This window comes from Pleurodeles waltl, chromosome 12 (assembly GCF_031143425.1).
Source record: "Pleurodeles waltl isolate 20211129_DDA chromosome 12, aPleWal1.hap1.20221129, whole genome shotgun sequence".
In the NCBI taxonomy this organism is placed as follows: Eukaryota; Metazoa; Chordata; class Amphibia; order Caudata; family Salamandridae; genus Pleurodeles; species Pleurodeles waltl.
In genome coordinates, this window is record NC_090451.1 from 156696357 (window position 1) to 156840535 (window position 144179).

A 144179-nucleotide genomic window follows, 5' to 3' on the forward strand; every position below is an offset into this window, starting at 1 on the left:
CTCTGGTTCTGTCACCATCAATGAGATTGTATCAATGCACCTGTGTACGTTCACTGGTCTACGTGGAGACTGCTTAATTGCAACAGTAATAATATTTACTATTGGGCATGCACTTGACAGTGACGGTGAGCGGAGCATGACCGGGCAAGTGGCAGGTTGGCAATTTATATCCCGCCACCTGGCTGCCACTCCACCGACAGTGGGCCGCTGGCTGAGGGCAGGTAGAAGTTACACTTGTACCAAAGAACATAGGAGATGTCACTGGGAGGTACAGGCCCAGCTGAGGGTATATGTGGTTTATTAGGTTCCTCATTGGGATTGCTGCGTTGCTGGTTGCAATGTCCACCACTGCATTCCTGCAGTACTGCTGCTATGGAGGGGATGCTAGCAAAGGAGGCAAGGTAAGTAAAAACATCCAATGTAGTTTCTCTGTGCATGAGTGACTGACTGACTGACTGTGTGTGTGAGTGACTGAGAGTTAATAAGATTAAGATGCTATGCTTGTGAATCTGTGGCTTGCGTGACGTACTAGAGATAATTCTTGGCCTGTAGTAGCACCCAAGCTAACATGCTATTACTGGCACATTGAAGGAACAATGGAATTCAGTGGATACAAGGACATCTTTAGTAAAATTCTGGTGCTGGCATTTTGGCAGTAACGTTTGGCCTCAGAGAGGGCAACCATGGCCCTTAGGCAGCAAGCTGTGTATATAAAGAGTTGGGCATTTACTTTTAAGCTGTGCTTGTCCAGGTAGTGAAAAACTCTTAAATTTGTGTTTCACTGCTGCATGGTCTATGTCTTCCATAGATTAACACTGGGATAGCTGTATTACATTTTGTAAGTGTAATTTCCAGTTGAGACTGTGTAGATGTATCGTGTTTGGTGTTTTTGGACTCACAATTTAAAACTACAACTTATTGTAAAGTTCGATTTTACATTGCAAGTCTGAAAATGATACTTTTATTAAGTTGCCGTTTTCTTACTTTAACCATTTTGTACATCTGCCTGTCTCTGAATACACGTTCGGGTAGGTGACCGCTGGGCTATTGTGCATTCCCTCTAGACAGACACACATATCGCATAGGTGTGCCCGATGGGCCATTAACATCTTGATGGCCCATCCTGGTGAAGATTGGAGGTAGGAGCTGAAACTTACACGTGAATAGGCTGGGTGCTGAGCCCTCACAAACGGCTTCACAACCCCCTGTAGTGTGTCTGGAGCCAAGGAAGGGCAGGCACTTTATGCTCTTTAAAGGCCTCCAATTAAAATCTCACCTGCTCCTTGCTTGAAATGCACAACTAGGTGTAAGTACTAGACCCCAAACCTCACCAAATCAGTACACTGGTGGACCTGAGGACAGTCTGCCAGGAAAAAGAACTGCTGTGCTGCTAATTAGACTGTCACTCTGCTGGACTTTGCTGAACTCCTACTTTGCTGTCCTGCCCTGCTGCACTCCCTTTGCCTGGGAGTGAGAAGGGATGAACCTGCATCTCTACTTCCCAAGAACCAAAATAACTTAAAGGGATTGCTTGCCTGCCTTCTATTCTTAAGACTCAGGGACATCAAAGACTTCATCCAACTCTGCTACACCTTCTGAACTCTGCCAGAAGTGGATGCAATCCGGTCCTTAGAAGTTGGTTCTGCAGATGTCTTCTACAGAACACACATCGTCATCACTGCGCCAGTCGGAACTGTATCATCCCACCTCGATGCCGATGCATAATGGTTGCTGCTGAGGATGAGGACATTGCAGCACCAACTGTGTGTCATGGAATCAACTCATCGTCCTCAGCCCTCACCTTGCTGGCTGTGTGGCTCAACGATGACACAAAGGCCCTCATTATGACCCTGGTGGTATTTTGACCGCCAGGGTTAAAGTGCCAGTATGACCGCCAAATAATGACCATGGCGGTGAACCCTCCCATAGACAGCCAACGTACCATATCAACCGCTAGCTTGATACGAACACTGAACACGGCGGTAGCCACCTAGAAGCAGGCGAAAGACAAGGTTCCGCCCACCATATTATGACATAGAACACCGCCAGGATTTCTGGGGCGGTAGTAATGACACCAAAAGACTGGCGGAAACACATTATATAAAAGGAGAAACTTACCTCCAGGGACACACAGGAGTCAGCGGCCGCTATGGAACCCGAACTGCAAGTATTCCCATTGCGACACACGCACAACACACACCATACACACACACCCAGAACCATTTGCAGAGTAAAACAACAGTAACTGAACCCCAGAGCACATACAATGTTTCAAACATTATAATCATGTTGAATGAATAAGTAAAATGCAATGATATAGACAACTGCAGTAATGTATACATGCAGGCCCATAGGCTAGTCCAAAGTCATAAATGCCCACAGGGCAAAGTCCAAGCCCCAACCTGACTCCTGACAACATCAGGACTCCACTGTTCAGGGGCATTATGTTGGAAAAGGATAGGCACCTCAGGGGGTGGGTGGGATGGGGGGGCTACTCATTGGGTGGGGGCTCCTTGCCCACTGGCCTCTCCACTGCCCTTTTCACATTGTGAAGTGATTCAATCAGTGCTTAATTTGTAAATAAAAGCTGTGGTGCCCAAAGCTCTCCTCTGAAACACACGGATACTGAAATTAAATGTGCGAGCACGGAATACCGAGGCAGCGTAATCCCGAAGCCTTCTCGGGCAGCTTTAATCTATTTACAGCCACTCCCTACCCCTTTGTTAGACCTGACAGCCTTAGGGTAGTCACCCCTAACTTTTTGCCTGCCTCCCTCCACTTTTTGGACCCTGTTTTTGCTGGTTTTTAGACTCTGCGCACTTTACCACTGCTAACCAGTGCTAAAGTGCATATGCTCTCTCCCTTAAAACATTGTAACCTGGAATCATACCTGATTGGACTATTAATTTACTTATAAGTCCCTAGTAAGGTGCACTCTCTGTGCATAGGGCTGGTAGATTAAATGCTACTAGTGGGCCTGCAGCACTGGTTGTGCCACCCATTTAAGTAGCCCCTTTTCCTTGTCTCAGGCCTGCCATTGCAAGGCCTGTGTGTGCAGTTTCACTGTCACCTCGACTTGGCATTTAAAAGTACTTGCCAAGCCTAAACCTCCCCTTTCTCCACATATAAGTCACCTCTGTGTGCCCTAGGTAACCCCTAGAGCAGGGTGCTGTGTGGGTGAAAGGCAGGACATGTACCTGTGTAGTTTACCTGTCCTGGTAGTGTAAAACTCCTAAATTCGTTTTTGCACTACTGTGAGGCCTGCTCCCTTCATAGGTTAACATTGGGGCTGCCCTCATACAGTATTGAAGTGGTAGCTGCTGATCTGAAAGGAGTAGGAAGGTCATATTTAGTATGGCCAGAATGGTAATATAAAATCCTGCTGACTGGTGAAGTTGGATTTAATATTACTATTCTAGAAATGCCACTTTTAGAAAGTGAGCATTTCTTTGCACTTAAATCTTTCTGTGCCTTACAATCCACGTCTGGCTGGGCTTAGTTGACAGCTCCTTGTGCATCCACTCAGACACACCCCAAACACAGGGTACTCAGCCTCACTTGCATACATCTGCATTTTGAATGGGTCTTCCTGGGCTGGGAGGGTGGAGGGCCTGCTCTCACACAAAGGACTGCCACACCCCCTACTGGGACCCTGGCAGACAGGATTGAACTGAAAGGGGACCTGGTGCACTTCTTAGCCACTCTTTGAAGTCTCCCCCACTTCAAAGGCACATTTGGGTATAAAACAGGGCCTCTGCCCTACCTCATCAGACACTTGCTGGAGAAGAAACCTGAATCAGAAACTACATCCTGCCAAGAAGAACTGCCTGGCTGCTCAAAGGACTCACCTGTCTGCTTTCTACAAAGGACTGCTGCCTTGCTGTTGGCCTGCTGCCTTGCTGAACTCTTGTCTGGCTGTGAAAGTGCTCTCCAAGGGCTTGGATAGAGCTTGCCTCCTGTTCCCTGAAGTCTCAGGACCAAAAAGACTTCTCTTTTTCACTTGGACGCTCCGTGCGCCGAAAATTTCAACGCACAGCTTGTTCCGCGGGGAGAAAAACGCTGCACACCGATGCTGATCGACGCGACGCTCTTGGGATGACCGGAAATCCGACGCACGGCTTCGCAAGGACAACGCCGCCCGACCTCTAGAGGAGAAATCGACGCGACGCCTGCCATGAGATCGTAATTTCGATGCGCAGCCCCGCAGAACAACGCGCAGCCGGAAAACAAGCAGGAAAATCCACGCACAGACCCGGGACATCTGGTAATCCCTGCGATCCACATAAAGAGACTGTCCGCGCGCCGGAAAACGACGCACGACTTCCCCGCGTGGAAAATAACGACGCAAGTCTGTGTGTGCTGGGGAGAAATTGACGCACACACCCTTTTTCCACGCACCTCTTCTTTTGTGGCCCTCTGAGGAGATTTTTCCACTCCAAACCAGGTACTTGTGCTTGAAAGAGACTTTGTTTATATTCTAAAGACTTAAGACACTTTGGCCCTCATTCTGACCTCGGCGGTCTTTTCGCAAGACCGCCGAGTTACCGCCGCGGTGAAGACCGCCGACCGCGGCGGTATGCCGCTGTGCGCATGCCGACCGCGGCGGTATGCCGCTGTGCGCATTCCGACCGCTGGGAGCGTTCCGCCGGGAAACCGCCGGCAGCCAGACTGGCGGTCGGCGGGAAAGTGGAGACTGGTCAACCTCCACCGCCACGCCAGCAGAACACCGCCCCCAGAATTACGACCCACATTTCTGTGTGGCGGTCTTCTGTTGGCGGTGTGCTGTCGGCGGTCACGTCCCTATGGCTCCCGTCGCCTCCCGGAGGACCAACGCACAAGGTAAGTTGATCGTCCGTGAGGGGAGGGGGTGGGGGGGTGTTGTGTGATGTGTGCGTGCATGGGGGTGTGCAGATGTGCATGTTGGGGTGCGTGCATGTCGGGGTGCGTGTATGTGCATTTCGGGGTGGGGGTGGGGAGGGGGTTCGTACCACCTCTGGGGGGTGGCAGGGGGGTGGAGGGGGTGGGGGGAGGACTCGGGGGGCAGTGGGGGGCGGGGGGGACCCCTATCAGTGCCAGGGAAGGAATTCCCGGGCCCCGATAGTGCCTACCGCCATGGTTCGCATGGCGGTTCCCGACCGCCAGAAACCGCGGCGGTAAGCAGGGTCATGATACGGGTGGCGGTCTTGGGGCGACCGCCGGGCCGGAGTGCGCAAACTCCAGCCCGTCGGTCATGACCGCCGTGGCGGTCGGAGTGGGGAAGTGGCGGTCGATCGCGGCGGTGACCGGCGCGGTCAGAATGCCATTTTTTGGACCGCCGGTCTGTTCGCGGTCCAACCGCCGCCTCTCCGCCGACCGCCAAGGTCAGAATGAGGGCCTTTATATCACTTTTCAGTGATATCTCTACAATTTCCCATTGCAACTTTATTCTTTTGACCTACAATTATCCTGATAAATATTATATATTTTTCTAAACACTGTGTGGTGTATTTTTGTGGTGCTATATGGTGGTATTGTATGATTTATTGCACAAATAATTTACACATTGCCTTCTAAATTAAGCCGGACTGCTCGTGCCAAGCTACCAGAGGGTGGGCACAGGATAATCTTGGATTGTGTGTGACTTACCCTGACTAGAGTGAGGGCTTTTGCTTGGACAGGGGGTAACCTGACTGCCAACCAAAAACCCCATTTCTAACACCCTTCATCTCACTCTTGCAGCTTAATGCTTTCTCCCTTTGTGACAGGTTTTCGTTTTTCTCTTCTTCCGTCTTTCCTATATGTGTCCTTTGCTCGCAGTAAATGCTAGAAGTTGAGGCAGAAAAATAAGTGTCTGCCCTCAAAAACAAGGGCCGATGCCTCTGCACCGTAAACCACCGGCCCAAATTAAGCACTGGATTCAATATTGTGCGAGTGACTGACAGAGTAAACGACCTTAAAAATCGGAAAGTAAAGAACACTGGCTGGTGCTCAGAAAATAATCCTGGAAAACAAGTTTAAGTGGATCGGTGGGTGGAAAAAATATAAATGAATTTGCATGAGCTGTAAAAGACATTGATTTCAATAGTCCTACATGGGTGCCTGCACACTGAATATTCCCTATTCTCTTATGTTTAAACCCTGCTGGCGCATAGCCTTTATATTACTAAAACAGTGCTATTAAATTTCCATAATCTTCCAAAGAATAAAGAGTTTCTCGGGGTTTCTTGGCATCCGGAACAATTAAGTTTCACTTCAAAAAGTTCCAATTGGAATGCAGGATTGTACACTGGCAGGAAAATATTAAACTAGATCTGCAAAAAAAACTACAATTATGTAATAACAAGTCTTTGAGAGACATGTGAGGATTATGCTGCACTCGTATCTGAGCTCTGTCTCTCAGCAGAGACATGCTGGGTTATTTTGCTTTGCACAGTGCGCCGAAAGAGCATATCGCCAAGTGCGAGTGAAGTGTAATATAAAATGTAAAAATCCTCTCGTCGAAGCGATTGGCTTCTGAGTTCATCTTCTCTAAATTCAAAGTGACAGCATAAATGCAGAGATATCTCTACACGCTGTGAAAGCAAAGGTGCAAGGCTGTCTGTCGGCAAGACACATGCACTACAGAGGTGTTAGCAACCTTTAGGCTTGGGGAAAATCTCAACAAAGCAACACCAGCTTTTTATTTTCCCAAGGTCGATAAAATTTAATTACATAGTTGTAAATAAATATTATGCAGAGCTCCATCCGACTCTTCAATTTGGTTGTGTAGTACATCAATTGTAGTCATTGTCATTCTTATTATTTTATTATTAGTATTATAATTTATGTAATGATTTTATTAGTGCTGTAACTACTGCTAGTAGTATTATTACTATTATTGTTGTTATTACTACAACTACTACTACTACTACTACTACTAATACTACTACTAATAATAATAATGTTAGAAATGGGGTCTCTGGTTGGTAGTCAGTTTGCACTCTGTCAAAGCAAGGACCCTCACTCTAGTCGGGGTAAGGGAGTTACACTCTCCTAACACAACCCCTGATCACCCCCTTGGTAGCTTGGCACAAGCAGTCAGGCATATCTCAAAGGCAATGTGTAAAGCATTTGTACCAACACACACAGTAATACAGTGAAAACACTACAAAATGGTAACCACACCAGTTTAGAAAAATAGGCAATATTTATCTAAATCAAACAAGACCAAACTGACAAAAATCCACAATACACAAGCCAAGCTATACATTTTCAAAGTAAAAAGAGTGTTACTCCATATAAAACAATGGAAACGTTGTTTTTACACAAAGTACCTGGTTTGCGTAAAAAAAAAGCCACACGGGTCAACGTGCGTTGGAAAAGGCAGCAATGCATCGATTCCTTACTAGCAAGTGAGGCCGTGCGTCATTTCTTCTCCGGTCGGGTAGGCAATGCGTCATTTTTCTCTACCGCAAGAGAGCGATGCGTCGGTTTCCGGACAGGGTACCTTGGATCTGCACAGGTTCACAATGACTTTGATGCCCAGCGACAATGCGTGAGAAATCCTGGTCGCGCGGTGATGGAAAACCATGCTGCGTGGGGTTTGCATCATTTTCAGCAGCCGCAAGCCAGTGTGGCTTCTCGGGCCTCAATGCAGGTGATGCGTTGAAATCAGCCGTGAGGTGGGTGGCGTGTTGTTTTTCAGCTGTGTTGCAGGTGGTGCTCTAAAATCTTCCCCGCACGGCTCCCCATGCGTGGATTTCAGTCCTTGTTTTACCAGCTTCACCTTTTAAAGGCCCAGGGACTGGATAGGGCATCAATTGGCAGGGCAGGAGTCGCAGCAGAGAGTCCAGGTCTTGCCAGATGAAGCCTTTGATGGCCCTAAACTTCAAAACAGGAGGCAAGCTCAATCCAAGCCCTTAGAGATTCTTCAGAAGCAGGAATATACCACAACATCCAGCCTTTGTCCCCTTTCAAAGGCAGAAGCAACAACTTCAGCATAGCTCCACAAGGCACAGTCACAGGCAGGGGCAGCATTTCTCCTCAGCTCTTCTCCATGACAGAGGTTCCTCTTGGTTCCAGAAGCAAAATCTAAAAATCTGAGACTTGGGGTTGACTACTTATACCTCTTTACCCTTTCTGCCTTTGAAGTAGGCAAACTTCAACAGAAAGTTGTTTAGAAGATCCTGCCTTGCCCAGGCCCCGGTCACACACCAGTGGGTTGGAAACTGCATTGTGTGAGGGCTGGCACCCCCTATTCAGGTGTAAGTGACCACTCCTCCCTCCACTCTAGCTCAGATGGCCCATCTGGATATGCTGGCTACACCCCAGCCCCCTTTGTGTCACTGTCTACAGGGAATTTACAAACAGCCCAACTGTCAGTCTGGCATAGACAGGGAACACACTAGTAGAAAGAGTCACAGAATGGTTTAAGCAAGAAAATACCCACTTTCTAAAAGTGGCATACTCAAACTGACAATTTAAAAGCCAACTTTACCAAAATATGTATTTTTATATTATTAGATAAGCAACACTAAATTCCATATCTCTATCTGCTCTGAAAGGGATTAAAATATATTTAAAGGCAGTCCACATGTTAACCTTCGAGAGAAAAACGATTTTGGCAGTATTTCACTGTTAGGACATGTAAAACACACAATACATGTCCCACCTTTAACATACACTGCACACTACCTAGGTGCTACCTCAAAGGTGACTTACATATATAGAAAGGGAAGGTTTGGGCCTGACAAGTGGTACACTTGCCAGGTTGAATTGGCAGGTTAAAACTGCACACACAGACACTGCAGTGGCAGGTCTGAACCATATTTACAGGGCTACTCCTGTGGGGGGCACAATCAGTGCAGCATGCCCACGAGTAGCATTTGATTTACTAGGGACTTACTAGTAAATCAAATATGCCAATCATGGCAAAGCCAATTACACATACAATTTACACAGGGAGCACTTGCACTTTAGCACTGGTCAGCAGTGGTAACTCGCCCAAAGTACTAAAACAGCAAAAATTGAGTCCAGCACACAGTCAAAACATGGGAAGCAGAGGAAAAAAAGACAGGGGAGGATCACGTCAAGGATACTACATCTAACGTGTGTCCCCCCAGCTGAAAGTGGGGAGAACTACCCAACCTCATGGAAGTGCTCATCACTAAGGTGGAAGAATCTGGAAAGACCATCAACATTAGCGTGTTCTGTTCTAGGGTGGGGTTCCACCTTTAAGTCCATTCCCTGTAGGGAGATGGACCACCTCAACAATTTTGGGTTCTCACCCCTCATCTGCATTAACCTTCTAAAGGGCTTGTGGTCTGTCTGAACCAGGAAGCAAGTCCCAAACAAGTAGGGTCTTAGCTTCTTCAGCACCCAGACCACAGCAAAAGTTTCATGCTCAATTGCACTCCACCTGCGTTCCCGGAGAAGTAACCTCCTACTAGTGAAGGCTACAGGCTGGTCAAGACCTTCTTCATTTAGCTGTGACAAGACTGCTCCCACACCATGCTCTGAAGCATCAGTCTGCACGAAAAATTCTTGAGAGAAGTGAGGTGCCTTCAGCACATGCCTTTAGGGCATCAAAAGCTGTCTGGCAAGACTCAGTCCAGATCACTTTCTTTGGTTGCTTCTTGGAAGCTAACTCTGTTAAGGGAGCAACAATTATCACATACTCCTTAACAAACCTCCTATAGTAGCCTGTGAGACCTAAAAAGGCTCTCACCTCAGTCTGGGTCTTGGGGGCTCCCAAGCCAGAATGGTTTCAATCTTTGGCTGTAGGGGTGCCACCTAGCCACTCTCCACATGGTGGCCCAAGTACGCCACAGAACCCTACCTTATTAGGTACTTGCTTGCCTTAATAGTGAGGCCTGCCTTCTGCAGGGCCTCTAACACTTTGCAAAGGTGCTGCAAGTGTTCCTCCCAAGTGGAGCTGAACACAGCAATGTCATCCAGGTAGGCTGCACTGAAATCATCCAATCCAGCCAACACCTGGTTAACTAGCCTCTGAAAGGTGGCAGGGGCATTTTTCATCCCAATGGGCATCACCCTAAACTGGTAGTGCCCATCTGGGGTGGAAAATGGAGACCTTTCCTTGGCCCCCTCCGTCAAAGCAATCTGCCAATATCCAGATATTAAGTCAAACGTGCTGAGATATTTGTCAGCCCCTAACCGATCAATGAGCTCATCAGCCCGGGGGATGGGGTGCGCATCAGTCTTCGTGACCGTGTTGAGTCCCCGGTAATCCACACAGAATCTGAGTTCTGGAGTGGCACCAGGAGCAGCAGCTTTTTGGACCAGGACCACCGGACTGGCCCATGGGCTACAGTAGAACTCAGTAACCCCAAGAGCTAACATTTTGGATACCTCATCCTTAATGTTGGCCCTAACCTTGTCATTCACCCTGTAAACTTTATGTTTGACAGGTGGACTTTCCCCAGTGTCCACATCATGTGTACACATATGAGTGACCCCTGAGATCAAGCAAAACAATTAGGCAAACTGTCCCAACACCTGGCGACAGTCCCTCTGTTGCTCTGGGGTCAGGGTGGGGGAGAGGTTCACACACTCCACAGAACCATTTTCTCCTTAGCAGACAGGAGGTCAGGAAGAGGCTCACTCGCTTCCTCCACCCCATCATCTGTTGCTAGCAGCATTGTCACCTTTGTCCTCTCAAAGTGAGGCTTGGGTGGTTCACATGTAGGACCCTCAAAAGGTTCCTGGGAGTCCGCAAGTTCCCCAGATAAGTGACATCACTCTTGCTCTCTACCACCTCAAAAGGCACAGTCCACTTATCCTGGAGACCCGGAGGCTCTACTGGGGCCATCATCCAAACTTTCTGGCCAGGCTGAAACTCAATCAGAGTGGCATTCTGGTCATACCAATGTTTCATGTCCTCCTGGCTTGCTTCCAGGTTCTCTTGAGCGAGCTTCCTGAAGCGTGCCGTCTGGTTTCTAAAAGCCAGCATGTAACTGAATACATCCTGGGGTGGCTTACTGGAGGCTTTCTCCAAGCCTTCCTTAACCAGACTAAAAGGCCACTGACAGGGTGGCCATACAACAACCAAAAAGGGCTAAATCCAAGACCCTTTTGTGGCACCTCCCTGTAGGCGAACAGAAGGCACGGCAAGAGGATGTCCCACTTACGTGTCAAGGGCTCTGACAGGCCCATGATCATGCCCTTCAAGGTGCGGTTAAATCTCTCAGCCAGACCGTTTTCTTGGGGATGGTAAGGAGTGGTAAACCTGTAGGTTGCCCCATGCTCCTCCCACAGAGACTTCGTATATGTAGATATGAAGTTAATACCCCAATCAGATAACACCTCCTTGGGGAACCCCATGCAAGTTAAAAACCCCCATCAAGGCACGTCCCACCACAGGGGCTGTGATTGACCGTAAAGGGACGGCTTCTGGGTACCTGATTGCATGGTCCACCCAGACCAGGATAAACATGTTGCCCATGGCTGTCTTGGGATCCAGAGGCCCCACAATGTCAATACCAATCCTTTCAATGGGGGTGCTGACAGTAGAAAAAGGTGGGAGAGGAGCCTTACATTTCCCCTCCACTCTTGCCACTTGCCTAACAGGTTTGGCAAGACCTACAGAGTAGGCTCTGCATTTGGGGCCAGTAAAAGTGGGTGACAAGCCTCTCAAGGGTCTTGTCCTGCCCCAAATGTCCAGGTAAAGGCACATCATAAGCCAAACCCAGTAGGAAGGCTCTGCAGCACTGGGGTATCACTAGCACACGGGCTGCCCCAGGTTTAGCAACCTTAGGCTCGCTATTTAGGAGGCCATGGTCCCAATAAATCAGATGTGAACCAGACTCCTTGCCAGATGCCTGGTCTACAGCCTGCTGCTGCAAATCCTCTAGCGTAGGGCACGTTTTCTGTGCATCACAGAATGTTTCCCTGGTGGGTCCCCCTTCCTGCTGCCACTGTCAGTCCAGGGACCTCCCCCAGTTTGGCCACCTCTTCCCCTGCAGGCTCTGGGGCATTCCCCTCAAGTTCAGCCTCCTCCCAGACCGTGGGAACTTCTGAGGTAGGTTTCTCACATCCCTTACCCTTCCTCTTTCTGGCAGTCACCTGGGCCACTCTTTCAGGCTCCAGGTCTCCTGATCACCCTGACGGGCAAACCCAAAATTTCCAAGTGAGACCTGTATTCGACCTCCTTCCAAGGGGAATCCTCCAGGTCATTGCCAAGTAGACAATCTACAGACATGGTTGGACTCACAGATACCCTCAAGGAACCTGAGACCCCCCACTCAAATGGAACCTGCGCCACTGCACACAGGTGCTCAGAGTTGTCTACTGCAACTGCTTGGTGAAGTGCATGGGAAACTACCTACTCTTCAGATGCCAGGTAACTTCTCACAGTAGTCAACTGTCTCCTGTGTCTCCACCCTCCGTCCATTGATGGTCACCTACTGCATGTACTTCTTAGTGCTCCCAGTCATGAGGGTCCTCTGGATCATCTCTCTGTCCCCTGTGAGACAAGGGTAATCTCAGCTAGCTCCCACCCACCTGGAACCAACTCCTCCCCAAGAGCTACACTGACCAAAACTTGTGACTGAGCACCAGTGGGTGCCTGTGTTCCATTGGGACATTTGGGATCCCCGCTCGTGTGATCTATCTGCACTTGCGGGGACCCCCTCTGCAGGTTTCTCTGTAGAGACCCATGGTTTCTTTTCAACTTGGGGCTGGAAATCTTTACCCTGGGAACTAGGTTGGTGCCCTTTAGAGAACTTCCCCTGATTACCCTTAACCCCCCCCATGTCTTCTGATGGGGACCCTACCTGCCCTTGGCATGGTCTCCCCATACCTCTTCTGGACACTGGTGCTTTCCCATCTGTCCAATTCCTGAGCAAGCTTTCTGGGGTCAGTCAGCTTGCTGTCAATTAGGTGCTGGAGCACCTCTGGAAAACAGACTGTACAAGAAATCCCAAGCAATTAAATTGTAAAGCCCCTCATAAGTTGTTACCTTACTGCCCTTCACCCAGCCCTCCAATTACCTGCAAAGAGTCTACATACTCCAAACACGTTTGGGAATCCTTTTTCTTATAGGACCTTAACATTTCCTTATACTGCTCAGGATTGAGACCATATCTTGTGAGTAGGGTGTCCTTCATAATAGAGTAGGTGAGTCCCTGAGAAACCCCTAAAGATGTCTGAGTGTCCCTCCCCTCTACCTCAAATTGCTTCTACAGACCTACTCCTATTATGCTTCAGAGGCCATGCTCATGTGAAGAGCTGACTCATACCCTTTAAACTACAGATAGATGCCATCCTCCCTCTTGTAATCCTTCACTAAGTCCTTTGGAATGTGTACCCTCCTCTCAGGCTGCACTGAGGTACCGCTGCCACCATCTCTACTAGACTGGCTCCTCTGATCCAACTCCCTTAAACTGAGCTCATGAGCCAAGAGCATCTTTTTCCCCTCTATGGCCAACCTTCCCTCTTCCATCTCCATTTTAAGTTTCTCTAACTCCAACTGGTTGTAGGAAAGTACCATCTTGCCTGGCATGTTACCCCCATTTTTACATGTATGTAAGTTTGTTTTTACCTGTCTCACTGGGATCCAGCTAGCCAGGACCCCAGTGCTCATAGTTTGTGGCCTGAATGTGTGTACCTGTGTAGTGACTAACTGTGTCACTGAGGCTCTGCTAACCAGAACCTCAGTGCATATGCTCTCTCTGCCTTTAAAATTGTCACTATAGGCTAGTGACCATTTTCACCAATTCTAATTGGCACACTGGAACACCCTTATAATTCCCTAGTATATGGTACCTAGGTACCCAGAGTATTGGGGTTCCAGGAGATCCCTATGGCTGCAGCATTTCTTTTGCCACCCATAGGGAGCTCAGACGAATCTTACACAGGACTGCCACGGCAGCCTGAGTGAAATAGCACACACGTTATTTCACAGCCATTTTACACTGCACTTAAGTAACTTATAAGTCACCTATTTGTCTAACCCTCACTTAGTGAAAGTTAGGTGCAAAGTTACTAAGTGTGAGGGCACCCTTGCAATAGCAAAGGTGCCCCATCATAGTTCAGGGCAATTTACCCAGACTTTGTGAGTACAGGGACACCATTACACGTGTGCACTACAGATAGGTCAATACCTATCTGTAGCTTCACAATGGTAACTCCGAATATGGCCATGTAACATGTCTAAGATCATGGAATTGTCCCCCATGCCAAATCTGGTATTGGGGTGCCAATCCCATGCATCCCTGGGGCTCCACTATGGACCCTGGATACTGCCAAACTAGCTCTCTGGGGTTTTCTCTGCAGCTACCGCTGCTGCCACCCCACAGACAGGGTTCTGCCCTCCTGGGATCTGCGCAGCCCAGTCCTAGGAAGGCAGAACAAAGAATTTCCTCTGAGAGAGGAAATAGGTATTAATGGCTCGGGAGGAGGACTGCCACAGCAGCCTGAGTGAAATAGCACACACGTTATTTCACAGCCATTTTAAACTGCACTTAAGTAACTTATAAGTCACCTATTTGTCTAACCCTCACTTAGTGAAAGTTAGGTGCAAAGTTACTAAGTGTGAGGGCACCCTTGCAATAGCAAAGGTGCCCCATCATAGTTCAGGGCAATTTACCCAGACTTTGTAAGTACAGGGACACCATTACACGCGTGCACTACAGATAGGTCAATACCTATCTGTAGCTTCACAATGGTAACTCCGAATATGGCCATGTAACATGTCTAAGATCATGGAATTGTCCCCCATGCCAAATCTGGTATTGGGGTGCCAATCCCACTATGGACCCTGGATACTGCCAAACTAGCTCTCTGGGGTTTTCTCTGCAGCTACCGCTGCTGCCACCCCACAGACAGGGTTCTGCCCTCCTGGGATCTGCGCAGCCCAGTCCCAGGAAGGCAGAACAAAGAATTTCCTCTGAGAGAGGAAATAGGTATTAAGGGCTCGGGAGGAGTAGTCTCCCCAGCCTCTGGCAATGCTTTGAAGGGCACAGATGGTGCCCTCCTTGCATGAGCCAGTCTACACCGGTTCAGCGAACCCCCCAGTCCCTGCCCTGGCCCGAAACTGGACAAAGGAAAGGGGAGTGACCTCTCCCCTGTCCATCACCACCCCAAGGGTGGTGCCCAGAGTGTCTCAGACATCTGCCATCTTGAACCCACAGGTGTGGCCTCTGAGGGGCCAGTGCCAGCAGGTGACGTCAGAGACCCCTCCTGATACCTGACTAGATGGCCAATCCTCCTCTGAGGGCTATTTAGGGTCTCTCCAGTGGGCTTTTCCTCAGATAACGACTTGCAAGAATTCACCAGAGTTACTCTGCACCTCTCTCTTCAACTTCTGCCAAGGATCGAGCACTGACTGCTCCAGGACGCCTGCAAAACTGCAACAAAGTAGCAAGAAGACTACCAGTGACATTGTAGCGCCTAATCCTGCCGGCTTTCTCGACTGTTTTCAGGTGGTGCATGTCTTTGGGGCTGCCTGCCTTCATCCTGCACTGGAAGCCACGAAGAAATCTCCTGTGGGTTGATGGAATTTTCTCCCTGCTTCAACAGGCACCAAACTTTAGCGTCACTAGTACTCTGGGACCCCTCACATCCTGATGAGCGTGGCCCCTGGAACACAGGTGGTGGACCCAAGTGACCCAGACTGTCCAGTGGCCCAACTGTCCAAATTTGGAGGAGGTAAGTCCTTGCGTACCCTCTCCAGACAGTAATCCTGTGCACTGCGTGAACTGCAGCTGCTAGGGCTTCTGTGCACTTCTGGAAGGAATCCTTCATGCAGAGCCTAGCCCAGGTCCCAAGCACTCCGTCCTGCATTGCTCAACTCCCTGAGTTGACCTCCGGCTTCGTGGGACCCTCTTTTGTAGTGTTGAGATGACTGCCATGCTCAATCTTCTTGAACCCATGTTCACGGACTTCTGCAGGTGTTGCCTTCTTGTGCATGGGCTCTCTGTGTTGCTGAGGGCCCCCTCTGTCTCCTCGCCCAAGTGGCGACATCCTGGTGCTTCCTGGGCCCAGGCAGCACCCTTTTTCTTTAACTGCGACCTTTGTAGCTAGCAAGGCTTGGTTGCGGTCTTTCTCCAAAGAAACAACTCTGCATCCTTCAGCACTCAGTGGGACATCTTCTGCACGAAGGAGACATTCCTAGCACCTTTCGTTATTGCAGAATCTTCAGCTTCTTCCATCCAGAGGCAGCCATTTTGCACCTTCATCCGAGGTTTAGTGGGCTCCTGCCCCCCTGGACACTTTCACGACTCTTGGACTTGGTCCCCTTCCTTTGCAGGTCCTCAGGTCCAGGAATCCATCTTCAGTGCTTTGCAGTCTGTTGTGGTCTTTGCAGAATCCTCTATCGCAACTTTAGTGTGTTTCTGGGGAAATAGTAGTACTTTACTCCTACTTTCCAGGGTCTTGGGGTGGGGTATCTTGGACACCTTTAGTGTATTCTTACACTCCCAGTGACCCTCTATACACTACACTAGCCTAGGGGTCCATTCGTGGTTCGCATTCCACTTTCTTAGTATATGGTTTTTGTTGCCCCTAGGCCTATTCAATCCTATTGTATTCTACAGTGTTTGAACTACTTTTTGACTGTTTTACTTACCTGATTTTGGTTTGTGTGTATATTTTGTGTATTTTACTTACCTCCTAAGGGAGTATGGGCCAGATGTAGCAAAGCCCGATTTTGCAAATCGGATGCAGTACGGTGTCTCAGACTCCGACTGTGAGTCGCTATGGGGTCACAAAGACCTACCTCATTAATATTAACGAGGTGGGTCGCATTTTGCGACCCCATAGCGAGTCCCTGCAGTCACAGGGATGGTGGCCTGCTGAAGTCAGCAGACCTCCATGTCTGTGACTGCTTTTTAAATAAAGCAGTTTTTTAATTTATTTTGCAGCCCGTTTTCCTTAAAGGAAAATGAGTTGGAAAATAAAATAAATAACAAAACCTTTTGGTTTCGTTTTTTCAGAGTAGGGAGTGGTCCATTGGACCACTGCCTGCTCTGAAAACCCCTTTTTGGCAACATTCACAAAGGGGAAGGGGTCCCATAGGGACCCCTTCCCTTTTGCGAATGGGTTACCACCAGTGTGACACTGGTGGTAACTGCGAATTGCTTTGCGACCGCATTCGCGGTCACAAAGCAATTTAGCATAGCGATGCGAGTCGCAAATAGGAAGGGAGCACCCCTTCCTATTTGCGAGTCGCATTCACAATGCAAATTGTGAATGTGCATCGCAAAAGGCTTTTGCATGGCGCAAACTGCGATTTTCGCAGTTTGCACCATGCAAAAAGCTTTCTACGTCTGGCTCTATATCCACTGAGATATTTTTGGCACATTTTCACTAAAATAAAGTACCTTTATTTTTAGTAACCCTGAGTATTGATTTTCTTATTATATAGTACCTATATGATATAAGTGGTATAGTAGGAGCTTTGCATGTCTCCTAGTTCAGCCTAAGCTGCTCTGCTATAGCTACCTCTATCAGCCTAAGCTGCTAAAACACTACTAATCTACTAATAATGGATAACTGGACCTGACACAAGGTGTAAGTACCATCAGGTACCCACTATAAGCCAGGCCAGCCTCCTACATCGGTGGTGCAGCGGTTGGATAAGTACTTGTAATTGCTTTACCACTTTGTCATTGGTGCTTTTCATAGGAAAAATATATTCCAAATACTTAAAAATATACACAGTTAATCTAAACAGTCTAACTCTCTTTCTAGAAACTTTCTACAAAGTTTCTAAAAAGTTTAGAAAAGTTTGAAAATGTTTTTCTCTTGTCTTTAAAAGTTTCTTAACTTTTTTCTCTCTATCCTAAACGCTTTCTTGCAACCATGTCTGTAGTAGAGGCCACTCCCAAAGTTGTTCAGACAACCTATGGCAATTTAAACTTTAAAAGTTTGTGGGGTCTCTGCATCGAAAGAAGTTTAAGTATTGGTAAGAACCCTACCAAAGATCTTCTCCTTAGCCCTCTCCTAGAAAGTGACCAGAACCAGTCTGGCCCATCCCAGGATCAGGAGGTAGAGGAGGAGGGTACCCAGGTAGAATCAGGGGAGGGCCCTCAGGACTCTGGGGAGGGTTCCTCCAAAGACCTGTCAGCTAACAGGCCATCTAGTGAAGCTGGTAGTGGGGCACACATCAGTAGAGCACCTTTCACTCCAAAATGCCAATAACTAGAGTTCAGGCAGTTAGAGACAGGTCCACTTCTGTCAATTCCCACATTACCTCTGTGTCAGAGAATTCCCAAGCCTCCAGCCCCGAGGATAACACCCTAGACAGGGAACTCAGAAAGCTGAGGTTGGAAGAGGCCAGACTGAAGTTGAGACAGTAGCAGTTGGCCTTAGAGAGGGAGTCTCTAGATGTGGAGAGGTAAATACAGAAGTTGGGGTTAGGTCCCCATGGTGGCAGCAGCAGTGTTCTTGATAGTCATCCTGTAAGAGAAACAGATTCAAGAAACCTGCATAAAACTGTCCCCCCTTACAAGGAGGGGGATGACATAAACAAGTGGTTTGCTGCACTTGAGAGGGCCTGTATTGTCCAGTTGATCCCTCAAAGGCAGTGGGCTGCTATATTGTGGCTATCTTTCACTGGCAAGGGTAGGGATAGGCTCCTTACTGTCAGAGAGAGTGATGCAAACAACTACAAAGTTTTGAAAGATACACTTTTAGATGGATTTGGCTTAACCACTGAACAATACAGGATAAAGTTCAGAGATACCAGAAAAGAGTCCTCTCAAGACTGGACAGACTTTGTGGACTGTTCAGTGAAGGCCTTGGAGGGATGGTTACATGGCAGTAAGGTGACGGAATATAAAAGCCTATATAATCTTATTTTGAGAGAGCATATTTTGAATAATTGTGTGTCTGACTTGTTACATCAGTACTTGGTAGACTCAGATCTGACCTCTCCCCAATAATTGGGAAAGAAGTAAGACAAATGGGTCAGAACACGAGTGAGCAGAAAAGCCCATTCAGGTGGTGACAAGGATGGAAAGAAGAAGGATGGTACGTCTTCTGACAAGGGTGGGGACCAAGATAAAAAACATTCTGAGGCTTCATCAGGCCCACAAAAATCCTCTGTGGGAGGTGGGTCTAAATCCTCTTCTAACAATCAAAAGAAGCCATGATGTTACTTATGTAAAAGTAAAGGCCATTGGGTAAGTGATTCCACTTGTCCAAAGAAAAACACCAAGGCTCCCACTACCACAACCCCAACTGCGTCCTCCAGTGCCCCTAGTAATAGCAGTGGTGGTCAGAGGAATACTACAAATAGCCAATCAAAGGGTGTAGCTGGGCTCACCATTGGTAATGTAGTTGGGGTTGGTCTTGTTAGGGAGACCACAGAGGCTGTTTTAGTCTATGATGGTGGTATTGACTTTGCCACCTTAGTTGCTCGTCCCATTAATATGGGTACGTACAAGCAACTTTCCCTAATAAATGGTGTTAAGGTTGAGGCCTACAGGGATACAGGAGCCAGTGTCACTATTGTGATTGAGAAACTGGTTCACCCTGATCAACACCTACATGGTCAGCAGTACCAAGTGACTGATGCTCATAACAACACTCTTAGCCACCCCATGGCTGTTGTGAATCTCAACTGGGAGGGTAACTGGTCCAAAGAAAGTTGTGGTAGACACTGATTTACCTGTAGACTGCTTACCAGGCAATGATTTGGAGACATCAGCTTGGGCTGAAGTGGAGTTAGAGGCTTATGCAGCAATGTTGGGCATTCTAGGGCATGTCTTCGCTCTCACAAGGGGCTCAGGCCCAGAAGCAAAGAGGACAGGGAAGCTTGTATCCTGGAGCAATGGACAAAGTGCTCCCAAAAGCTCGGGGTAGAAAGGGTAAATCCTTGCCCACTATCTCTCCCTCTCCAGAAAATTCCCCTTTTGAGGAATAGGAATCCTCTCCCTGTGCAGAACCTACACCAGATGAGCTGGCAGCAGACACTGCTGAGCTTTTGGGTGCAGGGGGGCCTGCTAGGGAGGAGCTGAGTGTGGCACAGAAGACCTGTCCCACACTAGAGGGTTTAATACAACAAGCTATCAAACAGCAGAATGAGGATATCACTGATAGCCATAAGATCTATTGAGAAGATAACCTCCTCTACACTGAGTCAAGGGACCCTAAATCTGGAGCTGCCATGAGATTGGTCATCCCTTTGCAGTATAGGGAGTTTCTTCTGACTTTGGCTCATGATATTCCTTTGGCTGGGCATTTAGGCCAGAGTAAAACTTGGGATAGGCTTGTTCCATTGTTTCACTGGCCTCACATGTCAGAGGACACTAAGGAGTTGTGTCGCTTATGTGTGACCTGCCAAGCCAGTGGCAAGACTGGTGGCACACCTAAGGCCCCCCTTAATTCCACTTCCAGTGGTTGGTGTGCCCTTTGAAAGGGTAAAGGGTTGACATAGTTGGCCCCCTTGACCCTCCAACAGCTTCAGGCAATAAGTTTATCCTTGTGGTAGTGGACCATGCCACTAGGTATCCTGGAGCTATACCCTTAAAGCCCACTACAGCTCCTGCAGTGGCAAAAGCCCTCCTGGGAATCATTTCCAGAGTGGGTTTCCCTAAGGAAGTGGTGTCAGACAGAGGTAGTAACTTTATGTCTGCATACCTCAAAGCTATGTGGAAGGAGTGTGGTGTAACTTACAAGTTCACTACTCCATATCATCCACAGACAAACGGTCTGGTTGAGAGGTTTAATAAAACTCTCAAAGGTATGATCATGGGACTCCCTGAAAATCTCAGGAGGAGATGGGATGTCCTGATGCCATGCCTCCTTTTTGCTTATAGGGAGGTACCCCAAAAAGGAGTGGGCTTTAGCCCCTTTGAACTCCTCTTTAGGCACCCTGTAAGATGTCCCCTTGCTCTTGTGAAGAAGGGATGGGTACAACCTTTAAAAGTTCCCAAGCAAGACATTGTGGTCTATGTGCTTGGCCTAAGATCCAGATTGGCTGAGTACATGGAAAAGGCCAGTAAAAACCTTCAGGCCAGCCAAGAGCTCCAAAAGCAATGGCATGACCAGAAGGCTGTCTTGACCCAGTACCACCCAGGACAGAAAGTGTGGGTATTGGAGCCTGTGGCCCCAAGAGCACTCCAGGACCAATGGAGTGGATTCCATCAAATAGTAAAAAGAGAAATGTGAGGTCGGTCACCTATTTAGTAGACCTGAGCACTGCCAGGAGTCCCCTTAGGGTGCTCCATGTCAATCGCCTAAAACCTTATTATGACAGGGCTGATTTAACCCTGCTCAAGGCAACTGATGAGGGGCAGGAAGAAGAGAGTAACCAGCTCCCTGACCTCTTCTCCACCATTGAAGCTGATGGCTTGGTGGAGGGAGTTGTGCTTGCAGATTGCCTTACTGCTGAGCAGAAGGACAACTGCATAAATCTCCTAGACCAGTTATCTGACCTCTTCTCATTGATCCCAGGTACAACTACCTGGTGTGAGCACACCATCAACACTGGAGACAGTTTACCTGTCAAAAGTAAGATTCATAGGCAGCCTGGCCATGTCAGGGATTGCATAAAACAAGAGGTACAGAAAATGTTAGATCTGGGAGTGATTGAGCCTTCTGAAAGCCCATGGGCTAGCCCAGTGGTTCCTGTCCCTAAACCTCATAGTAAAGATAGCAAAAAGGAAATTAGGTTTTGTGTTGACTATAGAGGTCTCAATCAAGTAACCAAAACCGATGCTCACCCTATACCCAGGGCAGAGCCAATAGATACACTGGTGTCTGCCAAGTATCTAAGCACTTTTGACTTAACTGCAGAGTATTGGCAGATTATGTTGTCAGAAGATGCTAAACCTAAAACAGCATTTTCAACCATTGGAGGGCACTATCAATTCACTGTTGTGCCCTTTGGATTGAAAAATGCACCTGTCACTTTTCAGAAGTTGGTAAAAACAGTCCTACAAGGATTGGAAACCTTTAGTGCAGTATATCTAGATTATATAGCTGTCTTTAGCTCCACCTAGGATGATCACCTGGTCCACCTATGGAAAGTTTTGGTGGCCCTGCAAAAGGCAGGCCTTACTATCAAGGCTTCAAAGTGCCAGATAAGGCAGGGGAAAGTGGTTTATCTGGGCCACCTGGTAGGTGGGGAACAGATTGCACTACTGCAGAGGAAGATCCAAACCATTATGGAATGGGCTCCCCCCACAACTCAAACCCAGGTGAGAGCCTTCCTAGGCCTCACAGGGTACTCTAGGAGGTTCATTAAGAACTATGGCTTCATTGCAGCCCCTCTTAATGACCTCAATAGCAAAAACATGCCTAAAAAGGTATTGTGGACAGCTAGCTGTTAAAAGGCTTTTGATGAGCTCAAACAGGCCATGTGCTTGGCACCTGTCCTAAAAAGCCCTTGTTACTCCAAGAAATTCATTGTCCAGACTGATGCTTCTGAAATAGGGGTAGGGGCAGTTCTATCACAGCTTACCACTGAGGGCCAGGATCAACCTGTTGCTTTTATCAGCAGGAGGTTGACTCCTAGAGAAAAGTGTTGGTCTGCCATAGAGTGGGAGGCCTTTGCTGTGGTCTGGGCACTGAAAAAGTTGAGACCATACCTGTTTGGTGCTCACTTTATTGTTCAGACAGACCACACACCTCTATTATGGCTTAAACAAATGAAAGGTGAAAACCCTAAATTGCTGAGGTGGTCCATCTCCCTACAGGGAATGGACTATACAGTGGAACATAGATCTCGGAGTACCCACTCCAATGCAGATGGACTCTCCAGATACTTCCACTTAGACAATGAAGACTCATCTGGGCAAGGTTAGCCTTACTGTCCCTCGTTTTTTTGGGGGTGTGTAGGAAAGTACCATCTTGCCTGGCATATTACCCCCATTTTTACATGCATGTAAGTTTGTTTTTGACTGTCTCACTGGGATCCTGCTAGCCAAGACCCCAGTGCTCATAGTTTGTGGCCTGAATGTGTGTACCTGTGTAGTGACTAACTGTGTCACTGAGGCTCTGCGAACCAGAACCTCAGTGCATATGTTCTCTCTGCCTTTAAAATTGTCACTATAGGCTAGTGAACATTTTCACCAATTCTAATTGGCACACTGGAACATCCTTATAATTCCCTAGTATATGGTACCTAGGTACCCAGGTGTTAGAAATGGGATCTTTGGTTGACAGTCAGGTTACCCCCTGTTCAAGCAAGGACCCTCACACTAGTCAGGGTAAAATAGAATCACCCTCAGCTAACCCCTGCTTACCCCCTTGGTTGCTTGGCAGAGCAGTAGGCTTAACTTCAGAGTGCTAGGTGTAAAGTATTTGTACCAACACACAGTAACTCAATGAAAACACTACAAAATGACACAAAACCAGCTTAGAAAAATAGGAACTATTTATCTAAACAAAACAAGACCAAAACAACAAAAATCCGACATACACAACTCAAGTTGTGAATTTTTAAAGATTAAATTCAAAAATAGGGCTTAGAAACACAAAATGCTTCGATGAGGTGTTAACACGGCGTTGTGATGGAGTCGTTCCGAATAATCAGACACCAGCGGCGTCGGACACGGAGTCGCGTAGACCCCCAGGTACAGTACCTTTGGTGAAGAGTGAAAACAAGCCGATGAGCAAAGTCGGGGTTGTCACTGTCTGTGCGAAATGATGAATCCGCGCACTTCGAGTGGCGTCAGTCACAACGTGGTGTGGTGACTTCAACTGAGTCATGGACTTCGGCGGGGCTGTAGCGATGTCAGGCCTGTGAAGGTCATCGTGTTCGAGCGAAGATTACGGAGACGGTTGCAGGCGGCGTCCCCGGATTCAGTAGCAGCGTCGATCCGGAGTCATCCAAAGTCGATTTCCTTGAATTTTCACCAGCTTTCCTTTCAAGGGCCCAGGGACTGGATAAGGCACCACTTGTCAGAGCAGGAGTCTCTCCAGAGACTCCAGGTGTTGGCAGCGAGAAGTCTTTGCTGTACCTGAGACTTTAAACAACAGGAGGCAAGCTCTAAATCAAGCCCTTAGAGATTTCTTCACAAGATGGAAGGCACACAAAGTCCAGTCTTTGCCCTCTTACTCTGGCAGAAGAAGCAACTGCAGGATAGCTCCACAAAGCACAGTCACAGGCATGGCAGCTCTTCTTCCTCAGCTTTTCAGCTCTTCTCCAGGCAGAGGTTCCTCTTGTTTCCAGAAGTGTTCTAAAGTCTGTAGTTTTGGGTGCCCTTCGTATACCCAATTTCTCCTTTGAAGTAGGCCTACTTCAAAGTAAAGTCTCTTTTGAATGTGAAATCCTGCCTTGCCCAGGCCAGGCCTCAGACGCTCACCAGGGAGTTGGAGACTGCATTGTGTGAGGGCAGACACAGCCCTTTCAGGTGTGAGTGACCACTCCTTCCCTCCCTCCTAGCACAAATGGTTTATCAGGATATGCAGGCTACAACCCAGCTCCTTTTGTGTCACTGTCCAGTGTGAGGTGCAACCAGCCCAACTGTGAAACTGACCCGACAGGGAATCCACAACAGACAGAGTCACAGAAATGGTATAAGCAAGAAAATGCTCACTTTCTAAAGTGGCATTTTCAAACACACAATCTTAAAAACAACTTTACTAAAATATGTATTTTTAAATTGTGAGCTCAGAGACCCCAAACTCCACATGTCCATCCGCTCCCAAAGGGAATGTAAACTTTAATTAGATTTAAAGGTAGCCCCCATGTTAACCTAAGAGAGGGACAGGCCTTGCAACAGTGAAAAACGTATTTAGCAATATTTCACTGTCAGGACATATAAACCATATAAAACACATTACTATATGTCCTGCCTTAACGATACACTGCACCCTGCCCTTGGGGCTACCTAGGGCCTACCTTAGGGGTGTCTTATATGTAAGAAAAGGGAAGGTTTAGGCCTGGCAAGGGAATACACTTACCAAGTCGAATTTACAGTTAAAACTGCACTCACAGACACTGCAGTGGCAGGTCTGAGACATGCTTACAGAGCTACTAATGTGGGTGGCACAACCAGTGCTGCAGGCCCACTAGTAGCATTTGATTTACAGGCCCTGGCACCTCTAGTGCACTTTACTAGGGACTTACTAGTAAATCAGATATGCCAATCATGGATAAACCAATTACATACAAATTTTGTAAAGTAGCACTTGCACTTTAGCACTGGTTAGCAGTGGCAAAGTGCCCAGAGTAACAAAAACAGCAAAATCAGAATCCAGCACACATCAAAAATCTGGGGAACAGAGGCAAAAAGTTAAGGGAGACCACGCCAAGGATGAAAACGTCTAACACCAGGGTATTGGGGTTCGAGGAAATCCCTATGGGCTGCAGCATTTCTTTTGCCGCCCTAAGAGAGCTCAGACAAATGTTACTCAGGACTGCCACGGCAGCCTGAGTGAAATAGCACACATGTAATTTCACAGCCATTTTACACTGCACTTAAGTGACTTACAAGTCACCTATATGCCTAACCCTCACTTAGTGAAGGTTAGGTGCCAAGTTACTAAGTGTGAGGGCACTCTTGCAATAGCAAAGGTGCCCCCACATAGTTCAGGGAAATTTCCCCAGAATTTGTGAGTGCGGGGACACCATTACACGCATGCACTACATGTAGGTCAATACCTATATGTGGCTTCACAATGGTAACTCCGAATATGGCCATGTAACATGTCTAAGATCATGGAATTGTCCTGCCATGCCAAATCTGGTATTGGGGTGCCAATCCTATGCATCCCCGGGGCTCCAGTATGGACCCTGGGTACTGCGAAACCAGCTCTCTGGGGTTTTCTCTGCAGCTACCACTGCTGCCATCCCACAGACAGGGGTCTGCCCTCCTGGGCTCTGCAGCCCAGTCCCAGGAAGGCAGAACAAAGAATTTCCTCTGAGAGAGGGTGTTACACCCTCTACCTTTGGAAATAGGTGTTAAGGGCTGGGGAGGAGTAGCCTCCCCCAGCCTCTGGAAATGCTTTGAAGGGCACAGATGGTGCCCTCCTTGCATAAGCCAGTCTACACCAGTTCAGGGAACCCCCAGTCCCTGCTCTGTCACGAAAGTGAACAAAGGAAAGGGGAGTGACTACTCCCCTGTCCATCACCACCCCAGAGCTCCTCCACTGTGTCTCAGACCTCTGCCATTTTGAATCCAGAGGTGTGAGGGCACACTGGGGGCCTCCAAGTGGCCAGTGCCAGCAGGTGATGTCAGAGACCCCTCCTGATAGGCTATTTAGGGTCTCTCCACTGGGCTTTCTCCAGGACGCCTGCAAAACTGCAACAAATTAGCAAGAAGACTACCAGCGACATTGTAGCGTCTAATCCTACCATCTTTCTCGACTGTTTCCTGGTGGTACATGCTTTGGGGGCTGCCTGCCTTCATCCTGCACTTGGAAGCCATGAAGAAATCTCCAGTGGGTTGACGGAATCTTCCCCCTGCTTCAGCAGGCACCAAACTTCAGCATCACCGGTACTCTGGGACCCCTCTCATCCTGACAAGCGTGGCCCCTGGAACACAGGTGGTGGACCCAAGTGACCCAGACTGTCCAGTGGTCTAACTGTCCAAATTTGGAGGAGGTAAGTCCTTGCTTACCCTCTCCAGACAGTAATCATTTGTCCCATGTGAACTGCAGCTGCTAGGGCTTCTGTGCATTTTTGCAAGGAATCCTTCATGCACAGCCTACCCCAGGTCCCCAGCACTCCGTCCTGCATTGCTCAACTCCCTGAGTTGATCTCCGGCTTCGTGGGACCCTCTTTTGTAGTGTTGAGATGACTGCCTTGCTCAGTCTTCTTGAACCCGTGTTCACAGACTTCTGCAGGTTTTGCCTTCTTGTGCAACTCTTTGTGTTGCTGAGGGCCCCTCTGTCTCCTCACCCAAGTGGCGACATCCTGGTCCTTCCTGGGCCCAGGCAGCACCCTTTTTCTTTAAACACGATCTTTGTAGCTAGCAAGGCTTGTTTGCAGTCGTTCTCCAAACAAACAACTCTGCATCCTTCGGCACTCTTTGGGACATCTTCTGCAAGAAGGAGATGTTCCTAGCACCTTTCGTTGTTGCAGAATCTTCAGCTTCTTCCATCTGGAGACAGCCATTTTGCACCTTCATCCTGGGTTTAGTGGGCTCCTGCCCCCCCCGGACACTTTCACGACTCTTGGACTTGGTCCCCTTCCTTTGCAGGTCCTCAGGTCCAGGAATTCATCTTCAGTGCTTTGCAGTCTGTTGTGGTCTTTGCAGAATCCTCTATCATAACTTTAGTGTGTTTCTGGGGAAATAGTAGTACTTTACTCCTACTTTCCAGGGTCTTGGGGTGGGGTATCTTGGACACCCTTAGTGTTTCTTACACTCCCAGTGACCCTCTATACAGTACACTAGCCTAGGGGTCCATTCGTGGTTCGCATTCCACTTTCTTAGTATATGGTTTGTGTTGCCCCTAGGCCTATTGCATCCTATTGTATTCTACAGTGTTTGCACTACTTTCTGACTGTTTTACTTACCTGATTTTGGTTTGTGTATATATGTTGTGTATTTTACTTACCTCCTAAGGGAGTATATCCTCTGAGATATTTTTGGCACATTGTGACTAAAATAAAGTACCTTTATTTTTAGTAACCCTGAGTATTGTGTTTCTTCTGATATAGTACCTATATGATATAAGTGGTATAGTAGGAGCTTTGCATGTCTCCTAGTTCAGCCTAAGCTGCTCTGCTATAGCTACCTCTATCAGCCTAAGCTGCTAGAACACTACTAATTTACTAATAAGGGATAACTAGACCTAGCACAAGGTGTAAGTACCATCAGGTCCCCACTATAAGCCAGGCCTGCCTCCTACACTGGTGAACCCACTCTGGCTGTCGGTCCCTTCAGCTCCTCAGGAGTCAGACCCTTGGATGACACACTGTTACCTGCCCTGGAGACCCTTCCCCCAGGCAGAACAGGTATATCCACTTCGACATTATGAACACTCTACACCTCCTCACCCGCATCCTCCTCCTCTGTGTGTCCCCCAGTCTCCTTTCCTGCCACCAAGGCCCTCAATGCCTTTTGCAGCTCCTCCTTCCTGGTGGAGCTCCTGATGGGGCAGGCAAGATTCTTACAAAACTGCTTCAGTTGAGCCACTGTGTACTCCTCCAGTTTCTCCAACTCAAAAACAGCCTTTATAGACACAGCTGGTGCATCCCCAGACTGAGACATGTTGGTAAGGTTCACTCAAAGATAAAAAAGTTCCAAAAAGAACAGAGAGTTCCCACTAGAAGTTTTAAAAAATCACCAAAAATATGTAAGCAGAAAAAGTCCAAAAAGATAGAATGCAAAAACAAGTAGAATGTGGTCATGGTATGGTCTTCACTGAAAATAGTGTATGTCAAGTACAAATACAAATTAAATCCTTACCACTGATCACCAATGTTAGAAATAGGGTCTCTGGTTGGAATTCAGTTTGCACTCTGTCCAAGCAGGGACTCTCACTCTAGTCAGGGTAAGAGAGTTACACTCATAAGACAACCCCTGGTCACCTCCTTGGTAGCTTGGCACAAGCAGTCAGGCTTATCTCAAAGGCAATGTCTAAAGTATTTCTACCAACACACACAGTAATACAGTGAAAACACTACAAAATGGACACCACACCAGTTTAGAAAAATAGGCAATATTTATCTAAATCAAACAAAACCAAAACGATAAAAATACAACATACACAATTCAAGATATTAATTTTCAAAGTAAAAAGAATCTTACTCCATAGAAAACAATGGAAACATTGTTTTTACACAAAGTACCTGGTTTGTGGCAAAAATAAAGCCGCACGGACAAGTGTGCGTTGGAAAAGTCAGCGATCTGTCGATTTCTTACTCGCAAGTGAGCCAGTGTGTCATTTCTTCTACGGTCATGTAGGCGATGGGTCGTTTTTCTCTCCTGCACGACTGCTGATAAGTGCTAAAGTGCAGGTGAACTGGCATCTAAATCTACTTGCCAGGCCCATAACTCCCTTTTGCTACATGCAAGTCACCCCTAGCTAGCCTTATGGTCAGGGTGCTATGTATGTAGAAGGTAGGACATGTGCCTGGTCGTGAGGCCTATCCTGGTAGTAACAAACAGCCTATTTGGTTTCTCACTGCTGTGAGTGCTGCCTTGCTCATATGATTGCATTGGAAATGCCCTGCCTTATGACTAGAGGATATTATCTAATTTATGAGGGGTAGAGTAGGCATGTGTGGTATGGTTGTAATGGTAGTGAGAATTGCTGCTTACTGGTGTAGGTGGATTTTTTATTACCATTATAGAAATGCCACTTCTAGAAAATGAACATTTCTCTGTGCTTATGACTCTGGTGTTTTGCAGCTTGACTCCAATCCATGTCTGACCAGAGTGACAGCTGGGCTTTTTGCATACTTTTAAGACCACCTGTACACAGGGAGGGTGGAGGTGTGACAGAGGTGCATCTGCGTAATGAATTGTCTTACCGGCCTGAGAGAAGGGGAGGGGGGCACAGTTGCATCTGTAAAGGCTGTGCCCTGGCCTCACACAAAGGGCTTGTTTACCACAACGGATGTCAGGAGCCTGTGCTGGAGGATAGAGGGGACACTCCTGGAACCAGTTGTAATGGGTTGGAACCTCCTCTCCCCCTCTAATGTTTCCTTTATGTGGAAACTCAGTGTAGTGTCTGGGCCCCTATGGTGCTGGGTTGAAATATTGATGTATTATGTGTTATACCATGCCATGTGCATCGTTTTGGTGATGTTTTACCAGGGTAATATGTTTCTGGTTTTATGACTTGCCATGTGTTTTCTAATGTTCCTGGTATGGGCATTTATGATGATGTTATGACGAGTGCATTATTGTAGTAACTGCTAATGACTACTGCTTATGTTGCAGAATAACCTGTGTGTTATATGTGACTACTGCTGGTTTTTGCACAGTGACAGTACTGTGTAATGTTCTGACAACTGAATGGGTAGCAGGGTATTACTGACATGCGTTTGGTCTAATAATGTTGTGTACAAAACAGTTTATTTTTATATAGCTTGGTGTTGTGTTTCCTTTGTGGTGGAGATAGTGCAGCACGTGTGTTGTGAGTGTTGTGCAAACGCTTTACACATTGCCTCTGGGAGAGGCCTGGCTGCTCGTGCCAAGCTACCAAGGGGCAAGCAGGGGTTGTCTTGGGTGTGTAACTATTGGTCAGCAGTGGTAAAGTGGCCAGAGTACCAAAAACAGCAAAAACAGAGTCAAGCATGCAGTCAAAACATGGGAAACAGAGTCATAAAAGACAGGGGGGGACCACGCCAAGGATACCAGGTCTAACAAATAATAATACATTTTCTCTCCTCCACTTGATTATTCGGAACCTATTTTCACCAATGCCACCATGAAACAGTGGAACATATTGAGTGAATGGTGACAACAATGATGCCCTAATATTGCTGAATCAAAAGAATAAAATGTTCCCGAGTTGAAGGTTCAAAGAAAGCTAAAACCTCTAACATAAATGATCTCACATCAAACTAACCCTGCCCTGCTCTCACAACCTCCTGCCTCCTTCCGCTATACCTTGCACAAAACGTCTGCTATCCCTCTCCAACCCTGGCAGTGAGTTGAGCAATAATGGTTGCCCCGCTTAACCAATAAGGGACAGAAATTACCATGGATCACATTTTCGAAGGTTTTGCAATGCTGCTTTGGATCCAGAGTGAGCAACAATTACATTTCTCACCAAATCTACGGGAACTGTTGTTCTCCAAAACACCATGTTGTGGCAGACACCTGTTGCAGGTGCAAAAAAATTATGTCTAAAGCATCCAGCAACCTGGCCCTGTAGGGTCATGCATAGGCCTAGGCGGAGTTTGCAGAGTTCTGCTATGTGGAATTCTGTGAAGTACCGAAAATTCTCCGCCGTGCTACCCGGAGTTGCACGAGTGGCAGAGTTTGGCTAAGGTTCATTGTTCGCATTGATCTTCAGTGTGGGTGTTTCTCCCGCACTGTAAAATCAGCACAAATTACGTCATGCGACATGCCAGAGGGCGCTAACTTCTTTTTGCAGCTTGAGTAGAATTTCTACTTGAGCGGCAGCTTCCTCATTGCGAGCAGCAGCTTTCTCATCGCGAGCTGTCGCGGCCTTCCGCTCGCGTTCAGAAATCTCACTAGCGCTCACCAAATTAGGAATTTCTCTCACTCCCACTCACCAACTTTAGGTTGGGGAGCGCGAGTGAGAGAAAAAATTCTGCTTTGCGTCACTTTGTGGAGTTTTCAGAACTCCACATTCCACGCAGAGTGCTGAGTAGGAAACAGTCCTGGAATTCCGCGGGCGGACTGGAATACTTTGCCAACTCCTAGTCATGCACATGAAAGGTAGACCGCTTGGCATCATGAATGACACCCATCTGCCATAGTGGCTTTTCTGACTCGTGCGACACAATACAAAGTCACAACTTAGAGATCTCAGGTACACATAAGAAGCCGGCAGCGTTAAGGAGCTACATAACCTGCCTTGATAAGACATTATTAGCACATGCGTAGCTGCAATAAGTGCCATAACATAATGACAGAAACACCCAGCAACACCAGAACATGTCTACCCGCTTTGTAAAGATGTTAAGAGAACGGGCCCAGTATTGAACTAGCCTACAGGGAAAGCCATAAGGGGCTAGTCTGACAGGTCAAGGTGCGGGCAGATTTTTTTGTGGTTTGTGGGCCTGATTTATGATCTGTCCGTCCGGTTTTTACTGTTACTTTCACTGATATTACCATAAACATTGCTTGCAAGCAGTCTTTCATACACCACAAAACTCCTATACAGAATGTCTTTACAAGTTGAAACTGCCCTGATTTGCAAATGTGAGCCACTTTGTCAGCTGTCTAATTCACAAGTGGGGAGCAATTTTATTTTGTTACTTGGGCATATTTTCTGTCTCAGTCCGACACTAGACGGTCCAATTTCCCCCAAAGGTACCATGGGTCAAATTGCTATGTGCATTAAGGACAACAGAAGCAGACCAATATATCTTCTCCCACTGCAACCACACACCCCATGTTGTTCCAACGTACAGCTGAAATGGTTGCTCCCATTTGGCCCCTATTATGTGTTGCCTAGACCGGTATCAATGGAGGGGATACCACTCCTGTTACCGACTAGCTTTCCAATGTCTCCAGATTGGATTTTCTGGTTCTCAAACTCCAGTTATGATAATTACAGGATTGTAGATACCGGACCCAGAGCAATTTGCAGAGCTTCCTGTGCTGCAGGTAACTGTTGTGCCCAGCCCCCTCCCATCTGCATTCTTCAGCATGAGGGGAACAAAAGACGCTCCCCCAGCTAAAGAAACCTGCCGTCCCACCGCCTCTGGCTCTCCTTTGTCTCGCCCAGGTAACAAGAAAAAGCCCCCGGTAACATGTACCACCTGCTAGAAACAGTGGTAAATGTTTGCAGTTCTGGGCCTGTTATTTCTCCCAGAAAGGAAACGCATACAGCCTTGGACCCGGTGTTTCCAGGATCACATGTTATTCCCTATTCTAGGGGACATAACTCCTAATCCCTGATGCGATTATGGCCAGAAGCATTATTTCACTCCCTGTACCTCCCCAGTAAGTTACATAAGAATTCGGAATGAGGCCCATCGTGTACAGTTCTTGAGTACTGATCTCATGCAGCTGTGCTGTATTGTACTTCCCCTTCCTTTATGGAAGAGTACAATCATCTTTGCCGTACATATGGGTGTTCGCTAAGTATCATCCTCAGTGTCCTGGTGTTGTGTCATAAGTGGCAGCATCCGTTTTGATCTCTTAGCGAAGTTAGGATGATGTATAGGGTCTCTGAACATCTGAGAATACCCTTTTTATCAGTGTTCAGTCCAGCTGTAAGTACCAGCTAAACCCCAATTTTTACTCTTATGTGCCTTTACCTTTCCTTATGGGCAGTGCTTATTTGTGAAAAAGCAAGAAAATCGTGGGTCCCCAAAATTAGGGAGGAGGCCTTACCTGTGTTATCACATCGTGAGAAATGGAGGAAACAGAGCGCACGACGCTTCCTCCTGACAAACTGTCTTGTCACAGAGCCTAGGACCCAAGAAGATTATCCATTGTTTTTGGATGAGGAGGCCTTACCCATGTTATGCAGCCTGCTTCATCATGCTTCATTCAACTTCAGCCCACCCTGGTAAGATGGTACTACCAGGGTGAACTCAAGCACCTTCTGTTAGGGAGTTCTTAGGACGAGCTAATTACTGGATATTGTATTGATCCAAATAGTATGAAAAATACCATAAGGTATAGCATAGGAGTTTCCTTTTATGGGTGGCACCTCAGGTATGATTAAAAGAGGATATTACATACGGATGTTTTTTGCGTACAATGGTCCTATCATCCTTTAAAGTGCAGGCATGTTTCTGCCCCCTCATGCTCCAAGGGTATGGTCATGGGCTTTCATCAGGGCTGTGAACGGATCGCTATGTTTTACTATTGTGTACAAAAAAACACCGGGCGAGGCAGAGATTTCCTTCCTTCACCTCTTATTTTGAGCAAATCCAACAGTGGGTTCTAATACATTGCATGGTCTGACGGGGGGGGGGGTGGGGGGGGCACTCCTGTAGTCACACAATCATCAAGGAGATTCGCCTCATTTAGAAGATACATTGCTCTCACGGTCAGCTGAACTCATCGTTCGTCTGTGTCTTTTTGCAGAACATGTTATAGGGCCGTTGCAAGTAGTAGGAAGGGATACCTTTAATCACCATATTAAAAGTGACAGTTATCCCGCCCCGGAAATGACGTAATATCCGGTGGCTGGGACTTCCGGTGTCCCAGAAAGCCCTCCCCGGAAGTGACGTGCATGGGGGTGTCACGTGGTTTGTGAACACGTGGTGTCATGTGTTAGCCCTGTGTCTGGGTCCTAGCCCCTGGGTTTTGGCCTATGAGCTGTGTAAAAAAGTATGACTTAGTGTTGTGCAAGTGGTTTCAGAGCCTGAGAGGGACAGGTCTGGACATGTCAGACATTCATGCCCAAGTGCCAGTTAGGGTCCCTCATGGTGTCACGTGTTAGCCCCCCTTTTTTTTTAAATGTTGCATATAAGGAGCTGGTTAGAACCGGCAGTCAAACCGTGAACCAGGGTTGAAACAGTTTGGCAAGGTGCCATGAAGAGATACAATCCGATCGCAAGAAAAGCAGCCTCCTCAGGGGCCCTGAACACTATTGGTAGATATTACCGGACCCTCGCCCCTCTTACGATGGATGAGAATGCACAACAGGATGTCCCTGCCACCCAAGATACCGATGTTACCGGTTTTGAAGAGGAACTTTGCTACCGGCTTGAAAAGCTCAACCTCAAGGCTGTGTCGACCCAGATATCCCCTATTAAGGGGTCCGACAGCGACAGCAATGCCTCGAAAGATGAATTAAGTGTTGCATCTAACTTCATAGACATTGAAGATGTTGAAGAATGTGTAGCACCACCGAATTCGCCCATCTATGAAGACATGGGCGACCAGGAGGCCACCGAGTCAGAGGCCGTTATTGTACAGCCGGCAGGTGTAAGCTCCGGCACTGTTTCTGCCCCAATGGACCTCTGCGACTCCCAGGATTTCAGAGGAGCCTCTGAGTGTGATGCGAATATGGAGGTTGGTAATGACAGTTTTGTTATTTTTTTTTTATGTCTGTATACTCTAATGTCATACATTTAACTAATAATGTGTCTTGTGCTTTCTGTTTGAACCCTAGAACGTAGCTGAAGAAAGTGAGCCTCTAGAAGGGTCAACTCCAAAGGTTAACGCCGTAAATTTTTACTGCTTATGCTGTTCCAGACAGTCTGGAAGTGTTACAAGCCAGAACAAAGAGCCTCGTAAGAAATGTGTCTGCACCTACACTAGCCGCGATTTTGAAAAGGAAGCTCCGGGCGTACCCTGGGCCACCATATGGCCAGTTAAAGGTTTTGCAGCGGCCGCTGTGAACGCCTGTGTTAAACGGGATTATTATGATCTTTGTTACGGGCATAAAATTAATGCGCCTCAACAGGATGCTCATGAATGTTTATACGATGCATACACACCAAGAATAATTCGCCACATTTGTAGTCGGATAGACCCTCACCGGTTATATAGGTTGTTAAGGGTTGTGTATGGGCTGTCGGCTGTGAAGAAAGGTGTCCACAGTGATATGATTAAGGTCTTGGCTGCGGCTGTCAATGAGATCCGATACGCTGCTGAGCCCTGCTCAAAACTCGACCGCATGCATGGTATGTGTCCCCACTTTGACATAAGTATGTTAGAACGGGTTATAAAAAGACGAATGTGTGACATTTATCATAAAAACAGAAGAATGAAGTCTCTAGCCCCACGAAAGCTGTTTTAGAAAAAATAAAATAAATTAATTAATTAAAAAAAAAAAAAAAAAAAAGTAGACCATGAATGTGTTACTTAACGCTCCATACTTACTCACTTTTAGGCGGGGAATCCGGGTATCGAGATGCAAGATGCCTATGAGTTACAACCGGGCTACATCTGTATCGGGAGATTGATTTTTGTGCTGGTTAAAGAAAGAATAGCTGAAATACATCCTATGACTCTGCGGTATCTGAACATTTCGGAACCTTCAGCCTTGTTGCAATGTAGCAGTCATTTGTGTATCGCCAAGTGGTGTATCAATGGGCGGCTAAACGCATCTGTTGAATGCCGGACCTCGGACAAAGACCACATTCGAGAGTTAAGACTTTCACCTGAGACGGGGATACACGAGGCGTTGGTGAACATGACTGAAGATTATGTCACAAATAAAGGTTCGGAATGGTCCTGGTTAGAACTGTATGAACTGTTGAATTTTGTCAGTATCCTGAGTGTTCAGAGTTATAGGCGTGGGGAGCGGGAAGTCCTGTCTAGAGCTATTGAGAGTATAGCCATAAAAATATCAAAGTTTGTGACGCTTAGCGTTTGTGAAAGGCCATACTCTGAGTAACATGTGTAGTGGGGGTTGTACTATGTATACGTTTGTAAAAAGACCACAGCGGTCCAGCGTTATGACATCTATAAACTCTGTAGCACAAAATGTCAAATACCCGTTGGTTGTGTAGCCCAGCACCATTTTTTATGTTTTTCATGTTTAATAAAATGACCTTACACAAAACAAGCGTCTTTCATTTCGTGGTGTTGGTGGTGGGAGACAACATGACGGATGCGGATTTAAGGAAGCTTTATTACGATAAACAAGGGGTTGGAAGTTTCGGAGGTTCCGAAGCTCTATTTAGAAGGGCTCGAGCTGAAAATGAATCTGTAAAACGTGCCAGTGTGAAGACTTGGTTAGCTGGGGAAGAGGCTTATTCGCTGCACAAACCTGCCAGGAGGCGCTTTAAGAGGCGGGCCACAGTTGTTAACGCACAGCTCGATTATCAGTGGCAGGCCGACATAATCAGTCTTCAAGATCTAGCAAAACATAACGATGGCGCCCTGTATATATTAACCGTCATAGATGTCTTGTCCAAATACGCCTATGCAGAGGCATTAAACGATAAAAGTGGTACCAGCGTTACAGCTGCTTTTAAAGACATCTTCGCTAGCGGGCGTGTGCCCCAGAAACTACAAACAGACGCCGGAAAGGAATTTTTAAACAAACATTTCCAAAAATTATTAGACCTGCACGCTGTTCAACATTTTGTAACGCACACAGAGGTAAAGGCTGCTGTTGTAGAGCGTTTTAACCGGACTTTAAAGTCGAAGATGTGGCGATATTTCACCGCCAACAACACCTACAGATACGTGGATGTTCTAAAGGCTTTTATAGATGTTTATAACGCCACCTACCACAGGACAATCAAAATAGCCCCTGTTAAGGTAACAAGGGATAATTCGTTAACGGTGTGGAGAACGGTGTACGGCGGGCGTCTCACGCCGAAGGTCAAGAAACCGAATTTAAAAGAAGGGGATCATGTCAGGGTTTCAAAGTTGAAGGGGGTCTTCACCAAAGGCTACCAGCAAACATTCAGCGATGAGATATTCATAGTGGAAAGTGTGCAGCTTAAAGAAGGGGTATATATTTACAGGTTAAAAGACTACGCTGGGGAAGAGGTATCGGGTGTCTTTTACACCGAAGAGTTGCAAAAGGTGTCCTACGATCCGAACAGGGTGTACAGGGTTGAAAAGGTTCTGAAAAGGAAAGGGAGCGGTGTCCGGAGACAGGCGTTGGTCAAATGGCGTGGGTGGCCCGAGAAATTTAACAGTTGGGTCCTGGCCAGCTCATTGCACGGTGTGTGAGGTCAAGCTGTAAGCGTCATGATGGAGAACTCCCCTTTTGATATCACGCTGCCATCCAATGCTTCGAAGGACATGTTCCCAGACAATCAGATTTCGAGTTATACTGTGAAACTTGCAAAACCAGTGGATTTGAAAGGTCCGTGGGAGGTGGCACTAACGGAAATACAGTACCCTAGAACTTGGAATACCTTTACAAAGGCCGATGTTAAATTTCATATAAAGCGCCCTCAGGATACCCTGACCTATCACCTGTCTTTCCCACATGGCTATTACCCCACCGTAGCGGCGGTAGTCGAGGCCATCAACAAAACTATAGGCAGCATCGAGACGTATGCGAATATATATCTGGTGTTGGATTACGTTAGAAGAAAAGTGTTTCTTAAAGCCCCTGAGCTCAGTACTGTGTTTAAATGTAGTGGTAAATTACAGCGGGTTTTAGGGACAGTACAACATCAACAGAGGCAGGTGGATCCAGACCCTACATGTCCCGATATTAACGGAGGCTTTTATACACTCTACGTTTATAGCGATATTGTAGAGCCGCAGAGGGTCGGGGACAGTTATTCACCTCTGTTGAGGTGGGTCCCTGTGCAGGGCGAAAATAACACAATGGTTAATATACAACATCACAAACTCGACTATGTTGCAATTTCTAAAAACCATTTTGACACTATAACCATCATGGTGTACAACGATCAGTCGGAGACGGTTGCCTTTAAATACGGGAAAGTTATTGTCAAGCTTCATTTAAGGCCACGGCGCAAAGGTGACTATTAGACAGCTGCAATGGTCATCATGAAAACCTACGGGGATCCCTCTATGTACCGGGACTATTATAGAGTTCAGGCGGGGTATGGAGGCCCCCAGCCCTACTTTCAAGGGGCTCCGGTTATGTATGGGGCGGGATTGGGTGGTTTCTTCCGGAGCTTGTTTAGGAGAGCCATGCCCTTTTTGAGAAGAGGGTTCGAAATTGCAAAACCTCATGTTAAAGCGGCTGCTACAAACATCGCCCAGGATGTCGTGGGTCGTGTAACGTCTGCGGTAGCTGAACGCATGAATAGACAGCCCCAAGAAGGAGGGGGGTTGCTGTATAAAGCGCATGGTGGTGTTAAAAGGAAGCGCAGGGCTTCGAGGCGTCGGGGTCCACCAAGGCCCTATAAGAAGCGCCGGACTACTTCAAAAGGCCCTCACAAAAGAAGAGCCGTAAGACGGAAGAGATCGACCAGGAAGAAGAGAACTCGTTCTAGTGCGAATATTTTTTAAAACATCGATCATGGCCTTCGTACACTGTGCATCGGGTGAATGCGCCAAATCTGAGTTAGATCTGTTTTCTCTCAAACCCACACAGACTAGCATTGAAAACAGTTTTTTCATGGAAGTGTCGCCGATGGCCGCTCTGACACCCCTTGCACCGATAGAGTTTTATGTGTCGGGGTCCACGGATATGTACCTTGATCTCAACAACACTCTCCTGCACCTCGTCTGTAAAATAACCAAAGCGAACGGTGACAACATCGAGGATGATGCTAGAGTGGCCCCGATAGCCTATCCCATCGCAACAATGTTTAATCAAGTGGACATTAACCTAGGCGATCGCCTTGTCACACAGAGTGATAACATGTATGCCTACAGGGCATACATAGAGAGTATTCTAAATTATAGTCGCGATGCACTGGACACACATCTTTCAGCGGGGCTCTTCTACCGAGATACCGAAGCGCATTTGGAGAACACGGCTTTGGACGGTGACAATGAGGGATTTAAAAAAAGAGCCAGCTTCGTCGCCGGCAGTAGGCATTTTGACCTCCTGGGACGCGTACATTCAGACCTTTTCTTCCAAGACAAACTGTTAGTCAACGGTATCGATCTTAAGATCAAACTCAACCGTAACAAAGACGCTTTCTGTCTCATCAGCGGTGATGCACACCAGTATAAACTGGTTATATTGTCAGCGAGCCTGTTTGTAAAGAGAGTGAAAGTGTCCCCAAGTGTCAGACTGGCCCATGCTGAAGCTTTACAATTATCGAACGCCAAGTATGCCATTGAAAGAGTTGCTCTGAAGATATTCAGCATCCCCGCCGGAACCCGATTAACGCAGCAGCAGAATCTATTTCTGGGGCAGTTACCGAAACTCATCATCATAGGGTTTGTGGACAATACCGCTTTTAGTGGCGCCTACAACTCAAACCCTTTCAACTTCAAACACTATGATATCAACTATGCTGCTCTGGTTCACGAGGGCGCCGTGATCCCCGCAAAACCTTTCACCCCGAATTTTGGAGCATCAAATTTTGTCCGGGAATATCTAGGACTGGTCTCGATAACGGGGAAACAGCTGAGGGACTCTGGAGTAGTTGTTTCAAGAGAAGGGTATGCTGCCGGCTACACTCTGTTTGCGTTCGACCTGACGCCGGACATGGAAGATGGCGACCATTACAACCTGATCAAAAACGGAAATCTAAAAGCGGAAATACGTTTTACACAGGCGCTGGCGGCCAATGTGAACATGGTTGTGTTCTCGGTATTCGACAGCGTTATCCAGGTCAACCACGCCCGTCAGCTTATGTTTGACTACCATTGAAAGAGTGTAAAATAAAAATTTTAATTTTTTTTTAAAATATATAAAATGGACACTACGGAGATACGGGACTTCTTAAGTAGACATAAACATGCTAAGAAATACTTTCTAGGGGTATACCCTAGCGATGGACTACCTGAAAAGATAGGTCCAGAAAGGCCCCGCACCCTCGTCTTTAACACCGATCCCCATTACAGGGGTGGTGCACATTGGGCGGCTCTGTTTCTGGATGTGGACAAGGTTATAGTGTTTGATAGTTTAGCCGAATTCCCTGAGCATAGTATTTATACAAAGCCGATATTCAAATATGTAAAAAAAAGCATCACCCACTGTTGTGTATAATAAACTTCGGGTACAGGATCCTATGGCCATCACATGTGGGGAACATTGTATATACTTTATTAGTAAAATGTCTGAAGGTATAACGTTTAGAAATTTTTTAAATCTGTACTCAGACGATCTAGTAAACAACGATGATGTTGTTATGAAATATGTGAATGAAAACTCTAGGACAATGTCGCACGTTGTTAAAGCAGAATATGGTCTTTGTCAAAAGTGTAAGGTACTGTAAAGCTGTTATTTGTACTTATGTGTGCCTAAAATAAAAATAAAACATCTTAAACATACTTTCATCCGTGACATTTTTTTTTTTAAGACACACTGCGCACATTTTCAAAGCATTTATAAACAAAAAGATGGCAGACTCCTGATGAAAATTTAAAAGTGTTTATTACAAGCATGTTTCAACACTAACATTTACAAGGTTAAACATATAATTTTTCGAACCGTAAAAACTTTTAACAAAAACTGTACAAGTGTGCAAAATTAGAGCGGTAGCCAGGTGTTCATTTTGAATAGGCTCTTTTTAGGCTCCATAGGAAGAGCAGCACGGTTCCGAACGGGTGTTAGTTGTGGAAAGAAAGGTGGTGTCGATATAGCGGGGCTCCTTGTAAAAACAGCTGGGGCCGGATCTTTTAATCTTTCAAGCTTACGGCGATTCTCTGCATTACCGATAATCGTGGAGGGAATGTTGAGTTCCGCAGCTGCACTTAGGAACTGCTCCCAGCCTCTAGGAGCGTCTTGTGTCGATAGGGTTTTACCATGTGTGAGACCCCGGACCAGATCATACATATGGGAACCAGCAATCGGCTGCCCTTTGTAAACAAATTCGCCCCGGTCGTTCCAGGTGGTCAAATCTTTAGTAGTAGTCATTTTACTGAGCAACATTTGAGCAGCCCCTCTATATTTCTGACTGATACTTTTTAAAAGGTCTAAGACAAAGGCATCCGTTGTGGTTGTGTGGCCTGTGTCGTGAGACACCATAGAGGGTCCTGGCGGCTGTTCAGCATCTGGGGTATACAGCGTCAGTTTGTTTTTTTCAGAGGTTAGCTGTTTGTAGTATTGTAGAAAGTTTTGAAGGGCTCCTGAGTAAAGCCCTGCTTTGTCGTGGGGTTTTAAATCAGTTCGGTTCAAAATGGCTTTGATTTCAGCATCGAGACGCTGCGTTTCGTTTTTGCGTATGTCCCAGACATCCGTGGTAGAAGGGCCCAGATGTTCCAGTTGTTGCCGGGGTACGAGGTACATTTTGTGGGCGTGCTCCATCAGGACCTCGACAGTAGCCCTGTGATTAGGGGTATAGCTATACCTAGCAGCGACCCTATAAAACCGCCAGACTGTTTGACCAGTTTTCTTTTGGAAAGGAGCGATGCCCTCTTATTGCTGAGCTTCTTAATAATGTGGCGCTTCTTCTTCAGAACGCGGAACTGGCTCGTTGATATCGGGACATTACCTTTTAGGGTGTTTAGGGCTATTTCTGAAATGGCGGCCACTAGATCATCCGAGGCAGCGCAAAGGATTGCTTTTCTTTTAGAGGGGCTGGCTGTGATCAACATTTTTAGAAGGCCTAAATTACGCCGCAACCTCGCAGACATTGTGGCGTCCTTATATTACAGGGTTTAGAGTGTAAATGTTATAAGCATCTTTTTACTTGTTCTTTTTATAGGTTTTGGGCATTGTTTTAGGCGTGTAGGCGACTGGGAAGTCAGGTGGTAGTATGCCGGCTCGTAGTCTGTAGTCTTCAAGAGTGTTGGGTTTCAAATCCACCAATAAGTAACCATGGGGTTTTGCTGTAGCATCGTTAAAGGCCTCCATGAAAAACGGGGTGTTTCCGGGGTACATTTGTTTAGCTATAATGGAGATCTGAAGTTTGTCTCTGGGGTTTTTAAATAAGACCAGGTATGAGGCGTTGAGAGTTATGGATCGGCTGCTCTTGCCCTTGTAAAACAGGTTCTGCACTATATAACATATGCTCAGATTACGGTGGTGTGAATATTGCGTAAAAGCCCGCTCAATCTCGGGGTGGTCCCCGCCTTCACGCATGAGGTCATCCACCACGACCATGTTTACAAGTTGTTTTGGTAGCAAACCATCGTCGTTGAGATTATCGGGGATACCCTCTATAAACCGAATGTGGGGGAACTTTAGGGTGAGCTCCGTGTAAAGATCCTGCCAGCATGAATAAAGCCACACAATGTTGTTTGGGGTCTGAGATAAAACACCGGGAGCATTTTCTAGCAGTTTCTTTATAAAAAAACTTTTACCGCTGTTGGAGGGACCTGCTAAAACGCAGGAGAATGGGTGTTGTAGTCTAGTGTCCATGTCTGGGTGGAGTTCGCGCCTCTAATGTCGTTTAGTAACCGTAAGGCAGTGTTTTGTAGTCAGATGTGAGGACCCGTTTGTCAAACACTACTCTTAAGGTTTTATACATCGGTTGGGTTGTAATTTCCCATTTTTTCTTGGACCTGACAATGCCCGGCTGGTTTACAACAATGGCTTTGCTATTTTTGTGATCGCTCGAGGCGGAGTATTCGTGCACCAGACCCTTCAGACTGTCAAAGTTTATTTTAATCGTATTGTTGACGTTTAAAGTGATACCTTTGACTTTCATGCAAACCTTGTTGTTTGAGGTCTTATAACTGTACGTCTTAGGGCCTGATGAGGTAAATTCCTGTATATACTCCCCCTTTTCGAGCTCGCTGGTCAAATCCCCTAGATAATCACCCAGCGGAGGATCTTCATCACCCTTTTTAATCACAAAGATAACCGAGTCAGTGTCATGGTACAAACACCGTTCCTGAAGCTTGTCCAGCAACCTGTAAAGCTCTAGCCTGGCGTGAGCGGTTGTGAAGCAGGCTATAAAGATGTTTATATTGTTACACGTTGTGGGGTACTCTTTGGTGTATTTCCAGCATAGAACGGCCGTCTCGTCGTCAATAAATTCACAACTGGATATGTCATAAACAGGTGTGAATATGTACTTAAAAAGCTCATCTGGATCTGTGACGATGGAAGTGTTTGACAAATTGGTACGTTGTGCGAACTTTCCCCACAAGGAATTGAGACAGAGCTTAGCTAGCTGACGGCGGGCGGGGTTAACCTTAATGAACGCCGGTCTCAGTTTAATACCCTCGCGAGCTTTGTAATCAGCGATATACTTTTTCTTTGAGGGCTCATCGACACACCAGTCTGGATACCCCGAGGCCTCCTGCTTGTCTCTGAGAAACAAGTTGATGTACTCAGAAAAGAGCTGGGTTGTTGTGTTTGGAAAGTGCCAGACTTCCAGGATTTTACCTAGGCGATACCCTTTCTCTAGGGCCGTCTGCACCTCGATGGTGCACCATGTCCCCTCCAGCACCCTCTGATCATCACTATGCCGACACTCGCTAAGCTGTTTACTTTCAACGCAGGTACGGCATAGGGGGAACATTAGCTTACCCTCGACTCTATAAGGGAGCACCGGAAAGTAAAGTTTCCGCGGTGGGTGAATCTGACACTTAATGATTCCAAAGTACTCTTTGAGAGGTTTAAAGTTCTGGTATATGATTGTAGGATGGCCCATAGGGTACAACTTCACCTTGTTCACAAACGGATACAGACTTGTGAAGTCGTAATAATGTATTTTCTCACCAGGGCCAGCTACACGGTACAATTGAATGGCGTTTGTACGCCCGCCGAATAAGGCGTCACGGGGTTCCAGCGGTGAAGGTAACTGCTGGCTCTTAATAAAAGTGCTCAGCTCACCATCTTTTGATAGCTCAGTTACCCAATCATGTTCCCATAGAGTTCTCAAAACAAACCCACAACTCTCAATATACTGCGCCTTCGCCATAGTCCTGCGGTGCAGATGTTCAAACGAGGTTCCCTGCAGTCTATTAAACTCATGGGGCTTGTAACACTGAGGGCAGCCATGGTAAAAACACCCGTTGAACTCAAAGGCCGTTGGTACGCCGTTAATTAATGCATACCCGTCTAGATAGTAGCGACCCAGCCGGTATTCGCCACCCTGCAGAGCGTGCTGAATGAAGATGCTCTCACGCGCAGAGACGTACATGAGCCACTGAATAGAGGGGGTGGAGTAACGTTTCTGCTTGCCGTTATAGAGGTCGGGTGGTACTAAGGCGATAGTTTCAGGCAGTAAAAACATGTGTTTATAAATAGACATGCACATTGAAGCCAGAGTAATGTTTTGAAATGGGTCCAGGTATACAGTTATTTTTTTTTTACTCTTGAGTGATTCGGTTTCAACAAACAGGACCCGCTTTGTCATCGCCACCACAACATCTCTGAAAAGGTTGCATGCTTTTCGCAATATCATAACATCCGCCTGACAGTATGCTTTCAATTCAGTTTGAAAATGAAACCATTTTTCACGGTTTTCATCGTACCACTGTAGAAAACTCTCTTTTTCAGAGGGCATCATGTACTCGCAACCATAACTGTCGGGCGGAGGCATAGGGCCGCTGTAATTCTGATTAGCCCAGGTGTTAAAAAAGTGAGGGAAATAACCTTTACAGCCTTCAAACCCAAAGGCTTTTGGCAGTTTGCTCAACTTCATGGGCAGAAAATTCAAGGTGTCTATGAACCTAATGTCAAAAGGTACAACCTTAAGCAGCATTAGTTTGGAACCTTGGGTTATGAGACTAATGGGCAACTTTTCATGTATCAGGTCACGGATAATGAAGAATGAGTCATATGCTTTGGAGTTGTGAGCCAGAAATGTAAAATCCTGGTATCGAGGTTGCATGAACGTGATGAGGAAATCATTCACGCAGGACCGTCCTTCAAACTCCCAGCTCTCATCACCTGTTAGATGGTGGGCGTAAATATAGTTTGGCTGGTGCACACCCGTCTCTTGCGTACACTCTATATCAAAGACGATATAGTCTTCTGTTTTTTTTGGGTAGTGACTTCTGAGCATGTAACACTCATGTGTTGTTCCGGCTATAAAAGCAACGGTACACCTAGGGCATTCCATGCCTTTACATTCATGGTCGACAGGTTTATAGCGACCGCACGCCCCACAGTCGGCTTTAAGAACACATTGGGCTAGGCCGATGTGCGTGATTAAGCAGTCTTGCGACCGACAAAACAGCTTACACTTTGTGCAGTTCACTTTCTGAGCACTGTCATTGACACAACCGTCCCTCTGACACATTTTACAGTGAAATTCACACTGGTGTTTGGTCCGATTGTTGTATATATGATCGCAATGCTCGCACACATACTTGGCCCCTAGAAAACCCTTCAGGTTCAAGACACCGTAAAAGTGGTTTTCATGATGCAACACATACACGGTCTTGTTTTTCACACTTTCATTGGTAGTGAAGTACTTCCAAGAACCGGCATGGTATAGAACTTTAACCGTCACGGCAAAGTGGTTCTCAAAAAGGCCCAGATCCCCAAAACCGACCATTTTGTCAGTCGGTATCTGAAGTGCCTCATGTGCCGCTACAGCCATCGACATAATGACGGCGTCTGGGGTAGAGCGGTCCATCAATAAACCCGCAATGCTTGCGGCCAGACACATGTTGGTAGCTCCGGTATTAAAATCGAGCAACCACCGAGATTTCTTGCCAATGATTTTACTGTACATAACGCTCTTTAAGGCTCTGGAAGCACCACCCTCGCGACCCCTAACAACGAGGGCGATGATTCTAAAGGACCCGTACGCCAATAATTCAGCCTTGCTCTGTAAAAGTTTAGATAGGTTTTCTAAAAACGTTACAGCGTCAAACACATCCCGAGATGACCGTCTGGTAAACAGGGGACTATTGAGACCCTGTCCCTGAAAACGCATCTGAAAGAAATCATTAGGACCCACATCGTGTAACAATCGTTCGATTAGCGCTTGCACAGCCTGATGTATAGCTATAATGCCATGATCTGAGGAGTGTAGGCGATCTAGGTTAACAAACCTAAACTCCTCATAGTGCTCTGTAGCGTTAAACCGCTCTACAACGCGACTATACCTTCTCACACTTTCCATAAATACTGGTTCTGAAGCCTCAGTTTGAGAATTACTGGTTGTTGGAGAGCTCACAGGGGTATGGTTAGATGTAGATGTGTTTTTAGACCTTCTGGTAACGCAGAGTCTGGCTTTCTTTAACTTTTTTATTACAGCCTTGCGTTTTCTAGAGCTACCAAGCCACTTTGGCTTCTTATGGGCCCATCTGGTTTTTGGTAACTGTCCCCCGCCGATCTGAACAATATTTGTGTTGTTTACAAATGGTGACACTGACCCTACACCTACTTCGGATGGGGCTCCTCCAGACTGCTTAAGGCTGAGACGGCTCGGACCGCCACCCCCAGAGGACCTGTAAAGACCAACAGCACCTCCTAACTCTATATTTTGAGGTCTTATGGGTGCTGGTTTTGGGGGTTGACATGCCCTCTGACTATTGAGCGCTCGTAAAACTCTTAGAGCTCTACTAAGTAGGTGCTGTGGCTTCTTTTCATATTTAGACCTATGGCCCATTGTACTGGTAAAGGTACCTCTAACATTCCCCGTGTATGTACGCGCGCCTAGTCATGATGGTATGTTACCCATGGCTATAACTGTTGAAGCGCAAGTTTGGGCCATTGTGTTTCTACACCGAGCCATCAGCTGTCTTAAAGCCTTTATGCTAGCTCTGGATGTCGCTATATTACCGTTGTTCTTACACAGTTTTAAAGTTTTTAGACGGAGCTGGCATTTTAATTGTCTGAACGACTGATGCATTTCTTTAATGTAGCTGTCTAGAACTCTAGCACGGTTTGAAAGGTTGGTTTCAAGGCTCGAACTTATGACATTAGAGGTATGATTGCCAACTCCCTGAGCCACCCCGGTTATAGGACAATGGCTGGCGTTATCACCACCACTCACTGTTGCTGGACCAGGGCGGGCCGTAAAAACAGGGTTCCAGTGTGAACACCCAGGAGTTTGAGAGTCCTGATCATCGCTCGAGGGTGTTCCAAAACTCTGATTTTGCGTTCCGCTACACCCTATACTGCTGTCGGGGTATATTGATGAGGATGGTGAAGACCATTGCGCACGGGCACTTGGCGCAGGACTGGTGGGGTCGTATGCCCCCGGGGGTGTATCGGGGGACATCAGACATGGGGATGCCGGGGCTTCAGAACTTTGGGTAGTACCAGCTAGAGCCTTAAGAAGCTCTATACAGTGGGAGTAGGGATCCTCTGCAGGGTGATCATTTTCCATGGTGAGGTCACATAACACAGAGGGGATAGTTGTACACCCTGTAGGGGTTGGGGTGTGGCCAGACACCCCGGTATTAGAACTCTGGGCCCTAGGGGGAGCCGGTTGTACCTTAACAACATTTTTAAAAGACAGGTCTAAAGGTCCAGATTGCAGCTCTGGGGTCTGGAACTTCTTCCTACGACTCTTTAAGGACAACCGATTTATTTTAGGACTGTTGCACTGTTTTGGGGACCCTCCAGAGACCTCACACGGTACAAACAGTTGGGCGTTTGGTGTTGTACGATTGATACTGTCCGTTTGTCCATGCCCCATCCCCGGGATATCTGTTGCAGAAGTGTTCGCTGTACTAGGCATTCCCTTTATGACGGTTGGTGTGGGGCCGTTAAGAGTTGTACCTGGACCATGATCGGTGGCTGTAGAGAGGTTGCAGGGTGGGTCTTGATGTTCGGGTTGGTTCACGTGTACCGATGACGCGGTGGGGTTTTGAGCAGTCCCAGTGCAGACCTTTAAAGACGACAGCCGCTGCTTAGGCTGAGGGCCGACGTCTCCGGAGCTCTGGGGTGATGATTCTAGGATGTAAAGATAGCAAAATACATATTAGGGTTAGTTATAGCCGGTATACCTGTGGGTGTGAAAGACGTTTAGACACACTAAGGACAGTATACATCAGCCTCTACATTTTCTAAAAAATCACCTTTGGTTTTTCGGCTTGAGGGGCCCTTCTTAATGGGCGGGCCGTCCTTAGAACCAGGGGACTTCCTTTTGCGGGGCTGGCTTTTAAGCTTTGCATCCAAATTCCGGATCGCTTCATCCACAGGGACCCCTCGGGATAAAAAACATAAAAAATAATGTTACACATACAAGATAATACATAGACTATACGAACTCACTATGATGACCAAATATAGGTCTGATTGTAGGGCTTGTTAGGTTTTCAGAGAGGGTTACAAAAAGAACCCTAATATTTACCTGCAGTAACGTTAGCCTGTGACAAGATGTTTGACCCATCTTGAACATGAAGGATTTGTTGGAGAGAGGCAAGCGCACACCTGAGTTCAGCATCATAACCTATGCAAGCACAAGGGTTCCCATTAGCCGTAAAATAAAAATAACATTCCTGACAACGTCGTTCAGAACGACCAAGGGCCTGTAACTCACCTTGCTGCACGGTCTCCATTTGCACAGGGGGTTCCCCAGACTCTTGACAGTCCTGTGTACAAGAGAGACAGATTTACCTTTAAGCACCCCACAATTCATCTTCTAGGGCAGAACCCTTCATAAAAGCACACCGAGTGTTGGCATTTTTTTTTTTTTTTTTTTTTAAATTTGAGAAAAAAAAAAAAAAAAAAAAACATTTTTTTTATATATATATACATATATATATCAAGATTCAAATTGTTGAATCCCTATGTTCTGTAAGTATAAATACATATTGACAACTGTAAAACTTTTCTCAAAAACTATACACGGTTTAATAAACAAATTCCACATGGTGGCGCTCTTGCATAATACGAGCTCAAAGATTGTCTCTATAAGACATAGCCAGGAAACTGGATCCTAGGAGCCATGCCTGGTTTTCACCTTAGCTGAACAAGGCTGTGAACCATGTGTGGGGGCGGAGCTCAGTCTAAACTCCTAGCTGAGCCAATTCCAACACCACACAGTCTTTGTTTTAAAAAAAAAAAAAAAAATGGCCGGATGTGGATGCAACATGTGTGAGGTCCTGGGTTTTTTCAAGGCAACAAAATCAGATCCAATGCCATCCTGAACTAAGGTGAGTGGGCTGGGGTACTTGAGGGGTCTGAAAAGCTTTTAGCAGGGATAGTTATTTTTTAATCATTATTATTTTAATTTATTTCAATTTTTTTTTTATTTATATGCTTTAAAAAAAACTACCTTGTAGGCCCCTAAACCCCTGTCCACACGTGCCACACAAACACACACATATATATATATATATATATATGTAAATAAATAAATATATATATATATATATATATATATATATTTTTTTAAAGGTAGGCCTGTGGGGCCCCTGGGGACCTCTGAGACTCGGGCTCAGGGCCCTCATTACCCCCAAGGCCTTATTTGTATTTTTTTTTTTTGTTTTTAAATGGGGCCCTATGGGGCCTTGGGGACCCAATCCCCTGGCCCCCCAAAACGCTATTAATTTTTTTTTATTTGTAAGGGCCCTAGGACCCAAGCGCTTGTGGCCCAGGGGCCCCCACAGGCCCTGACCCCGGGCCATTACTTTTTATTTAATTATTATTATTTTTTTTAAACAAACGCCGCACTCTGGCGATTAGCACCGACTCCGAGGCCTCGGGAACTCCCCGAGGCCTCGGTGAGCCGGTCGGAAGAAGGTTTATTTACCGAGAATGCCGCTGAAACAAACGCGGCATTCTCGGTAATTAAACCTTCAAGGCGGGTCTCTAAAGCCACTGGGGGGATTCCCCAGCGGCTTTAGAGAATCGCCCGGCATCCGCCTGGAGACCACGTTCCCAGGACAACGGAAGTCTCAGCCACCGGATATTACGTCATTTCCGGGGCGGGATAACTGTCACTTTTAATATGGTGATTAAAGGTATCCCTTCCTACTACTGTTGCATCCAAATATCAGTATCTAATGCCTTGACTAGTTAGGAAAATAAACCCATCCTCTATAGGACGAGCTCTGTATTCTTTGTGTTGTGAAGGTGGGCCTTACCACCCTCACTTTTTGACCAGCAGCTGCAGCACTTCTACTGACTGGAGCTCTGACTAAATCTGATAATTGCCTAGTAGGGAGCAGCATGCACACCCTGTAAAAACTGTCCTTCTTTTATGTCCACTGCGGTTCATAGTTACATTAGAAGAGTTTCCAATGAGCCAAAAGGTGAATAATCACTGTATTGGCTGGCTTGCGTTTGTTTCCATGACCTTGTAAATCACCTTTTTAGACATAAAGGAAGGACTGATACGTGGGCTTGCTGCTCTGCAGACCTCAACTAGGACAGTGCAAAAGGCGACAAACAGTTCCGTTTGTCTGAAATAAGTGTCAGTGGTGCCAAGCAGGCAACCAGTAGCATAAATGAAGTACTGTGTGTAAGGGTTTTAGTATTTCACTACCTTTCACTATTGGTACAGATCTCGAGGTCATGCAAAATAGGTGTAGATGTAAACGTGCAGCACTTCTAAAATATTTTAGTTTTTTTCAGTAAATATTGTGCACTGGGCACTCCCAGTGGCGAGTGTTAATTTAACAATGCATTTGGAGAACTGTAAGAATGGAAAAACGTTATTAAGATACTTAAATATAACAGAAAGGTTGCATTTTACGAAATATGATCTATCATACTAGCTCCTTGCAGAGTGAGAAGGCTAATATATACACGTCTCTTGTAGGAAATGAGCCAATTCTTGGCAGACACTTTGGTATGGTAATTTTTCATGTGGTATAAAGGAGCTGTGTTCGCTTTTTAATAATATATACATCATCATCATTAAACATTCTTGTCAGTCAGGCTAACTAGCTTGATCGAGAAAATGTAATTCGCTCTTAAATTAATATGCGCTTATGATACTATATTTGGAACGAAAATGAAAAGAATGAGGAAATAACTGTAAGTCAGGATAATTTCCTAAGGATTTACCGTAATGTTCACAGACTTAAAAAGTAGTTCATCAATTAATGTTTGCTTCTGTTAATTACTTTCCTAAATACTGGCATTTTGACTTTCAAATAGGAAGGATTCTTTTTAATAATGGCGAAATAACTTACTGGGTGCTACCTTATGTTTCAAAAGAGGGCAAAATACAACTAACCATATGGCACCATTTTTGGTATTTATGCGATTATTAAAGCGAAAAGCTTTTGTCCCAGTAGCAATCTTGAAAACTATTTTGCACTGTACCAATAATATATTTTGTTATTCTATGAGAATTTGTGCAGCACATTTGTACAAGCTCAATGATAACGTGGTACTTTAATGAAACCTATTATATTTATACTATTATACTTACCTAGCAAGGCGCTGAAATATATTTCTGAGGAGAAATATATTATAGGCTTATAGCCATAGCGGACTATACTGATCATTACAATTAAAGGTCCGCTCCAGCCTTAAAGGCACGAGGCAAAGGCAAGGGCCTTTAACAAAGGAGCGGGACTTTAGATTCAGCTTTAACTAGCAATCCCCTAGATATTCGGCACTGTCTGTATCATAAACTGTAGTGAAGATAGGACAGGATTTAAGGCACAGATCAGACACAATTCTGCTTGTGTATCACAAGCTGGTCAGCAGTCCAGTGGTGAGGCCTTTGTCTGGACCTGAGGACTGATCTGTTGGTTCAACTTCAGTCATAGCAACTATACTGGAGCAGCAAAATGGGCACAGTTTAATGGTGAAGTAATATGATGAATATGTATGATCATAGATATTAGTGAGCTACTTAAACTTCGAGCCACGCTCAAGACTGATGCCAGGCTCTGGCTCAGCTCAAGGTTCTCTTGGATCCGTGAGCCGAGGTTTCATGTGGCTTCTGCCTGCCACACTTGCTCTACGTTTCTGCACAAAGTTACAAACAGAACATTAACATTTGAGCAAAAAAGAAGAGATACATAGAAACCAATTTAGTGGCTGATTTGTAAAAATAGAAACTAGAAAACCTGGGAATTATCCCGGAATGTCACAGCTTCAACATGTTAAAGAAATATGCAGTTTTTAATTTTGAAAAGATTTATCATCAATTTACGTGGTGTCTGTTGCATGATTAACTTGACGAACATTTCCAGGGCTTTAAGTTATACTTTCTGTTCCTCGAAACGAAACAACAGTTCCTGTGTAAAAAGTGTGCTTCTGTGCCTCAAAGCCCCCTCACTGGGCAACTGTTTTACATATTTATTTTACTTTTAATTCAGTTACTCTGTACGTGGCACCAGTGCAGTAGTAGTGTTTGTGGTGAGAGACTAGGGGGATCCAGACATTCTGAACAGGATATAAGGGCAGACTTTCCCACCATGTAGATGCCTACCATCCCACGGAAAATAAAGCATGAATACCTGAGGTTAACATTTGCCACCCTGCAGCCTGTAGTGACAACAGGCTTCAGTGAGACTGAAAACATCTCCAGGCACTGCAGCGCTATGTTACCTGCTTAGTTCATCTGCTCCTTCATCACTGTTTGAGCATCGGTCCGGTAAGTGCAGCTTGCCATGAGGCAGAGGCAGCTGGTAATTTTAAGAGGGTAGGAGGCAGGGGAAGGGTTACACACACACACATACACCTCACTCATTCCCATTCATTCACACACGCTCTCACACACCCATTCACAACACTCACTAACAAATACACATAAATTCATACACTCACGCACCTACGGTCAGCCAATGAGGAAAGGCAGCAGTCCCAACTCGTCACAGAGTGGGATGGAGTCAGTGAGACTGCTGAATGAGGTATCACTGATTGACACTCAGCCCTGGGCACTTCAGGGCTCAAAACTGAAGCTCTCAGGTCAAAGCAATCAGTGATGTTCCCCCTCGTCGTGGGGGGGGGGGGGGGGCTCGAGGCACCTTTGCTAGGCTGAAGAGGTCCCGTCCAAAGGGCTCTGAACTCTTCAGTCCAGCAAAGTTCCACTCAGGCAGCCAGGAGTCGGCACTTCTAGTGCGTGTCCAACACCTCGCTGCCTGACCTGAACCAGAAGAGTATCTGTCAGGCTTTCTTTTGTTCAGCCTGGCAGATACTCTTCATGTCAAGAAAGAGGTGGGGGGCATGGCCCCTCAGCCTGCACGGAAGGTCTGCTGCTGCCACGCAAGGCCTCTTGAGAGCAGGCCAGGCCTATCAACACTAAACTCCTTGGCTGAGCTGACTATAGATGAAGAGTTGTTCATTGGCAACGGGCTCCCTATCCCACACTTCTTGAGCATGGATCAAAAAAGCCAAAAGTCATTATGCCGGACTCCTCCTCCAGCCTGCTCCTTAACATTGACAATGAAGCCAGCAGTGGGAAAGAGGGGAGGAGGAGGAGCCTTTACCTAGGTGGTCCACCTACTCTTAACTTGTGCTCATTGGCCTGCTCCACCCCGGCCCATTAATTCAATGGAATTCTGCTGACCCGCCCTGGGCCACAGCAATAAACGCCCAAAATACAAACCTATTTAGAACTGCTAAATCTTGCCTCTCCTATAACTCTGACCTCACTGCCCTGGCTGGTAGCAGGAGGGAGCAATTACTTCCTGACCTGGACATGCACAGGGCTCAGCAGTCCTAGCACTAATCCCTCAACCCAGAAAAAAACACCAACCTACATCAAGAGCATCTGATAACCTTTTTGCTACGCTGCTCGAATTTCCTTCTCTTCCTCCCCCATGACGACAGGGCAACACCTCCCACTCTCTCGAGCGCCAGCCGCCCCTACCCAGGGTCACTGATCATGCAGACTCATTGCACCCATGGCCTCTGAACTTCGCAATATTTTACTCCCCGCTTGAGCACACTAAAACAAGTACACCAAAAATACGCTTCCTCATAAAAAATTGAAGGCTAGAGGTGGAATAGTCATTTATACTGAAGTCAAATATTTGAGCGTATTTCTCTGTCTCCCTTTCACTTTTGAGGGGGAGCACGTGCTTATGACTACGCCCAGGAGGCAGAGAAATATGGGGACGCTCAAACAGTTAGAACAAGTGAATTTCGAAATGACCTTCTCTGCAGTGTCAGAGCAGTCTGGTATAAAGCGTCCCTGATGCATATTTTAAACAAACGCATTGGAAGCTAAAGGGAGATCTGGAAAATGTTTAAAACAGTGGCCCCCACTGAGCACCAGACGTATTACACCCCAAACCAACCCAACCTTCTTAAGTGAAATATGAAATTAAATTACCTGTCCAGTTAAGCGTTTAAATAACGAGTTCAACAAATTATTAAGCAGCACAGTACTACAGATATACTACTATTTAAAAAAATGGTTATAGGTAATTCTGAAGATAAATTCATGATCTTTTTTTTTTTGCTTCAAAGTCTAGCCAAGTACTCCTTCCTCTGTAGCAGCAATTCCAACACTGAAAAACTAGGCGCTGCTCCCTATGTGGTATCCTTCTAGTCGAGTGGGTCGTGGTTCCCTCGGCCCTCATAGCCATGAAAGCAGTGCCCAGTAAGAATCTTCATCCAGCTTACTGCTGCACCCTGCCATGGTCACTGAAGAAGAATGCCTACTACATCTTGACTGATCTAGACAAAGTAACACCGCTGAAAGGAACCAAGTGAGGCCAAGGCTAAAAAAAAGGCTACTGTAAAAATGGCACGCAACTTCATCTACTTGGAAATATAAAGGTACACCACTGGTTGTAATCAAACACAAAAGAAACGCATATGTAAATCCTATGCGTAAAATACCCAGAAAGGGATACTACAGAGCCATTAAGCGAGTAAAAAAGGTCTTACAATATGGAAATAAAAAATACAACCAACCAGTCTAGCAAAATCTTCAGCGTTTTTCCTAAACCGACCAAATGAAAAATGTATTTTTCCCAAAAACCAACAGTACAGCAATGACTTACACAACAAGCTTGATTCTAAATCTACCAAACTAAGTGAAGGAATAACAAAACACTGCCATCTCAATCTCCTCGATTTCTCAATTAGATCTATAGGTAATACTAATACGGTCCAATGCCATTGAGTAACCATAGGTCCCCCTGCTTGACTGCTGGGTCAAGGCGTCCAACTTGCCAGTTGTCAAAGTGCTTAATTTGTGTAGGTACTTGCAGGTGGTGGGCTGTGGTGCTCATTTTAAAGCACAGGGCTTATTTTTCAGCATCATACTTTGACACAGAGAAATAGAGATAAAGGTAGAAAAGGAAGAAATAAGCTAAAGATCTGAATACAGGCAGAAGGGGAGACAACAGGGATGAAAAAGACCTGCAAAAAGAGTCAGATGAAGAGATAGGAAAAGTAGGATGGGGGAAGGAAGAGGTGTGAGGTAGAATGAAAACTAGACAGCCTAGGCATTTGGCCACCCCGCCATTTCTCAATTTATTTATTTATTTTACAAACTAAGCACTGTTCAGATTTGGTCTGTTGCCAAATCAAGCAGTTCTTCAAAACACTTGCTTTTGGCATAATAAGACGACCAGCCTGTAAAATGCCCAAAAATAGAGTTGTGCAGCGGCTGCGAGCCATTCACTGCCCGGTATCCTGAAATGGTAACAACCTCTTGGCATATGCCACTTTGAGCGCTCACAACTCTAAAATAATTTCCAAAAAACGTTAATCTTTTCTGTAACTGCAAAGGAGATAGCTCCTTTTCTATATGTACATGCACACGATTTGTGTTGTTTTCTGGAAGGGACTACGTTGAAATGTCTCCATGCAGTTGGGGAGCTGTTTTCTATATGTCCGTCATTCCATATGAATATCTGAAGGTGAGGTGCCTGGTTTGTGAAACGTTGTATGAGTGAGTTGAATGAATGAAAGCTCAAGGTGCAGCCCTCGACTGGTTGAATTTCAGAGGTACGAGCTGGTGCTGGTGTTGAAATGCTGAAAGTCAAAACAAACGATTTTTTATAGTTTGAAGTATTAATGTCCTTCGGGGTTCTATTTGTTCAAGCTGGAGATGTGTGAGTGCAGCGCTTACTGTGTAAAAGAATGAGTGACTGTGCCCAAAGCTCTGCTCAGAAGCCGCGACTAGTGCTTTTGAATGTTGTATGACACAAATACTAAGGCTACTAGTCTTGAACCCACCTCAGACCTCTTTAATCCATCGAAAAACTCTTCCTCCTACTGTTTCTCACTCATGCAGGTGTCTGCTTCCTCACTTTATGACTTTTTTTTCCACCTTTCTCTTTTTCCTTGTTTCCTCTTCAACCTGTGACTTTCCCTCTCTTACTGTCCGGAAATGTCTGATGAGTAAAAATAAGTGCCTGTCCCCTAAAATGAGTGCTGGGGTCCCCCAGTGGAAGCCACCATCTCAAATTAAGCACCGTGTAAGTATCAATTGTTTTCACAAAGCTTTAAGCCATTTTGCAAAAACATCTGCCAAATGGGACTGCAGTCAGAAAAAGTTGAAAGAGATATGTGAGGTGTCTTACCCAAGTGCAGATTAAGACTGGTGTGACTGTACTTCAGGAGGCTCCCAAAATAAAATGAGAGGCGTTATGACACAGAACCAAAATGGTTTCCAGACAGTGCTTAGTTTGCAAAAAAAAGAAAGCACCAATACCGAGATATTTCTTAAGGGGCCACGGAGGTTGGCACTACTAACTATCCCTGCAATCAATGCCAAATACTAACCATCACACAATGCAAGTGTGAGATTGTGACTCCTCCTAATGGTGTGAATATGGCCTGGACCCAATACGGTTTTTTTAAGTACATTGGATTTATTGTTTATAAACTCTGGTCAAAATTATACAGACAAGGCCACTACGTGGTAGACAGTCATAAATGAAACAAATGCCGATTTGCAAATAAGTGCCGGGGCTAAGAACCAGCAAAACAACTGCGCAAATCAATCACTGTTGCCAATGAGAAAATAAACTGATTTCTACGGCGGCAGAGCTAGCATGTCTGAATAATGGTGGTTCACTGTGGAGAAAGTCATCCAGACTCACAGGAGCTTCCAAACTTCAATGCTTTCACATGTAAATTAAACTACTTGGCAGTTACAGAGGTGTTAATTTTTCTATTTTCCAAAAGGGTGTGAACAGTCAAAGGTAGAAGTTATTCTTGTGGTGGTGCTCTGGAAACTGTTTGCACCAACAGTGGGGCCTGTAGCCCATATTCTCACATCTACAGAGACATAGGCGGTCATTCTGACCGCGGCGGGCGGCGGTCGCCGTCCGCCATGCGGTCACCGCCGAATGACCGCACCGCGGTCAAAAGACCGCGGCGGACATTCTGGCTTTTCCGCTGGGCCGGCGGGCGACCGCCAAAAGGCCGCCCGCCGGCCCAGCGGGAAAGACCCTGCAACGAGGAAGCCGGCTCCGAATGGAGCCGGCGGAGTTGCAGGGGTGCGACGGGTGCAGAGGCACCCGTCGCGATTTTCAGTGTCTGCAAAGCAGACACTGAAAATCTTTATGGGGCCCTGTTAGGGGGCCCCTGCACTGCCCAGGAACCGCCAGGAACAGGATGGCGGGAAGGGGGTCGGAATCCCCATGGCGGCTGCAAGCAGCGCCGCCATGGAGGATTCCCTGGGCCAGGGGTAAACCGGCAGGAAACCGCCGGTTCCCCTTTTCTGATCGCGGCTTTACCGCCGCGGTCAGAATGGCCCTGGAAGCACCGCCAGCCTGTTGGCGGTGCTTCCGTGGTTCCCGGCCCTGGCGGTCATGAACCGCCAGGGTCGGAATGACCCCCATAATGTGTAATATAGGCGCTTCATTACATGGGGGGGTGGGGGGGGGGAGGTTTAGTGCCAGATGAAAACTTAGGCCCATATTTATACTTTTTTAGCGCCACATTTGCGCCGCTTTTTGACGCAAAATTACAAAATACAATTGTATTTTGTAAGTTTGCGTCGCTTTTGCGTCAAAAAGTGGTGCAAATGCAATGCTAAAAAAGTATGAATATGGGCCTAAGTGAGTTATTCACAAAGGTAAACTTGCACAAGAGTAAATTTACTGAAATGTGTAGCTCTACATCTCCCACACCCTCAATTCCTAGGGAGGAGCCTACTTTACAAATGTGATTTAGGCTCCGAACCGCCTAGTTTATGAAGGAAATGTTACTACTTGTTACTTTTCATGTGTAGACTGAGGTCTTTGCAACTGGGACAGAGATCTCCCTACGGTAAAGTATAGGGAAAAGTTAAAAAGTTTATTATACTTAAAGATTCATTTATTAAACTAATTATATTTTAATTATTAATTTAAATTAATTGACACATTTTTATTTTAAATGTAGAACAAAAGTAAATGTCTACAACATTTGTAACCTAATTGTTAATTTAATTTATTTTTTAATTAAATAACATTATTATTGAATTATTTATATCAAGATTTAAATAGAAATACTCCACCTAATTTATAAAATGTATACTTATATATTTTATACTCAAAGTATTGTAAGGTATGTGTAGAATTAATTATAATTAATTAAATTATTAAAAACTAAAGTTATATCAGTATTTAAATGCAAAAAAGTTCAACGTTCAACATATTTTACAATAAACTAATATTTATGTTTAATTAAATATATTTTCCATTTAACAAATTAAACTAGAGTTTATATAACTTTAAGATTATTTCCTATGGGCTTTTATTTTAAGTCTCTGTCTCCATTAATATTTATGAGAGAGTTTTGCAGAACCAGTGTTTGGTCATGTGTTGTGCTGGACATACTCCAACTCTGCGCTGGAGTATCTCTACAAGTCTTTTGGGTTGTTTTGGCTGTACTAACCATAGAAGAGCATTTTGTGAATGGCAATGGGCTTATTCTTTAGTGAGTGGATAAATATCCCACCCTAAACCCCTCCCTAAACTGCTCTTACCCTTCCTTACTACTTATTAAATCCTCCTATTTAGTCATAAATATTCTCCATTTTCCAGACACTTCTGCATCTCTCCCATATGTACTACTGTTATCGTTTTGTTTAAATATTTCCTATTTTTCTAAACCTGTGTTGTGTCATTTTGTAGTGTTTTCACTGACTTACTGTGTGTGTTGGTACAAATACTTTTCACCTAGCACTCTGAAGCTAAGCCTACTGCTCTGCCAAGCTACCAAGGGGGTAAGCAGGGGTTAGCTGTGGGTGATTCTCTTTTACCCTGACTAGAGGGAGGGTCCTTGCTTGAACAGGGGGAACCTGACTGTCAACCAAAGACCCCAGTTCTAACACAATACAATAGCACTTCCACAGCCTCATGTATGAGACACTTTTTTTTCATTATGATAGATGGTGTCTTTGTTGTGTGTCATGTGCTGCAATGGACCATGTTGGCAACATGGATGTGTCTCATAGCTGTGGTCCTCTGATATTGCCCTTCACATGTGAAATAGACAGGATATATGTCATTTACACTGTGTGTGATGTTGGCTGTACATTCATACCCGTCAAATGTGATGTGGCTTTTCATTATCCTAATCTGTATTTCTGAAATGCTCCATGAGGCTAAACTCTGATTATGATTCCTAGGGATCATGTCATGCATAAACAATTACCCAGAGCATGATTGAGTGATGAAGGTAGGTGTTTAACGACATATGATAACAAAGTGATGATGGTGACTATAGTTAGAAGAAGTTTTGTATGATGTGTTGTCTGCGACGCAATCCTGCAGCAGTGTTTGGATGTTCACTCTCATTTTCATGGACAGCATCCTCCTCTTCCTCCCCTTCAGGCATTTGTGGGTCTGGTTCAGAGAGGGGAATGTTCCTCCTTACACAAATGTTGTGCAGGATGGCACAGGTCAAAATGATCTTGCAGATCATTTCAAGAGAATAGAGAAGGCTGCCTCCGGTGATGACGAGGCATGTGAATCCGGACTTCAGGATGCCAAAAGCCCTCTCAACTATGGTGCATGTCCTAGGCACCTGAATCTGGACTTCAGGATGCCAAAAGTCCTCTCCACTATGGTGCATGTCCTACTATGTGCCTAATTATAGGCACACTCTGCTGCTGTGCTTGGGTTGGCAAATGGGGTCAGGATCCATGGCTGGATCCCGTAACTCTGATCAGCTGAAAGAGAAAAGTATTTGGTTGTTGGTTGCACCTTGATTAGCACTTTGCATGGCAGTTGTTATCTGGTGTCGTCTGTCACTCATCTGTGTTTGAGGTATTGTGTGGGATCTTAGGCTTCTATGGTGTTCTTTCTGCATTGGGTTGTTTAACTATCAAAACTGGGGTTTGGCTGATTGACCTGATATCAGCGGTATATTTCTAGACTTGCAGTTCATTGTGTATGTCCCATGCATTATGTCATGTGAAAGAAGTGTCCATGTGCCTTTACTGAAGGTGACATGATACTTTCACACACACAATTGATTCCACTGTGGTGGTATAACGTTTGCACTATATGGGCTGAACATCCCATCCAATTAGACATATGTAATTGCATGTGAAATGCAATAGTGAGGCCCTATGATTTGGCTAGGTGACAATGTACAACACATCTCCATAATTTGGCAGCACTGAAGTGTTCACAATTGATAATGCACAATTATCCCATGTGTGACAAGTTCTATGGAAACCTATTTTTGTGCCCTCACCGAGTTGGCTCATGTGCAAACTTGTACCTACACTAATGAACCTGCTCCAGGTAAGCTGGCTAACTTGGTTGTGGGGGTGAAGGTTTTAATGTCAGAAGGTCCATGTGCCTGTACATCTGTTATGTATATGTGAAATTTTCTCAATCCGTATGTGTAGCAGTGTGCACTTTGCATTAGTGTCACATCCACATGTTTTCATAGCACAGTCCACTTTCTTATTGCTAGCGGGCATTGTCACCCCAGGAGTGATGTGAGATGTTGGTACTGCCTCAATGATTCCATGTCACCTTCATTAGAGTCAGCATCATCATGCTATGTGTCTCATGGTGTCTGACCTGCAGCGAAACACATTACACACCCCTTACACAGTACGTATTGCTTGGAAGGGTGTGCGATTGAGTGTTATTGATGTGATATTGGACGATTCATCTTCCAAGTTGTACTGCCAGTTAAGGCCATGTCATTGTCACTGTGTGGTTTTAAATTGGACCCTTGTGGCTCAGGAGTGGCATCTGTTGTTATTTGCATCTGTCATTTGTCCATAGGTGTGCATCCCATTGGCTCGGGATATCAAATGTACCAGTGTCACAACATCAGTGTCTTCCTGGCCACGTGTCAATGTAGTGGTGAATGTGCTGCGTGTCCTACAGGGTTGCTGTGCTGTGTGTATATTACTAGGTTTCTGTACTTACCAACAAGTAGGCCATTGCCATATCGTCCATCCTAGAAGTGTTGATTGATGGTACAGTGGCGGAAGATGAATGAATCACGTACACTCCCAGGATACTTTGTCACGATGTTGGTGATCAATCCACGGTGATGCACAATGGCCTGCACATTGATAGAGTGTGTGTGCTTCCTGTTGCGGTATAGATGCTCCGTTGCAGCAGGTGGCACAATCCGTACATGTGTGCAGTCAATGGCACCAAGCACGTGCGGGAAGACATTGATTTAATAGAAGCCCTGTTTGGTCTCCTGCTGCTTCTGCTGTGTGCTGGGGAAGCTGATGTGGCGGGTGTGAGGGAGATAATGGCATCCAGTACCTTGGGAAGGAAGGCAAAAATGAGGGCTGTGAGTTCCCGACAACCAGGTCACCAGTGGTTTGAAAAGAGCCACTTGCCAATATGTGCAGGACAGCTAGCAGCTTGGTCTCTGGTGGAATGATGTGTCTACAAGCTATGTGCCAATTGTGGCTCAATGTGGTGCAGCAGCTGCTGTATGGCTTGCCAGTTTAGTCTGTATCTCTGTATGATGTCATGTTCCCTGAGGCCCTGAAGGGTTGTCCTGGTCCTGAATATCCTCTCCTGTCTTCGGAGTTGTTTTTGGGTTCCCCATTGGTGTGGTGAAACCTGCTGCTGTTGCTCCTGTTCTCTGCGTTTTCGTGCATGCTGGATGAATAGCACCTCCATGTCTTCCTTTTTTCAGCTCTGATGTTGCTTCTGTGGGTTTTCCTTAAGTACTGGTGTGTTTGCCCTATTTTAACGCCTGCCCTGACCCAGGCATTCAATTTTGGTGCAAATCAGGATTTGTGCCATTTTCCGGCTCTGCCTCCCAGCCTTGCACCATTTTTGCGTGGATGGATAAATATGGCACACGGGTGTTTAAATAATTTTTTGGACGGGAACGCCTGCCTTGCATCTCATTAACACAAGGCGGTTTCACGCATCCAGAAAATGATGCACACTGGGATATTTTTACGTTGGACGGGTCTAGCATCAAAGTATAAATATGGTGTTAGGTTTGCGCCAAATTTGCGTAAAACAAAATGACGCAAATCCGGCGCAAACAGAGTATAAATATGGGCCCTAGAGTCTGGAAGCCTGCCCTGGGGATGTGAGGACTGTCATGGTTACCAGAAGTGAGTTCCTGCACAAAGAACTGATTGGAATATTTTTAGATTTACCAAGAACATAGAGAGGTTGTGGAGGGTTCCCCAGCTGTGAGGCAAGATATTGAGTTTCGTCTGACTCAAATCTTAGTGCTGGAAAGTAAAAAACTTCAGTTGGGCCATACGTTGAATGCAGGCTCATGGAGCCCTGCTCGGCTACAAATTCCAGTCATGCCTCACTGATGGATTTCATGAACCAGAAAAGTTATTAAATCAGAAGTTAAAATGCTGGATGGGGCGAGGTGCCAAATGTACCCCAGCAGTGAAGCAACCATAACGGTTTTAGACTGCTACTCTGTCCTGCTTGTAACGCTTGATGCTAGAACTGAAGGAATTACATATTTGATTTCAAGGGTCCCTTGATAGTTTCAGTTTCTTGTCTCTTCCCGCTGGAGGAGTTGAGCTTCGGAAACAAACGTCCAATAATGTGACCAGTTGGCCTACCTGTAATCGACTCCATTGGAGTTGGGCTGAAAAAAGGTCTAGGCCCCAAGTCTACTGGGAACTTTGTCTTCTCGTTAGTGCTTTTGTCTCAAAACACAAAAATATCATATCTCAATTTACTCTAATCTGATTCCAATTGCTTTGGAATCTTTTTGTTATTACATTTTTATATTTTCTAATTACCTTTGGAATGTGTTGCAGTTTTCTTGAATTTAGTTGGTGCTCCTTTAATATAACACATTTCTCTGTGGACTTGCCTGCTGCTTCTGTCATTGCTACCAGGGGATGAGAAAATATTCTCTTAAAACTACATTGTTACTACCTAACCAGACTTTTGTGTTCAGTTTGTTGGAGTAGTTCCCATTACTTTCCAATGGTCATGTGTCTCACTCGGTGAAAATAGGAGGAAATAAGTGGCTTTTTAAAAGGTTAACCATAGCACGGCACACATTTGTTTTGTTTCTTCAATGCAGGACAGTAGAAATATTAACTGCTTTTGAGGCAGGCAGTAAATATTAGAGAATGTTCCACAGGTGTCTCTTTATTGCAAGGATTCAGAGAAGTTTTTTCTACATTTTGCTAAGTATGCCCAATAGCAGGTAACCAAAAAAAGAAATGCTCATAAAATAATTATTGTCCTAGGAAAAGAATTCTGTTTGCACTAATGGAAATCCCCCTGAGCAACTCATCTTTCTAATGTGTTATTCTTTGAGTAGTGTATTGAAGGGCATTTCTTAAGTCAGCATGTTGTCTGCATTAACTCTATTGCGTTCACTTCCAGCTGGGGGTTTTAAACAGCTACAGCAGTATCTGAGGTTTCACCTCCATCTGCTAAAACACTTAACTGCTTCTTTCCCTTCTCATGTTGGCACAAATGGAATAATAATCCTCCCAGACAGCAAGTTTGTTTCTGGCAGATCATATTGACATTTCCATCCATTTTCAATACTAATTTCAGAGAAGAAACTTGAGCCTAATGTAAGAGGTAGCTGCATAAATAGTGAGCCACCCGTGCCTCAGAAATAATCTGCTTCAGGCATCCAGACTGTCTTGTGGAATAGAACAGAATTGGCATAGCATGAAGATACATCTATGGGCATTTTTTAGTAAATCACTACAGGCATATGGATGTGATTTTGTAATAGTGCCAGTACTGTAGTAATTTTGCACCAAAAAGTGATTTTGAACCTAAAATGATCTGTGCACCTGAACGGTTTTGCACCTCAATCTGCTGTCAATGAATTATACTGTTATACTGAAGCACACCTTACAACTAAGGTTATGTTTTACTTCCAAATTTTTAGGTCTGACCTAAGAGCATATGCAGTGCCTCTTTTGAGACATAGGCCCTCATTATGACCCTGCCACAGTGGCTGTTTCACCACCAACAGGCTGGCGGTGAAGACCGCCACATTATGAGTGAGGCAGGTTGGCGTCTGCCAACCCGCCACATCTCTGCTCATACGGCCAGCACAGTCAGACACGTTGGGCCAGAGATGAGCATCTCCAAACCGGCGGTCCACAGAAGACCGCTGGCAGTATTAGGAGCCGCCTTTACACGACGGTTTCTGTGGTGGTAGCACCGCCACAAATACCCTGGCGGAAAGGCTACCGGTGACAGGGAATTTCTTCGCTGTCACTGGCAGATGGCTTCCCCCCATCAAGCACAATACCCCCCACCCCCACTCCAGGTACAGCGCTCCCCTCCAGGTACAGTGCCCCCCTCCAGGTACAGCGACCCCTCCCCTCTCCAGGTACAGCACCCACCCCCCACATACATGCACACAGACACCCACACGCACCCGCATACACTCATTCACCAACACTGACATACATGCATTCACTCACATGCATCCATACACGCAATCACTACAACACTCATACTCGCATTCACCACAGCATTCATGCTCACATTTTCCACAACACTCACACTGGCATTCACCACAACACTCATACTCACATTCACAATACTCATACTCACATACACACACGCATACACACTTACATTCATACGCTCACTCACTCACTTTTACATGTATACATGCATACAACCACTGGTGAGGAGTGCATGTAAGTGTGAATGTGTGTTTATCTAGAAGCATATATATGTGTGTGTGTGTGTGTGTGTGAAAGTGGAGGTGAAATGACATGTGAGGTCACTTTTGCCACCCATAGCATTTCAGTGAATTGACATCCATACCCACACCCTCCATTGTATGTTTTGCCCCCACACATGGCCTCCCTCTCTCCGTATAGCCTCCTTCCCCACCTGTCCAGAGCAATGAAATAAACAAAATGCTATGATGTGGCCAGCACTGGTTGTGTCATAGCACTTTTTGTTTATCCATAACTTTCAGCCATGCTCAAGTCATCATTTTATTGTGAGGAAGAAAGGCAGAGAAGCCAGGCTATGCTTTCCCAGCTGCAGGAAGCTTGTTCTCCTCCAGTGTCCTGTTAACCAATCGCTGTTGTTTTTTTTTTTTCATAAGCACATTAAATGTGATTTTAGGGACATATGTCATAGTAGATACTACTGCAAGGGTGAAACGTGTGCCTTCACATTCAAAGGGTTAATCTCTTTGGTTCTTAACAATTCTGTTGTAAAACAAGAGGTAATGAAGTGATTTAATGCTAAAATCAGTTACATGTAACACATGACATATTTGTATTCAAATATAATTAGTGCATAAAATATGGCACTTCTTTTTATCAATAACACAGCAACATTAGAAGCAATGTAAATCAGGGTATGTTTTAATAAGATGACTGTGTGCTCCTTCCTGGCATACTAGTGAAGTGCAGCCAGGAATCCCCACAGCGCTAGTTTGGGCCCCTTGGAATGAGGTGAAAAATTGAATTCTAAAAATAGTGCAGCACATCAGCTTCTGAAGTTGTAAATAGATGGAGTCCTTTCTTTTGTCACATAGACCACCTTCCACACCATTCCCTCAAATGTGTTCTGGTGCGGGGTGGGGAAAATTTGAAATATTTCAATATTTTCCCTGAACTCTAAATGATCACAGCTTCTGCCAAGCAGCTGTATGATCCTTTGGTCATTCCTATACAAGAAACACAATTTGTATGGAGGAGGAAATGCAATAAGCTCCAGTATCCCTCGTTCAGCCATTGTTTCTCTTTATCTGCAGATTCAGTTCGAAGAGGGACAGTGGTGGTGGTTAGTCGTAGACCTCAGGTTAGTTGCCTTGCCCCCATTAGGGTTGGGGGGCGGGGGTTTGGGTTACAGTTCTCCTCGTAATCTATTGCTTAAGTTTAATTAGCTTTATTGAAGATAAATAACATAAACGTGGGAAGCAATAAGCAAGTTATGAGAACCACAAACCCTAACTATATGAGCAATAGAAAAGAAAAGAAAGCTGTTTCTAGTTTACAGATTTCATTGGGGAGGGAAGGGGGTGACATGAAAAGTATCAACTAACAAATGACGGTTGAATATTGGTGCGTAATAATTAAAATGATTACAATATATAAAGTACATATATTACACTTTTAATGAAAGATAACATAAGAAAAGCTAAAGCAGAAAGTACAATGTATGGAGATTTAAAACTTTCAGAAAATATGAATGAAATATGTTGCCCAGTCTTAAAGTCAAAGAAATCTGTCAATGGGGACCAAATTAAGTTTCTATAAACTTGAGGTTTGAATAATAAAGCAAAAGCAACATCTAAACAATGATAATTACAAAGATTATACAAACAGGCTTTTTCATAGCACATTTCCAATTAACTGCGATTTGTTGAAAAGCTAGGGCTAACATAAGGTCAAACAATCCTTCTTTATGCCAGCTCAATACAATACTCTCTGAAAGGCTTCCTAAAAAAGGAAAGAAGGTGAAAAAGGACATTTTAGATTAACAATTAATGTAAGGTGAGACTAGACTTTAAAAAAAAAAAATGCCAGTCGGAGGACATAAAAATAGTAGATGCAGAAGGTCCCCAAGACAGTGGCCACAGGACCAACAAGCTTTATTATGGGAGTGTGAAAAATTGGCTACAGAGGCCGGAGTATGATATAATCTATGATACAAGGAGTACATAGACTGAGTTGTAGAAGCAGTTCTAGAAATTGTTTTGCGTTCTAGACCATATTTTATTTCAGATTAGGATAGCCCAAGAACATCCCAAATCAGCTTTCAAACTAAGTTCTACTTTAATTTTATCTCGATTAGAATCTGAGGTGAAAAAATATTTTTAAATGGAGAAGGCTTTAGGAGTAGAAGTAAGAATATGGAAAAGTGAGGATTTAGGAGAAGGAGTAGAAGTCTGGCAAGGAAGGGAAGAGAGGATATCTAAAACTATTTCTAAAAGAAGAGAAAATCTATAATAAATGGATAGTGAACAATTGAACTCTGCTTGGAATCGAAGGAAGGAGCAAGCATCTGTACCTTCAAGTAGATCTTGGATCCAAATTATATCTTGACATCTCCAGGGTTTTCATTATAAAGGTCTATGATTTATACTAATAAGAGTGTTACACCACATAGGGGATTGCAAAAAAGACTCACGAGATAAAGGGAGTGGAAAACAATCTAGTCTCAAAAGAAGAGAAGTATATTTGAACAGAGGTGAGGAAGAAATTATATTTTTCTAGGAAAAAGTAATGGCTTTCTGAGTAGAAGATGGCTGCAGTAAACAATATTCAATATCCAGCCAAAGAGGAAGAAGAGAGGAAGAGACTGAGAGCAGCTGTTTAGAGGCTTGTCTTAAACAAAATGCCTTATGGTATGTATGAAAGTCTGTACAATTAACACTTCCATGAAGCTTGGGTTTCCAAAGACAAAAAATGGAAATTCTAGATTGTGTCCTTTTCCAAAGAGATTTGGAAAGAAGAGAGTCACTGTGTTTAAAATAGGTCAGAGGAATGTGTACAAGAATCATGGATAAAATATATAAGATAACTGGGTTTCTCATCATTTTAATGGAATCAAGACAGCCCTACCAAGATAGAAATAATGGTTCCAAGTAGAAAGAAGTTAGTCACTTCTAGATATTGCCCCTTTCGTGTTGACACTAACAGTACTTATAATAATGAAATTGGTGAACCAAATACCTACATTTTAGAATTATTCCAATTGAAACTAGTTGATACTAACAATTGTTGAAGACAACATTTGGTAAGGGGCAAAACTTCAGTTTTGTCAGAGTTGATTTTATAACCTGAAACAGCAGAGAATTGTGAAATTTCCTAAAGGAGAGCAGGAAGAGTGACTTTCGGATTAGAAGGTAAGAGAAGAATATCTTCGGCAGAAGCAGAGAGCTTCAAATGATTGTCATCATATAGAAAACCTGATAAAAGGTTATTTCTTCAAATATGAGATAAAAGGGGTTCACGGGCCAGAACAAATAAAAGGGAGATAAAGAACAACCTTCTCAAGCTCCTTGTTTTAATGGAAAAATTGTGATGTGCATCCGTTAACCAACACAGAAGCCGTCGGAACTGAATAAAGAAGAGGTATTAGTGCTATAATGGCTAAATCCATGCCAAAAAAGAGATTTAAACCAAAAAGTCCAGCCAACTGGATCAAATGCATTTTCAACATCAATAGCAACAGCAGCTAAGGAAGTAGAAAAAGAAGACGTTTTATTTAAAACATTAATAAATTGTCTAGAATTATCCGAAGATAGGCGAACCTTAATGAATTCATATCGTTCTTTATCAATTAACTTAGGGCGGAATGACTCGAGATGCAACAGAAGTAATTTGGCAAAGATTTTATAGTCTACATTGACAAGAGATATAGGATGATAATTTTTACATTGAGAGGGATCACAACCTTCTTTATGAATAAGACTATTTGTTGCTTCTTGAAAAGTTCCACCAGCTACTCAAGAATGCTGGAAAATTTTAAAAAGATGCAAAAACCAGGCAGTAATAACTGTGAAAAATATAAATATATTTCTACTGTAAATTCATCAGGACCTTGAGATTTATCTTGTTTGGGGGAGTGGAGAGTTTTGAGTATTTCTGAAAGGGATAAATCCTTTTCTAGAGACACAAAAATTAATATTATCATGAGAAGGAGGAGTGATGCTATTAAAATAAGCCTCAATGACAGAAGATTCCTCAGGGATGTCAGGAGCATACAATTGCTTATAAAAATTCCTAAATTATTCTACAATGTCTTGGTCTTTAAAAAGACCTGTTCTTTCAGGTGAATGAATAGAAGCCATTGAAGTGTGCTGCTTCCAAATCTTAAGATACTTAGCCAAAAGTATCCCAACTTTGTTAGGACCTCCATAGTAACAGGCACTGCTACGGAGTAATATGGACAAGGCATTATCTGTACTTATTTGATTACATTTTAATTTAGTGTAAACAAGTTCTTATATAGTAGAGTCTGAGATAGAAGTGTAAAAATAGTGTTCAAGACATTTTTTAGTTGATAACCCAGATTTGTGTTGGTGAGCAAAATTAATAATAACTCCACGGCAGCAGCTTTAAAAGTATCCAACAATACTTGGGGGTGGTAACAGAACTTGTGTTAAGTGGAAAAAAATCCTCAGCAAACTTTGTGAATGATTAATGAAATGTGGGACCCAGTAAGAGAGAATTATTAAACCTCCATCTATTTGATTTGGGATATGCTGGGAGTAAATCCAAATCCACAACAACAGTGGCATGATCAGAAATGACAATCAGTTCAATAATGGAATCCATAAGATTCTGTGCAAGATGTTGACTGAGAAAAATATGATCCAGATGAGAAAGGGACCCATTGAGAGAGGAATTAAATGAACATTCTTTTATAGTAAAATTACATAAACCAGAAGCATCTAATACAGGATTCTGGGATATAACAGAATGAAATTGCTTATGAGTTTTATGAGGGACAAAATGAAATTGAGATTTACAGTCAATAAAGAGGTCTACAATCTGATTGCAATCTCCTCCTAAAAGGAAAAAGTTGTCCTTATGTTGAAGGCATTTCAGAGCTTGTGTAGGCCAAAATTAATAGTCCTGCAATGTTGGAACATAAATGTTAAACATAATTAATTTAACATTATTAATCAACAATTTAACAATCAACCATTGTCCTTCAGAGTCCATTTCTTGAGTAACCACAGAAGATTTGAGCTTTTATGACATAAAATAATGACCCCATTCTTCTTAATAAGTGTAGGAGTGACACAAACTTAACTCACCCACCTATGTTGGTGTTTTAATGCCTCTGTATCACTAAGATGAGTTTCTTGTAGAAGAACAAGATTTGGAGTATAGCAAGCTAAATGAAATAAAATGTGCTGTCTTTTTATGGGGTTAACAAAACCTTTTACATTCCAAGATATGACTTTAAATGTAACAATCAGCTAATAAGTTTACAGCTATACAACAAGAATTGAAATTAGAAAAGATAGAACAAGAGGAGAAAAAAGGAAAATCATAGGAATGCCAGATAGTTAGCAAAAGAGGGAAGAAGGATAAGGACAGGAAAAGGAAAGAAAAAAGCAACAAGGCTAGGTATAACCAAAGAAGACATGTACATGTAAAAAAACTGACAACTGAGATACGTACCTTATGAAGAGACAAGAAGGAAATAGGGGGTGGTGACACAATGGATGAAGACAGCACAACTAACAAGGGGCAACACACCACACAGGAAAATAGACGAAAGCAACCAAATACAGTGACATGAAGAATTTTGAGAACCTGCAAGAAAAGTAGAAAGTAGAATAACTTGAACCAATTTTAATATTATTATATTCTCAACCTACAATAGGAAGAAAGGAAAAAATAGTAGCATAATCAATCATTTTAGGAAGTCAACGTGAAGTGGAGGGACCAGCCGTATCCATCTAGGTCACCGATTGTGAATTGATATATTTTCCAAAATTAGCTGGATCTTCTAAAGTGGTAATGGAGTTCTGGAAATTGAATTTGAAATTGCAAGGCTGTAACAAACCAAAACGTGCACCTAATGCTCTTAGTGCAGGGCAACAATCGAGGAAGTCTTTTCTGAGTTTAGTCGTAGCCATTGAAACATCCTGTGACAGGAACAGTTTTGCACCAGACAACAAAAGTTTTTGGGGATAAAGCAGCTGTCACATTCCAAGAATAAGACAATGACGCCTCAAGATTTGACTGAAGTATTTGATGAAGACAGAGGAGGACCTAGTCTGCAAGCACAATGGATGTTGAGAGAAACCATTGAAGGTAGATCAGGGAGCTTTGGCAGAAACAAAGTAAAGAAGGACACAGGATTGTCACCTTCAGTTCCTTCTAGATGTAAACGTAGGTTATTGCAACTATTCCTATTTTCTAAATCTCCTGCTTGTTTCCTTAACATTACAACATCCTTTTCCAAAACTGCCAGTTTATCATGATAAATCTTGAAAGTCACTGACATGTTTCCCAACGGAAGACCTTTCAGCCTACATATTTGGCCATCTGTCATATAGGGTTTGGGTATGGGTATTTGTTTCTTCAGAGAATAGTTGTAAAACTCTAATTTACTCCAACACAGTATCCAAAGTAACAGGAGACATTGACTTACATTTATAAGCAGGATCATCTTTAATTCTTTTATTTGCAGAAGAAGCCACCTGTTGCTTTAATGGTGCAGGGGGCGAGGTTATTGAACCAGAAGTAGTGGTAGACTGGGGCATATCTAGAGAAGTACCTGAATCTTCCATGTAGGGCAAACTTGAAGAATGGTAAGAATGAGTAATGGCACCAGAATAACCTCTAGTTGAAAATAAAGGTTTTTAATGTTGCCTATAAATAACTTGATCCAAAATAGAAAGCTATATAAGGAGCTAGGTGTATCAACTCAAATAGGAATAAGGCCCCACAACTCTACACACAATAAATTTGAAGGGTAGGATACTCAAATGCATGGCAAATCCAAATAATATAGCCATGGAGGAGGAAATGTTGAAATAGAAAAACATTCCAGAACACCCATTCAAGCTGGAAATCATGCCAAAAAGCAAACAGTATCTTGTACCTCAGGTTTGGTTCCAATGCTGAGATAAAGGAAAACAGTCAGCCTGGCAATATTCAAAATGCCGGCCGGGTTACACAGAATCAGATCATCCACTCAAAATGGGGCCACATTAAGTTAACATTTCAGCAAAAGGGTTCTGGTTTGGAGGTGTTCCAGTTGTCAAGGAATACCTTATGGTTGATATTTCAATGCAGTAATGCATGTTCTGTTATCGGTAACTCTGGTGTAGCATGGAGCTCCAAGACTAGGCATCCATCTTAAGCGGCATCCTAACCACACCCTCTCATGTTAATCTCTAATGTTAGGTATAATATTGTTTCCTTCTATGGCCTGATCAATGATAACATCAAGCCTCTCCAATCTGCTATGGGAGTAATGTAACCTTTCCGGGATACCCATTATATTGGTGATTTCAACTATATTTCTATACCTGGGCTAGACTCCTCCAATCCATATCATCAACAATAGAAGAGAAATATAGATAGGGACTTTATGGACTTGTGTTCTAGGCCAGGGGTTCAAGATGTATAACATAAATCAAATCCCACAACCAGAGTGTATTTTTGTTTCTCTCAAAAGTATGGGTCAGCTTCACAGATTGACTTTTTTTAGCCCCTTTAATCATCTTAAATATCTCCTCCCAGCAACACACAGGGACCTCCATGGGCCATTCGGTGATTGTCTTACAATTTTCCACTTTTTGCTTGTGAGTTAATAGGAGATAGGTTATGGACAAGACAGTTGAGCCAGGAATCCTATATCTCATCCCTGACAGAGATCAAACATGTTTCTCTATTAATACCCATAAAGCGGAGTGGACTATGACTTGGAGGCTTTCAAGGCAACAATTAAGGGGGTCTATGATCTCTATTTTGCCCTTTCAGAGAAAGAGGGATAAAGAAAAACAAAATACTTTGCAAAGGGCAGCTGATGAGGCATATTGTAAAGCTTTGGCTGAACAGTCTCCATCTCCCTGCATTCTTGACAGGAAAAGAAAGAAGCTAAGAAAGATTTCTTTCAGGGTAAGGACATTTTTAATAGTCAGACTAGCAATTGTCAGGCATATGAAGAGAGTGAGAAACAGGGTCATTTTTTAGCCTGGATGGCCAAGGACAAAATTAATTAAAACCTAATCACCTGCATAAAAGATTCTGGAATGAGAGAGATAGAAAGAAACAGCAAGACTATAGGGTAATTCTTTTTAACTATTATGACTCTTTTAGCAAGGAGGATACCGGAACATGGGATCTGGTCCTGGCGGACAGGTTTTTACAGGAAGTGCACCTTCTGGAGTAGAGAAGTGAGACTGTGGACCCTGTGATATACTCAATTAGCCCTGCGAAGATCAAAGGGTCTACAAGAGGACTACCTGGGTCAAAGGCCCCTTGCTAAAATGGTAGTCTGCCAGAGTTTTAGTAGTGCTTTTGCACCTAATTGGCAGTCCCTCTCTCTGATTTTTTCAATGCTATTCTGGATGGAGGCCCAGTCTCACCCTCTTTCAGGAAAGGAGCCTTAGTGCATTTTTTATAGAAGGGGAAAGATGAGACAGACATATTATCATATAGGCCTATCACACTTTTAAATACAGATTATAAGTTGTTACTACCTAACCCTATTAATGTTATGATGGGGTCCTTGACCCACCCTGACAAAATAGTTTTATTAAAGACTGCAGCCTGAGAGCAAAAATGTATTATTATTTGGATGAGAGCATGGACAGTGTTTTTCCTAGCACACATCAAGGATGTCCTCTTCCCCCAACAAATTTTTCCCTGTCTATGAAACCCCTGGCTTAATATATTCAGTTGCACACAACTGTATTCAATTTCCATTTCCGTGAGTAGCAAAAATAAAACTATGTGCAGATGACATTGCCCTGTATCTACTTTTGAAAAGGCAAAATATTGAGACAGAGCTGCAAGAAATACAGAGGTTTATAAGACTGGAAGGTATAAAATCAGCAAAACTATGACTGAGGCCCTCATTACGAGGCTGGTGATTCTAAGACCGCCAGACTCGCAGTGGCAGTCAGTACTGCCGCTGTGTGGCAGTCCGACCGCCACATTATGACCCTGGTGGTTAGACTGCCAGGGTACTGCCAGCAACACCTGGATCCATGATCCTAATGGCCTAGCGGTGGTGGAGATCACAATCAGCCAGGGTGGTGCTGCATGCAGCACTGCCCTGCTGATTATGACCTTATTCTCTGCCAGCCTTTTCATGGGCATGCCAAGAAAAGGCTGGCAGAGAACAGGTGCAGGGGCCAAGAGGGGGGCCCTGCACTGCTCATGAACTTGGCATGGGCAGTGCAGGGTTCTCCCTGCCCAGCAGCATCACAATGTTCACTGTCTGCTGTGCAGGCAGTGGACATTGCGAAGGTGCTGATACACCCTCTGGCAGCAGCATTGCTGCCAGCTCGATTACAAGCTGGAGACAATGCTGCCTCCTGTTTCCCACTGACTGGTGAGCAGAAACCTCAGTTTCCACCTGCCAGCCCAGGGGGAAACTCCTAATGTATCCGACAGGGAGGTAGCCAGTGTGGCGGCAACATCCCTGTCAGAACTTCGTTGGACAGTGCAAACTATCCACGGACTCCTAATGAGGCCCTTAGTCTTTGTTGTTCAATACAGCTATTGAGGTTCTACCCTCATATGTGAGGCCCAATTATAAATCTCACCCCAAGATATATCTTGGGCTATTTTATTGAGATTACGTCCTGAATAGTTGTGCTTTACATTTTTCTCCACTTTTAATTAAAATCCATTCTCTCTCTTTGTGCTTCAGAAATCTCTCCCTATCTCCTTGATCTGGCAGATATCACTAATAAAGATGTTGATCCTTCCTCTTATATTATTTCTCTCAATTAATGTTCCCTGCAGATTGGATGCAGGGTTTTTACACATGTTGTAGAGTAATTTTACATCTTTAATATGGGGTAATAAATCCCCAGTGCTACCTTGTCTTAGGACCGGTTACTCTGCATGTATTGCCATACAGGTGGGCCACTTTTCTATGCAGGCGTCTCAGTTTGATAACATTTTTAATCTCATATATGCTTGGCTGCTGTAGTATAGCTGGTTTGCCACTAGTAATTAAGGAACCCAATATACCTAAGAAAGTGAGGTATAAGACCTTGTAGAATATTATTGTTTTGAAGGAACAGTTTTCGCAAATTTAAGATACCAGTAATTAATGCTGAAACTCTCTTGGCATGTTGTTCCCATCTTGCTCCCTGCCTTTCACCGTTAGCTATTAAGAAGTGAGCAAAGATTCATATTTTTAAGATTGGAGGCTTTTTGGTTCAGGATAGAGTAAAGTCGGTGGCAGATATTTGTTCCTGTGGTATCACGCAGGAAGTTTCTTTTAGCCTCCCTTATTGAGAGATGGTCTCTGTTCTTAATAGTCTTTCTCTATATGAGGTCTACTGCTCGGCTGGGCTGGTGTGGAAACTTTTTAGGCCAAAAAAAGTGAAGGATTGCCTGAGTTTTTGCTGATGGGAACTTTTGCCAGTTCTTTAGTTATCTCCAGTAATCGGGCGAAATGGCGGGGGCATATAGAGATGGAGATTGATGACAAGGACAAGGCTTTAGTAAAGTACTTTCTGTATGGATTTACTTGCTGAGGGGTTTAAACCTCTACAGAATTATGTTTTTTAATGCTTTATTACACCTCAGAGAGGGTCAAGAAAATGTTCCACACTTCTATCAGAAAGTGATCTAGATGTAAGGAAGTGTGAGATTGGGGACATATTTTTATGGCTTGTAAGACCCTCTCAGATTTTCGGTTCAAGGTTAGATGCAAGGTTAGATGCAAGGTTAAACCTTCAGCCAGTACCATTTGGTGTTGCCTGACTACTCCCCTACAGTTTGAGAAACAATGTGCTCAGTTTATTTTTATTTCCACTTTGGTGGTTTATTCCATTACTACCAGCCACTGGAAGTCCCCATTGAAGCCCACATTTGAGGAGTGGCTGAAGAAGATGAGGAGAATCAGCACAAGGGAATGCTGGTACTTGGCCCGCATGAATAATATAGAATATTATAAAAATATATGGTAGACATCCTTTATGGAAGAAAAGGTTCAGGATAATTGACATTATTTTACATTTTAGTACTTTTCGTTGGGCTTGGTTCTTTCACTGTTATTTTATTTGTAGCCAGCATTTAGCTACCAGTTCACTCGCTGGATTGTAATAGTACTGTATTTGCACTGTCACTTTGCTGCTTTGACATCTGCTTTGAGGAAAAAGGAGTTTGCACTTCATCTGTTTTTTGTCACTTAATATTGTTAGCCATTTGGTGCATGCTAGGCCTTTCCTGCAGGGTCAACCCATTGCATCTAATGGGCATTTGACCATTACATTTGTACTGATCCCTATATTTTGTCACATTGTTTATTCCTTTTGATTAGTTTCTAGCCTTCAGCACTGAAAGCATAGGAACTGTGCTTAGTTATGCATTGTCACTTTATGGATCACCGGTTATATCCTAGCGCTGTCCTATTTGGTCACCTTACTGTTTTTCACATTTAGCTATCTTATATCCTGTTGGGAGAGAATGAATAAATCTGTACTGTATTCAAATTGTCATTTCTATGAATTTCTCTGAAATTAATAATATAGCTCCAGGACGAGAAGTGGCATCAAATGTGCAATGAACGTAATGTTTTATTGAAGGCAGTGGGAGCTGACTGCGCGGGGAGAAAAAAAATAGGTGTACTGTATTCCAAGCAATAATTAAAAAAAATAAAAAGTAATAACAATAAAGCATATCTGTATTTTATCTGTATCCATGGATCTATCCAATGTTTGTTTAGTTCCCTTCAAGATGTTGTTTTTTATGGATTTTATCATTTTTGTAATCAAAAGCACAACTCCACTGTGCATGTCACTGAGACATTGGGAGTTGTCCCCGTACCTGCTCCAGAAAGGGTGACCACCCGTCCACAATTTTCACAGACTGCCCATAATTTAGCCCTACCGTCCGTTGTCCCTGATAAAAGGCTTAATGGACAGCATTTGTCCGTAATTTTAGCCTTTCAGCTAAAGGACAAAATGTAATTAGGGCAGATCAGTTTCCTCAGCTGGATTAAAAGGCATAGGGTCTTGTGTGCTCTGAGAGAAGGAAGGAGGGGTAGACAGATAAGAAACAAGCCTTCTTGCAACGGTGTCTTATTTCCTAAAGAAATGCAGATGTGTGCAACTGGTAAATCTTCACATGCAAAGAGGCTAGGAAGCCTGTATTGATTGGCTTGGAAGCCTGTATTGACTTTAATCAAAGAAGTCACTTGAAGCTTTCTGATGGCAAAGATATTTTCTTTAAGAGAGGTACTGTAAGGGTGTTCAAAGGGGGAAACATCCTTTATGCCGACTTTTTTATAACGAAGTCCTGGTTAACGAAAGCGGAACAACGCTTTCTTTAACCACGACTTCGTTATTTTGTGCCTTAACCACGCATGTCCTGAACAACGAACATGCATGGTTAAGGTACAAACAAGGGAGTGGGCTGGGGAGGACGACGCAGATGAGGCGACGACTCAGGTAAGTGGGGGGTTTTAGGATTTGGGGTGGGGTTGGGGGGGTGGGGCGTTTTAGGTTTTGGGGAGGGGGTTGGGGGTCGGGGTTTTAGGTTTTGGGGTGGGGTTGGGGGGGTGGGGCGTTTTTGGTTTTGGGGAGGGTGTTGGGGGTTGGGGTTTTAGGTTTTGGGGTGGGGTTGGGGGGGTGGGGCGTTTTTGGTTTTGGGGAGGGGGTGGGGGGTCGGGGTTTTAGGTTTTGGGGTGGGGTTGGGGGGGTGGGGCGTTTTTGGTTTTGGGGAGGGGGTGGGGGGTCGGGGTTTTAGGTTTTGGGGTGGGGTTGGGGGGGTGGGGCGTTTTAGGTTTTGGGGAGGGTGTTGGGGGTCGAGGTTTTAGGTTTTGGGGTGGGGTTGGGGGGGTGGTGCGTTTTTGGTTTTGGGGAGGGGGTGGGAGGTCGGGGTTTTAGGTTTTGGGGTGGGGTTGGGGGGGTGGGGCGTTTTAGGTTTTGGGGAGGGGGTTGGGGGTCGGGGTTTTAGGTTTTGGGGTGGGGTTGGGTGGGTGGGGTGAGGCATGCAGGATCAATGGGTGCCTGTTACTAATGACTTTACCAGGAATGCCTTTACAACGAAATATCGTTGTTAAGGCATTCGTGGTAAAGGCATTAGTAGTAACAACGAGGTCGGTGTTCCGACCTCGTTGTTTAGGCACCCGTTGTTTTGTCAGTCGGCATTCCGTCGTACAACCGTTCAAAGGTGAACTGTGGAGTGTGTGGTTTTAATGAACGGTTATAAAAAATGTTTGCACTAGCTATAATCTGTTTATTATTGAAATCTGTATTTTAGGACTGTTTTTTATTTAACCTACATGTATTTGCACATTTTGCAGCAGCGTATATTATGATGTGTGTAATGCATGTTTAAAATAAGGACTTACACATTCACAGTGCTTTCAGGGACCTCAGTACCTCATAGTACTAACAAACATTGGCAAAGCCAACAGGTTTCGTCTATGCAAGAGTTATTGGCTTTGTCAATGTGTTTTAGCTATGTTATACACCAGAGTGGCTGCTGTTCAAGATGGCTAAAAGTTAGTGGCATAGAGGAGAGTGACACGAAGTGTTGTAGAGTGGAATGGCAAAGAGTGGAGTAGAGTGTTGTAGAGTGGAGTGGCAGAGAGTGTCATGTTTTAGAGTGACATACTGTGAAGTCTTGTAGAGTGGCATATAGTGGAGTGTTATGCAGTGTGGTTGACTGATGTAGAGTGCATTGGTGTAGAGTGTTGCTGAATATAATGGTGTAGAGTGAAGTGGCATTGAATGCAGTGGCATAGAATTCAATGGTGTATAATGTAGTGTCATAGAATGCAGAGGCATAGATTAGAGTGGTGGTTAGTAGAGTGCAGTGGTACAGAGTGGAGTGGTGCAGAGTAGAGTGGCATAGAGTGCAGCGGCATAGAGTAGAGTGGCATACAAAAGAGTGGCAGAGTGTGTAGTGGTGTGGGAGGGTTTACAGTGCAGTGGCATAGAGTGCAGCATAGACTTGAGTGGCATAGAGTGAAGTGGTGTGGAATGGTGCAAAGTATAGTACCATAGAGTGGTGAAGTGCAGAGCAGAGTATAGTGCTGTAGAGTGCAGTGGCGTAGAGTGGAGTGATGCAGAGTATAGTGGCATAGAATGCAATGGTATAGAGTGCAGTAGTGTAGAGTGAAGTGGCATAGAGTGCAGTAGTACAGAGTAGAGTGGTGTAGAGTACAGTGGTGGAGAGTGCAATGTTGCAGAGTAGAGTGTCAGTGCAGTGGTGTAGAGTGGAGTACAGTGGCACAGAAGCAGTGGAGTAGAGTACAGTGGTGTAGAGTAGAGTGTAGTGGGATACAGTGCAGTTGTTTAGAGTGCATTGGCATAGAGTGGAGTGGTTTAGTGTGCATTGGCATAGAGTGGCATGGGGCAGAGTACAGTGGCGTACAGTGTAGTGGAGTAGAGTGGCAGAGAGTGCAGTAGTGTAGAGTGGTGCAGTGGCATAAAGTACAGAGTGGACTTTAGTGGCATAGAGTGGTGCAGAGTGGAACAGTGTGGAGTGGTGCAGAGTAGAGTATAGTGCTGTAGAGTGCAGTGGTGTAGAGTGGAGTGATGAAGAGTAGCGTGGCATAGAGTGCAGTGATGTAGAGTGAATTGGTGTAGAATGCAATAGTGCAGAGCAGAGTGGTGAAGAGGACAATGGCAGAGAGTGTAATGTTGCAGAGTAGAGTGTCAGTGCAGGGGTGTAGAGTGGAGTACAGTGGCATAGAGAGCAATGGCATAGAGTACAGTGGCGCAGAGTAGAGTGCAGTGGCTTACAGTGCAGTTGTTTACAGTGCAGTGGGGCAGAGTGGCATAGAGTGCAGTGGTGTAGAGTGCACTGGTGTAGAGTAGATTGTTTCAGAGTAGAATGCAGTTGCATAGTGGAGAGGTGCAGGGTAGGGTGCAATGGCATAGAATGAAGTGGTTCAGATTGCAGTGGCATAAAGTAGATTGTTTCATAGTAGAGCGAAGTGGCGTAGGGTGGAGAGGTGCAGGGCAAAGTGGACATTCGTAGAGTGGCAGAGAGTGTGATAGAAATAGAGTCTTTCTTTGGCAGTCAGGTTGCCCCCTGTCCAAGCAAGGACCCTCACTTCAGTCAGGTCACGGGAGAAATACACCCAATTAACCCCTGCTCAGCCCCTTGGTAGCTTGGCATGAGCAGAAAGGCTTAACCCAGAGACGATGTGTAAAGTATTTGTACCAACACACACAGTAACACAGTAAAACACTACAATATGACTCAACAGCCAATATTTATCTCAGCAAAACAATACCAAAATGACAAAACTCCACATACATAAGCATGTTATGAATTTGTAAAAGATTAAACTGCAATATAGCACTTAGAAACACAAATGCTTTGAATTGGTGATATCATGATGTTGTGACGGAGTCGTTGCCAACAATGTTAGATACCTCATCCTTAATGCTGGCGCTAACCTTGTCAGTCACCTTGAAAACCTTATGTTTCACAGGTGGACTGTCCTTAGTGTCTACATCATGTGTGGACAAGTGCATGACCCCTGGGATCAAGGAAAAGAGAGAGACAAACTGTCCCATCACTTGGTGACAGTCTCTCTGTTGTTCTAGAGACAGTGAGGGGGAGAGGTTCACACCCTCCACTGAACCATCTTTCTCTTTGGCAGACAGGAGGTCAGAAAGAGGCTCATTCTCTTCCTCCACCCCATCATCTTACTTACTGGAGGCCTTCTTCAAGCCTTCCCTAACCAGACTGGAAGGTCCCCTGACAGAGTGGCCTTATAACAACTCAAAAGGGCTAAATCCAAGACCCTTTTCTGACACCTCCCTGTAGGCGAGCAGAAGACATGGCAAGAGGATGTCCCACTTACGCCTCAAGGGCTCTGACAAGCCCATAATCATGCCCTTCAAGGTGTGGTTGAATCTTTCAACAAGACCGTTTCCTTGGGGAGGTAAAGGAGTGGTAAACTTGTAGGTTACCCCATACTCCTTCCACAGAGACTTCATATAGTAGATATGAAGTTGGTTCCCCTATCAGATACCACCTCCTTAGGGAGGCCTATGCAGGTAAACCCCTCATCATTGCACGTCCCACCACAGGGGCTGTGATTGACCCCAGAGGGATAGCTTCTGGGTACCAGCTGGCATGGTGCACCAAGACCAGGATAAACCTGTTGCCCATAGCTGACTTGAGATTCAGAGGCCCCACCATGTCAATACCAACCCTATCAAAGGGTGTGCTGACAACAGGAAAATGTTGGAGGGGAGCCTTACATTTACCTCTACTCTTGCCACTTGCCTGACAAGTTTGGCAAGACCTACAGTGTGCATCAAAGTGCTTGCACATTTGGGGCCAGTAAAAGTGGGTGACAAGTCATTCGAAGGTCTTGTTCTGCCCCAAATGACCAGCTAAAGGCACATCCTGAGCCAGACCCAGTAGGAAGGCTCTGAAGCACTGGGGCACCACCAGCACATGGGCTGTCCCAGGTTCAGCAACCTTAGGCTTGCTATATAGGAGGCCATCCTCCCAATAGATCAAGAGTGAACCAGACCCCTTGCCAGATGCCTGGCCTGCAGCCTGCTGTCACAAACCCTCTAGAGTAAGGCATGTTTTTGTGCCTCAGAGACTGCTTCCCTGGTGGATCCCCCTTCCTGTTGCCACTGAGTCATCTTGGGTACCTCCCCCAGTTCAGCCACCTGTTCCCCTGTAGGCTCTAGCTAGGGCATACCCCTAGTTCTGCCTCCTCCTGGTCCTTGGGAACTTCTGGGGTGGGGTTCTTATGCCCCTTGCACTTCCTCATTCTGGCAGGTACCTGGGCCACTCTTTGAGGCTTCAGGGCCTTCTGATCACCCTGATGGGATGCCATTGACTGGGTGAACACACACACCCACCCAAGCTGATTCACAATCTCCAAGGGAGACCTTTGTTCCACCTCCTTCCAACAGGAATCCTCCAGGTCATTGCCAAGCAGACAATCTACAGTTATGGTTGGACTCACAGCTACTCTCAAGGCACCTGAGACCACCCTCACTCAAAGGAAACATGCGCCACTCTGCACAGGCGCTCTCAGTTGTCTATCACAACTACTTGGTGAAGTGCATGGGAACATACCTGCTCCTCAGGCACCAGGTGACCTCTCATAGTAATTACACAGGCTCCTGTGTATCTCAGAGCCTCCACCCTCTCTTCATTAATGGTCACCCACTGCCTGTACTTTTTAGTGGTCTCAGGCACAATGCTTCTCTGGAGTATCTCACTGTCCCCTAGTGAGACAAGGGTTATCTCAGCTGGCTCCCACCCACCTGGAACTATCTCCTCCCCAAGCGCTACACTGTCCAAACCCTATGACTGAGCACCAGTGGGTGCTGCTGTCCACTTGGGACATTTGGGATCCCCCCTAACATGGCCTACCTGGTCACATGCATAACACTTACGGGGACCACTCTCTGCAGGTTTTCCTTTAGAGACCCATGGCTTCTTTTCAATGGGGGGCCAGGAATCCTTACCCTGGGAACTAGGTTGGGGCCCTTTGGAGAACTCCCCCTGTTTACCCTCCCTCCCCACTTCTTCTGGTGGGGACTCTGCCCATGCTTGGTGTGGTCTCCCCATAGCTTTTTTGGACCCTGGTGCTCTCCCAACAATCTGCTTGCTGCACAAGCTTCCTGGGGTTAATCAGCATGCTGTCAATCATGTGCTGCACAGCTCTGGAAAAAAATGACTGTACAAGTGCTCCCAAGCAATTACATGTAAAGCCCCTCATAAGTTGTTACCTTACCGCCCTTCACCCAACCATCCTGTGACCTGCAAAAAGTCAACACATTCTAACCATGTTTGGGATTCCTTCTTCTTGTAGGACCTAAACTTGTCCTTGTACTGGTAAGGGTTGAGACCATACCTTGTGAGTAGGGCGTCCTTCCTGACGGTTTAGGTGAGTCCCTGAGGATCCCCTAAGGATGTCAAGGTATCCCTCCTTCCACCTCAAAGTGCTTCCACAGAACTAACCCGCAATGTGCTTTAGGGACCATGTTCATGTGGAGAGCAGACTAATACCCCTTAAACCACAAGTAGATATCATCCTCCCTCTTACAATCCTTCACCAGGTCTTTTGGAATGTTCACCCTCCTCTCAGGCTGCATTGCGGTACTGTTGCCACCATCTCTACTAGACTGGCTTGTTTGATCTAGTTCCCTTAAACTAAGCTCATGAGCCAGCAGTATTGTCTTCTCCTCATTGGCCAGCCCCCTCTCTTTCACCTCCAGTTCAAGCTTCTCTAACTCAAATTGGTGAATCCTCTCTGCCTGTCTGTCCTGCAACTCTTCAGGAGTCAGACCCTTATGGGACACTCTGCTACCCACCCTGGATACCCTCCCCCCACGCAGTACAGGTACCTCTACTATGCCCTCATGGCTGTCTTGTACCTCCTTACCCTCAATCTCCTCTGTGTGCCCCCCAACCTCCTCGCTGTCACCCAGGCCCTCAGTAGCTTTTGCAGCTCCTCCTTTCTGGTGGTGAGATCCTTACTGATTGAGACATTATGGCAAGTCAAAAGTGCAAAGTTCCAAGGCAAAACAAGGAGTCCCCAATGAGAAGTTCAGATGTCAAAAAATAGAAGCAGATGAAGTCCAAGAAGAGAAAAAAGCAAAATCACAAAAACAAGTGGTATGTGGTTACGTAATGGTCTACACTGAAAATGGTAGTGTACACTTAATCACTGTATATCAAGTACAAATACAAGTTCAATCCTCACCACTGATCACCAGTGTTAGAGATGAGGTCGTTGGTTGGGAGTCAGGTTGCCCCCTATCCAAGTAAGGACCCTCACTCTAGTCAGGGCAAAGGAGAAACACACACGTTTAACCCCTGATCACTCCAATGGTAGCTTGGCATGAGCAGAACGGCTTAACTCAGGGACAATGTGCGAAGTATTTGTACCAACACACACAGTCACACAGTGAAAACACACAAAAATGACTCAACAACAGGATAGAAATATAGCCAATATTTATCTGAGCAAAACAAGACTAAAAAGACAAAAATTCAACATACTCAAGCAAAGTTATGAATTTTTAAAAGATGAAACTTCAATATAGCGCTTAGAAACATAAGTGCTTTGACTTGGTGATATCACGGCATCATGAAGGAGTCGTTCCCAACAATCTGACGCTAATGGCACCAGTCAAGGAGTTACATGGACCGCCAGGTACAGTACCTTGTGAAAATGAGGAAACAAGCCGGTGCATGGAGTCAGGGAAGGAACGGAGGTGTCAGAAGAGGCATTGAGACCTTGCTGCAGAGTGGTGGAGGTGAGGCAGCATTGGTGCGAACCATTGGATCTGATCACTTCCGGCGGAGTAAATATCAGGCAGTCATGGCATGGTGCAGCAAAGTCAGGTGTCATGGATGTCGGTGACACACCACTTCGGGACTCACTGAGGCGTGGAATTCAGCAAAGCTGCTCTGGTGTCAGGCCTGCAGCATCATCACGCTCTAGCGAGGACCATTGCTTCAGTTGCAGGTGGCATTGTGGAATCCAATGGCGGCATCAGTCCGAGCTCGTCCGAAGTCGGTGCACTTGGTGTTTTTTGGTTTTCCACTAGCTTCTACTTTGAAGGGTCCAGTGACTGGATTAGACACCACTTGACAGGCCAGAAGTCTCAGCAGAGAGTCCAGGTGCTGGTTTAGGAAGTCTTTGATGTCTCTGAGACTTCAGAACAGGGGGCAAACTCAGTCTAAGCACTGTGAGATACCTCTAAAGCATGAATATATCACAAAGTCCAGTCTTTGTCCCCCTTTTCAGCCAGAAGCAGCAACTGCATTATAGCCCAGCAAAGCACAGTCACAAGCAGGGGCAGCACTTCTCATTCAGTTCTTCCCCTGGCAGAGGTTCCTCTTGAATCCTTGAAGTCTGGTGATTTGGTTCCAAACAGGCAGAGTCACAGAATAGTTTAATCAAGGATATGCCTACTTTCTAAAAGTGGCATTTTCAAACTAGCAATCCAAACAACAACTTCACAAAAAGATGTATTTTAAAATTATGAATTCAGATACCCCAAACTCCATATTTCTATCTGTTCTCAAAGGGAAACTGCACTTTAATGATATTTAAATGCAGCCCACCTGTGAGAGAGATAAGCCTTGCAACAGTGAAAACCAAATTTGGCAGCATTTCACTGTTAGGACATGTAAAAACACCAGTACATGTCCTACTTTTAACATATTAAGCACCCTGCCCATGGAGCTACCTAGGGCCTAATTTAGGATTGCCTTACATGTATAAGGGCTTGGCAAGTGGGCACACTTGCCAAGTCGAATTGGCAGTTTAAAACTGCACACTCAGACACTGCAGTGGCAGGTCTGAGCCATGTTTACAGTGTTACTCATGTGGGTGGCACAATCAGTGCTGCAGGCCCTCTAGTAGCATTTGATTTACAGGCCCTGGGCACCTCTATTGCTCTTTACTAGGGACTTACTAGTAAATCAAATAAGCCAATTATGGAAAAGCCAATTATACATACAATTTCCCATAGGAAGCACTTGCACTTTAGCACTGGTCAGCAGGGGGAAAGTGCCCAGAGTACCAAAAACAGGAAAAACAGAGTCCAGCACACAGCAACAGCCTGAGAAGTAGAGGCAAAAGGTTAGGGGAGACCACGCCAAGGATGCCAGGTCTAACAGAGTGTGATGGCATAGAGTAAAGTGGTGTAGAGTGCCTTGACATAGAGAGCAAGGGTGCAGAGTAGATTAGAGTGACCTACAGGGTATTGATGTAGAGTGCATGGGCATAGAGTTGAGTGTTACAGAGTAAAGTGCACTAGCTCAGAGTGCATGGGCATAGAGTGCAGTGGTGTACAGTGCACTGTTGCAGAGTGACACTGAATGGAGTTGTGCAGAGTAGATTGGTGGTGCCTAGGTTGAAGTGGTATTGCGTGCAGAGGGGCAGAGTGCAGTGGTGTAGGGAGGCGTAAAGTGCACTAGGATAGAGTAGAGTGGTACAGAGTAGGGTAGAGGGACATTGTGTGAAATTGTCATAGTTAGACTCTTGCTCTAGGCAAGACTGCTGGTGTATGGATGACAGCACTTTTGTTTGTAGGTGACTAAGCCAATCCGAGAACAAGTCGCAACAGTTGGCCCAACCCTCCCGGCGCACAAGCAGTACCTCACAAAAACCCAAATAGTAAAATGTGATTTGTGGCAGCCTTTACGCATGGACTCAAGAGTACGGCATCTCAGGGAAGTTGTGGTTAAATTGAGATTACCCTTTTCTCACATGAGTAACAAGTCTCAGTCACACGCAGGAAATGAAGGAGATGCAGTAACTTTTCAACAGGTGTTATTAAAGAAGACTGCAATCTACTGTAAATTACATGAGCTGCATTGTTTAGGATAACGAACAATGCAAGAAACGGAATGGGAAAAATTGAGAGTTATGAATACAAAGACCCCCACCATCTTCCAATTATATAAAATGATAAGTAGGTATGAAATAAACCCTAGTACCACAGCATGATGAACCTAATCTCTAACCTAAAGGGAGCTGTAATGTGTTAAACATAATCTGCCAGTACCAGGTCCATGATAAGAGCCCCCCAACCCTTGTTACCTTGGAATGAGGTCTCTAGATCGGACTCTGTGGGGACACAAAGGCTGGATCTGCATCAAGGCAACGGGTAGCATAGATAGCGTCAATGGCATCTGGTAGGAATCCCTCTGATAATCATGTCTGTTTGAGAATTATATATACAGATCTTGTAGGACCCCTGACGCAGGTATGTTACCAAACAATAAATAAAAAGGCATGCTTGGGGTGGAAATTATATAAACAGTTCCCTTAAAAAGTACATTATGTTACTGTCACACGAAAGTGGGAAAGCAGATGATGTGAATACCTACGTATCTCATTTAACTTTGGCGCTGATAGTGGCACCTTTACAGAGTGGCACTGATAATGTAAAACTAAAAAATCTTCCTAACTATAAACATGGCAGCCATCTTGGAAAAAATAATTAAATAAATGTGCTAAAACAGAGCAAGCTAAGTAGTTTAAAAGCCACTAGGTTACAGGGGCACAGGCCTGCAAGCCAAAGGCTAAGCTAAACTCCTGATGTCCATTAAAACTAAATAGGATCCACTATAAAATGGCATAGAGTGCAGTGTCCCACACTGCAGTGGCATGGAGTGGTGTAAAGTGGAGTGGTGCAGAGTAGGGTGCAGTGGTGAGGAGTGGTGCAGCGTAGAGTAGAGGGTAGTATGCTTGGTGTGGTAACACACTGCCATTACAGACAACACGTTTTTGATTTAAATGACCATTACATTTGCACAGACATACAGTTTTTCATATAAAACTATCCAGTGCACAGACGATGATATGTGGAAATTGCATCACCTAATGTAATGATTTGTTTTAATCGTATAAAGGTATTTTTTTCCAGCACAGTTCAGAATTAACAAAAATGTGCTTCATTTGTACTCCTAATTCTGATATATTTTGAAATCCTTGCATAGTTTATTTAAATGTTGTCATGTGACAGTCTCAATATACAGCAAGATTATTGCATAAATCCTCTCACTTAGAAGTCAGAGAAAGTAAAGACTAAGGGCCTCATTACAACCTCAGCGGTCTTTTGTAAAGATCACCGAGGCTGCGGGCACCAGTACACCGCCAGTACTGGCGGTATATCTGGCTCCCTGTTTCGACTTTTCCACTGGAAAAGTCACATCAACATTGCAGCCGGGTTGTAATAGAGCCGGCGTCAATGCTGATGTGCAGTGGATGCAGTAGCACCTGTCGTGCATTTCACTGCCCGAAATTCGGGCAGTGAAATGCGTGATGGGGCTGTGCCTGGGGGCCCCTACACTGCCCATGCCAAGTGCATGGGCAGTGCAGGGGCAACCAGGGGCACCCCAAGCCTCCTTATCTACAGTCTTCCCATGGTGGTGTCTTCCGCCATGGACAGGCTGGCTGTAAGGGGAGTCCATATTCCCAGGGCAGCGCTGCTTGCAGCGCTGCCCTAGCAGATTACGACCGCCGGGACCGCCATGGTGGTATACCGCCGGTCCCTGTGGTATTACCGTGGTGGTAGCGCCACAGTCGTGATAAGGCTGGCAGTACTACCGCCACTATAGCCACCAGGTTTATAATGAGGGCTTAAGTTCCCACCGAAGACAAAGCCTGACATTTAACCTTGTTTTTTAAATGCACAGCAAATGTGATGTGATAAGAACACGGTTTACATGTCTGTTTACAGAAAGGGAGCACTCGGAAGAACACTATAATTAAGGTTTGGGCAAGAGAAGGGTCGCACTCAACCTGGATAGCCTAAAACAAATGAAGCCAGCAAATTGAAAGCAATAACATGTGAGTTACAAACCGCAGAGCCAATGGCAAGCAACAGGCGAATGCAGTCCCAAGGATGCTCTATGAATGTACTTAAAGTGACAGTTGTGGGATACTTTGTGAGGAAAGTCTGTATTTTTTCTCAGTCCATATCTTGCACAGGTTTGGCCACATCAGTCTCCCAGGTAGTATGATGAGAAGACCTGGAGTGGTCTCCATGTTGCAGGAAAGGTCTGTATACACATCTTATCAGTTTGCCGCCAGTCCCTATGGTGTAGAGCTTCTGGCACACCTCATGTAGGGTTAGTGCTAGGTGGCAGACATGAAATAGGGCATTTAGTGATTGTTTAAGGTGGTTGTAAGTAAGGATTGACCGGGATGAAGATGGTAGTCTGCCACAAGGGTTTGGAAATTTAGTAGCTCGCCCTCAAGAAAAAAATCTCCCAAATGTAAGATGCCTGCAGCATGCGATTGATGGAGTTGCTCTGAGCACAGCTGTTCTGTGGAAGTGGGAAGGCCTCGCAAAGGTAGTGCAGGAGCACGGGGTTTCTTTGTGTCAGTGAGTTTACACGTTCTAGCAAGGCAAGAGAAAGCTGTGCATGATAATCCCAGATGGTGTTCCATAGAATGGTCAGTATGAAGCAATGAGCATTGCAGTAAGATGTCCTTAAAAGTCTTTATGGATAAACCTCATCTCATGCAGGGGGCGGGCTGACAGCCAATGAGCCACCCATTGGACCTGTGCAGCTAAATAACAGTGTTCTAGGTAGGGGTGGGTGGTAAACGCCACTCCGCTCCTGGAGTTTACAGAGTTTTTCCCACTTCGTGCTCTGTGTAGAGCACAGAATTCTGAAAAACTTCACATACTGGAGCGGAGTAAAGTTTTTTTCTTGCTCGCTCTTGTCAATGGTGAGTTGGCTAGTGCTGCAGAATTTCTTGGGCACTTTGCTGGGCTCCGCATTGTGCAACTCTGCGAGCTCCACCCAGACCTAGTTCTAAGTCCAGATGGTCTAATCCACCCACAGTCACGGGTAGCTTTAGAGTGAAAAGAGCTAAATGACGGCACCCCAGCAACCAAATCAAATGTGTGCCATGTACAAAGAAAGAATGAAAGTCGAGCACAGGAAGTTTTGCAAAATAATACTGTCATCGGGGTAGCACACCATTTTCACTAGTGCCACGTGGCCCACTACAGAAAGCAGAAGAGAAGACCAAAAATTAATCTAGGCTCAGAGGGACCTGACGCTCTGCTGAGATTCCCATCCTGAAAATCAGTGGGGAAATGGTAGATATAAATCCCTAGTTATCGAAAGGTAACTGGTTACCAGTTCAATCTAAGGTCTAATTGTATATAAAGGGGAAAACAGTACCATACGTTAAACAAACACTAATTACTTTTGAAAATCTTTCTCATGTTCTTACATTTTGTTAGTGCCATTTACGTCCCAAATATTTTGAAGATTCTATGTGTACTTGACACTTAGGGATAACCTAGATCACTGGTTTGGCTTTTGCTCAACCTTGCAAGTGGACTGGCCCCTGCTCACCCTTCACAAGCACGAACAGCGGACTATCGCACCAGAAGAGTTTACCAGGGTGAGTTGGTGCTGCTTGTTCAACTACTTGACAGTGCCTCTTCTGTTTCTCTCCTGTCTACAGATCTCCAATTTGATCTCGATTTCCTCCTCCTCTTTTATTATCTTTGATTGATAGTCTGGCTCCCAGATCTGAGATAAATGTAGAGTCCCAGACATACACTCAGTGTATAGCATGTGAGAAAAAAGAGCCAGAGGTAGAAACAGAGACGCACAGGAAGAAATGGAAAAAAGTAGAAAGTGAAAAACCAGACATATAGCGAGCTGAAGGACGAATGAGAGAATGTGTAAGAGAAGACAGATGGAGATTTGTTTGGGTTTGGCTAGGGTTTGGCTAGGCTTGTGTTTTGGCTCTTGGAGTCAGGCCAGACTCCTGACTCAGCTCTGGCTAGGGTTTCCCCACGAATCTCCTTGCTTGTCCACTGCTAATTTGTAACAAGTGAGACTTTGCACCTAAAAATGCTTTTGCATGTCGTTAGTGCTCAAAAATGTTTTCCATACTCACAATGACATCACACAAATAGTGAATTTGCACTTATACGTGATATTGTACCTTGATGTGATTTTGAAACTACATGTGGTTTTACACCTGTTTTACTCCTTACAAATGTTCTTTATCCTCCGAAAAGTGTTTCAACACTCCTGCTAATGCTACATGAGTAATTTGCACCTCAAGATAATGCCACAGTACTGCTAAATTTGTGCCATTTACATCTACATTACATTACATTACATTTACATCAAAGTGATTTTGCATCTAAAATTGATTTTAAACCTTTGCACATGTGTAATTTGTGCTTCTAAAAGTATTCTCACTTGATGAGCAGCACCTCAGCATGCTGTCTGCGAAATCTGAGGCCATAGAGATGCAGACCTTTTCAAGCCTAGCGTGACATCTTACTAGGCAATCTTTCGATGTACTTAACGATACTCAACAGCTGTTTAGTGTGGTTTTCCCATACAGAATGTGTTTATTTAGATCAATAACCTAGATGTTTATTGTTTCATCGGGAAAATGGCCACCATTCCTGAATTAAAGAGCCTTATAATAGATCAGACTTCAAGATGCATGTAACAATACTCCATAGATCATATTCCTCCCTGGCCTGTCCAAAACTACTTTCACATCCTAGAAACAACAATTACTTATGGTAAAACAAGCAACATTGTTTAGTGACAAATACCATATTTTCTGACTGGGCTTCTTTAAATCTGGCATACTCTTTTTTTAAATAAAGGCGTATCCTAACATATTGATTCTCTATGCTCTCTCTTCTTGGTGCCACACAACACAATACAAGGGAAGCCCTTCCCCGAAAGAAACAAAAATGTGAGCTATGCATCACCTTGTATGAAAATAGGTTATGATTCAGTCCTTGGATAGCCTCCAAATTCTCTGTTTGTTCAAAATCTTCCATATCTGAGCCACATCGCTTTATATTCGGAGGGGTTTAATGTTTTTTCTCTTGCTAAGGACCTTAACACCAATATCATACCTAGTACCACATAATTTGTTCACAAACCTCCAGTCCCATCACCCCTCACACATCTCTGAGGAAATGAAACCAGACAAGATAATACCACCATAAGTTAAGGTAGTCATGACCGTGTGCTAAAGCAAAGATATTGCTATCCTCATAGTTGTCCTAGTAGCCACCATTGCCCCTGTATACAGTTTTCTTCTGTCAACCAAGTCCAAAGCCCTACCAGCAGCCACCACTATTTTTTGATAATGTCTCCCTTTGTCAACCAACCTTCAGGTATGGTGCAGCTACTCCAAAATAAAAGAAAACAAACTGAATATCCACAGAAGGACTCAACCTTGCCTCAAAGGTCTGAATCAGATGAGAAGTGTGATTAATTGCCTCAACTTGTATTATAGCTACTAACTGACCTCAACACCAAAATTATTTGCTTGACATCAAACTGAAGCTGATTCACCTTCATGAGTTCATAAAAGGTCTGCTAACCGCACTCTTTATTTACAACAAGAAATCTCTCCTAACTTCTCCATGGCACCCAGTTTGACACACATACTCCTGAAGAGCCCAGTTTGCTTCAGAGCATTTCTACAAGTACATTTCCTCAAAAACACCCCACGCTCCCAAATACATTGGGGGTCATTCTGACCCCGGCCGGCGGCGGTAGCCGCCGGCCTGGCTGGGACCGCTAGAAGACCGTACCGCGGTCAAAAGACCGCGGCGGTCATTCTGGGTTTCCCACTGGGCTGGCGGGCGACCGCCAAAAGGCCGCCCACCAGCCCAGTGGGAAACGGCCTTCCACGATGAAGCCGGCTCCGAATGGAGCCGGCGGAGTGGAAGGTGTGCGACGGGTGCAGTGGCACCCGTCGCGAATTTCAGTGTCTGCTGAGCAGACACTGAAATTCAAAGTGGGGCCCTCTTACGGGGGCCCCACGACTCCCCTCACCGCCATCCTGTTCCTGGCGGTCGAAACCGCCAGGAACAGGATGGCGGTGAGGGGGTCGGAATCCCCATGGCGATTCCCATGGGCAGCGGAAAGTCGGCGGTACACCGCCGACTTTCCGTTTCTGGCCGCGGCAGTACCGCCGCGGTCAGAATGCCCAAAGGAGCACCGCCAGCCTGTTGGCGGTGCTCCCGCGGTCCCCGGCCCTGGCGGTTTTTACCGCCATTGTCGGAATGACCCCCATTGTCTCCACAGATCATATAACAAATACCACTGCAACAATCTCCAGCGCTAATCATAAACATAAAAATCAATCTTCTTAGCCAACCACAGAAGAATCATCTCCTTTCAAACCAGTGACCCATATCCTACATTTCATACTAAAACTGCTCTCCCACTGTAGGTCAGTGGTCTCTAATGCAAGGTTCTTATCAACCCTTAACCAAGACTGTGACCTTGTTGCTATTTCACTCAGAGAAAGATAGTTCACCTTACCCTACAAACCACCATCTTACCATGTGACAAAATATCCTCCACCTTGATAGAAGAGAAAACAACGTGTGGTTATTGTCTTTATCCACAAGGGAACCTTAAATGCAAACTGATTAACTCAATAAACCAATCTTCATTCAAATGCATTACTTTGGAGATTATGAACATGATACCGAAATCAAATTAGTCTAAAAATATATCCTCAGCTTGCTAATAGATTTCGACCTATGCTGAAAAAAGAATGAAACCAGACAGAAAACAACCTGCTTCAACAATGCATCTTTCCTACCCATAAAAAGCACTACCCTGGATCTGATTTTCATACGGAATTGCACATTCAACTCTCTAATCTTCTCTAAAATTGGATTGACCATGGGACTTCTTTACTTCTTTTATAACCATGACCTTGAGAGAAATGGAAATGGTAAAATCTAAAGACCTAGAACACATTCACAACAATCATTGGCAAAATCCAACAGTTGTGGCTTTAATGTGTTAATGGAGGCAAGCACAGACATGCACACATATGCACAGACTATTTGTGATGTGTGTCTTTTAACGCCTACTTTTGTAGTAGTGATATCCATATTTCTAAGCCCTCTGTACTAGTGCCATGCAGTGGTATTCGCTTGGAGAATGAGAAATAGGACACAAATGAAGGAGGCAAAAAAAAGAAAACGTTTTAAACGTTATCACAGGGACATAGAACAGTCTGTCCATAGCTGTCGCCAGACATATTGCATTTGCCTATGGTTGTTGTTGATGGCATCTTCTCCAGAAAGTCTGTAGTCAGGCCTAAACTGTTTTGTAAAAAATGTTTGCCCCGATTTATCAAAATATTGTCTTGAAGGAAAGCATTCGTCCTATATTCGCTTTTATAGAGGGAATTCTGTCAATTACAGTCTCCTTTTATGCAGAAAAAATATAGGCACGCCACAGAAATATAGGAAATCATGCATTACAGTGTCACCCAGCCTCTCATCGACACTTTCACAAAGCTCTAACAATATGGAGCACTTCATTAAACCCATTGTGAAAGAACATAATTGCTCTTTATGAATGCCGGTCACTTTCCAATTGCACATTAAAATGGGATGTTTCTGGCAATATACCTTCTCACAGAAACCTGCCTAAATTACAACTTAATTGAGAAATTGCAAATGTATAATTTTATCTGGTATGCTGATTCCAGCTTCCTGCAGAGCTTTCAATGAACCAATCCAAAATTCTCTTCCGTGATACTGTGGTGCAGATTAACTGCGGATTCTAGGCGCCTTTCAAACGGATATGAAAAGAAAGTTTTTGCAGAAATGTGAGTTTAAATACTTGCCCCAAGCCCCTCCTCTGCAGCTTTGGAGTCGTGCCAGAGGTGAGGCACAGTCAATTCTACTTGTGTGCACAATGGAATGGAGCCTATTTCTGTCGAAGGCACATACTTTGTTGATATTGTTCCACCGCGAAATCACAGCTGTGTTTCTTTTGTCGGCTAAAAACACGAACGTTTCCAAATCCAGTCTTCAAATTACACTGATGCTGGCATCTCATAATTGGTACAAAATCTTTCATAATTGCTCCAAAATACCCTGGAAGAATGTTTCGAATCCCGCTGTTCTTTCCTAATTTTTGCTAAATTCACGTGTTTTCACCCCACGTCATCTCTTGAGCGTGCACCGGGACATCGGTTCGTGTTGTCCCAGCTCACGCCTTCACGGCCCGTGCTACACAGCCAACCTGAAAAACGCGTTTTTTTTATTCCATATTGACTCTTGCTACGATCTGACCAGAACTCCTGTTTTTCTCCTGAAGAGAAATTACACGCTTATTGTAATTCTGGCCGCTTATATACCAGCATATAGAAAAGTAGGTGGATATGTGGCCTGAAAATGGCCCGGATATTATGAATAATATGAGGAAACGGAGCCCTTAATGCCAAAGTCCGCAGGTTATTTCCTGGCCCATATGGGGTATCCTAGTAACTCCTAAAGAGGACCATTGTATTGAGTGAGATAGTCCCTGCCTCTTCATTGTGTTCCAAATATTGATCTGAAAATAGCACAATGTATTCGTTTTTAGCACATTGTCCCAAAATGTCTGCTAAAAATGACGTCTTGCAAGCCTTCTGAAGACAAAATCGTGAAATGTTTCAATATCTCAGCCTCTGTGTTAGCACTCAGGAGTCTAATTTCCCTGCAGAAATAAATAGCATTTAATAAATTGCAGTGACATCCTAGGCCGCAAGGAAGTGTAAAAGGGAAAACTACTGGAAGGTGATTACAGAACAGATTTCTTAAAATTAGCACAAGATAAGTTTCAAGCTCGGGCTTCATTGACAGACAGCTATGAAACTGGGAACATACATTGCATGTACATTTGTACGAACACACACTATTTTAGGTTTTCAATCTACACACTGAAGGCAGGTAGTTTGGTATATGGGTCTGGACAGCTAACCTCAAACAATGGCTCTCTGTTAGACCTGTCAGTCTTAGGGTGATTTTCACCCAAAGGTTTTGCCTTCACCCGTCCAGTTTTGCTGAATGTATTTTTCTTAGCCCTAGGACTCTGCACACTTTACTATTACTAAACAGTGCAAAAGTGCTTGTGCTCCCTACTTTAAACATGGTAAAATTGTCTTACATCCCATTGGCATCTACAATTTACTTGTAAGCCCCTAGTAAAGTGGCATTACCTGTGCCACGGCCAGTAAATTAAATGCTTCTAGTGAGCCCGTGTGTGTGCAGTTTTAAACTGCCATTTCAATGTGGCAAAATAAACTTTTTGCCACGCTCAAACCTTTTTTTCTAAAACAGATGTCACACCCTACACAGCCCCAAGGGAAGGGGCTTAAAAAGTCGGGCATGTACTTTTAAATTTCACATGTTCTGGAAGTGAAAGACTCTTAAATTCATTTCTTACTACTGCAAGGCCTACCTCTCTCATAGGAGATTGGACCCGTTGCAAAGAGCTGATCACCTTTACAGCCCACAATGCCTTCAGATCCACCATTGCGTGATTCATCCTCCGCACAGGCCCTCACATCGCTGTTTGATGGCAGCTTCAATGATGACACCAGACCCCACTTTACAGCCTTGCAGCTCTTCGGAACTTGTGCACCTCCCTAACTGCCTACTGTATCCCCAAGGCCGGACTTGGCATCATAAGCCCTATCAACAGGATCCTCGGCAACAACGCTGGCTGTGACATCACAGCCTCACCGCATCTTGAAACAATGCATTACTTCAGTTGTGCGATGCATCTTCAATGCATATCCTTGCAATGCTCCTCAACCCAGGATTTAATGTACTTTGTTCAGCATGCCTGACTGAGTCCCTGTAGCTGGCCCACACTCCACCATGGACTGCCTGAATTTCTAACTGGACTGGACTTTTCTTGCTACATAAATTGAAAATGAAAAGTAAAACAGTTGACATAAGTGAGCCAATTAAAAATGTTATGGCCGCCATGAGCATGAGCACAAAGGAGAGACACAAATGGAAAAAGAAGTTCAGTCACAGTCAAAGGTATCAGCAAATGTGCAATTATCCATGTAACAGGGTCAATGACCAAGGCGGTAACAAAATCACCTCAAGGAGGGAAAAACCTACAGCATTTATCAATGATGATAAAGGATTTTTGAAAGGCAAGCCCATGAACAAGTGATACTGATTGGTGTGCGGTGGGTATGGTTAAAAGCCCACAGATAGACCACGAGGTTCAAGCACAGGAAATAACTGTTACATGACATCAGTAGCCTGTAGATCAACTATGTAATCTGTGCAAAGAGCGGACAAATGTTCTTAACCAAGCAGGCTCAAGACCAGCCATAAGCAAAATCACATTCCAACAAGATACCCAAAAAGTTAAAAAAATCAAAAAATGACAAAGCAGCCCTTGAAAAGAAAAGGATTTTCATGCGTTGCTCCAAAAGTCTAGAACTGTCTTCTCATAAACATTCACCAGGCTGTGACCCTAATTACCTTTACAAAGTAACTAATATATGCTGTTTTGCAAAGTTCCCTTCCAGGTCCCTAAGCTCTCTTTGATATTCCATACTGTGCTATTATCTGCCACTTAATGATGTATATTATTGTCTGTTTCTCTTCTCATGAACTATATGACCTTTAGATCTTCTAACATGCATACAACCAATGCGTTTGGATCAGGATGCAGTTCATAAATATCATAAATGTAAAATAATCTCCATGCTTTTGTTGACCTGCTCTATTTCCGAGATTTATATGAAATGCTTGTCCCAAATTATACATACTCCCTTCAGGGTGTGAATGCGTGATGGAAGAAAAAAGTAATTTACTTGTAAAAATTGTTTTGCAACTTGTTTATGTGATCGATTCACATACTCTGCATAATCCTGCCATGTTGTGACTGGGCTCAGAATGGTATTTAGTTCTTCTTAAAATCTACCTGGATCATAAGTATGCCTCAAATGCCTCACTGTGATCCTGGTCTATCACCCTGTTAGACCTTTCATCCTTGGCGTGGTCTCCCTTAACGTTTTGCCTCTGTTCCCCAGGTTGTTGATGTGTGCTGGACTCTGATTTTGCTGTTTCTGTTCCTCTGGGCACTTTACTACTGCTAACCAGTGCTAAAGTGTAAGTGCTCCTTTACAAAATGTGTATGCAATTGGTTTATCCATGATTGGCATGTTTGATTTACTAGTAAGTCCCTAGTAAAGTGCACTAGAGGTGCCAGGGCCTGTAAATCAAATGCCACTAGTGGGCCTGCAGCACTGGTTGTGCCACCCACATAAGTAGCTCTGTAATCATGTCTCAGACCTGCCATTGCAGTGTCTGTGTGTGCAGTTTAAACTGTAAATTCGACTTGGCAAGTGTACCCACTTGCCAGGCCTAAACCTTTCCTTTTATAACATATAAGACACCCCTACGGTAGGCCCTAGGTAGCCCCAAGGGCAGGGTGCTGTGTATGGTTAAGGTAGGACATATAGTAATGTGTTTTATATGTCCTGACAGTGAAATATTGCTAAATTCGTTTTTCCCTGTTGCAAGGCCTGTCTCTCTCATAGGTTAACATGGGGGCTACCTTTAAATCTGATTAAAGTATAGATTCCCTTTGGGAGCGGATGGACATGTGGAATTTGGGGTCTCTGAGCTCACAATTTAAAAATACATCTTTTAGTAAAGTTGATTTTAAGATTGTGTGTTTGAAAATGCCACTTTTAGAAAGTGGCATTTTCTTGCTGATACTATTTCTGTGACTCTGCCTGTTTGTGGATTCCCTGTCTGGGTCAGTTTGACAGTTGGGCTGGTTGCACCTCACACTAGACAGTGACACAAAGGGAGCTGGGGTGTAGTCTGCATTTCCTGATGAGCCATCTGTGCTGGAAGGGGAGGAGTGGTCACTTACACCTGAAAGGGCTGTGCCTGTCCTCACACAATGCAGTCTCCGACCCCCTGGTGAGTGTCTGGGGCCTGGCCTGGGCAAGGCAGGATTTCACATTCAAAGGAGACTTTACTTTGAAGTGGGCCTACTTCAAAGGAGAAATTGGGTATAAGAAGGGCACCCAAAGCCACAGACTTTAGAAACCCTTCTGGAAACAAGAGGAACCTCTGCCTGGAGAAGAGCTGATGACCTGAGGAAGAAGAGCTGCCCTGCCTGTGACTGTGCTTTGTGGAGCTATCCTGCAGTTGCTGCTTCTACCAGAGTAAGAGGGCAAAGACTGGACTTTGTGTGCCTTCCATCTTCAGAGGAAATCTCCAAGGACTTGATTTAGAGCTTGCCTCCTGTTGTTTGAAGTCTCAGGGACAGCAAAGACTTCTCTCTGCCAGCACCTGGAGTCTCTGGAGAGACTCCTACTCTGCCCTGTGGTGCCCATCCATTTCCTGGGTCCCCGAAAGGAGAAGCTGGCAGCCTAAAGACAAGGAAATCCACGCACAGAACACCTTGCAGGGAAAATATCGACATGACTCTGTAGTGTGGTTAGTTTTACGTATCCTTTGTGCACTTTGCCCTGGATGTATTTTATTCCATTGCTGGCAGCTTAGAGCCTCTGTGCACTTTGCTCTAAATGCTTTTTATTAGGCTTCGTACTGTTATTTTTCAAATAGCCAGTTCTACGGTTTTGTTTTTAATTCATATCACACTGTTTAGCCAACTTCAGCACTGGAGTTCTCCATAACACATTCACTCTGTGCTTCAGTCAAGGATACAGTCTGGTACATTGCCGATAGACGTGGTAGGAGTTTAGACTTGGCATTCCTGCGTAGGGACATTTTGTGATCACGCTGACATGTTAGTTATAAAATCACTTCCTTGTCCCAATACACAAAAGAGGGAGATTCCAACCAAGGAACCACAACTAGACGCTGACTGCCTCGTTGCAGATGCTGAACCAAGATCACAGGCCTTTGCTCAGGTATGAGGGCTGATGTCTCCCCGGTGATTCAGAAAGGCAAGTTAGAAGCTTAACATGCTGTGCTCGAAATAGATCAAGCAGAGGGAGAGTAGAAACTAATAGACACAATGATAGCTTTGTTCTTATGTTTTTCTCTCCTGGTGACTATTTCAATCCTACTGTGTTGTATGGTTCTGGTTATTGCGGCTCACGTCTTATTATCTAAAATACAGTCGTTTTATTAAAACATTATATAAAACCTATACTGTCTTTGTCATTTGTATATGAGATCATACTGTAAATGAGAGAGTTGGTTTGGATCTGAGTGACCACGACTTCCCTGAGAAGTTCCAAAGATGTCATGCGCTCGGCTGCCCAATCATCTCTTCCCCGTGGGAGAAATGAGGCACTGCTAGTTAGCCGGAGCAAAACCCGGATTTAGGGTGACAGAGTTCCTTACACGTGGGTCAGACTCAGTCCCCCACACCGTTATCGATCCTGCTGCCTAGAAATCCAGTAGTCTCATTTAGGATAATGAGAGCCCACTAGACATGGCGCCGCCAACGATTGGTCTGGCTCTAATATTTAGGTCCGACTGACTCTCTCGGTCTCATATATATTTTGACTCCTCGGTTCCGTAAGCGGAGACGTCCGTGGGGCTGAGGGTTTCCGCCACCACGGGATAGGTACATCCTATTATTTAGTGGTTGGTTGTTCAAGCTTGAACTTTGAAAGGAAAAACCCCGTTATTGGTGTGCCTTCTCTACCCAGGTGCTGTTTTTCTCTAGATGGCGAATCCGGTAGTGGTGCAAGTAGCGCTTAATATGCAACACCCGCTCACAGGACATCTGATAGCACATGGACTGACAGTCCAGGGGGGTCCGGTCACTTTTGTGGTGGACGCCCATGCAGCCTTTAGAACAGAACTTTTTTATTCTTGGGTCGTATTTCCAGCAGTTGATGGGGGTATGAACACTTTTCACGAATACATTGTTGCGAATGTCCCTGGACAATATAGGGCTTATGCATACTTAGAGATACCTTTATCTTATCAAGAACACCATAATTGGCTTGATGGCGCCCTCCCACACACAGTAGCACAAGTTAGGTTAGGTCCACTGAGTAATGATGGTCCTACCTGGCCTTTATTGGCTACATATACACCACATCCTGCGGCTGCACAATTGACAGTGGTTGAAGTTCGTCGTTTATATACAGACTTAACGGCTACATATAGACGATTGGTTCAGTTTGTAATGCAGACACTAAATACGAACGCAGCGCGTGCTGCTCCGGCGCACCCACAGGCGGTGGTTCCAGGTATCAATCCGGCCACTGTACACTCAGTTATGGGTAAAGTACCGGCTAAACGTGAGGAAACTCCATTTTGGCTGGCGCAAAAAATGAATACGCTGGAAGCAGTATTTCCCCATACTGGACCTCAGGATAAACATAGAATATTGACGATGTGTTTGCCGTATGGGATCGTTCCTCCGGTGGACCTTTGTAATACCTGGGGCACGGTGTTTGCCGCGCTCTACACTACGGCACACGGTACACCGACATTAGCTAATTTACTGGAAGTGCTTAAACAAATTCAAGATGAATATGGGGCTGCCCCTGCCTTAGATTTGGGCATGCAGTTAATGGGCAATTTTGCCGCAGTTTCTTCTATTATTTTGAGTAATCTCAAGGGAGAGGCAGTAGCACTAGCAGTGCGAATGCGTCTTCGGGATGTTCCACAGGTTAATCAGGAACGGGAACTCCCGAGAATAATAGCAGAAACATATTCCAGTATTGGTCGCGATAGCCTAGGGGCTAGACCGCAAAAACCCCAATTACAGGGTAAAAATAATAAAGATAATGCTAAACAGCAGCAACCTGAGGGTACTAAAAAGCGCTGGGAAAAGAAACAGCAAACACCTAAGAAAGATGGGGGACAGTCTCCGCAACCGGAGACCCCGCAGAATAGGTATAATCTCAGGAATAGGGATAATTTGAAGACACCTGATAGATATCAATATACTGATACACGCCAATCTCGTTCCTTTCAGGACTCCTCAGAGAAGAGAAGTGAGAGAGGTGGGCGGTCAGAGCGGAGAACGGAGTACGTGAAACCAAGACAGGATTCACAACGCTCAACGGAGGTTTCTATTAAACAAGAAGAGAAACCGCTGCAACAAAAACAGCAATTTAAAAAGAAGAAAGTGGCAGCAGTCTCAGTTAGACATGCCGCTCAAGAAGAGAGTTCTCTTGACGAACAAGACATGGGCGTTGGCACTGTTAGACAGCGCGGCAGAGGTCACAATAGTTCGCCGGAGTCTTCTAGAGCATCTGGAGGTGAAAGCAACTGAAGACTTCATACAAGTCGAAACGGCGGATATGCGAGTCTCTGATCCTGATAGAGTATATAAAGTGAATCTGCGATTAGAAGGGGACATTGACCGCATTGTACACGCCATCTTTTGGGACCATGTGGTAAAATCATATGATGTTCTGCTGGCCGAACAGGATTGGCCACCTGACTTTGTTCGCGCCTGTCCAGTTGGGGAGGAGGTTATTACACCTTCTTTCTCACCACTTGTTCCGAGAGAACTAGCGGAGTCCTATAGTAAAACATGTGCTCTAGCACAGGCTCCCGCCCTATATAGAAATAACGTGGGGTGGGATAGACAATCACCTTATCATGTAATTCCGATAAAAGGCGAACCTCAGCCACAGCCGCATTATCCTATCAAATTTGAGGCAAGGGCATCTGTTAGGAAAATTCTTACACAATTGGAGTACCAGGGTGTAATTGAGCCCTGTGTCTCGCCGATGAATAATCCCTTATTTCCGGTTGCTAAACCGGACCATTCATATAGGATAGTGGTGGATTACAGACATTTAAATGGTCATACACGCACATATGCAATACAGAATTCACATAGCGCAGCGCTTATCGATAATATAGTGCGTAAGAAATACAAAACAACGTTAGATATCTCGAATGGGTTTTTCTGCCAAAATATAGCGCCTGAAAGTCGGGACTATACCAGTTTCAGTGCGTTTGGCTCTCAGAAAATTTTTTGTCGTTTGCCTCAGGGGTATAAGAATAGCCCAGGACTGTTTTCGGCTCGTGTGACTGAAATGCTGCACGAGTTGGACCCTGAAGCGTTATCATATGTTGATGACATATATCTGGCAGACGATGAGATTCTGCAGCATCTAAGGCGTGTATCGCGCATTGTTGTGGGGTTTGCTGATATTGGCTATAAGTTTAATTTTAAGAAATCGAAGATTGCCTTCCTCAGCGTCATTTTCCTGGGATATGAGTTGTCGAGTGAGGGCAAGAGCTTAGCGCCACATTTTTTGGAGAAATGTGCTTTATTGCAGCCTCCTAATACGGTTCGGAAGCTCCAGTCATTGTTGGGGTTTCTGAATTTTGGCAGAACTTACATTCCTGATTATGCTACGCGTATAAAACCCTTATACGAGTTGATTTGCCTGAATTTTTCGAGCAGATTTTGGACGATTGAGCATACACATATCCTACGGGATTTGCAGACTGATCTCTTAGCAGTTAAACACTTACACACACGGGACAATAAGACACATTTAGTCATCAGGGTGATACCTGGGGCTGTTGGGTTTACATATGTCACCTTTAATGAGGGTGAGACAGTCCTGATTGCATACAAGTCCCACTTGTATTCTGCTGCAGAACAACGATTTGCACAGACTGAGAAAATACTCACTGCAGTACAGATGGCTGTGATTAAAGAAAGACCGCTTGCCCAGGGCCAGCGCATTATTGTCGTTTCTCCGATTCCGGCCTTAGAGGCTGTTACAAAAGCGAGTGTTCCTAATTCGAAAGCTTTACACCCGCCTTGGATACAATGGGCTACGTCTTTGACAGCCACTGATGTAGATTACATATTTGACCCTAAACTGCAGACTCAAGAATTTCTTCAATATGAAATGGAGTACCCAGTCCCTGCTGGCACATTGCCTATTGACCAATATCAGGTGGTCATGTATACCGATGGCTCTGCGCAACCAGCAGTTGGGACTAAACAACAGTATTCTGCTGCATGTGCGGTGGTGAGCGGCACGATGGAGGGGGAAGTGTTCTGCCCCCGACATACTTATACTAAAACCTTGGGAGATTGCACGGCACAGCTGGCTGAGCTCAAAGCTCTATAGTTAGCGTTGGAGCACGCGGATCCGGCGATTTTAACCTTGCTGGTCTGTGACTCCTACTACTGTGTTCAGTCTTTCAATGAATATCTACACTATTGGAAGTTGAATGAGTTTAGAGATTCTAAGGGCAACACCATTAAACACAAATTGTTGTGGGGTAAGGTTGCGGATCTGAAAGAAACGCTTCCTAAGGTCCATGTTGTGCATACACTTGGACACCAGCGCGTTGGGATACAAGTTGCTGGGAATACTTTGGCTGATGAAGCCGCGAAATCGGCAGTGGCTGTCGCCACTGTGGCCGCAGTGACTCGTTCGAGTTCCAAACCAGACACAGAGATTTCGGCTGCCATAAACGCTACGGCTGATGGCACGCCATTTCCTAAAGGATTTCCTTCTAAATATAGTTACTGCTTGACTAGTGTGCTAAATGCTGTTGTTAATATTCCAGGCATTGGTGTACGTAAACTACCCAATAAAATTGAGAGACCTCAATTAATTCCTGCAGCACATGAGGGGGTGACGTCTGCACATGCTGGTGTGGCTGCCACGATTTCACTTTTACAGGCTCGTTACTCGTGGCCTGGTCTCTATAAAGAGACAAAGCAATATTTCCTTTGTTGTGACGTTTGTCAACAAATTAAAGCTTCGTCGGCTAGACGCCCGCAGCAGACACCCCTTCTGATTTCAAATAAACCTTTACAGTGTGTGTACTTGGATCATTGTGGTCCGCTGACATCAGATAGTGCATACAAATCTATTTTGGTTGCTGTAGATTCACGCTCCAGATTTGTGTGGGTCTGGCCACAATGCTCGGCTGACACTCGGACTGTTATTAAAGATTTGCGCATCTTTGTCGATACATTTGCAGTTGCGGCTTTTCATTCGGTCCAGGGCCCTGCTTTTGCCTCTAAGGCATTCAGGGACACCATGGCTTCGTTGGGGGTCCAACTCCAATTCTCGTCTCCATTTCATCCCGAGGGAAATTCTGTCGTGGAGCGTTTAAATCGTGATTTAAAGCAATCCTTAACGGCCAGGGTTATAGGTAAGGGTCGTAGTTGGCTAGCCCACCTGTATGGAGTACAGAGAGCACTTAATAACTTGCCTAGACGGTCACTGGGGGGTCGTACTTCATATGAGTGCCTGTTTGGAACACGAATGTATGTTCCTGATCTAGATGGTCCTGGTGTGGAGGCGGCAGATACGCCCTTTGACATAAATGATCGTGTCACTGTTTTGCAGGATTTACAACAATTCCGTGAAGATAACTCTTCTGCAAGTGCTGCCTCCTCAGGAATTAAGGATGAGCCAGTAACACCTATTGGTTGGATACCCAGGATTGGGGATCTAGTGCGTGAAAAGGTCGCAGTAAAGAAAGAATTTGGTCCTTCTTATCGAGCACCTGTCCCTGTGTTAGGGGTTAGCGGCACAAGAACTGTGATTTTACTGCCGCTGCAAGGGGCCAAAGGAAATCGCTTTGTTTCCAGTGATAATGTCAAGTTACAACATGTGGCCGATTCTGCACAGCAGACCAAGAGGGACACCCAGTAGTTCCGGAATCCCTCTCACTACTGGGGAAGAAGTCCCGCTGCAGGTGATTTACACCGACGCTGTTTCCTCTCCGAACTTGGGGAGGGTGGAAGATGATCTTGCGATTGTTCCACAGACGACGATTAATATGGAATCTTTTGATCAAGTTGCTGTACTTTATACTGATGTTTCTGAACATGTGGTTTATAGCGTGCCTAGGCGAGAGCCTCCATCTGCTTCTTTGTTCACAGTTGCTCCTTTTGCAAGAACTGCCTCTGGCTGCTTCAACGACACTGATGATGCAGTGTCCAGCTCCTCGTCCTCGATGTCTACAGTCCGAGGTCCACGTATGCTGCTGTGCTGGCTTAAACACACATATTTTGTTTTTCCTTGGAACTATTTGTGGCATTTTATGGCTGTAATGACTCTTTTTTTGTGGTTGGGATTTGTGGTTACTTTTTTTCTAGTAATACATGGTCATTTTCTTCCTGATCGATCTGACATTGAGCACGTGGAGACTGTGTTAAAACCACATTTTTCGTCTCATATGGTTCGAAGAGACTTGTCCAATGTAAACATTTCTGCAATACCGATTCCGGATGGGATTGTGTGGGATAAAGTAATGTTTGATATATATGGTCCCACTGAATTGATTCAAATACCGTATGTCCTCAAGTTATCAATGAATGATATTGTTATACCAGGCATTGTTTCTGATGATTGGGATGTGAAGACAGTAGATTCTATGCTGACAGATTTGCAATATTATACTGTTTATGACGATGAAGATGCTTACCTATTTAGAGATAATCATGGTGACATGTTTTGCTACAACTATTATGGACACCACTTTATTCATAAAGCTAGTAGCCCTAAGTCCATATTTAATTATGTGCAATGGGAACATTGCTCGACTCCTCCACAAGGGAGTTCGAAAACGTATTATGATAAATTTGCATATTTTTCTGGGCATAATCAAAGAAATGCTAGGTCTTACTATTTTAAAGTTACTCCGTATTCTAATAAGCAAATGTTATTGACCGATACTAAATTACTGTATTCAAATTTGTTTGTATCTAAACTTTCGGTCGAGGGGTATGAATACTGGTTTAAAACTGTTGACTTGAAAAGTGTTTGGGGTACGAAAAATTGGCAGATGCAAGGCAGGGACACATTATTTAGAGCATGTATTATCCCTGTGCAGATGATTTTTCTCAATGACACAGTACAACAGACTAGCTGTTTGGGCTTGGCAACAATTAGAGAGTTAAATTTGCCTAGTATACCTGTCCCTTCCAAATTAAACAACTGGCAGCACTATGTGAATGCTACTTTTAGTGAATTTACAGATTGGGTCCAGAATGGTACGCTTAACACTTCATCGATACATCCGGGCGGGTGGTTATTATGGCCTGTAGACACTAATAAGTGTCATCAACGTTTTGTCACCTCTTCAGGGGGGTTCAAGACTAGTAGGGCAGACCCTCGTTACATTTCACCAGAACATGCTGATATTATAACTACATACAGCGTGGGGAAACTTTGTCAGCAATGGTTGAAGTCATCCACGCTGGATGCAGTTAAGTCACATCTCACGTTACTGTCTAATGATACTGATTTACAAGATTTTTTGTCAGGCCCCAAGGTACCACGGAAGAAAAGATTTTTATACGAAGTTTATAATGAGATTTGGAAGCTTTCACAACAGGAGGCTGCAGCCCGGTTGAGGCAGATTGATCAGGAAAACCTGATGCAGACTTTGTCTGTTTTTGATAATGGCATGCATACCCTTTCTGACCGTGTTTACACGATTGACAGCATTGTTTCCTCTGCTATTGACATTATTAAATCGGACATGTCTTCTTTATATCATGGGCAGAGTCAGACGCGGTCCATCATGCAGCTGGGTTGGACTCTTCAGACCTTGAAGGCAGGTCGCGTTCCATGGCAGCACATTCGTGCCAGAGAGATCTTTGTCTCCTTTAATTTGACTCGTCAACAACAGCTGATGGCTAAAAAGGAAGCGACGTATGTCATGTTGAATATTGAGAAATTGGAGAAACTGCCTTTCACGGTTGCTGAGATTCCGTCAGCTGAGTGGTTGATTCATGGAGTTATTAATCTGCCTATCTCCACTCTGCAATTTACTTCTTGTTTGAAGCACATTCCGGTGGGTAGATATGAACTATTGGGAGACAGTTACATACACGAGGTGTGGGAGCTTCCCTTTCAATACAGATGTGTTAATGGTTTGAGGGAGGTTTTTCTTAGCGGTAGTGAATGCGAAACTTCTGTCAGCCATTCTATGGTTTGTAAACAGCTGTCCTTGCATGGAGCGAGTAACGCTTCGATTGCTAACTTAGCTTGTTATCTGAAGGGAGTTCCAGTCCCGGTTATTAAAAACACTTTCCAGGTGCTTTCTAACGGCAGTTACATTGTTCTTAACAGCGAACGCTGCTGTGGCATTCGTGCCGGAATAGTTTACGTTGTCGTTGTCAACAAGGCTGTTACGTGCTGCGGGAATGTGTTGTTTCCCCCCACTCAAATTAGGGAAGTAGCGGACATCTGGCCTCATATTGCTACTTCCAAGGTTAATTTCGACAAGTTGAGTCGACTAAAAGCTTTATTGTTTCAAAAGCATGTGGCCCTTACATCTGCTAGCGAGACCTACGCACTTCAGGTGGCAAGGTCATCGGCGGAAATACAGTCCCTTTTGAATACTAACTTTCCAAGTCACTTCGGTGAACTTGTGGGACGTATATTTAATGCATCCAGCACTGCTGGTATTGCACATTTTTTCAAAGCCGTTGGTGTTGGTTTTGCTCACACCTTCTCTTCCATATTCGGTTTGATACCTTCGGCTATACACTCTATTTTCGGAAGCATTTTTGGGGGTTTCCCGATTACTTTGGCTTTATTGGCTGGAGTCTTGCTGTTGTTGCTATTTTTTCGCAATGGCTGTCCCGCCACGACGAGATCCTATCTTGCTGCTCCCGTCAGCGCAGCTGTGTCGTGAACGCATGATGCAGCATTTTGGAGCAACACTCATGGGCCATTTGGAGTGTGACTGGTCTCTGTCATTCCGACCGGTTTTGGATTGTGTGCAGCCCGTGTTTCGGTGTCTTTGGTGCTCGTTTGAACATGCACTGGCTCTCTGTCTCTCACTGCAGCGCCCTCCTGTGGTCGATCCTGATCTGTTGATGTTCCCGATTAGGGTTCATTCCCAGACTTGTGCACTACAGTTGCGTTTGCTTCGTGAGGCAGTTTATGAGATTCCCTTCCTGGAGGAAGATGGTTTTGTCTCATTCATAGGCCCAGCACGGGGTGCGGCCCTGAATGGTTTTGGGGCTTTGGAACACACCTGCTCCAAGGTACTTTGTGGCGTGGATCTTCCGATATTTACATATATTGAAGTGGAGGACCTCCTACTTTCTATTGCTTCTGGTTAACAATTGGATTTTTTTCCTCTCCTGCAAAGTTGACATTTTATTGAATTTGGCTTTATTGTCACATGTTTCCTGAATTTATGACTTTGTTGTCTTCTGACCTTGTCGAAATATGTATATAATTTTAGGTATTGTTTATATCTGGGGCATGTTTTTATATTATTGGAACCACTTGCTACCGACAAGGGGAGGGTGTAGTGTGGTTAGTTTTACGTATCCTTTGCGCGTTAGCTTCAGGCTTTAGGCCTTTGTGCACTTTGCCCTGGATGTATTTTATTCCATTGCTGGCAGCTTAGAGCCTCTGTGCACTTTGCTCTAAATGCTTTTTATTAGGCTTCGTACTGTTATTTTTCAAATACCCAGTTCTACGGTTTTGTTTTTTATTCATATCACACTGTTTAGCCTACTTCAGCACTGGAGTTCTCCATAACACATTCACTCTGTGCTTCAGTCAAGGATACAGTCTGGTACATTGCCGATAGACGTGGTAGGAGTTTAGACTTGGCATTCCTGCGTAGGGACATTTTGTGATCACGCTGACATGTTAGTTATAAAATCACTTCCTTGTCCCAATACACAAAAGAGGGAGATTCCAACCAGGGAACCACAACTAGACGCTGACTGCCTCGTTGCAGATGCTGAACCAAGATCACAGGCCTTTGCTCAGGTATGAGGGCTGATGTCTCCCCGGTGATTCAGAAAGGCAAGTTAGAAGCTTAACATGCTGTGCTCGAAATAGATCAAGCAAAGGGAGAGTAGAAACTAATAGACACGATGATAGCTTTGTTCTTATGTTTTACTCTCCTGGTGACTATTTCAATCCTACTGTGTTGTATGGTTCTGGTTATTGCGGCTCACGCCTTATTATCTAAAATACAGTTGTTTTATTAAAACATTATATAAAACCTATACTGTCTTTGTCATTTGTATTTGAGATCATACTGTAAATGAGAGAGTTGGTTTGGATCTGAGTGACCACGACTTCCCTGAGAAGTTCCAAAGATGTCATGCGCTCGGCTGCCCAATCATCTCTTCCCCGTGGGAGAAATGAGGCACTGCTAGTTAGCCGGAGCAAAACCCGGATTTAGGGTGACAGAGTTCCTTACCCGTGGGTCAGACTCAGTCCCCCACACCGTTATCGATCCTGCTGCCTAGAAATCCAGTAGTCTCATTTAGGATAATGAGAGCCCACGCGACAACTCCGATCTGCGGCTGAAGAAACAACGCGGCGCAGGCTTCGCACCTGAGAAACAACGCTCGCAGGAAACATGACCGAAGAATTGACATATGGAGCAGGAGAAACAACGAGCAGCATTGCTGACGGAGGCTGGGGGATCACAACCCGCGCTGCAGGGTTTTCGGATCATTGTGCGGCTGGATTTCCGACCCAAGTACTGCTGTGCATGGAAAAACAACGCAAGGCCTGCCTGGACCCGAGAGTGCTGACCGGATCAATGCATCGCTCTCCTGCGGAGAGAAGAAACAACGTGCCCCGACCCGGCGAAAGGAAAAACAATGCACGGTCGCGCTCGTTGTTAGTGGAATCAACACCTCTCAAGCCCTTTTGACGCACACTCGCCGGTGCGGGGTTATTATTGACGCGTCCAAGGTACTTTTTCACACTGACAGCGTTAGTGTGTATTTAAAACTACTTAAAGACTCTTTTTGATTTTTAATTGATAACTTGACTTGTGTATTGTGGATTTTTGTCGTTTTGGTCTTGTTTTGTTTAGATAAATATTTCCTATTTTTCTAAACTGGTGTTGTGTCATTTTGAAGTGTTTTCATTAAGTTACTGTGTGTGTTGGTACTAATACTTTACACCTAGCACTCTGATGTTAAGCCTTCTGCTCTGCCAACCTAGCAAGGGGGTGAGCAGGGGTTAGCTGAGGGTGATTCTCTTTTACCCTGACTAGAGTGAGGGTCCTTGCTTGAACAGGGGGTAACCTGACTGTCAACCAAAGACCCCATTTCTAACATTGGTGATCAGCAGATGGGATTTGGACTTGTATTTGTACTTGACATACAGTAATTAAGTGTACACTACTGTTTTGAGTGCAGGCCACTACGTGAGCACATACTACTTGTTTGGTGATCTTTGATTTTTCTCTTTTGCTTGGATTTTTTTCTACATCCATTATTGTGGTAATCTTTGATTGACTTCTGAACTTCATTTGGGAACTTTTCTGCTTTTTGGAACTTTGCACTTTTGTTGACTTTTCATCATGTTCCAATCTGGAGATGCATCAGTTGGAGCGACTTTTGACATGGAGAAATTGGATAGCTATACCAAGGCTCAGTTAAAAGAGTTCTGTAAAAGCTTTGACTGTCCAGTTCAGAGCTCAACCAAGAAGGAGGAGCTGCAAAAGGCGCTGAGGGCCTAGGTGACAGCCAAGAGCACTGGAGGGCACACAGAGGATGAGGAAGATGAGGAGGTGGAAGTGCAATCCATACACAATGGTATTGTGGGTGGGCCTGTTATGTCCAGGGAGAGGTTCTCCAGGGCAGGTAGCAGTGTCTTATCTAAGGGTCTGACCCCTGAAGAATTGCAGGACATACAAGCAGAGAGGGAGCAACAGAGGGAGTTGGTGAAAATGAGGCTGGCACTAGGAGAGAGAAAGATTTTGTTGGCTCATGAGCAAAGCTTGAGAGAGCTGGATCAAAGGAGCCAGTCTAGTAGGGATGGCAGCAGCCACAACACAGTGCAGCCTGAAAGGAGGGTGCACATTCCTAAAGATCTTGTGAAGCATTATAAAAGGGAGGAAGACATATACTTGTGGTTTAAGGGGTATGAGTCTGCTCTCCACATGAATCTGGTCCCTGAAGCTCATTGGGGGCGGGTCTGTGAAAGCACTTTGAGGTAGAGGGGAGGGATACACTGACAGCCTTAGTGGATGCCAGAATCTCACCTACTCTAGCCTGAAGGATGCCTTGCTTACAAGGTATGGTCTTACCCCTGGGCAGTACAAGGATACGTTTAGGTCCTACAAGAAGGAGGAATCCCAAACATGGTTGGAATGTGTTGATTCTTATTGCAGGTCACTGGATGGTTGGGTGAAGGGCAGTAAGGTAACTACTTATGAGGGGCTTTACAATCTGATTGCTTGGGAACACTTGTGCAGTTTATGTTTTCGAGAGCTGCATCAGCACCTGATTGACAGCAAGGTGACTGACCCCAGGAAGCTTGCGCAGGAAGCGGACCGTTGGGAGAGCACCAGGGTCCAGAAGAGGTATGGGGGAGACCACACCAAGGGTGGGCAGGGTCCCTCTCAGAAGAAAGGGGGGTAAGGGTAAACAGGGGGAGTTCTCTAAAGGGCCCCAAACTGATTCCCAGGGTAAGGATTCCCAACCCCCAAGTGAGAAGAAGCCATGGTTCTCCAAAGGGAAGCCAGTGGCAGGTGGTCCCCCACGTAAGTGCTATGCATGTGACCAGGTGGGTCATGTGAGGGGGGACCCCAAATACCCCAAAAGTACACCAGCACCCACTGGTGCACCGTCCCAGGATTTGGCCAGTGTAGCGCTTGGGGAGGAGTTGGTTTGAGGTGGGTGAAAACCAGCTGAGATGACCCTTGTCTTACTAGGGGACAGTGAGATGGTCCAGAGAGCCCTAGTGCCTGAAAACACTAAGAAGTGCAGGCAGTGGGTGAGCATTAATGGACAGAGGGTGGAGGCTCTGAGAGACACAGGAGCCAGCATGACTACAGTGAGGAGTCAACTGGTGTCTGAAGAGCAGATAGATCTCCGGGTACTTAACCAAGTAGTTGCAGTGTACAAGTCAGAGCGTCTGTGCAGAGTGGCGCAGGTTCCCTTTGAATAGGGGGGTTCTCAGGTTCCTTGAAGTTAGCTGTGAGTCGAACCATGCCTGTTAATTGTTTGCTAGGCAATGACCTGTGGGATTTCCCTTGGAAGGAGGTGGAACACAGGTCTCACTTGGAGATGTTGGGTCTGCCTGGGTGGTTACGCGTATCCACCCGGTCAATTGCAGCCCGTCAGGGTAATCAAAAGCCCCTGGAGCCTGAAACAGTGGCCCAAGTGACCACCAAGAAGATGAAGGGCAGGGGGCGTGGGAAACCGGTCCCAGAAGTTCCCACGGTCCGGGAGGAGGCAGAGCCTGAGGGTTACGTCCCAGAGCCTACAGGGGGAACAGGTGGCTGAACTGGGGGAGCTTCTTGAGCTGTTGCAGTGGCAGCAGGAAGGGGGGCCCACCAGGGAAGCATTCTGTGTAGCACAGAAGACATGCCCTACTTTGGAGGGTTTGCGGCAGCAGGCTGCAGACCAGGCAGCTGGCAAGGAGCCAGGATCACACCTCATATTTTGGGAGGATGACCTCCTGTATAGCGAGCCTAAGGTTCCTGAGCCTTGGTCAGCCCGTGTGCTTATGGTACCCCAGTGCTTCAGGGCCTTCCTCCTGGGGTTGGCTCATGATGTGCCTTTAGCTGACATTTGGGGCAGGACAAGACCTTTGAGAGGCTTGTCACCCACTTTTACTGGCCCCTATTGCACAGGCACTCAGATGCACATTGCAGGTCTTGTCAGACTTGTCAGGCAAGTGCAAGAGTGGGAGGAAATGTAAAGCTCCCCTCCAGCCTTTGCTTGTTTTCAGTACTCCCTTTGAGAGGGTGGGCATTGACATTGTGGGGCCTCTGGATCCCAAGACAGCCATGGGCAACAGGTTTATCCTGGTCTTGGTGGACCATGCCACCCGGTACACAGAAGCCATTCCTTTGAGATCAATCACTTCCCCTGTGGTGGATCGTGCTTTGATGGGTTTTTTACCCACATGGGGTTCCCCAAGGAAGTGGTATCTGATAGGGGAACCAACTTCATATCCACGTATATTAAGTCTCTGTGGAAGGAGTGTGGGGTAACCTACAAGTTCACCACCCCTTACCACCCCCAAAGTAATGGTCTGTTTGAGAGATTCAACTGCACCTTGAAGGGCATGGTCATGGGCCTGTCAGAGCCCTTGGGGCGGATGTGGGACGTCCTCTTGCCATGCCTTCTGTTCGCCTACAGGGAGGTGCCTCAAAAGGGACTTGGGTTTACTCCCTTTGAGCTGATTTATGGCTACCCTATGAGGGGACCTTTGAGTCTTGTTAAGGAAGCTTTGGAGAAAGCTCCTATTACCCCCCCCCGGATGTATTCAGTTACATGCTGGCTCTGAGAAACCAGACTGCCCGCTTCAGAGGTTTCGCTCAGGAGAACCTAGAAACAAGCCAGGAGGACATAAAACACTGGTATGACCAGAATACCACTCTGGTCGAGTTTCAACTTGGACCAAAAGTGTGGGTGATGGCACCAGTGGAGCCTAGGGCGCTCCAAAATAAGTGGGCTGGGCCATTTGAGGTGGTGGAGCGCAAGAGGGAAGTCACCTACCTGGTGGACTTGCGGTCTCCAAGGAACCCTCTAAGGGTCCTGCATGTCAACCGCCTCAAACCTCACTTTGAGCGGACTGAACTATCCATGCTCCTTGCGACAGATGATGGGGTAGAGGAGGAGAGTGAGCCTCTTCCTGACCTCCTGTCTGCAGGAGAAAAAGATGGGTCAGTGGAGGGAGTGATCCTCTCCCCCTCCCTGACTGAGGAGCAGCAAGGTGACTGTCGCCACATGTTGGGAGAGTTTTCCTCACTGTTTTCCCTGATCCCAGGAGTCACACACTTGTGCTCACATGAAGTGGACACTGGGGACAGTACACCCATTAAACAGAAGGTTTACAGGATGACTGACAGGATGAGGGCATGCATTAAGGATGAGGTATCCAAAATGCTTGCCCTAGTGGTTAATGAGCACTCTAGCAGTCCTTGGGCCAGCCCAGTGGTATTGGTACCAAAGGCTGCTGCACGTGATGCCACTCCAGAACTCAGGTTCTGTGTGGACTACCGGAGACTCAATGCGGTCAGCAAGACTGACGCACACCCCATCCCCCGAGCTGATGAGCTCATTGACCGGTTGGGAGCTGCCAAGTACCTCAGTACGTTTGATTTAGCATCTGGGTAATGGCAGACTGCCTTAACTGAGGGGGCCAAGGAGAGGTCAGCATTTTCTACCGCAGATGGGCACTTTCAGTTTAAAGTGATGCAATTTGGGATGAAGAATGCCCCTGCCACCTTTCAGAGGTTGGTCAACCAGGTGTTGGCTGGGCTGGATGAGTTCAGTGCCGCCTACCTGGATGACATTGCTGTGTTTAGGTCCACATGGGAGGAACACCTGCATAACCTCTGGAGAGTGTTAGAGGCCCTGCAGAAGGCAGGCCTCACTATTAAGGCGAGCAAGTGCCAAATAGGGCAGGGTTCTGTGGTGTACTTAGGACACCAGGTGGGGAGTGGCCAGGGGGCACCCTTACAGCCAAAGATTGACATGATTCTGGCTTGGGAGCCTCCCAAGACCCAAAATGAAATGAGAGCCTTTTTAGGTCTCACAGGATATTACAGGAGGTTTGTTAAGGGATATGGTACCATTGTTACCCACTTAACTGACTTGACTTCTAATAAGCAACCCAGGAAAGTGAGCTGGACAGAAGCTTGCCAGTACGCTTTTGATGCCCTGAAGGCTGCCATGTGCACAGCACCTGTGCTGAAGGCAAATGACTACTCCAAGGAGTTTGTTGTGCAAACAGACGCCTCAGAGCATGGTATTGGAGCAGTACTCTCACAGCTTAATGAAGAGGGCCTACATCAACCCGTAGCCTTCATTAGCAGGAGGTTACTACCCAGGGAACATAGGTGTAGAATGTGAAGCATTTGCTGTGGTCTGGGCACTGAAGAAGCTAACACCCTACTTGTTTGGGACTCACTTCCGAGTTCAGACCGACCACAAGCCCCTCAGATGGTGAATGTAGATGAGGGGTGAGAATCCAAAACTGTTGAGGTGGTCCATTTCCCTACAGGGGATGAACTTTACGGTGGAACACCATCCTGGTACAGAGCACACCAATGCTGATGGTCTGTCCAGGTTCTTCTGCCTTAGTGATAACTCCTATGAGGATCGGTAGTTGCTCCCCACTTTCAGCTTGGGAGGACACATGTTAGACTTTTCATCCTTGGCGTGGTCTCCCTTAACGTTTTGCCTCTGTTCCCCAGGTGGTTGATGTGTGCTGGACTCTGATTTTGCTGTTTTTGTTACTCTAGGCCCTTTACCACTGCTAACCAGTCCTAAAGTGCAAGTGCTCCTTTACAAAATGTGTATGTGATTGGCTTATCTATGATTGGCATATTTGATTTACTGGTAACTCCCTAGTAAAGTGCACTGGAGGTGCCAGGGCCTGTAAATCAAGTGCTACTAGTGGGTCTGCAGCACTGGTTGTGCCACCCACATAAGTAGCTCTGTAATCATGTCTCAGACCTGCCACTGCAGTGTCTGTGTGTGCAGTTTTAACTGTGTATTCGACTTGGCAAGTGTACACACTCACCAGGCCTAAACCTTCCCTTTTCTTACATGTCAGACACCCCTAAGGTAGTCCCTAGGTAGCCCCAAGGGCAGGGTGCAGTGTATGGTTAAGCTAGGACATATAGTAATGTGTTTTATATGTCCTGCTAGTGAAATATTGCTAAACTAGTTTTTCATTGTTGTATGGCCTATTCCTCTCATAGGTTAACATGGGGGCTACCTTTAAATCTGATTAAAGTGTAGATTCCCTTTGGGAGCGGATGGACATGTGGAGTTTGGGGTCTCTGAGCTCACAATTTAAAAATACATCTTTTAGTAAAGTTAATTTTAAGATTGAGTGTTTGAAAATGCCACTTTTAGAAAGTGAGCATTTTCTTGCTCATACCATTTCTGTGACTCTGTCTGTTTGTGGATTCCCTGTCTGGGTCAGTTTGACAGTTGGGCTGGTTGCACCTCACACTAAACAGTGACACAAAGGGAGCTGGGGTGTAGTCTGCATTTCCTGATGAGCCATCTCTGCTAGGAGGGAGCGGAGGAGTGGTCACTTACACCTCTGTGCTTGATCTCACACAATGCAGTCTCCGACCCCCTGGTGAGTGTCTGGGGCCTGGCCTGGGCAAGGCAGTATTTCACATACAAAAGAGACTTTACTTGGAAGTATGCCTACTTTAAAGGAGAAACTGGGTATAAGAAGGGCACCCAAAGTCACAGACTTTAGAAACCCTTCTGGAAACAAGAGGAACCTCTGCCTGGAGAAGAGCTGAAGAGCTGAGGAAGAAGAGCTGCCCTGCCTGTGACTGTGCGTTGTGGAGCTATCCTGCAGTTGCTGCTTCTGCAAGAGTAAGAGGGCAAAGGCTGGACTTTGTGTGCCTTCCATCTTCAGAAGAAATCTCCAAGGGCTTTATTTAGAGCTTGCCTCCGGTTGTTTGAAGTCTCAGGGACAGCAAAGACTTCTCTCTGCCAGCACCTGGAGACTGTGGAGAGACTCCTACTCTGCCATGTGGTACCATCCAGTTCCTGGGACCCTGAAAGGAGAATCTGGCAGCCTAAAGACAAGGAAATCCACGCACAGAACGCCGTGCAGGGAAAAGATTGACGTGACTCCGATCTGCGGCTGTAGAAACAATGCGCCGCCGGCTCCGCAGCTGAGAAATGATGCTCACAGGAAACGCGACTGAAAAATCGGTGCACCGAGCAGGAGAAACAACGCGCAGCATCGCTGACGAAGGCTGGGAGATCACATCCCACGCTAAGGGATTTTCGGATCATTGTGTGGCTGGATTTCCGACTCACGTACCGCTGTGCGTGGAAAAACAATGCAAGGCCTGCCTGGACACGAGAGTGCCGACTGGATCAACACATCGCTCTCCTGCGGAGAGAAAAAACAACACGCCCAACCTGGCGATAGGAGAAACGATGCACGGTCCCACACGTGAGTGGAATCAACTTCTCGCAAGCCCTTTTTGACACGCATTCGCCTGTGCGAGGTCATTTTGGACACGCGCCCAAGGTGCTTTTTCACGCTGACAGCGTTAGTGTGTGCTTTCAAACTACTTAAAGACTCTTTTTGATTTTTAATTGATAACTTGACTTGTGTATTGTGGATTTTTGTTGTTTTGGTCTTGTTTTGTTTAGATAAATATTTCCTATTTTTCTAAACTGGTGTTGTGTCATTTTGTAGTGTTTTCATTAAATTACTGTGTGTGTTGGTACAAATACTTTACACCTTGCACTCTGAAGTTAAGCCTACTGCTCTGCCAAGCTACCAAGGGGGTAAGCAGGGGTTAGCTGAGGGTGATTCTCTTTTACCCTGACTAGAGTGAGGGTCCTTGCTTGAACAGGGGGTAACCAGACTGTCAGCCAAAGACCCCATTTCTAAGACACCCACAATGGTTAAACTGTGCAAGACATCTTTTTTCAGTCCCTGGAGTTGAAAGTGCCCTCCATCCTCCTCAAACTCAACACTTAAACTGAAGGGGGCACGGCAATAGAGAAACTAATATACAGAAATACATTTTCTTATATGAGAGTTGGCTTTGAAAGTCAGCCACTCCTTTACCAAATGTTGTAAAGATGAGTTAAGTTCTCACAAAACGATTGCTGTCTGCTGAAAAGCATTTGCTAAGTTGTAGCCCTGAACATGAAATGATTTGCATACAGTTGCCACAAAGCTGAGCCCAGCAATTTATTAAAATGTCAGTTGAGTGATCAGTTACATGAGTATGGGCAAGAACAGTGGTTTCACAGGCCTTGCTTACTCACCTGACCTCCCCACAGCGGGAGGCAGTTGCCTCAAATGAGAAATTTGTCTGCAGTCCCAACACAAGTCTACTATCCTATCTAAAAGGCAAACCTTCAGGCGAAAAAACAATACTACCTCGAGTTAATAATTGCTTCTTAAAGGTGGAAGTGGGATGTTCTGAGGCACGATGAAGGGTCTTGCATTTGATTACCTTGTCTGACCCAGCAAACAGGAGGAGAAGTCTGACATCCAATGCCAATTGATAAAGTCAATGGAAGTAAAATTAACAGGAAAAGATTTCACAAAGAGATTTAATTGATCAAGTCATAAAATGTAAGAATCTATGTAGGGATGAAGAATACTTTTATGAAGAAATGTCATTATGAATAACATAAGAATGCTGAATTTTTACCCTTTCACTATTACCCCAAATATCACACTTACTGTAAAATGTTGCCCTTAACCCAACCCTAATTTCAACATTGAGCCCGTCTATAACATATGATAACCTTAACTTTTGGACACCATTGCCTGTTAAGTATATATGTTTTTTGCTTTCTGTACATTTCTTAAATCTGACTTGTATTTTCAATACAGTATACTATAAAATCCTATTTGTTTAAATGTGTTTAGTGTGTAACGGTATCTCCTTAAAAAAGTTTCCTCAAAGTGGCAGACACATATCCTGCAAGCGAAAAGGAGGTGCACAATCATTCCAACAAAATCATGGAAAGTACAGTATTCAATTGGAAAGAAGTCACACAAACACTCAAGCGAAATATTAAAAGTTCAGTCTACAGGTAAAAATGGGGACCCACAACCAATCAAGTGAAATTGTGGTTCCAACTTACAAACTGTGTACTGTGTATCAGAAGAATATTCTGCTGAAAAGGCAAACAAGATCTGTACACTTCAGGATTTCATGTCTTGTATTACATGCTTTTTGGGTTCATCTTCTTTGTCTGTGTTCCAAACAAAATGGAACAATCAATATCAAAGTACACTATTGTGAGTCTAAAGCCTTCACATATCAGACAGCTATCCAGTGCCCTACACTGATTAACATGTAAACAAACTGGTCCTCGAAATGTGCCTCAACTGAGACAACCTTATTAAGTTTACTGGCATGTTGCCCTGACTGACCTGACTGGATAATAGTCTATTCCTAACATCCCAGTGGTATTATTTGAGTTTTGGATGACCCTCATTTGGATAAAGACTGTGAATTTTCACATGTTGGGAATTTAGTGGCCCACTGCACTGGATGAACTACAACAGCAGACAAACAGAGTAGATGGGTTCCTGGGCACCGTCTGGAAGACCAAAAAGGTGTTAAGTATACATAAAAGAGTAGACACATTAGGAAGAAGGTGTAAACTGAAAAGTAGGCTTATGCCAATTTTGAGCCATTTCGCCATAGGCACAGACTCACACTTAGTGTTTCATTGTAACCACCAGCCACAGTTTTCACCTGGCACAGCCAAAAGAACAAGCTTCTGGCTACTGTCCCGAAATAGAACTAACTCTTGCATAACTAGCTTGATAAACTTCTGCCAGGACCTGGCTTCTGTACAAGCAGTGACTGGCGTCACCAAAGCCCTGACTCTATAATCAAAATCCCTACTCAACTGTGGAAAATACCAGCCCCTCTCCCTTCTATATGAACATTCTCTTTCACTGTTGCCTAAGCTCTTAAGGTTACTGTTGTCAAACAATGGAAATGGCTCACACTTGCACAGTAACTATAGGTCTCTGACAGTGTGCCCAGTGCCATCAATGGATTCTTGACATTGGAGCCAGCTTCTGCCCTGGAAGTAAAGCTGGTTCCCATAACCGGCTCCTGTGCACAGGAAAGGAAGTCAATGTGCAGGACATGAGGCCCTGCACGGTGGTGGTCATGAGCCATGGCTCCTACTCTGGTGAAAACACTGGAGTCCATCTAAAAATGAAAAGGAATCCAGACATGACTGTTTCTCAGTACAGTTACACCTCAGCCTCACACTTCAAAGATGAAACTGGTCCCCGTTCCACAGTATAAATGGATCTAGCACCTGTGATGCAACTGTTTCAATATTCTGTAATTCAGTTGTTTTCAGATATTGCAATGCAACTAACTCCAGAGTGTGTAATGGAACTGGATATTCTAGCAGTATTGGACCCACACTCTCCACGTCTGCCCTGAAACTGGTTCCCCGCCGTCCTATACAATCGGTCTTGCACCTGAAAGGAAACTGTTTTCACATAATGCAACGCAACTAGCTGCGCAGTCAACCATACAACTGGCTCCAGGCTTTGCAATGTATATGGTGCCCTTTAGAGTACAGGACCCCACTTCCACCCGGAGCTGTTTATGACCAGTATAACAGTCCCTGATTCTGAGCTGCTACTTGTGAAAGACAAGGCACTGCTTACCACCATCGTACTGGAACTGCCATTAGAGCACTTTATGTTCAGAGGACTCTGCTTACCATCTCTGATCACAGACAGAGGCAAACATTCTGTTTAGGACATCAGAAACTCTTTAATAACTGTATTTTAGTTGGAACACTGCCCATACAGAGCAGCAAACAGGGTGGAGTTTAAAGGCCTATCCTTTGTTGGTCTTATTATCCTCTATTGCACTATGCTGTAAGTCTTGGACAAGATAAATGAACTCAGCCCATCCCTCAGATTTAGGACATTAATACAGTCAGTCTGTGCTGCTGTGAGAAGTCTGTACCTGTTCTCTGCACGTGAGAGAAGCTTTCACTATTACCTGGCTATGTACTTATTCTGGATGGATGAGAGTGTGATAAGGTCTGCACTGATGCTGTGAATGAGTACATGTTTTGAGAGCGATGTTTCTTGGCACTGCCGCCGCTCTTGCTGTATGTGACTTCTGTGCATGAAAGAAGCTTGCATTGTTACTCTTAGTGCAGGGCCTGCTCTAGTGTATGCATGGAAACTTGCCAATGCTGCTAGCCATGCTGTACTTTGTCCCTGTATATGAGGGAAGCATGAGACGCTTCTGTCGTTGATGTAACAGTGAATGTGTATGTGTCTGTCTGGGTGGCAGCCTGCACTGCAGATTTATGCGCTGTAGTTGTTCTGCATGTGGTGGAAGCTGCCCTGGCTGTGCAGATGTCCTCTGAGCGAGGGAAGATTGCGCTTAAGTTGTCCGTTATATACTTGCACTGAGTGTGGCGATGGCTTGCAGTGTTGCTGCCATTCCTGTGCGTGATTTCTTTGTGTACGAGAAGTGTGAGTTACTGCTGCCAATGCAGGGCTTGTTCCAGTGTCTGTGTGTTTGAGGAATGCTTACCTTTTGACTGCCCATGCTAATTTTGCCTCTGTGCTAGAGGGAGGTTTGTGCTGCACCTTGTCACACGTGTGCGTGTGTAGGTGGGAATTGTGCTACTGCAACAAGAGCCGTGCCTTTTCTGTGCACTAGGGAGCTTGTACTGCTGTTGGCTGTGTGCGTTATGTGCTCTTGGTGTGTGAGGGAAGCTCGCGCTTATGTTGTACTCATGATGTACTTTTGCCGAAGATAACGATGGCTTGCAAAGCTGCTGCCTTTGGTATACACATGTCCAGTGCATGAGAACATTGCATTACTTGTGATTTTCATGTATCATGAGATAAAAAATAGACCCCTCTCCCAAGCAATCTGGCTTCTTTTGCTTGCAATAAAATGTATATGCTGGCAAAGAAAACAATAAAAACAAGTCAATTCAAAGCGCCACGACCACCACGAGTGTGAGCGCGAAGGAGAGACACAAAAGGAAAAAGAAGTTCATTCACAGTCAAACATATCTGCAAAGGTGCAATTATCCATGTAAGAGGGTCAGTCCCAAGGTGGTAACAAAACCGTCCCAAGGCAGGACAAATGTAAAGCATTTACCAATGTCATCAAAGGATTTTTGAAAGACAAGCCCACGAATGAGTGAAAGTGATGGGCGTGAGGTGGGCGTGGTTAAAAGCCCACATAGATACCAACACGTCGGCAAAGCAGCGCTTGCGTGTTGCTATGCTTGACCGAAAAGGGGGAATAAAGTGTCACTAAGAGAACTGCCTGAAAAACACAAGGGGAAGCACTTGAGGTACACGTGGTGGTCAATAAGGTGTCACTATGGGGAGCACTCTGGGAGCACGCCTCTCCCTCAAAGTGTGGGTGCTGATGATATTGAGCTTTGATTTTCAGTTTTCTTGTGGTTTAAATCATACTTCTTTTCCTTTTACTGACCTGAAACCTCACTATATTATTTTGGGCATGTCCCCTGCTTTATCCTGTCGACCTCGCAGAAAAAAGAAAACATAGAGAATATAATATTACACACCTCAGGTGATCTGGTGACAGGAACGACTAGTAAAAGAGTAACCGACTATACTCGCTGTACTATCGCTTTTTTTTGGAGGGCTCTGGAGGCGGCACTACATCTTAAGACCCTGTAAGGAAGAAAACATAATAACTCAGTTCTATGCCTGTCAAGATGAAGAAAAACGCCACCCTCTCCCTCCCCTCCCGGGGCAGTGTTTAATTGTCTCATATTTTAATCCTATGTACCCTCAGTACCATCTAAGTATTTAATAAAGGGGCAAAAATTTGCAGAACAACCAAGTCTCTGTAGCCATATTTCCTCCGTTCCATCCCACAGAGACTAAGGCCCATATTTATACTTTTTAGCGCTGCATTTGCATCATATTTTGACGCAAAAGCGGTGCAATTGTATTTTGTAAGTTTGTTCCACTTTTGCGTCAAAAAATGACGCAAATGCAGTGCTAAAAAAGTATAAATATGGGGCTAAATGGGGTCTGCAAGCCCAACTGTGGTCACCTCAGAACTGATGCAGCATGACCCTGATCTGATGCAGCTCTTTGCAGCAAATCATCGAAGTTGACACATTGGGACGCAGCCCTGATGCAGCTTGCACAGCTCATCTGAACCACCACTGTGCAATGTATACTTGATGCGTACCTAGCAACTTCTCATTCAAAACGATGCAGCATAATGCAACCTCAATGCAAGCATGTATAGTACCCCTCGCAGCTTTACGGAACCACTGCTCTAAAACGCATTCTTGACGCATCATCAATGCAGACCTCTCATCACTTCTTGGGATGGCCACTGCACAATACAATGCTCTGCAACCAGGATTTTAGATAAACTTCTTAGTGGGACAACCTGGTCCCTCTGTCTGGCCCATACTCCATAGCAGTTGGCCCGAACTTGTGACTTTTTCACGGTCCAATGCAACTAGGTAACCACAGTTGGCACTTTATACTCTTAAGCACTATTTCTTCCTCTCAGAACTGGCCTGAGCCCTGGGTCCTTCTTTTCTTTGTTCCAAAACTTTTGAAGTGCTTTTTAAGGGTCAGACCTATTGGTCATTTGTAGTCCCATATAGATTAAGAACCATCTGGCCATTCGGCATGGACTTTGCCTGGGCCTTGGCTAGAGTGAGTTTTTTAGCCTGTCGCCACCTGCTATTGGGGTCCTGATATCCTGGAAGCTGGTCATAGAAGTTTGGAGCACTAGGAAAGACCAATAGGAAAATGTCCTTCATCCTGAAAAGTGCAGGTTTCTCAGAAAGATCTTCTGACTTCTGGAAAAGGAAGACAATGTCCTAAGGCTACTTGAGAAGGAGACACAATAATTGTGTGCTAGATTTTCTGATTGTTCCTTATTTAGGTTTTTCTGCAAGAAATAATACTTCAGTGGGACCTACTGAAAAAGGGGTTCTGTGTCATTGGATTCTACCTAGCTTAGCGTTTCAAGTTCCAGAAATGTGCCTGAGTCCAGACACAGATAAAGCTCAAGTTCCAAAAATGTACTTGAGTCCAGACACAGATAAAGCGATGGCGGCAATGTGATTCTAGAAACAAGAGAACTTTTAAAAATATAATTTTTATGTTTTTCCATGGAAATAGATTTTGTCTCAAAACACAAGGGTCCCAAACCTGATGTATCCAGCCTTGTTGCTGAATTCAGGCATAAACTGATTAATCCAAGCATCTGTGAGAGCAAGTCTGAGCACTCTCCCAATGATTGCCTACTGAGTCTGTATTGCAATCTGCCAGATTGGGAAAGAGTTCCAAAGCCTTCACTGAATATTCCTTCTCTCTGTGGACAGGGAGTCAGTGAATGGCTCGCTGTCTTCTTCTTGTCTCTACTTGTCACCAGTAACATCACAATGTCAGGATCCATCAGTGGTTTACTATAGCCCTGTTGGATTATATTAGGGCCCTCAGGCCCACAAAAATAATTCAAAATACTGACATTGTCTAGCATTGTCCAGACACAATGGGGGTCATTCTAAGTTTGGCGGGCGGCGGTTGCCGCCCGCCAAACGGGAACCGCCAATTGGCCGCTCCGCGGTCAGAAGACCGCTGGGGCCATTCAGACTTTCCCGCTGGCCCGGCGGGCGCCCGCCAAGGAAGCCCCCGCCGGCCCAGCGGGAAAGGGCCTGCAACACTGAAGCCGGCTCCGAATGGAGCCGGCGGTGTTGCAGGTGTGCGACGGGTGCAGTAGCACCCGTCGCGCTTTTCACTGTCTGCTATGCAGACAGTGAAAAGCTTAATGGGGCCCTGTTAGGGGGCCCCTGCACTGCCCATGTCAGTGGCATGGGCAGTGCAGGGGCCCCCAGGGGCCCCAGGACACCCGTTCCCGCCATCCTGTTCCTGGCGGTGAAAACCGCCAGACACAGGCTGGCGGGAAGGGGGTCGGAATCCCCAACGCCGCCATGGAGGATTGGGCCAACCGGGGTTAATCCGGCGGGAAAACCGCCGGACCCGGTTTTCTGACCGCGGCTTTACCGCCGCGGTCAGAATGGCCCAGGAAGCACCGCCAGCCTGTTGGCGGTGCTTTCCGTGGTCCGCGGCCCTGGCGGTTTTTACCGCCAGGGTCGGAATGAGGCCCAATGTCTTGGAGGAATCAGAGCTCCATATGCTCTGCCAAAGTGCTATTTGGATAAGATTGGTCCTAAGTGAATCTAATCTTTTGATTAAAACACACACGTTCTAACTGGCATCCAAATTCTCAGTTTCTTTGCCATTACTTGCATCTAAGTCCCTGTGCATAGTTCTCGGCATAGTCTGTGGGTTTGTTGGCAGCATTCACCAACTCTCCTCAGACAAGAATCAACAGAACTCTCACAAAGTAGTTAAAGAAAATATCAAAGGAGCTAAACCCATTCTCTTCTGTGGCTCATCCCTATAGTCAATAAGCACGATATAAAGAGATCCTACTTCCTTCTGAGGGTCTCATACAGATACAATGTCTGATAATTGTCGCTGCAACAATTGAAAGAAACACGAACGAAATCACTACGGACACATGCAAAATCAAACATGTTGGCACAATTATCATTGAAATAATTCGCTTTAACTATTACAGAAAGGCAACTAGTACTACGCAAGACAAATGTAAAAGTCTGCTGACCCTGGAGGTTGGTGGAAGGTGAAAAACTGATGCCAATAATGTTCACATTTATTTTTGTACTTTGCACAAAGATGAGCACAGAAGGCATATGCTCAGTTTTTAACACTACGATTTACCTCATGCCATTGGCTGATGGTAAAATAGAGTACAACATGATTTGCTTCTGCAGATGATTATTTCTAATCAAGATAGCTTTGATCAAGAACCATTCCATGGACTTCTGGAAGTATGCAGACTTTCCAGCAATCATATTTTACCTCTCCATGCTTCTGCTATTATTAAAGCAATTTTGAGGTCCAGAATCTAATTTACTATCTCAAAGTTCAATGTTTCATGCATCCAAATATAAAAACCCCTACTTTTCTCACGTTGCTCATTGCATACACTTTGTAGTGAGTTTCCTTCAGGCAGGCAGTAATAATTATTTTATTTTTCAATTAAGCTGTTCGCCAATGTTTTTGTTAATGTAGACGGTGTAATTATTTTAAATGTGCAGACGTTATAATTATCCTTTTTAATAGAAAATTGAACATGCAGCTCCGCAATTTCTAGCATTCCTCACTTATGAAGCGAAACAATGGCAAAGAAGAAAAGTCAAAGTTCTGCATGAAACCAAAATCTATCCCTATGAAAACAATAACAACAAAGAAATATGAGCCGATCATCTTTTCTAATTAAGCAGTAACTCAAGGGGAAAAAAGGGGTGGGATAGCTTTTATTATCCAAACTCAAACACCCGGCTGTGTAAACCAACACCGCCTTACTTAGGCTTCTACGAAATTTTAATTATGCCAGTAATATGTACAATATGCGTGAACAGGTCCGGCTTTACGACCGGTGGCGCCCTGTGCGACAGTTTATTGTGGGCCTCACCCCATGACCTCCTCCTCGGTTTCACTCACTACCACCCGGCAAATGTGACCCTCATCTCTCCTTCCCTCCCCTTTCACATATATTCATGTGTTTTAAAGCACTTGTAACGGCTGACTTTACAAATCCACTCTGCTAGCCACATAAAATATACAGGCATATTTAAGAGCCTCTAGCGCCATTCTAATGCCACATTAGCGTAATTTTTTTTAAGCTAATGTGCGTTAGAAGGCCAAAAACGCTGTGCCATCTTTACAAAGTGGCGCAATGCATGCATTGCACCACTTTGTATCCCTCTGCGCAACATTATGCCTGCGCCAGGCATATTGTATACAAAGTTGGCATTCACCCATTGGGGGGGGCAAAAAAATGGTGGAAGGAAATCTGACAGATTTCTTTGCGTCGTTTTTTTCTGGCACTTTTAACTCCTGCTCAGTGCAGGCATTAAAAGGAGGCTTCTGTTGGTTACAATGGGCCTCCGGGTGCTTTGCGGGATTAGCATCACTAGTCCCCTAACTACCTCCATGTAGCTCCATATTTTAAATACAGCGCACACATGGTGGCATTAGTGGAGGGCTAAGGGGCGCAAGAAAATAGGTGCAGCACTGTGTGCAGCGCCACTTTTTTCAAATGGGCCCCACAGGGCAGTGCTTAATTTGTAAATAAAAAGGTGCCGGTGCCCAAAGCCCTCCTCTTAAATGTGCTGCCGCTGCAAATAAATGTGTGAACACGGAATACAGAAGCAGCATAATCCTGAAGCCATCTCGGACCTCTTCAATCCATTTACAGGCAGTGCCTGCCCCTTCAGCTCACTCCTGCGGATTTCTGATTTTTGCACATTGTGACGATTTTCGTTTTTTTCTTCTGCCATCTTTCCTGTCGCGTGGGCTCTCATTATTCTAATGAGACTACTGGATTTTGAGCGGCAGAATCGCCCACGGTGTGGGAGACTAAGTCTAACCCACTGCGGGTGACATCTGTCGCTCCAATCCAGGTTTTGCTTCGACTAACTAGCAGTGCCTCATCTCTACACAAGGATAGTGATGACTGGGCAGCCGAGCGCATGACACGCTTGGCTTCTCAGGGAAGTCGTGGTCACTCAGGTCTCATCCGTTTCTCTCATTTACGATCCAGTCTCATATATAAATGACAAAAAGAAGCAGTATATGTTTCAATAATGAATTTATTAAAACAACTGCATCTTATATAGCAAAGCATGAGCTGCAATAACCAGGACAACACAACATGACAGTATTAAAAGTGTGACGAGAAGAGTGAAGCAAAAAAACAATGTTATCATACTGTCACTATAATCAATGGACTAATCCCTACCTAGGTTATGATTGAGCACAGCATGTTAAGCTGTAATTCTGCCCTTCAGGTTCCCCTGGGAAGACATCAACCCCCATACCTGAGCAAAGGCCTGCGGTCTGCGTCAGCATCTGTAGCGAAGCAATCAGCAATCAGCATGCAGTTGTGGTTCACTGGCTGGAATCTCCCGCTAACGTATAAGGAAGTGTTTTTATAATAACACTACTGATGTTCAGAGAAAATGTCCCTACGTAAGGATGTGTGTTTTCTACGAATGTTGGAGACTAAGGCCCATATTTATACATTTTTAGCGCTGCATTTGTGTCATTTTTTGACGTCATAGCATTTGCTACTGTGAGAGAATCGCCGTTAGGGCCATTTTTATGATCCGGTTTGCAACGTGGTGCAAAAGCGATGAAAACTGTAAGTGAGATTTAGGAAGCCAAGACCACCTTGCATGGTCCTGCGTGGCTTCATAAATCTTGAGTAATGTAACACAGCACAAATCGCTGCAATACATTACTCTGTGGCATGGAGATGTTTCCAAGGGCTTTGCATGGGTACTCCCCACTCAACAGCCATGGATTATGACGCATTCACTGATTTATAAGAACATGTAAACCTAGGAATGCACCAAAAAGATATGCCTCCTCAGGAGAGGCATTACAAGGGGGAATTTCTTCATTTCTCCTCGTTTTTTCCTCTTTCTACATGTGCTACATTCTACAGCTCACATATAGAGAGGAAGAAAACCTCTCAGGGTTGTTTTTCTGCATGCAATGCAGGCAATCAATCAATCAAATCATTTGTAAAGCGCACTACTCACCCGTGAGGGTCTCAAGGCGCAGAAGGTGGGGGTCTGCTACTGATCGAACAGCTAGGCCCTGAGCTGTCTCATGAAGGTTCGTAGTTCCTGTGTCTGACGTAAGTGGGTGGGAAGAGTGTTCCACGTCTTGGCGGCAAGGTGGGAGAACGATCTGCTGCCGGTGGTCATTCTGTGCATGCGTGGGATGGTGGCGAGGGCAAGGGTAGCTGAGCAAAGCTGTCAGGTCAGGGTGTAGAAGGAGAGACGTCTGTTGAGGTATTTTGGTCCGGTGTTGTGTAGTGCCTTGTGAGCAAGGGTGAGGAGTTTGAACGTGATTCTCTTGTTGACGGGGAGTCAGTGCAGGTCTCTCAGGTGACCAGTATGAGGCATGTGGAGGTGTTCTGTATGCATTGCAGTCTTTTCTGGAGCTTGGCCGTGGTTCCTGCGTAGAGGGCATTGCTGTAGTCCAATCTTCTGCTTACGAGGGCTTGGGGCACCGTCCTTCTGGTTTCAGTGGGGATCCATTTGTAGATCTTCCGAAGCATGCAGAGGGTGTTGAAGCAGGAGGAAGAGTTGGCGTTGACTTGCTGGGTCATTGATCGCGATGAGTCCAGGATGAATCCCAGGTTGCGTGCATGGTCGGTAGGTGTTGGTGCCTTTCCCAGTGTGGCAGGCCACCAGGAGTCGTCCCATGCGGAGGGGGTGGAGCCGAGGATGAGGACCCCACTGTTGTCAGAATTCAGTTTCAGGCAGCTGTTCTTCATCCATTTGGCGATGGCGTTCATTCTTTCGTGGAGGTTTGTTTTGGCAGTGATGGGGTCCTTGGTGAGGGAGAGGATCAGCTGGGAGTCATCGGCGTATGAGGCGATGTTGAGGTTGTTTGATCGGTCGATGTTTGCATGCGGCGCCTTGTAGATGTTAAAGAGGATCAGGCTGAGCAATGATCCCTGGGGTAAGCCGCAGACGATTTTGGTGGATTCAGAGCAGAATGGAGGGAGGTGGACTCTCTGATTTCTGCTGGAGAGGAAGGAGGTGATCCAATCCAGGGCTCTGTTGCGGATCCCTGTGTTGTTGAGGTGTGTACGTAAGGTGTGGGGGCGGAGTGTTAAACGCGGCTGAGAGGTCCAGGAGGATGAGGGTTGTGATTTCGCCATTGTTGATTATGATCCTGATATCGTCGGTGGCAGCGATGAGGGCGGTTTTGGTGCTGTGGTTGCTGCGGAATCCGGATTGGGATGGGTCTAGAGTGTTGTTTTCCACAAGGAAATGGGTCAGTGGTTTGTTGACAATTTTCTCAATTACTTTTGCTGGGAAGAGGAGCAGGGAGATGGGACGGAAGTTCTTGAGGTCCTCTGGGTCCGCCTTGGGTCTCTTAAGAAGGGCGTTGATCCCGGCGTTTTTCCCGCTCTCGAAGGAACTGTTGATGATCTTCCGGAGTTGGGGGTGTGATGACGGAGCTTGGTTTGTTGAAGTGTTGGTGAGGGCAGGGGTCGGATGGTGAGCCAGAGTGGATGGTGTTCATGATTTTGATGGTGTCGTCATCAGTGACGTGTTTCCAGGAGAGCAGGAGGCTGGTGAGCGGTGAGTCTGTGGTGTCAGTGGTTGACGGGGGATCTGGGTATTGAAGCTGTCATGGATGTAAGTGATCTTGCAGTAGAAGAAGGTGGCTAGGGAGTCGCAGAGGTCTTATGATGGCGGGATGTCATTGATGTTGGAGCCAGGGTTGGAGAGTTCCTTCTCGATGTTGAAGAGCTCCTTGTTGCTGTGCACGTTGTTGTCAATGGGTTCTTTGAAGGTGGTTCTTTTGGCAGTTCGGATGAGTTGGTGGTGTCAATGGATGGCATTCTTGAAGGTGTCTGTTCTTGGTGCCACTTTTTCTCGAGTCTTCGGCATGTTTGCTTGGATTCCTGGAGGTCGGTGGTGAACCAGAAGGCCTTTCTGTTGGTGCGTCTGTTAGAGGGTTTCTTGATTGGGGCGAGAGTGTTGGCACAGTTGTCGATCCATTGCCTGAGGTTGCGGGCTGCTGTGTCGGCGGTGTCAATAGGTGGGTTATGGAAGAGGATGGTGATCAGCTGGTCTTCAGTGACCTTGTTCCATCTGCGGTGGGGAATCCATTGCGGGTGATGGTGTGTTGTGGATTTCTCGAAGGAGAAGTGGATGCAGCAGTGGTCGGTCCAGTGGAGCTCGTGGTATGGTTGAAGAAGACGTGGTTGCTGGTGGAGAAAATGGGGTCGAGCTTGTGTCCTGCAGAGTGGGTGGGTGTCATGACGAGCTGCTTGAGGCCGAGATTAGCGAGGATGTCGAGCAGGGTGGTAGAGTTGTTGTCTCCGAGGAGGCACACTTGCACCATGGTGCAAGGGTGCCCGTGTTGATGCTAGGCTGCCAAAAGGGTGCCAGCTCAGTTGGAAAGGACAGGAATGTGCCATATTGGATAGATATGACACATTCCTGCTATTTGCCCATGAGGCAGGGCAGCGCAGCAAGGTGACTTTCTGTGCTGCCCTGTTCCACAAAGCCTATAAATATGGGCCATAGTTTGTTATTACATGGGCAGCTTAATTAGAGTGCAAGTTACATCCACCAATCATTGCTGGGAGGTGCAGTAAATAGCCTGTGCACAAATTGAATTTGGTTCTGATTTTAACACCTTATTCTGAAGTGCTACACATAAACAAATCATCAATTCAGCCATCCTGGTGTACATAATCTAAAATTGCCAGCACATTGACCATGCAATTTGCAGCAGGTTCTATCCAAAGGGGGGTAATGATCCATGGCTACAGCCCATATCCTTGATCAGCTGTAAATAGGAAAATAATGACATTATGTAATTGATTGTGGTGATTGCTACACACACAATCCTGTACATGTCTGTTATGTGTACTGATTGCTTAATAAACCATTGTAGTCATTATGTGACCAAAGTATTAACAACATTTGCCAAATGTATTCAACATGTCTCATCAAGTTCTCTTTGTCAGATCAAAAGTTGTGCAGGCCCTGATACTTTTGATACTCCCGCAATCAGCCAATTACTTTTGGCCATTAGCTTACAGTGATAGTTTGTTTGAAAAATTACAATTAATTGCCACTATAGGTTATGTGCACTCACTGCTTGTGCAAAGTGACTGTTTGCTGATTACTTTACCCCTTTTAGCCATCCCTTGGGAGGCCATGCCAGTGCCAGCCTGTTTCACACTCACACATAGAGGTGTCCCTGTGGAACCAATTATGTTGTTGCTGCACTACCTGACAATGGCAGAGCTTTTGATTTGTTCATGTACTTCAACAAGTGATTTGAGTGAGCTCAAATGATTTCCCATGAATATTGTGATTTTTTTCATCAACCTTCAGCTGCTGCTGCTCATCATACAATTTGTCATGTTGACTGGGTGTCATACATAGGTATCTTAATCTGGATCATCTCTATGTAGGACACCCTGATGTTGTAATAAAGATCTGTGAACCACATACGTGAATGCAAATCCTTGTTATTCACTCATATGTGTATTACTGTAAGTTGTAGGGTATTGTGTATTTGTATGCAATGATATAATCATCATTGCCTGGGCAAATGAATATTGATATTGGTACCCTGAGTGCACTGTGGTGCCTAGCCCACGTTGCATAAAATTAGTTTAGGACGACTGATGTATGCCATATTTGCTAGCATTCTGTTAGTCTATGTGGCTTTCACCTTGCCGATAGCATTTGCTTTTCATTTTGTAAAGTTACCACACTGAATATGTGAGCCATCACATTGTTAGAAAATGTCACTGTGGCTATAAACCTAAGTGTACGTCTGTAGGTGGACTGTCAGTATGGCTGAGACAAATATGTGTTTTGTACTGATTATGCCACATTGGCAAACAGTATTGACATTTACATGTCTGTGGCCGACACTGACATTGATTGTCACAAATAGGCTTTTAAATTGTCATCATCCTATGTTAGTCCTGCCACTTTAATCTACAAACCAGTATACTGGCATTTGTGCATACTTACTCACTTATAATACATTTGCTCTCACTGACCCGAAAATGATGACCATTGACAGATACGGGGAGTCGGTACACGATTGAGGGGACACTTAGCTCACACTTTTTCTATAGTGTTGGCTTGGTACTCATATAGTAGTTTTTGGACTGGCACATGTTTTATTTGTTATTTGTTAACTGGTGACGATTATGATGTGGTTCCAATCAATCACACAGATTTAAATGAAATATTACTGCTCACTGCTGTTCTGTAGCTACTGCCATAAAAAGATTAGTGAGTGCATGTCTGTGAGAAGGTGGTTCTGACATCTAATCTGCCTGGATTTTTTTGCTTTTTGATCCCTTTGTTTTTGACCATTTAATGTGCGGGAGCCTCATAACCTGTGACTCACCCACAATAAACTCATGGTAAAATGGACTGTGCATGTTTACCTCCAGTGTCTGCCTTTTAAGATAAGGTTGCTGTGATGCAGCAAGGATAAGAGGAACTTGGCTGGTTACATGTGAACACATGTGCACATGCATGTGCACACATGTGAGGACTGCACATGGGAGACTCCTGGCATGTGCAGCCAAGGGACTGCAGAAAGGTAGCCTGGCACAAAAGGGACTATGCAGGGTTGGGTAGTGACATAGAATAGGCCTCATAATATGGGTGTACACATGTAGGGAAAGTCAGTGAGCTTTACTCTCTTGAATGTAGTGGCACTCCATTATACTCCTACGGCAAAGGCTGCCTTAGGGTACAGCTCCAGTTGCCTGGGGTTCACAGACACCAGAGTCACACCAATGTACACTTTAACCTGTGTGAAAAGAACAATTCTGTAAAGTCCAAAAACATCTCTGTACAGCTTTTGGGTCATCCAGGAATGTCACATTTCTTTAAATCAGCTCAGCATCAGAGCCCAGGCCTTTTGAGACCCTACTGCACTTGGATACTTACTTCTCTCTCCAGCTGCCGGAACAAAGGCCTCACCCATCATGGGAAGCAACAAACAATGGTTAAGTCATCTCTGAAGGAGGTATAGATTGGGTGAATTGCTCTCCATCAATCAGTCAGCTGTTATCCTGTGCCAGGAAGAGGGCCTGCCTCAGGCCACTCCTCAAAGGAGGGAGTGCTGACCACTGGAGCCATGCTGGGGTGCGGGTGGGGGACCTTTGAAGATTTGCTGGGCGAAGGCCCTGGCAGTGGTGTCAGTGAGGGAGGAGCTGACACCCCCAGAGCACAAATGGCAAGTGACACCTTTAGTGATGCCATTATCGCAGAAGACTGTGCAGGGAGGTCGGGACAGTGGCAGAGAGGTGATGTGATACATCAGTTTAGGCTAGAGGCACAGCCCTACTGGACACTCCCACCCCCACTCTTTGATATGCTTCTCTATGGAACACTGGAACAGGAGGCAACTGTCATGGACAGTTGGAAGGAGTAACCCCCTGACTGTCAGCTGGTCCCAGGCCCCTGATTGACCCCAGGACCAGAAGGGCACTTCCCAGGACCAGGGAACCTGGTCCCCTTACAGTCCCTGGGAAAGACTGGGCTTCTGCGCAAGGAAGGAGCGAAGCCTAGAGAGACAACAATGTGAAAGGCTGGCATAGGGAGCCAGTGAAACCTGCTCCCTATCAAAGTTGGGCATTTTAAGGCTAGGAGACCTAAAGAAAGCACTCCAGATGGCAAGGGCTCGCCACAAGTAGCAAAAGGAAACCAAGATCATTGAAATCGGCCCAATGGGACCCAAGATATATCCTTGGTAAGATTTGGGGACATTTGAACCGCAAAATGAATCTGGAGTGTATGGAGCTCTGCTGCTGATCGATCTCAGCCACCCGGGGTAGGCCAGGGCCTGTGGGTTGCAGCACGGGATCATTCCATGTGGGGAGGGGGCATATGTGCAGCCCCCTCCTCTGAGACCAGGAGGCCCTGGTTCCCCAACCCCTGGGCTGTGCTATTTATGGGGGGTTCGGGAACCCATCCCCGGATCCCCAAAGCCAAAGAGAAAGCAGGTACTCCGCTATGTTACCTCAGTGGGTCCTGAGATTCCAACTCTGGGCCCCTTTTGCCAAGAAGAGGATTATATAACACTATTGTGCTCCCCCTCAAAAGCTGGGAGGGGCCCAGGACCCTATCCCTGGGCCTGAGAAGTCAAAGACAAAAGGGGGAAGCCACTGCACCCCCCCAGGCCAGCTGTGGGCAGTCCTATGAGGAGTTGCTGTGTCTGTCCACAGAAGTGGACAGACCAGAGAAAAGTTGATGTCTCCTGCAGCAGCACGCCTGGTTGCTGGCCACGCAAGCAGCCACCAAGAGCAGCCAGGGGTAGGCTTCCCAAGCTGCTCTGCGATATAAGAAGGCACCCGGGGTACCCCAGCAGAACTGGGAGCTCCAAGTGCAGTGAATGCGGAGTAAGGCTGCTCAAAAAAACAAAAGGGAAACAAGAGGGTACCAAAGGGACTCTCCCCTGCACAGCAGGAGAACCACTGCTTTCATATTTAACTGAGCACGAGGAGCGCCTCATAATGCTCTGCAGGGCTTGCCTACTGTTTGGCCCCAAAAGGTACTTGTTCATGCTTTGTGGTGGCTCCAGGAGGAGGGGGTTGTCACCAACTGATGAGTAAGGTGCAGCGGGAGCTGCAGGAGCAGTGTAGCCTCCCCCAGAAAGAAGTACTAGAGCCCCCAGCCTATGTTGGCTGGGACTCAAAATTAATAACCCCTAGAGGGTTTTGCTTTTTCAAGCACTTTCCAGGTTGGAGCTTTACCTCTACAGCTGGGAGTGCTACCTGTTCTAGGGACAGATGTGGACTCATTACTTGTATAGGCCATACAACTAATGACCCATTTTCTTGCAATGTCTATGTGTGACATTATTGTGTACCTTTTGCAGTGTGCTTGGCCAACTATGTGGACATGAGACAAGGGCCCAGATATGTGGGAATGTGGCACTGTATAGTGATGCCATTATCGCAGAAGACTGTGCAGGGAGGTCGGGACAGTGGCAGAGAGGTGATGTGATACATCAGTTTAGGCTAGAGGCACAGCCCTACTGGACACTCCCACCCCCACTCTTTGATGTGCTTCTCTATGGAACACTGGAACAGGAGGCAACTGTCATGGACAGTTGGAAGGAGTAACCCCCTGACTGTCAGCTGGTCCCATTCCCCTGATTGACCCCAGGACCGGAAGGGCACTTCCCAGGACCAGGGAACCTGGTCCCCTTACAGTCCCCGGGAAAGACTGGGCTTCTGCACAAGGAAGGAGTGAAGCCTAGAGAGACAACAATGTGAAAGGCTGGCATAGGGAGCCAGTGAAACCTGCTCCCTATCAAAGTTGGGCATTTTAAGGCTAGGAGACCTAAAGAAAGCACTCCAGATGGCAAGGGCTCGCCTCAAGTAGCAGAAGGAAACCAAGATCATTGAAATCGGCCCAATGGGACCCAAGATATATCCTTGGTAAGATTTGGGGACATTTGAACCGCAAAATGAATCTGGAGTGTATGGAGCTCTGCTGCTGATCGATCTCAGCCACCCGGGGTAGGCCAGGGCCTGTGGGTTGCAGCACGGGATCATTCCATGTGGAGAGGGGGCATATGGGGAGCCCCCTCCTCTGAGACCAGGAGGCCCTGGTTCCCCAACCCCTGGGCTGTGTTATTTATGGGGGGTTCGGGAACCCATCCCCGGATCCCCACCGCCAAAGAGAAAGCAGGTACTCCGCTATGTTACCTCAGTGGGTCCTGAGATTCCAACTCTGGGCCCCTTTTGCCAAGAAGAGGATTATATAACACTATTGTGCTCCCCCTCAAAAGCTGGGAGGGGCCCAGGACCCTATCCCTGGGCCTGAGAAGCCAAAGACAAAAGGGGGAAGCCACTGCACCCCCCAGGCCAGCTGTGGGCAGTCCTATGAGGAGTTGCTGTGTCTGTCCACTGAAGTGGACAGACCAGAGAAAAGTTGATGTCTCCTGCAGCAGCACGCCTGGGTGCTGGACACGCAAGCAGCCACCAAGAGCAGCCAGGGGTAGGCTTCCCAAGCTGCTCTCCGATAGAAGAAGGCACCCGGGGTACCCCAGCAGAACTGGGAGCTCCAAGTGCAGTGAATGCGGAGTAAGGCTGCTCAAAAAAACAAAAGGGAAACGAGAGGGTACCAAAGGGACTCTCCCCTGCACAGCAGGAGAACCACTGCTTACATATTTAACTGAGCACGAGGAGCACCTCATAATGCTCTGCAGGGCTTGCCTACTGTTTGGCCCCAAAAGGTACTTGTTCATGCTTTGTGGTGGCTCCAGGAGGAGGGGGTTGTCACCAACTGATGCGTAAGGTGCCCCGGGAGCTGCAGGAGCAGTGTAGCCTCCCCCAGAAAGAAGTACTAGAGCCCCCAGCCTATGTTGGCTGGGACTCAAAATTAATAACCCCTAGAGGGTTTTGCTTTTTCAAGCACTTTCCAGGTTGGAGCTTTACCTCTACAGCTGGGAGTGCTACCTGTTCTAGGGACAGATGTGGACTCATTACTTGTGTAGGCCATACAACTAATGACCCATTTTCTTGCAATGTCTATGTGTGACATCATTGTGTACCTGTTGCAGTGTGCTTGGCCAACTATGTGGACATGAGACAAGGGCCCAGATAAGTGGGAATGTGGCACTGTATAGTGCAGCAAGTCACCTGTCTACACTGCACTGTGTCACTGAGAAAGGGCAGTTATGGAATAATGTATGCCATACTGCACCGTCCTGTATTTTTATGCTGCACTGGCACACAATGGGCTGCTTAGCACAGAGACAGGCACACTGGCAACATGTTGCTTGTGTGCCTGCATTCCATATGGGATTAACTTAATGCATGAATGGCCACCTTCCCGAACAGCATGAATCCTCAAAGACCTGATTGACTATGTATGTGTGCCATGCAATCCACCACACATAGGTTGCAAGTGTGTCTTGGGTGACTTAAGTTATTTTTTCTTGGTACACATGACTCAGCAAGAGTAATTGAGGGTCCATGTTACACAGTTAGTTGGTGTGGGATACATGACACGTCTAATGAATTATAGGAGTTGCATGTGGAGACACACACATCAGCCATGTAACCAACCCTTGCACACAGTGATGCAACACTTCTTTTTAGCCAGCGTTGCATTGGTCTGGATATTTACACCATACAAAGGCACAGAAAGTGGCTTTGCCTGTCTTAACATGTGTTATCTGGGTGTTTGCACTGCACATGTGCCATGATGTATTGTACAGGTATGAGTCACAGGGTTCAGACATATGGCATCATCTTAGTCAGCAGACAAAGATATGTCTATTTTGCCATACATTATTAAATGTTAGTAGGTATGTTTTGTTTTTAACATGTACTTACCAATAAGTAGGCCATTGCCAATTCTCCCATTCTGGAAATGCTCATTGATGATGGAGTACCTGATGATGTAGACATCATGGGCACTCCCAGGCCACTCGGCCAGCACATTTGTGAACATCCCCAGGTGGGCAACGATTGCATAGATGTTTGTGGAGTATGTATGCTTTTGATGGACTTTTTTCCTGCTACAGGGTCATCTCCAAACTCCAATCTTTTTGCCTTCTGCCTCCTATTTTTTCTGACCTATTGTTGCTGGCTTTTGAACTCTGAGCACTTTACCACTGCCTACCAGTGCTGAAGTGCATATGATCTCTGTGTAAATTGTATTGTTGATTGGTTTATCCGTGATTGGCATATTTGATTTACTGGTAAGTCCCTAGTATAGTGCACTAGAGGTGCCCAGGGCCTATAAATCAAATGCTACTAGTGGGCCTGCAGCACTGGTTCTGCCACCCACATTAGTAGCCCTGTTATCATGTCCAAGACCTGCCACTGTCGTGTCTGTGTGTGCATTTTTAAACTGCCAATTCGACTTGGCAAGTGTACCCACTTGCCAGGCCTAAACCTTCCCTTTTCTTACATGTAAGACACCCCTAAGGTAGGCCCTAGGTAGCCCCATGGGCAGTGTAAGTTTAAGGTAGGACATATACTAATGTGTTTTATATGTCCTGACAGTGAAATACTGTCAAATTAATTTTTCCCTGTTGCAAGGCCTATCTCTCTTATAGGTTAACATGGGGGCTGCCTTTAAAAATGATTAAAGTGTAGATTCACTTTGGGAGCAGATAGACATATAGGCCCTCATTATGACTCCGGCGGGCGGCGGAGGCCGCCCGCCAGAATTCCGCCCTCCGTAATACCGCTCCGCGGTCAGAAGACCGCGGAGGGTATTATGAGTTTTTCCCTGGGCTGGCGGGCGGTCTCCAAAAGACCGCCCGCCAGCCCAGGGAAAAACTCCCTTCCCACGAGGATGCCGGCTCGTAATAGAGCCGGCGGAGTGGGAAGGTGCGACGGGTGCTGTTGCACCCGTCGCGTATTTCACTGTCTGCAAGGCAGACAGTGAAATACATTTTGGGGCCCTCTTACGGGGGCCCCTGCAGTGCCCATGCCGTTGGCATGGGCACTGCAGGGGCCCCCAGGGGCCCCGCGACTCCCCTTCCCACCATCCGGTTCCCAGCTGGAGAACCGCCAGGAACTGGATGGCGGGAGGGGGAGTCGGAATCCCCAAGCCGGCGCAGCAAGCTGCGCCGGCTTGGAGGATTCCTTGGGGGCAGCGGGAAACCGGCGGGAGACCGCCGGTTTCCCTTCTCTGACCGCGGCTAACCCGCCGCGGTCAGAATGCCCCGCGGGGCACCGCCGGCCTGTCGGCGGTGCCTCCGCGTCCAGCGGCCCTGGCGGTTACAAACCGCCAGGGTCGTAATGAGGGCCATAGAGTTTGGAGTCTCTGAGCTCAAAATTTAACAACCCATATTTTAGTAAAGTTGATTTTGAGACTGTGTTTGAAAATGCCACTTTTAGAAAGTGGGATTTTGTTTGCTTAAACCATTCTGTGACTCTGCCTGTTTGTGGATTCCCTGTCTGGGTCAGTTTGACAGTTGGGCAGGTTGGCACCTCTCTCTAGACAGTGACACAAAGGGAGCTGGGTGTAGCCTGCATATCCTGATGAGCCATCTATGTTAGGAGGGAGGGGAGAAGTGGTCACTTACACCTGAAAGGGCTGTGCCTGCAATCACACAATGCAGTCTCCAACCCCCTGGTGTGTGCCTGGGACCTGGCCTTGGCAAGGCAGGATTTCACAAACAAGAGAGTCGTTCCTTTGAAGTAGGCCTACTTCAAAGGCATAACTGGGTATAAGAAGGACACCCACACCCCTGAAAATTAGATCACTTCTGGACATCAAGAGGAACCTCTGCCAGGAGAAGAGTTGAAGAGCTGAGGAGAAGTGCTGCCCTGCCTGTGACTGTGCTTTGCGGAGCTTTCCTGCAGTTGCTGATTCTGCCTGTGCAAGGGGACAAAGACTGGACTTTGTTGTGCATTCCTACTTGTGAAGAAATCTCCAAGGGCTTGTCCTGAGCTTGCCTCCTGTTGTTGATGTCTCAGGGTCATCAAAGATTTTTCCTGCTAGCACCTGGACTCTCTGCTGAGACTCCTGCCCTGCTAAGTGGTGCCCTATCCAGTTCCTGGGCCCTTGGAAGGTGAAGCTGGCAGACCAAGACTGAAAATCCACGCACAGACTGCTGTGTGGGGAAAATTTCGACACACCTTCCGAGACACAGCTGAGAAACGACGTGCCACCGGCTTTGCGGCTGAAATCACCGCTCCACCTGCATCGTGGCTGGAAGATCAACGCATGCAGCCGGAGAAACGACGCGCAACACCCGCTGATGGAGGCTGATAACATAGCAACCCACATAGTGCGGTTTTGCTGATACCGTGCAGCAGGATTTTTTACGTAAACATCGCTGGGCGTGGAAAAATGATGCAAAGCCTGCCCGGACCTGAGTGCTTGCCCGGATCGACGCATTGCTGTCCTGCAGAAAGGAAAATGACGCACGCCGACCCTACCGGAGGAGGAGAAACGACACACAGTCGCGCTTGTGGGTGAGAAATCAATGCATCGCTAACCTTTTCTGACGCACACTCGCCCATGCGTGTTATTTTGACGCGACCCAGGTACTTTTCAACGCTAACAGTGTTTTTACTGTTTTCTCAAGGATTTAAGACTCTTTCTTGCTTTTTAATTCATAACTTGACTTGCGTATGGTGGATTTTTGTCTTTTTGTTCTTGTTTTATTTAGATAAATATTTCCTATTCTTCTAAACCTGTGTTGTGTCATTTTGAAGTGTTTTCACTGAGTTATTGTGTGTGTTGGTACAAATACTTTACACCTAGACTCTGAAGTTAAGCCTTCCTGCTTGTGCCAAGCTACCAACGGGGTGAGCAGGGTTTAACCGAGGGGAATTCCCCTTTACCCTGATTAGAGTGAGGGTCCTTGCTTGGACAGGGGATAACCTGACTGCCAACCAAAGACCCCATTACTAACAGCTTTCTATTGCACAACAGGTGTGATGTTGCAGAGTGAGGAATAAGTTGCACATGTGTGCAGTTCACAGCCCCCAAGACATGTGAAAAGACAGCAGTGGCATAGAAGCCTTGCTTGGTGTCCAGCTGCTGTTGTTGTTTCTTGGGGAAAGGAGGTATAAGGAGTGTGAGGAGGATGATGACATCCAGGACAGAGGGTAAGAATCCAGAGAAAGATGGCTGTGATATTCCTGCCAGTCTGTTTGTTGTGGTCTGAAATGAATCAGATGCCGGCATGTGGAGGCCTGTCATCAGCTTGACCTGAGGAGGGATTTTGGTTGGCCTGTTGGTTTGTGACTGCAGCCTTGAAGTAATCAGGTTCAGCAGCCGTATGATAGACTTGCTCCTGAGTCCATAATATGTGAAGATCTCATCCTACCTGAGGTCAATGAGAGTAATCTTCTGGCGGTAGACACACTTCCTTCTCCTGTGTTGCATACATGGTGGAGGTAATGGTTGGGGTCTCCTCTCTACTCCCAGTTGACACATTAGCACCTCCATGGTGTAATGAGCTTGCCAAACTGCTTTGTGTGTGATCTCTTTTTGTCCCAGAGCCAATTAATAATTTATTTTAGCTGGGGTGCCAAGTCGCAGGAATTTTTGCACATTTCAGGCTCTGTGCACCACATGCTGACGATGCGTCATTTCTTCCAAAAAAACATAAATATCCCTGCATCAGTTTTACGGTAGAATTTATATGTAAACAGTAAATATGGAGTACTGACTGCATGTCTGGATCGTCAAATAAAGTGATGCAACGGCAGTGCAGCCCACTTGTACATATGCCTGAGAGTGTGCCTTTGGGCTGAACTGTTTCCATGGGGACCAGTGTTCAAACTGACTTGCATATGGCTGGGTCCAAACTGGGGTGGCATGGGAAGCAAAAGAATGATTGATTTAACCCAGATCTGTGACTGGGGTTGAGTGTTTGAAAAGTTTCAGCACTCTGCCCATCATCCTTTTGTGTTACTAAAGTCGTCCTAAGTGACCAGGGTATGCCCAGACATGGGTCTCTTGCTCACAGTGCCACTGGATTCAAGCTAGCCTGGTTAATGAGGGTTGATAGCCCGAAACAGTCCCAGGATGGTTGTTTCCAGGCCAGGGAGGATCTGGCCTGCCAGTTCAGGGTATACTGTTCTCATGGAGAGCAGGGTCAAGACTGATTTGCATGTGGCTGGGACCAAACTGGGGTGGCAGGGTGAGCAAAAGAATTATGGATTTAACTCAGATCTGTGACCGAGAGTACGTGTTTGAATAGTCAGCACTCCGTCCATCATCCTTTTGTGTTCTTTCACAACTGCATTTACACTTATCGCCTTCTGACAATAGTACTTATAAGAGTTGTATGTAATGTTTACTTGTCACACATAAGCGTACATTACACACAGTTAACATATTTCTATAAGCACCTCTACTGTATGTCTCAATATTATTTATGCCTAAACTGTTTTATTTTAAATTAGAAATTATAGGTACAAATTCATTCATGCAAAGTTTCAACGCCATTGAAATCAAGCCACTTAGCATAGCAGTTGTTTTACTAAGAATATTTTTAGCCTAGGTCTCTAACTCAGACACAAGCGTCTTTATGTCGGTCTTGTATACTAAAATAATAATACTATCACTGGACATCTAATTAATGTCTTAAAAGTAAATTTGTTCTCATCATTGGTCTCAAACTCTAACCCCCTTACCTTAATAACAAACTAATCTTCTGAATAAGAGTATTTGCTTCTTAGTCTTTTTTCCCCCTTCCTTTGACTTTTGGCATTTGCCCTTTCACAGAGCAGACACATTGTGCTTTAATTGGTGATGCTGCTGGCACGCATAGCAAAATACGGATGTTTAGAAGACAGAGTCTTCAGAGCTCTGGACAAACAAAGACGTTTTACATTTAATGAACGAGCTGGCATTTTCCTAATCTAACAACACAACGCCCTCTCCCCGCCCGCGCAAAGGAAACAGTATATTCAGCTTCTTCCTTAAAAGGAGTAAAGGTTACTTTGCTTTTAGCTCCATCCAAGAAATTTGAATCGTCTTCAAAACGAGCTGCATTTTCTGCAGGGCAGTCAACAAGAGTACTTCACTATACCTGATTTCCAAGAAGAATTCATTAGGATGGTTCCGGTTGAAATGTGAAGCAAGAGCACAGGTAGTCTAGAGTTCAAGAATTCAAATTGTGCATGCAAAAGAAAAGATGTAAGGATTCTTACTGCTATGTACAAGGGTCTGGAATAACATGAAATTTGGCAGGCTATTTCCAAATTTTGTTTCACCTAACAGCTGAATGCACTACCCTATCAACTTATCACTCCTGATCAGCTTAGAATGAATATGCATGCTATGCAGTTTTTTGTCAAAACTTTTACTGCAAATATTACATTGCTATTATCATATATATTATTAAAGATGTCACGAGTTTCATAATATCTGGGGTAATTAACAGTGCATGGTGAGGGCACAAATTATAGTTCCCTTAAGGCACGAGTTACAGTTACTTCAGATAACTCAAACTATAACATGTGTCTAACTATAATGCTCCTGTAACCTTTGGGTGTTTTAAGTGAATTTCTATGTTTGTTTTTAAACTCTATTTCCTAACTATATTGTCCCTGTATTGTCCCTGTAATCTTTGTTTTTTTCAATGATTTTTCAAATTTTTTCAATGTATAGTAATTTTCACTATACGTTAATCCTACCACCTCTTCCAATGGCTGAACCCTGTGGTATGTATTGCCCAAGGTTGTGCGCGTCAGGAGTTTGCCGCAGGGCCTGGCCTGCGACCAGGCACTGTAGCCAACTCCCCCCTAACCACCCAACCCCACGCTTTTTGGCTGTGCCCGGTGGGAGTTGCCTACGGCCTGTCTCTCTGGGTGTGAGAATAGGCCTTAGTGTGAGAGTGTTTGGGTGTGAGAGTGGGTGTATCATTATCTAACTGGGTCTCTGAGTGGGTGTGTCAGTGTCTGTGTGGGTCTGTGAGTGGGTGTATGGGGGTTTCAGTGGGTCTGTGAGTGGCTGTGTAGGAATCTGAGTGGACCTGTGAGTGGTTGTGTGAGTGTCTGAGTGATTGGAAAGAACTGTGATTGTCCTATCACAAGGAAGGTTTAAAAGTCAAAACACTAGTAAATAAACGAGCATACTGTCAAGCGATACAAGGGTTTGAACCTTCAGCCTACCAAGTGAGAGCACAAGACCTTGACCATTAGCCTAGAAGTGACTCTGTTGTGCTCTGCATCCAAAGGTCACTATAACATCTGGAAAAAACATCTTGCTAGTCTTTCACTTTGAAGTCATTGTATGGCAAAACCATTGTAATGACAATCTCTCTCTCTCAATCTTCTATCCCATTATGGGGTGGAAGAGAAAGAGAGAGAGTGAAAGGACCGCAAGAGGAGCCTGAAGGCCCAGGTAGTCCTAGTCAGATCCCTGCGTTCTAAGGGTGCCGGCACTGCTCCCACAAGCAGTGAGCTGCTTAAAATAGCATCTCCCTTCTTGTGGAAGCAATGTTTTCATCTTTTTCCCTGCACGCATATTTGTGTGCAGGAAAACAGATGAAAACTCTGCTTTCTGCCAGTGGGAGCTGTTTGACAGCTCAAGC